This window comes from Amborella trichopoda, chromosome 2 (genome assembly GCF_054954075.1).
Source record: "Amborella trichopoda isolate Santa Cruz 75 chromosome 2, AtrichopodaSantaCruz75HAP2 v2.0, whole genome shotgun sequence".
Lineage (NCBI taxonomy): Eukaryota > Viridiplantae > Streptophyta > Magnoliopsida > Amborellales > Amborellaceae > Amborella > Amborella trichopoda.
In genome coordinates, this window is record NC_142337.1 from 32,332,744 (window position 1) to 32,476,922 (window position 144,179).

General features: G+C 39.2%; 2 protein-coding genes across 5 annotated transcripts; both read left to right on the forward strand.

Moving 5' to 3' along the window:
- Nucleotides 1-7,360: 7,360 nt before the first annotated feature.
- On the forward strand, nt 7,361-87,410 carry ALDH5F1 (aldehyde dehydrogenase 5F1). 4 transcript variants are annotated; one of them, XM_020670064.2, is made up of 21 exons: nt 7,361-7,686; nt 16,358-16,471; nt 19,149-19,248; nt 21,224-21,272; nt 24,659-24,746; nt 24,856-24,966; nt 26,460-26,522; nt 26,637-26,747; nt 42,955-43,020; nt 43,167-43,244; nt 59,905-60,018; nt 62,432-62,498; nt 76,934-77,019; nt 77,267-77,299; nt 77,494-77,526; nt 81,515-81,615; nt 82,843-82,928; nt 85,469-85,575; nt 86,691-86,768; nt 86,859-86,953; nt 87,170-87,410. In XM_020670064.2, the coding sequence occupies exons 1-20, from the start codon at nt 7,621-7,623 to the stop codon at nt 86,895-86,897; spliced, it is 1,590 nt and encodes a 529-aa protein (XP_020525723.1). In that variant the 5' UTR covers nt 7,361-7,620; the 3' UTR covers nt 86,898-86,953; nt 87,170-87,410. The 4 variants fall into 4 exon arrangements, with proteins under 4 accessions (XP_020525723.1, XP_011628893.1, XP_088714438.1 ...); XM_011630591.3 differs by having other exon boundaries at nt 59,905-59,982; XM_088858312.1 differs by having other exon boundaries at nt 7,638-7,821.
- On the forward strand, nt 45,476-49,471 carry LOC148783190 (uncharacterized). The gene is made up of 4 exons (XM_088858314.1): nt 45,476-48,235; nt 48,328-48,454; nt 48,541-48,616; nt 48,706-49,471. The coding sequence occupies exons 1-2, from the start codon at nt 46,696-46,698 to the stop codon at nt 48,357-48,359; spliced, it is 1,572 nt and encodes a 523-aa protein (XP_088714440.1). The 5' UTR covers nt 45,476-46,695; the 3' UTR covers nt 48,360-48,454; nt 48,541-48,616; nt 48,706-49,471.
- Nucleotides 87,411-144,179: the final 56,769 nt, after the last annotated feature.

The window sequence follows — 144,179 nt, forward strand, 5'->3', positions numbered from 1 at the left end:
ACACTTGCAAATTTTCATCACATTCAGATAAGTTTTGACCGGAGCAGGACGAAATTCGGTTCTCAAAGACCAGTTCTTATTATGCTAGAAAGAGACCTTATAACTATAGCCCTATGTTAAGGGCTTCAAAACAATATCAGGCCATTGTCATTGCATCCAAAACATCGAACAATCACCAAAGACCAAATTTGGGCTCAATTGGACCTCTCAGGAATATTATGGGGCCAAATTACCACAAACGAGTAGGTTTTACACTATTGCGGTGCGATATTACCAAACCAGCTTTCAATCATGGAGGTTGTGTTTTCACATCTCGGGATGATTTGCAAGCTCCCACAAGCCTCTCGTTTGAAAGCAGAACAAGCTCAAATTTGGATACAAGCTAGGTCTCGACGACCCGATCATTTTGACATATGGCACGCATCATAATGTGACCCAAAACCAAAGCTTTGCTAAAGAGAAGATGAGCCCGAAACCATAGAAGTTAGAGTTTGAAAGAAAGACATCTCGAACTTCGTGAAGCGATAACTTGAGATCCATACATCGGATCATCGCAAAGTCGGGTTCGATGCAACCGTATCACGAGGGGCTACAAGCCGGTATAACTTTTGCACTCAATCTAAGGTCGGATAGCATAAATTCTTAGGTTGAAAGAAGGTAAGATTTCTCGGTCATAAGAATCCCTTTTTCTAGTGACCTCCCAAATTCAGAAATACTTCAAGCAAGAACCAAATCGAACAAAATTTGGTGCGTAGCAATTGTGACAGTCTCCTCTTTAATTTGTAATCAAAATAAAGACTCAGAGCACCATGAATTGCATTGCATTGATGGCCAAAGTTCACAACCTAGCCGAGGAAAAGTCCATCTCAAGATGATCAAAAGACATCAAACTCTTCAGAATCAAGCAAGCATCAAAATTACAATGATGGATCGTCTGAACCACTGCCACAGGCATTCGAAAAAGCTCCCAAGATCTGGTAATGAAGAAAGGCCCCCTCAGAAAGGATAGTTTCGTCATTAGCACAAAAGGTTTAAGGGGCATTTTGGTCATTATTTTTAAATTCGGGATTTTATTATAATTTATTTAAATCATAATTTGGCCTAATTTTGAGCATCCACCCCTATATTTGATGGCTCCTCTATATAAACAAGCTTAAGTCAATTGTAAAAGGGCTGGATCATTCATTAACGAAATCGAGGCATCACGCGGCCCCATTCTCTCTCTCTCCCTCTCTTTCTCCCTCTCTTGGGTTAGGCCACATCACAAGCTCACTCTTTCTCCTCTTTCTTCCTTCTCTTTCTTCCTCTCTCTCTCTCTCCACTCGTTGCTTGCCTCACGCAGTAACCTAGAGCCATGACAAACTCGCTGCCCCGTCACTTCCCCCTTCTTTCTCTCATTCTCGTCGCGTTGTGGGTCTTGGAGTCACGGAACTCACGGTCCCGTCTCTCTTTTTGATCTTCCCCTTTGTGCTTCAAGCCCAAACAAAGCAAACATGCAACTCCGTATGGCATCCCGTTATCCATCATACACTCAATTCAATACCCTGCAGAGGCATCCCAAGAGTTCCAACCCTCGGACCATCGCTTTAACTTCCTCTCCGTACAGTCGAGTTGAGCCATGAGAAATGCATACGTTCTCTCCCTCACTCACTGGGGTGGAGTCTTCCTAAGTCGATAGTCGACAGGGTTTTAACTCTTTAGTTGCACTGATCCCCTAAGCGCATTGCGTTTGCGCGGATAGGGGGATTCTTGTCACTATTTCTCCCCTCGTTCTTTCATTTGCCACCCAGCCCCCCGTTTGAGTGAACTATTATAGAGGAATATTGTTGAATTCACATTGCAATTTCCATCGTAAGAGAACAGGGCGACGTGTTAAAGCTTGAGGAGAGTTCGTGTTCAAACCGTGTTGATAGACAACTGGAGAGCTTCGTAACTCTTTTAAGAGGGCGAACTGCCCAGGCATGTCCCCGAACCCCCAAATGATGAGGTAGGTGCCTAAACACACCCCTTTCATAAAATCTTTCTCAATGTTGGTTTCTATCTGCACAAAGGAGAGTACGCGTGCACACACTAACAAACGTGCAGCGCTCGCGGACCCCTTGTGATTGTTTGAGAGAGGATTTTCTCCCGCCGTCCACGCAAAGAAAAATCAAGCCCGGACCAACTAGCAATTCCATTGGGGACACGCCACCATATAGTTGGCTCGGACTATTCCCAGGCAAACATCTGGTTTCTTTCTCTTTCTAAAACTACAATGGGGTTCCATTACTCCTCTTTTGTCCAAGGTTCGGACTTCATCATCCCCATATTTGTGACCTCACCTATGAAGAGCAGAACAATTAATCACGCTTCTCCCCTGTCCTCCTCAAGCGACCTGCTTGGCCCTACAATCGTAGTTCAGGCTAGAAAAACTAGGGGAAAAGGGGTTTGAGCACCTTTCGTCCAAGTTGGAGACTTCGTCATCGGACTCACCACAAGTGGTCTTCGAGCCACCAATGTATCGCATGTTGATCTCAAGGCTCAGAGCAGCCCAAAGGCTGGAACCGAACGAGCACACTACTTTCAAGGAAATCGAAAGTCTTCCAAGAAAATACACATGTATGCAGGAAGCCCTAAGGCTATTCCAATTAAAAAGGCAAGCATTTCAAATACATAGCCTTTCACTTCACCAGAGGTTGGGTCACAAACCATCCCAAACACTACTGTGAACCATGCACACACCTGCGGGTCTGGTGATGCTATCAACGGAAAAGGGTAAGAAGCGTCAAACGCACCCCTCACTACCCCGAAGCTACTTTCTACGTGGTACTCGAAGAAGTTCCCTTTGAGGACTATCTTGTATACTCCTCCTTCTTTATACACACGAGCTAGCCTTGGGGGCAAAGTTCAGGGCAAGAGGATACCCTCAAAGACGACCATTCAGCACCCCCCTTCTTCAGGCAAACCTAAGCTTCCAAAGTCAACTACGAGCTCTCTTCTCCCAGGATGTCATACGTTACAGGAGCTGATCAACTTTTCTTGCATCGCCGTAAGACAAGCCAATTGAAGTCGGTTTCGATTCTGGGAGAAGATCTATAGGATCTTGCGAGTTAAACAGACGAAGGGGATGAAAGTGCCACTCTGAAAGCAAAAAGTAGAGTCTTCAATCTCAAAAGACCTACTAAAACAAAATTGGTTCTATCCATTGCAAGTCACGAGAGAGTCTGAGACAAGTGACACTGTTCATTGTTATGTCATTGAGGTATAGGAAGATGGACTCACTTCATCCGATCTGCGACCCCAAGGCTGTCACGAGCAGGTAGAAGAGATATTGCCCCAAGGCCATCTTGAGTCCATTCAATTTGAACGATGGCCCCAAGGCCGTCAAGTGCCAAGCCTAGCAGTGATGAAGCCTCAACAGTCCGTTGAACCCAACTTGAGGGAATTGTTAGAGAACTCAAGAGGAGGGAGCCCTTCCAATTATGAGGCGTGCCATATGCTGATATTTCACGAAGGATATACAGCAGCTCCGGTTGACCAAATACGGTTGCGGTCAGGAATAAGGTTAAAGCAGATCCAGAGGCCAGCCCCATCTAAAACCCTAAAATATCCTGGACCACCACTGATCCCCTTATTCAGATCCAACCACTTCCATCCATAAACCACCTTTTTTCTTAAAATACCCTAGACCTCCAGCGGTCCCTTACCCAAACACCTCATCTTCCCATGCTAAAATTTATGCACCATCGCAAATCTCACCCCGTCCTATCTCGCTTACACCCGCCCCAGTCGTGTAGTCTTAGCCAACCTTCTCCGCATAATCCCACGACTACAGCTGACTCTTCCCTGACGGCTGTAGCAAATCCTTCCTCTTCAAAAACCGTCCCATCGCCACCTGCCCCTTTAAAATCAGTGGAAATTTGAGGAACCACCCTTCCTAAGCCCAACAAAGCCAAATATGATGTGATCGGGCACCTGAAGAAACTATTGGCTCTCATGAGTATCTATGATGCCCTCATGTTGTCTGAAGACTTTCGAATGGCTCTGGTACAAGCTCTCTCCTACCCTAAAGTATATGAAACAGAAGTTGAACAAGTCGAGGTAGACCCTGCAATACTCAATCATTAATGGCTATCACATTCTCAGACGACGACCTACAACTGGGAGAAAAACTCCACAATCGACCTCTCTTTGTGACTGGTGAGCTACACATCTGTCAGGTCAACCAAATCATGCTAGATAGGGGATCATCAGTGAACCTTATGCCTCGAAGGATTCTTACCCTGCTTGGGTTAAGTGTGGAGCAGCTTGAACCTAGAAGCCTAAAGGTTCAAGGATTTAATCAGTATGGAGAAAAGCCGACTGGTACCATTAGTCTTAAGCTCAAAATCAGGGATTTGAACAATTCTATAGTATTTCATGTTATTCACACAAACACGTCTTATAACATCCTACTGGGTCGTCCTCGGCTACATGATCAAGGAGTGGTTCCATCCACATTTCATTAGTATTTCAAATATAGTTGGGATGGAAGGCAACACACGGTCTATGCTGACAAAACATCGTTTCTCATCGCTGGTCTTTTTACGGGTTTTGGGTAAAGATTATGGATATTTGTTCTTCATTTTTGCTTCTTGTTTCATCCATGTCTTTTGAGAAGCCAATGATTATGCCGATCGCTTAGCCAAATTTGGTGTTTTCTTGCTCGCTTTGTCTTTTTTTATACTTTAATTCCAGTTATGTAACCGATGCTTTCCAACAATAAAAGTTCTTGATATTTGTCCCAAAACAAAAGAAAAAAAGAATCAATGCATATTTGGAATTTGGCATTTGACCATGTAAGGATGTTTAAGTAACTTGACTTGATTAATTTGAGTGAATGAAATTATTAGATATTTTCACTTTTATGGGAAATAAAAGAGTAATTAACATGAATATCCTTTTCTATACAGGATATTTTAAAAAATATCCCCTAATGTATGGGGATGCTTTTTTTTCCAAAACACCCATTTGTTTAGCACTCTAACTACCAAATTTGTATGTTTGCACAAATTACACATCTTTGGTACTTAGAGGACCAAACGGGTTTAAAAGTTAAGCCCAAAAACAATTTCGATACTCAAAGTACTGAAAACTGTATATTTGCAAGATAAAACATTTTTGGTACTCAAACAACCGAACAATGTTAAAAATTGAGGCAAAAAACAAATCCGATACTCAAAGTACCAAAAACTATATATTTGTAAAATCAAACATCTTCAACACTCAAAGTACCCAATTTGTTAGAAATTGCGTCCAAAACCAAATTGCATACTCGAGTAGTGTACTAGGATAAAAATTAAGACTTTTGGTATTCTAAGTACGAAACTGTGTTGAGAACATGCCCCACATTAAGATCAGTACTTAAGGTGTCGAACAAAAGGGTAATTTGAGAAAAAATAATAAAACAGACGGGAAGAAAATAATCTCTCGGTAAAATAGCAACTTTTTGGGATATTTTTTGAATATCCCTTAAAAAGAGATATTTATGTTACTTACTCTTTTAAAAAAGGATGCGGTTTCTATAAGGTTGCACATTAAACAATCCAATTAAGGCGCACCTCCAAATTTTATCATAACATACAATTTGGTATAAAAATTTATTAGGATTATCTAAAAATCTATTTTCATATCTAATTATAGAATTTTAAACTAAAAAAATGGTTAAAATCAAGTAGATCTGTAAACATATGAAAATCTTGAAAATAGGGCGGTCTAGATAATGTGTTGCAAGATGCACCATTTCTAGGACTCAAAATCTTTTTGTTTTTCATATTCATACATCTCAATATCGAGATGAGGTTTTCCACCATTAAAACATTTTTTCCGATAAAATTTTGAGGTGCATCCGTAATTCTATATTTTAGAAAAATTATCGCAAATATACCTTAATTTAAGCTTAATTGGAAAAAAACCCCAAACTTTTGTTTATCTCGTCTGCACCCTTTTTTCTCATTTTCAGTTTTTTTTTTTACCTAAATAATCTTCACGATAGTCGTGTTACCGTAATAGTTAGTGCATGTTATACGGTACTTTAAGTACCATAATACTTAGCGAATTTTATACGGTACTTTTAGTACCGTAATACTAAGGGTATTTTATACGGTACTTTAAGTACCGTAAACTTACACTAATCCTCATACAACATTTTAAGTACCGTAAATACTAACCCATGTTATATGGCACTTAAAATGCTGTAAACTCTTTTCTCATTATATTTATCTTTTTTATCTTTAATTATGTTTGTATTTATCTATTCTTTCTTTCTCTAATTTTTTTAATATTTATCTCTTCTTTCTTTTTCTAATTCTTTTTTATCTCTTCTTTCTCTCTCTACACTCTCATTATCGTTTCCTTAGATAGAGTAATCAAACACTGACTTCGGCTATACAAAATAGAGAACATGATCTATCTAAGAAACGATGATGAGATTGTGGAGAGAGAAAGAAGAGATAAAAAAGGATTGTAGAGATAGAAAGAAGTGATAAAAAAGAATTAGAGAGTGACAGAAGAGTTACATATTAAAAAGAATTAGAGAGAGAAAGAAGAGATAAATATAAAAAGAATTAGAGATGAAAGAGACAAACAAAATGAGAAAATGATTTACGGTATTTTAAGTACCGTATAAGATGGGTTAGTTTTTACGGTACTTAAAATGACATATAATGAGTTTTAGTTTTTACGGTACTTAAAGTACCGTAATTGGCTTTACTATCATGGCCCAAGTTTTACGGCACTTAAAATACCATAATATTACTTGAAGTTACTACGATATTTTAAATATCGTATAAAAATATCGTATTTTAAGTACCATATAAGATGTGTTAGTTTTTACGGTACTTAAAATGACATATAATGAGTTTTAGTTTTTACGATATACCGTAATTGGCTTTACCATCATGGCCCGAGTTTTACGGCACTTAAAATACCATAATATTACTTGAAGTTACTACGATATTTTAAATATCGTATAAAATGATATGTATTACGGTAGTAAGAGTACCGTGAAGTTCATTTTGGTCAAAAAAAAAAAAAAAAAAAAAAAAAAAAAAAGTCGAAAATGAAAAAAAAAGGTGTAGACTTTCTAATTATGCTTAAGGTTATTTACAATAATTTCCCGTTGCAACCTTGCATAAACTTTTTCCTTTAAAAATAGTCACTTTACTGATTTGCGATGCATTAAACCACTTTGATGTTTTTTTTTTTTTTGGAGAAATTTATCGAAACGTCAACAGGGGATAAGTTATTTAACAATCTACCCATTTCCTAATATTACAATTCAAAATCACTTTTTTTGTTCTGGGTATTTTGAAATAAAGCCAGACAACACATTCAATTCGAAGGCCGGAGTTTGACAAAATTGCTACGGATAAAATAATTAAATCAAGGTGCGAGCCCCCTCTCTCCATTAGAGACAGATAATTTTGCTGATTTCTCCACGATTGTAGTGTTTGGTGAGTGAGAATCGTCGTTTTCCCTCTTCTGAGAGTCCACTTGCAAGGCCCAACCTCTGTTTCATTTGGCTGGGTGGGTTAAAAGCTCTGTTTCCACGCCTGCAACTCTGCTTTGCTAAGTGGCTATTGATTCTCTCTCTCTCTCTACATGTCCATGATGCTCAGAATGGCTCTCCGGTCCTGCCATCTGTCTCCCTTCATGCGACTGTGCAGGGTATCCCTACCCCTCTCTCTATTTATGTATTTATATCTAATTTGGTTTTTATTTTGTAGAGCGAGTAGTGGTTTTGAGTCCCTTTTGCTTGTTTAGTGACCACCCACATCACCAGTCAAGTGAATTGCAGGCATTGTATGGTGGTTTTAGTTATTTGTTGTTTATCTTTGCTGTGAAATCGTAGTTTTCTTTATTTGTTAACCTTGGGTTGAAGTAATAACTGTGAGCCTGATTTGCCACAGCAATGGCGTTTATGTGGATTTGGATTTTTGATAGCTTACTGTAACACACCTGCATGCGTTTTTTCTAGTATGTCTTCACATCACTATCTGATTACGGCGTTTTCTTAATGCTTTTGTCATTACCATGAGATGGTCATTTAGTCTTTTTTTTTTTCTTTCTTTCTTGATCTTCATTCATTGTTATTATTATTTCTCATTATTTCTCTTAGTATTGTAAGGATTACATGTTATGGTCGAGAGAGGGTGTCATTCTAAGGTCCTTGCGCTTGAGTCAGAGCAGTTTTGATCACTAGATGTGTAATGAAGAGGCTCCGATGATGACGATGTGAAGTGTTGGCCTCACATTTGATTAAATTTTGATCAGGCTTGGAAGGCCTAGAATATGTTTGAATGCCATTCTCATTCTTGCGGTGAGGTGGTATTTTCTTGGCTAGAATGGGTGGTGTATAGAATGCTCATTAGATGAATCCTACCATGTAAGTCTGGATTCTGGAACTATATTACGATTAATGTGCTGAAAATATTACATGATCCAAAGAGAGGAAGAGGCCCAAGCTTGTAGGTGGAGTTTTCTCTTCTGATTGAAGATTTCCATATAGCATTGATACTTCTTTTGTTCCATCATGGTCGATTGTTACGCGATAGTTATTGAATGTTACTTCTAAGCGGTGCAGGTTTGTTTTTTATGTGAGCTCTATTGGAATGGTGAAGCTTAAATTTGCATTGCAGCGAGAAAATTGTGTAGCTATGAAGGAAACTTGAAGCTGTCAATGGAATAGGAAGGGCGTCTATTAGTATAACGGATTTCATGTCGAATCTAGAATTGCTTGCTTTAGTTATCACAACTATTGTATTATGTTTAATTATTCAGGTTCCCAACCTTGGTGTATTTATGTCATTTGTGTACACTATGATTGAACTTAGATTTTTACTGAAATTAACATCTGAATCATGCTGGGTGAAGATTTCTATCGAAGATAGCAAATTCTGAGGCTAAATTTACTTTGTATTCTGTTGTAGTGCCTGAAGACTCGCAATGTGAGTAGCTATACTGGTGTTGCGGGGTAATGAATTTTCAAAATTTTTTTGATCATCTTTTTCTGGTTTGTACTGGCAAACCCACTTTACAAGTGCTACCCATACTCGTTGGGATTGGGAGCGAATTGGGAACGGAATAGGAATTGGGAGTGGGGCGATCGTGATTGGCTAGAAGATCCCTATGGTTTAGAGTGTTGTCTGTATAATGCATGTTTTAGCCATTGACATATCTAACTCGATGCCAACCTCTTGGGGATCTTGATCCTGACCTTAAGGAGTATAATAGTATAGGATAATACACACTTTTTAAAGTAGGTATTTCTTTATTTATAGCAAGAAATTAATGCAAGTGTATTAAAAGTATAGTTGCATTGTTAGCTGGTTTGAAAATCATCATTTTGGTCGTTATCTTGGTCTTTGTGGTGGGGATCAAGATCCCTAAGAGTGAGCATCAAAGATGCTTAATAGTGCAATTGGGATCTTTGGAATTTAAAAATCTATATCCTTTGAAGAAACCTTTCCCAAAACGTGGGAGCGAGATTCTGTGGAGGGATCGCCACCTAGATTGGGAGATCTTGGCTACTAAACTCGGCAATGTCTTCTACTCAAACTCAAAATCGACAGGTGGGGTACCTGCTCAAACCCCTTGCTGACTTAGTGGGAACAAATCAACTCAAGAATCTTCTATTATGTGACTAGTAGGATTTATCATCCTCTATATGGTTTTCATCATCTCTAGGGTTTCTCTTTCTTGTGCTCACACAGCCCATCAAAGAACATGATCCACTTCCACTTGTGCGCCTCTAGTAAACTACTGATTTTCCTCTCTGATGCAGCAGACCTTGAAGATCATCTTTCCTCAATCTCGGACATAGAGACAACACCTTCCTCTATTTCGCATGGTCTGCAGTCCATTGAAAAACTCTCTTTTCCAGCTTGCCTCAAACAGCCCTTAGAGATCATCTTTCTCTACCCTGATTTGTAGCCACATAAGGGATAGCATTCTTCCCTGTTTTGCATGTGGAAAGACATCTAAGTTGGCCTGCAATGCCTCTCTGACAGTGGATGATGTGGAGATCTGATTAACTTGGCCATTGATGCCCCGAGGCAGCTCTCTTGTTCATTACCATGTTTTTCATGACTGTTCTTCCTCCATTCTTTTGCTGAGATTTTCTGTAATAGAGACTACTAGCTTGCCCCTAACAGCCATTAGAGATCATCTTTCTCTACAATGTTTTGCAGCCACATAAGGGAAACCTCCTGTTTTGCATGTGGAATGACATCAGAGATGTCCTGCTGTGTGTTCTCTGACAGGGGATGATGTGGATATCAGATTACCTTGGCTATTGATGCCTGAAGGTGTCTCTCTTGGTCATTACCATATTTTTTATGGTTGTTTTTCTTCATTCTTTTGCTGAGATTTTTCGCAACAATGGCCGATCCTTCTTGCCCATGTGTTTGCCTTGGATCAATCTTTGCGCCAGATGTTTGGGCCCTTGAGATCAACTTTTGCAATGAAATTTCAGCTCATGAAGAATCTTTTCCATCTTTTTCCTTCCATGTTTGATGATCATCATCCTTTGACCTTTCCACCATGTGCTCCTTGGGGCTGTAACTGTATTATAGTCTCATGTGTGCAATTGTAGGCCTATAAGAGCAAGGGCCAAAGCCTCAAGAAACTTCCACATAGCATGTACACATGACAACCGCATTATTGGGAAACAACCCTATAGAAGAACACATGAATAGAAGAATACATGTATATATCTATAGAGAGAGCCCCCTTTTGCGCTGTGGTGATAAGTGTTAGACTTGGTCTTAAAGGGAGAATTGAAATCCACATTTTAGGATCATAGTCCTACTGTTTATTATCAAACTTTGATAAGCCAAACATGAGCCCCTGCTTTGAGATTGGTCATGGGTCTTTGCTGGGTTGGATAAGAAAACAGTCCTGGATTATAGTTTCTTGGGTGAGTGGAGTGCCCTTATTATCACGAATTTTGACCCATTGGTACCAGTCCACTCTTAGTATATTTTATTTTCATATTAGTAATGCTTTTATGATTTTTAAATAATTTTTAGAAATTTAAAATATTTTTTCTGCTGTAATTTTCATCAAAAGGGTAATTCTAAAATTTTTAGAACTTAAAATACCACATGTGGGACCAAGGATCTAACCCCACCTGTGTGTGTGTTTTTTTTAGAGTAGGGACCACGTGCCATCCATAGGGCGACCATGCCCTATTTTTTTAACAAAAAGTGGGATGCCACTTTTTGTGAAAAAAGTGGGCACGTCACTTTTTGGGGGAAAAAGGGGGCATGTCCACTTTGTTAAAATTAGTTCATTTTTTTTTTTAAGAATATGACACTCCACTTTTGTAAGAATAATGGGCGTGCCACTCTTTTAGGAAGTGGGGGGCACTCCCCATTTTCTTGATATTGTTTAAAATTTGAACTATTTAAAGATAAGATAGGAATCTTTTAATTTTAAATAAGATTTTATTTCTTATTGTAGTGGAGTTATTTAAAATTCAGATATTTGATTATGGGAGATCTAGATATTTAAATTTGATTGTATTTCAAATTTAAATAGGAGTTGGACTTGGGTCAAAATCTAAAGGGACAAGGTTTCCGCCCAAAATCATGATGGCTGATTTGTGGGATGAATGGCTCTGATTAAATCTCTCTCACCCAACTGATTTCCTATTTATCCTAAAAAGTCTAGCTGGAAATTGGATAAGACATACTTGGATTGGAATCCTATTCAAAATAGGAAATAGATCTTCCTTCTATTTAAACAAGTTTTCAGACCCCTCTTTCATTACAAAGAATTCTCTCTCTCATGCCCTAAGACCTCTCTCTCTCAATTACCAATTATTTTCTCTCCCTGTTTCCTCCGCACACCAATTTTGTTCTCTCTCTATTTCTCAAACAATTTGGAAGTCACGTGGCTCCCGTCTCTTTAACCCATAGGGAGGCACTCTACCCTCTCTCCTCCATATTGGTGTCATGCCACCTCTCTCACCTTCTTTAGGTGTATCACACCACCCAAAAAATAAAAGAGAGGAGCTTGTATCATATGAAACCCTAGAGCTAAGGTTTGCTGATTTTTGAAGAAGAAGAGAGGCACAACCAACCAAGAAAGAAATAAATCCTCTAACCTTGTCGTAGTTTATTCCATAGGGTTTCTATAAACTTTAGTTTGATTTTTGAGCTCTCTAAAACCCTAGAAAAAGAAGTATTACCTATAAAACTTCCCTATCTCGAATTTCCAGCAACACCTAAAGGAAAAAAAGTGCACCATCAATCAGGGAATCGGGTGTGGGTTGTACCAAGACCTATGAGAGTAACTCCAAGCATCTTCCTGTAATTCTTCTCAGTAGTTTTAATTACTTTTCAATATTATTTCTTATTTTTCTATCAATTTTCAGGAACGTGTTTTGTACTAAGAATTATATTAGAAGTTAGTTTAAAGCTCTTGGATAGTTTTTATTTTCTTTGGTAGTAAAAAGAAAGATCCTAGGTTGTATCTAGGGTATTATTTTAATTTACAGCAACACAGAATGATCTATGTAAGTGGAATTATGGTATTTGGAATAAAATAATTTTTTTTTGAATTTAATACTTTGAGTTCCACATAATTACACCTTTCAATTAGTCTCTAGAATAAGGCATAATTGTATTTCCATAAAACCGTTCTCACATTTAATGAAATGAAAACACATATTTTGTGGACTCTCTTATGAAAATAAAAACCAAGCTCTTTAAAACATTTGGAAGATCTTTGAAAGAGAGGGCATTTAGTGGGATATATATGAACTTACAAGTGGGTAGTCCACCCCATCTAACCTTATAAATCACTCTCTATCTCGCAATCTGTCCCAACAGACTCATGACCCACGTGTCTCTCTACAAGGGGCTCATGATTGGCTTATCAAAACCAACCATGGTATAGACGGACTGAAGCATTGTTTATTGAATTATAAGTGCGCTTCCAAGGACAATTTCATGTCCATCCCGAACACCGTGCCCATCACAAACACTAAATTATCCCAATGTGGTTGTCCTCTCTACTCCTGCACATGCATAACTATCCCTGGGCTCCAATCAAAGTACCTGATTAATGCAACTATCATGTGAGCATTACCATAAGGGTGGTATTCTTGAGGATTTGGCCCTTTCCATCACAAACGTCCAACCCTTATATAGAAGACCTATTCTCGGGGCCTCCTAGCTCTACCAACCAATAAAGGAGTATCGTTTCACCTTGTGCTACCAGTCCTAGCTGTAGTTACATTTATTTTTCTAAGGAGGGGGTCACTTCTGCTCCAGAAGCTTGGTCCCCTGCTCTAACGCCTGGGATCTCGATTCCAGGCGTTTCCTTTTTTTAGGGATTTTGATAGGAATCGGGGAACTAGATCCCTAGTTAATGGGATCCAGATCGTATTCCCAAAATCATGGTTCCGTAGTAATTGGAACCGTGATTCAACAAGCTTGGAATCGAGTATCTTCTACTTTGGGAGCGAGTTTCACTAGCACATTTTTTGGTTCATATACAATGCAGCGTGGATCTCCAATTTTTTATGACCTACAAACTTTCTAATCGTGCTGATTTTCTATATATTTTATAGTTTACAGCTTTACACGCCATGTGAATTGTGACTTGGGACAAGTTTTAAAGAAGGGCAACAAGAGAGGGCAGGGGGAGAGAAGGAAGAAGATGGAAGGATATAAAAAAGATAGTGCTAGCTCATTGGGTACTGTCCACCCCTTGAAGGACTTTTATTGTTTGAGTGTTTGTCACCCAAATTGAGCCACTCATGGGGTGGCCTTATGGGTGACGAAATAATATATATGCTTGTAAATGTGAGGTATCTATTTGCTATATGTCCTTGAGCCCTGAGCAATCTTTGACGGAGGATAGCTATTGAGAATAGTATATAGCAATGTCTTTTTTGTTTTTTTCAAAGGATAGCTTTTCTAACGTAATACTTCTTTTTTTTTGAAAACAATCTATCGATAGTCAAGGTGGAATTGTCCTATTGAACTGATTGGTGCCAAAAATGACGCCATTTGCAGGCCAATGTAGGTCGGTGTGCAATTTTTGTAATGGACTCACATGAGTAATTTTTAAGAATGAAACTTGATTAAATAATTGTTTAATGGAATTTGCTCCAAACTAGAATACCGTGGATAAGTGATATTTTGGAACCTTGGTCCTAAGCATGATGGACCACAATCCTATTTTGTTTAGCATTCGCTCCTGGGAAGTTAGGGAACACACTCCCTGAATGTTTGGGATCTCAATCCCTTTATCTCACGATGTATTGAGCTCGTTCCCCTTCCCTTAATTCACTCCTATTCTTGGTAACTATGGTCCTACCACTAGGCTCTCAAAACCCTCCACGGTTGGTGTGTTTGACCTTGAGCCAAACTGCAGCTCAACTTTCAGGTTTTTCCATTCAATGGAGCGAAGGCCTATACCGCAAACTACGACGAGAGTGGTAGGGGCGGTTCTAAGTCCCATAGTGCCCGCGCCACAGTGTCTGCTCACAAATGACATTCATGTAACACCGCTCTAATTCACATAGAACCACTCATAGTCCAACATTCCCACTTGACTAGGAGTGTCCTTTTTATGTTAGAAAACAACGTAAATGCTCAACATGGGGAAACGGAGTTTAGGCCTTTAAGGTCTACAATACCTAACAGGCAGTTTGTTGTTTCCTTGTACATTTACAAAATAAATTACTTGGTGTTGATGGATTAAGAACTCATCTTGTTTTAAAAGTAGATACATGGTAGAAAGGAGAAAATTTATGTAATCCCTTACTCCTTGATGCTACTTCTTTATGGTTACTAGCAAAAAGAAGTTATCTTATTTTTTAGTTCATTTGGAGGTCTTTTGCTTTTAATATATGACAAAGTAAAAAGTCCATCTTTAAGCCTTTGAAATCTATCCTTGATGTTCTCCACAAGATGTTTCTTTATGTTACTAGTGAAAAGAAGTGTTCTTTGTTTTTGGTTGATGTGATGATCTTTAGCTTTTAAATATATGAAGTAGTGAAAATGTCATCTCTACATCCCTGAAAACTATCCCTGTCATCATGGCACCATTTCATTCTTTGAAATAATCTATTAATCAAGAACTTCACTCGCTCTACATTACTCAGCCTGAGCTGATTCAGCTTGAACTGAAAGACCAACTGAAGTAATCCCTCTCCACACCCTGATGCTCAGCTTTACCTGCCTATTATCTTACTCTACATCATCCTGTCCGCTCTCCTACTAACCCTTTATAATTGTAGCCAAAAGACTGTAGTCCTCCAATGCAAAATATTGAATTTCCAAATGAGGCCTGGTTTGTTGATGGATCCTCCTGTCCAAGTGCACCACGGTTTCTTGTAATGTAATAAATATCATCTATAACTGCTAATTTACATTTTCAGTGGCCAAAGCTGTTCAGTAGTTGAATTCCATGATCAAAGCCCAAAGGGTCGACATTCAAATGTTTCCTGTGTGAATGTATGTGTATCATTGCTGTATGTTTGAACTGCCGAAATTGTCAAAATAGAAGGATAGAATCCAGAGACGGAGCCTTCTAGGGTTGTTACATATATTTGTGGGCATTTTCTACGCACTTGGTGATTGTTTCTATGTTTGATATAATTAATTTTGCCAAATTTATGATTTTGTTGATCTTTGGGACTGTAGGTCATCAATGGAGAAGCCCTTTCATTGAATTTACAAAGCAAAGTAATTCTAGTTTTTATTTCTGTCTTCTAGGCATTCAATGGACTCCCCAACAGAACAAGACTTGCTAACTTCTGTATTTCATTATTTGTTTTCTTATTTAACAATTGACATTTGTGTTGTGTTGGAGAAGGTCCAATAAGTGGACTAGATTATTGATGCCCCAAATGCATCTTGTTTGCAACCCCCATATTTTATTATTAAAAGTTTTTGGAAGCCTAACTTGATTAAGTTTGCTTATCAACAATTTGATTAAGTTTCCTGTTGTTGATTTATTAGGACTTTGCAAACAAACACAGTCAGTTCTGCGTGTCTTTCCTGTCAGCCTTCTTCTTAATTTAGGAGTGCAGTGGTTGTAGAACTTATCAATAGCGAGTTTGTGAAATCTTCATGATGTTTATGTGATTCATATTTCTTCTAGAAATTCATTATATTTTCTTTGATAAGTTGGGGCATATTAATTGATGCACCTTTTTACCAAACTGATTCGAGGAACTTATGGTATCCCAGCGGGACAAAAAATGCAGTTTAGCAGATATAAAGATGCCATGACCTGGTTTTTCCATTACAATAGCATTTGTGAAATTGTTTTTTGAGAATAGTTCCTTCTTCTTCTTATGGAATATTTGTTGTGACAGATGAGCACAGAAGCATCAAAGGTTTCTTCTCGGCTCAGCAGTCTTGGTTTGTTACGAACTCAAGGCCTTATAGGAGGAAAATGGAGTGATGCCCATGACAGAAAGACCTTAAAGGTTTGGATGCTTTGTATCTTTACTTTTTTTCTATTAGAAATTGACTTTTCCATTGCTTGGGAGTTGTTGTTGTTTGCTGTTGAGGTTGTTGTTGTTTATTCATTTATCTAGGGAAGCAGACATGGTCGTGAAGAATAAGACCATATGTGGTTTGGGTGTATCTAGACATGCTCTGGAATTATGAGATGAGGACATGCTATGCTTTTGCGGGAGCATTCTTTGCATCTACTCCCTCACTCAAAACACCTATTTAGGAGGAGTTTTTGGTCTAAAATTTTGGGAACCACAAAGAGTTACTAGATGATTATTTTTAAAAGAAATTTTTTAATTCTGAGTGTTTTGACCCTTAGATCTTGCCTTTCAAAAATTGGATGGTCTCTATTCAGTCTTGAGGCATTAGTTTGTTCTAGTACATAGAGAGTTTATTTTGGAATTTTTTTTTCTGAGATTATTTTGAGTTTTAGAGATTACATCCCAAATATTTGAGATCTAAACAGGTATTCCTACCATGTGTTTTGCTCGAGGGAGTAAATAGATAGTATACTCCTGCGGGTGTAGGAAAACTTTTGGCTTATGAGATATTCTGCCTCCACCCTTTTTCTCACCCCTCTAAATTACATTCTGGTCCATCATCAAGGAGCTGGAGCGGGTACCTAGCATCTAGTTCACTTGGGGTTCTAGGCCTTCCTACCTAAACTCCTTTTCCCTGGCTCCTGGAATGTACTGATTGCTGCCTCTGGTCCTCTGCCTGGACATCTACTGGGACATATGTCAGCTCTCCTGTCTGGTTTTCATAGAGTACTCTAGATTACTCATTGATCCTTAGTTTAAAATCCTGAATGCTGTCTTCGTCCTTGGAAATGCTTGGAGCACACATGCAAGCTTCATTTGTCATCATGCTTATTTCCTAGCTGTCTTATTTTTTCGAGAAAAAATGACTCGTTATATTAAGTATAATTAGAAATACAGACAGCTTGTAATTTGACTGACCAAAATTGAAGGGACATTGTAACTGTAGTTCTGTGAAAAAAAGAAAAAAAAAAAAAAAAACGAAAAACAGCCCAAAACCAGATTCCTAAGGCTCAGGATTAGTAATGACAATTTTGATGGATAGCCCCCTCTTTGGGAAGGGTATTGTGGCTGATTAGCGTTTCGCCAAATATGTTGAAATGGCTAGGGTTCCTAGTTGTGTGAAGCTTTTCCTTGTTCTGATTGTTATTATCAATATTGCTTTTTATTATATGCATGGTGTGTGTCCTTATCTTGAGATCCAACTCTCAAGGACCTTGCTTAATTCACCATTTACAACATGGCCCTTCACTGCTTGGCTTCCAGTTATTAGGCACTATAAGGTGGTTATAGATGCTCATCATTTCGAGAGAAATTTCTTTATTAGCCTCCTTTAGTTGCTTTCTCTTTCCTTCGGACCTTTCTTCTGCCCATTCTCCTGCTTATCCCTGGACTTTGTCTCTTTTATTCTATTTTTCGTGTTGTGTGTCCATCTCTTGTCGTACATGGATTAATGGGCACACTATCGTTGGAGTTTTCCTCTCCTGTCCTAAAGAGGTTGATGGTGGCCATCACCTTTTCTCTCTGTGCACAGCATCTGCTCAGGCCTCAAAGTCCGCTGTAGCCGATATGACTGAAATGCGGCCTGGGTGAGATCTTAATAAGAATGTTTATCGTGGCATTGGAACATTAGGACTGCAAATGAGACATTTTTAAAGTAGAAAATAATTGTGTAGTTACCTTACTTGATCTGGTCAAACCATCGTCTTTCAGTAGTCCATAATCTCCAGGCTCTTTACATGGATCTACATATAACTTCCTTATTGTACCTTTAATTGTGCCACAATTGCATTTCTTGTAATTATTCAAAGATGAAAGACTATTGAGGACAAGTTGTCCAAAGACTGTTTGGCACACCTCACATCTCCTCATTACTTCATATGTATGAAGATTTTTGCTATTCCAGCCTTTTTTGGTCACATATGTCTGCCATTGAGTGTTAGTGTATGTTTTAGTCATTACGTTGTCTTTTAGCGACCTATAGGGAACTTCTTTCAATGTTCTAAATAAATTGGTTTTTGTTTTGATGGCTCTTCATAGATGTAATATTTCTTTTATTTTTGTGTTTTGCTTGTGCACTTTTTTTCATGATTTCATATTGGTTTTATTAGAGAGGTAACTGGAAATTTGTGCTTTAGATCTCTCATTGAGCTGAAAGTCCTGCTCTTTGAAATATTACACGTTCTTTGCATAAGTGCATCCCATTTATATTGCGTGTGGCATATGTTCCTCTCAAGCAGTGAATGACCTCCGTATTTGGATTATTCCCAGTAAAGTTTTTAACAGGCATCTGTTGGAACACCAAGTATTACCCCATTACCTTTTTCATCTATGTAATAAAACTTAAAACGGATCCTACTGGTTTTGTATCTGGCATCATTTTCGTAATAGTGCATGGCTGTATGAGAAATGTTTGCTTTATGTTTATATTTGGTATACACTCTACTCTTGTTCAGAAGTTCCCCTTTGTGCTGAATCTGACTGATCATTGATCTAGTGAGTGTGAAATGAAGTACCTTAGACCTGAACATATGCTTCTTATCTTTTTCCTCCATGTTTGATATTTCAAAATCAAATCGATGATGGCGATGTATCTTACTTATGGCAGGTAGAAAACCCAGCGACTGGGGAACTGATTGCAGACATCCCATTTATGGGAAGGAAGGAGACAACTGATGCTATTTCAGCTGCATATAACGCATTCCATTGTAAAATCTTTATAAACTAGTTTTTGATGATTTCAACTTTTATTCTCAAGTAGTCTGTACTTAATCTTCTGTGCAAGTAACTTCTTTTGAATTGTTAGAGCTGATAAAATTGTTTGCAAACTTTTGTTTCCTAATGTTTAAGTCCTAAAATGTGACAGCTTTTCTATTATGTTCTGATAGAGATGGTTCGATGCTTCTATTGCTCCTTCGCCAAAACATAAGAACCATCTCCACTCCATTAATTGAGAAACCTCATTTATAGCACTCTTACTTACCATTCTTAGTTTATAATATTTCTAATCTACTCTACCACATGTCTCATGGACTCAGTGAATGAAGCAGCCTGTTGGAGATGATACATGTCATAACTGGTTACCTTAAGCTACTGTACGATGCATGCATTGAAGTATGGCCATCAAATTCATGCTAATTCAGCATGCTGCAGTAGATGTGCGTCACGGGGCTTACCTGTGATTGTTATGATCAAGTTGCTCCCAGGCTTCATTTGCATGAGCAGAATTTCATTCGTAGCACAAACTGCATTTTGTCGGAACCCCCAATCTTCCTTTGAAAAGAACAAGAAAAAAACACATATTCAGGATTAATGGATCAAATCAAATAATTCCCATGTGCCATACATTGTGATTCACGAGCATTTTGGTTGTGTATCTATATTTCCTTTGACTATCCTCATTGTTCTATATTTCCTTTGACTATCTATACTGCCGGGAAAGCAATACGATGAACTACATCAGTCTAATTCCAGAGGTGGCCTATTTTGGACATGCTTTGTGGTCAGCTTAGTTATTGGAACTGCATGGGTATACAATATTGTGTTTTAGAACCCTGATCAATGCGACATATGAGGACTTAGATCAGTCGTGTCACATGGTGCCTCTACTGCAATGGGCCTCCCCATGGTTTTGGGGATTTTACCATGGTCTCTCTCTCTCTCTCTCTCTCTCTCTCTCTCTCTGTGTGGTGGGTGAGTTTGGTTCAAACCCTTTACCTTGGTAATCCTAACTATGATTTTTCTCTCCATGGAATTGCGGTGCTAACTATTCTACTTTGGGTCTTGAAAATAATGCTGCACCACTTGTTTCTTGGGTTTTTTACCCATGGACCTTTCATAATTTGCTGGAATGGAGAGCCTTCCTTATTTATTTTCGTTCTCCTTGCAAGTTGACAACTTAGCAGCATGATAACCAGTAACTGCTGTTTGACTTGCTATTAGTGATCATCAGGTGTTCGTGCATGCTGGGTATAATTCCAGCAGAAATATGGAGAAGGCTTCCTATACAGAAAACCAATAGATTTTGCAGGCTACCGTGTACTTCTTCGCAGTTTTCTTAGTATTTCGTTCCAATGCAGTCCATTGAACATAAAATGGAGCAATGGGTTTTCATCATTTTTCAGCCTTGGGTGGAGAGCTAAACAATTTAGTGGGAATTAGTGACTGTCTTGTAGTTGGTGATCAAAGTTTTGGCATGTTATATTCTCATGGTGCCAATAATGTTCTACATTTTTTGCCTTTTGAAAGACGGTCAAAACACAATATTAATTTCCAGAAGACGCCCCATAGGAAGTGCTCTGCTTTTCATGTCACTGAGTCATACAAACTTTTGAAGTCCAGTGTAGAATGTCAACTATGTATGGGTTGTTAGATATCCATCCATTCCTGGATTTCTATGGAAACCCATTGTAGTTAGTGTTATGGCTGTGTTAAACTTGGAACAAATTTTAGTCGTTTAATAGTGCGAGAATAGATTATATTATCTGCAATTTAATAAAATAAAAAGGTTTTCTGTTTTGGAAGTATATTATTGGGATGGATGGAATTTGTAAATCAAAGTTGATGCTATTGACAGGTTTCTGCAAGCATCCCCATGGAATACCTTTTGCATGTGGTGTTGGATAATATCTTTAATTCCATATGTGACCATGTAATGGTTATGACTTCTTTGCGGTTTTGCAGCATGGAGCAAGCTTACTGGGAGTGAGAGAAGCAAAATACTCCGAAAATGGTATGTCATTTTGGATTTTGGATATGAAAGTGCTGTTTTAAGATTTCATGGTCCTATTGATCTTTTAAATTTTTTTCAAATCTTTCCATCTTTGTTCCAAAAGTTAGGATGGTAGAAATCTCTGAAGTTTTTGTTGAATGAAACATTAAAAGATGGGAAGGTACTATAATTGGTGGTCATTATGGTCAAACTCTTTGCATTGTCTCAACTACATTCATTCTTATGACTAAGAGCACTGCCAATTCGGGTGTAATCATTGTCTTATTTGAATTTTTGCTAGCATCATGGTGAACTTTCATGGTCACATATGCTCCCATACCTGCTAATTCAGTCACTTTTCTTTTGTTCAATGAAATGCCAACGTGATATTTTTATCGATTCTTGTTTTTGGAAGGAAAGGGTGGTAAACTGGTGAGAAATATACACAAACAACACAACCAAGACCAAAATCAGCAAAACAGCCTAAATACTGAATGCTCACATTGACTAGATATCTAAATCCAACATATCTGTCCTACCATATTGTCTGTTGGGAGAAGTACCACCAGGTAGCTCTAGGGCCAAATTTTTTACCTTGAACTCCACATTAATACAACTGGTGACCTATGCTAAGAATTTTTATATTTTTATTTTATTTTTTGTTTGTTGTGGTTCTGGGCTGGGCTGAAATGGAACTTGAGGTGCATAGTGCTATGCTCATCTAAGCTCTGAGTCAAGCACATGAAAGATCTAGAAGGAGAGGTACAATTATAACCTCTGACAAAGATCCATGGATTAAGAACCTCTAGTTAAAGTCATTAGGAAAGGCATCATGACACAGCTTTATAAAGTATAGAAATGGAAACAACGGATGCGTTAGTTCTTCATGTAACTTAAGATTGGGCAGTGTTTTGCTGTTGAAGGGGGCATTGTTGTCAAAGCTGATCTAGAGAGCACATGGGCATGGGCTTTCACGACTATTTGTTCGATGGTTTTGGAGGGTAGATAGACAAGGTGGTTTCAAGAATTAGTGTCCATGGGTTCTCGAACTTGGTGAATGGTGCTTCCAAAGGATATTATACTTGCTGTGGAGGATTATGACTAGGGTGATTTGCTTTCTCCTTTCCTATTTATAATTGTCTTAGATTTTTTTGATGAAATACATGTTTGTGTAACTAGCCTAGGTTGAATTGAAGGGCTTCAAGCCTTGTGCATCTATGGTGTTCTGATGATATTTTTCTCTCTGTGGCTTCAGGTCCCCTCAAGTTGTAAATTTATAAATGATAAGATGGCTTGAGTTGGTTTTGGGATAAAGGTTTCGTCTCTTGAAGTGATTTACTTAGCCAGACTTTAAGTCAATTGCAGAGATATTGAGATGTACAAAGGAGTCCTTCCTATTACTAACTTGGGCTTTCTGTCATATGTGGAAGGTGCGAAGAGGATCTAGGGTCTAGTGATTAAAAATTCTGAATGACTATAGCGCATCAGGAAAGCCTGCTGGTATTTTTTTATGCAAGTGTTCCCTATGAAATCCACCTTGTGATGTATGTCAATATGTGTGATGCCATTTTCTGTGTCCCTATGGGCATAGTGGATAATCTGGAAAAAATGATTTGTCATTTCACTCATTCCTTAGGCAAGGTAGTATCGAAGTAACGAATTTTGTCTTTTTAAGTGGGGTCAATATCCAAAGCCAAGGAGTGGCAAGGTCTTGGAATTAGAGGTGCAGCTGTTCAAGAGAAAAGGCCTCTTGAAGAAATGGTTGTCTTAGCTGATTCATGATGGTCCTTGAGCATATCCAAGTAGTAGCAAATATGAGATGTGCTAGGATGCATGAGTTTGATTGTGTAAGGTAGGTCTGCTTGACCGTCGAGTGTGTAGCATGTAATTTGCTCTTAGAATTGGGTTTGGGATGGGGATCAAAGTAGTAAATTCTTTGGTTCATCACTTAGTGTGAGGAAAGTCCTTTTTGTTCTTTATTTGCTTTGCCGTTTTGGGTTGTTTTGATTGTTATCAAATTTTATTGAAGTTGTAAAATATTACGAGGTCATTTAGCCTCAAGGATGTTCCAAGGCAGCATTCTTCCTTGAGCTTTTTGAATAGCAGTCAATCACACCTAGATCTCTAGACGGTTTTATTTCTGTGTTGGTTTTTCTCCGTCCTTCCCGTCTTTGGGGATATTATTATGGCACATTACAGGCGTAGCCATGCAGTGGTTTTATGGCTTGAATGTATGGTAAAATTTATAAAGGGTACTACTCCAATTTGGGCGCACTGACTGACTGTATCAAAGCCACAGCAATTCTGCGGCTGTTAGTCATGACCCACTGGGAACATATCACTTGGTCTAACCCACATCCAACACCCAAATCGTCCTTATGGATGCCACCTGAGCAAAGGGTCATAAAATTGGATCTTGACTTCAGTTCTATGGAGAATCTTGGCTTGGCTGGGGCAGGAGGGATTTTCAAAGACCACAGGGGGCACACTCTCTTAACCTTCTCAGGACCTGCAGCCATAGTTGACCTGACAATGGCAGTCACTATCTCTAATGGTGGGCTTACAACTGTTTGACACAAGATGGCACCTAACTTGGACATCAAGGGTGGTTCTGGAACGTAATCACTTATGCCACAGGGATCTCTCACTGCCCATGGATATTACCGTATTTTGTTGAATAAATTAGGAACCTATGTCTTAGGGAATACAAAAAGTAAGATGGACAATAGGAAATTTTTACAAAAAATCTTAATTCAAGCATACTAAATTCATGATTATCAATGTTTATATTTGATAGCTATAGATATGAGTCCTACGATTTAATGTATGAGTTATCTTTTAAAGTCGTCAGATGTATAACACTATATTATGGTTTTATTTTGAAATTCATATGTCATATGACGTAAAATGAAAGATTTATTTGATATCTAAGGTTTGTTATTATTTCTGCACATCAGATAAACCAATTCTCTTGTGCAGTTCTCCATCCTAGTTGCTAATTAAAATTATCTCAAATTCATGTTGATATATGGAGTTATGACAGTATCCATCAGTACCTTTGGGATTTTAAAGTTGTCAAAGTGGCCATTTCTCTACTGCGTGACAAATCATTTGCCTGATATTCACTCCTGTATTGGTTTAATGTTCTGCAAACTTATGCTGGAAATATATGTCTAGGTTGTAATCAGTATCTTTGCAAGTTCAGATGAACTTCGGATGCACTGCAAGATTATGGATATCAGTTTGTCGTTTTCGGTGGATATTTTTTCTTGCTTCTATTTGTATTATGCATGCGTGTATGCTGAGGATTTTTGTTTTCTGTTGGCAATCTCATGCTGTTTCATAATTGGCATTTGTCTTATGAATATCTTGATGAGAACTTCTGTATGTCCGGACATTTTTCCTAGGTATGATTTACTTATTTCCCACAAGGAAGATTTGGGGCAGCTTATTACACTTGAACAAGGAAAGCCTTTACAGGAGGCTAATGGGGAGGTAATTCTTTCTCGTTTTGAGTTTAGCATATTAACTTGAATAAATTTTCGTATAGGTGTAAATGATCCAAGTGGTGTTGATTAATTGTATGCTTGAACTGCCTCTGCAGGTTGGTTATGGGGCTGCCTTTATTGAGTTTTATGCCGAAGAGGCGAAGAGGATATATGGGGATATTATTCCTCCTACATCAGCCGATCGACGCTTGTTTGTTTTGAAGCAGGTAAAACTTGGAGCTTCTCTGAGGGCAAGTCATCCTATTGTATAACTTTCCTTGGCTGACATGATTATCCTGCATCTTGTGAATGAATGTAATTTTATTTGTCATAAATTGAAGAGTATGTCATTTAGTTATATTTCAGGTTGTCATGAACCTCATTTAAATCTTTGTTATATTATTGGTTTCAATCTTGGGAATTTTGTTTGATTTGGATGCTTCATGATTATTCGTATGTTAATATGCATGAATTATTTCTGTCTTATCCATTTCTCGCTGTCACCTTATGAATGGAATGCAGGAGCTTGCAATATATGACAAACGTTAATATACTAGTTCACACCTCATATAAGACAAAGGCCCTAGCTTAGAATCTTCAGAGCTATGTTCTACTATTCTCAACATGTACTTTCAATGCACAACAATGGCAATGTGGAGTGTGAAGTATTATAATTGAAATCATGGTGTTCTCATTCTTCAGTTACCCAATGAATGTTTACCATTGTTTTTAAAACCAGACTGGAAGGTCTGGAAGAGTGATTGGTTCAGATCAACTTCATATCCAGCCAATTCGATTGGATGATTGATGGTGACAGAGGGCAAAACTCACTGGTGGTTGTGTTGGTTCTTTCAGTTTGAGAAAGATCCAACACCTTTTTGGGCAATATTTTCAAAACCAATGGCTTATCTGTAACCAGAATAGTTTTGAACAAATTTGATAATCCATCTTGCTGAATTGGGCAGCCCTAGTTTTCATTTTATACCAAGTCGAACTTGAAATGCTTGTGTGTGTGTTTGTTAAATTGTTTTTTCATTGTTTCGTATAATTCATGTTCACATTGTTGTACAATTTGATTTTTCTTCTTTTATTTCATTTCTTGAGCTATGGCACAGGCTATTAATATAGAAATAAGATATTATCAAGGGACCAAGTCAATGGAGGTGACTGGCAACTCCTTTTCTTCATTTTTCCTTCAATCTTCTTCATTTTTCCTTCAATCTGTAGTCAATTTCTTTTGAGATTTGTTTCTTAATTGCTTGCTTCATTCACTCTTTGCTGCTTATTTATACGACTCCCTGTAAATATATAAATGATTGCCAATGGGACCATCATCATCATCATAGCCTTTTTCCAATTCATTGGGGTCGGCTACACGAATCCTGGGCCGCCATTCTTCTCTATTTAAAGTCATACCCTTAGTGAGGCCATAAGTCCCCATATCTTTTCGGACTACTTCCAGCCACGTCCTTTTGTGTCTACCCCTTGCCCTTTTTAATCCTTCCACTTGAACTAACTCACACCTCCTAACAAGTGTTGTATTGGGTAGACGACACATGGCCAGCCCACCTAAGTCTTCTCTCTCTCATCTTTTATAAATGCTTACCAATGAGATAATTTCAACTAATAAATATCATGGGCTGCTCATTTGAAAATTCCAGTCTTTCATACTTACATTGGGTATTTGATGTGTCTCCTCTATTGTTATGGCATTTTGCAGCCTGTAGGTGTGGTTGGAGCAATTACCCCCTGGAATTTTCCTTTTGCCATGATCACACGGAAGGTGATGTTTCAGTTTTTACCTTAATGTCAACTGTTATAAGAATATGAAGCATCTGCGATTTTTGATGGTTGCATGTTAATATACTCATCATAGCTGCTTGCCCTTATGTTTCAGGTTGGTCCTGCTCTTGCCTGTGGCTGTACAGTGGTTGTTAAACCATCTGAGCTTACACCCTTAACAGCTTTAGCAGCTGCTGAGCTTGGTCTTCAAGCTGGAATTCCACCAGTGAGTTTTACAATTTAAAATTTTCAACTGCTGGATTCCTGATTCATAAACTTGGTCTGGTAGTTTTGACTGAATGATTCCAATATAGTGATGGTTAATGCGGCTTAATTGCACTTGTGTACATTTGTTGAATGATGGTTTAGGAACATTTGCACTTTGTTTTGTGTGTAAATAGGTGAAAGTGGAAAACTTATATGATTTCTCTGCCGTGTCATTTCTGCTTGAGAATTTATGGTTAATGAACCCCAAAGCATTTCTTTGACTGGTGGAATTTGCAAGACAACAACTACTTCTGGTTAAACTATTTGGTTCTTTAGTTGGAATAGAAGAATTGCTTGTTGCAGATGTTGTACTGCCAAGCTGAATGAGCTGATCTCATTAACTGAAAAGAGGGAGAAATCCCTTGCTCGAGCCCATGACAGAAGTTCGCTCACATGTGAATAATGACCGAAATGTCCCTTATAAGTCAAACAGAACATAAATGGAGTCATTGCCCCCAGTCAAACTTTCATCTATAATAGAGAGAATGGACAGATTTAGTGATTGTTTGTTCGCTCAAATGGTTACTCTTGAAACTTGTAATTTGTTTTCATGAAGTAACATATGGAAGAGATAGTTGCCCTGCTCTAAAATACACATACATATTTAATAAAATATATGTGCCTACAACGACCAGCAATCAAGAGCATCCATAGTTTAGATTTGATTCTGCTTCTATGTCCTGACTTTTTTCACACTTGTAACTTGTTCTGATGAAGTAACATGTGGAACAAAAATCGCAACCAAGTAACTTCTCTTTGATAAAGTGACGTTCTACCTCAATATGTGTTGCCTTGTTGGGGAACAGATAATTGGGCATGTTCTTAATAATACATCTTTAGCTTAATAAAGTGGTGAGGTTGATGAATCTCATCTTTATTCACTACATCTGCCTTTATTTGGAAACCATATCTTATTTTTTATTCTGATAAGAAAAAACCATGTTGCCTAGAAACCCATAGCATTCCTTTGTGGACCTCCTAATGTCTAGATAATGTACCTATTTTGAACTAAAGAAAGTAATCAACTAATGATACAAAAGCAGCCAACATGAGTAGTCCATATCTAATGATGCAATGATGTACTCAGTCAAATTGAACTCGGGGTTCATGTGTTAAAAAGCAATATATGCTATGTACATCTAAGATCCACTAAATGGTCTTTGGAAGCCATGTGGGGGCTGTACGGCATTGTTTCTTGCAAAGGCATACCTTTTGCTATATCCACTCATTTTGGGTGGACTGGACCATTTCTGTATTGGGTTTCCTTGTTTGGGGCTGCATTTTCTGTTCATTTGTTGATGTGAGTATTCCCATGAATTATTAGATGCTACTAGTTCGAATGGCAGCAATCCCTTGAGCCATCGGGATTGACTGATTGTATATGAACCAGTGTATACACCTTGCTTTGCTTTAATTTTATGGTTTTAAGCTTTCTTCTTATCTCGTACATGCTACGATATGCTCAGTGAACGAAGGGACTTTTGGAGGAATATGCATTTGAAGCCTGCTTTAGATAAAATTTGCCGATTTTTAGCTGAATACCAACTAGAAACTTATCTTTTATCCTGAGTCTCTCATCCGAGATTCAATATGTGGATGAGAAATATCCTCTTTAGGTTTAGTTTGAAAAGATTCATGCATCAGTTTCTTTATGACTGAACCTGACTCCATCCTCCAAAGTTTGACGTAGAGTGTATAAGCATGGGGAAGATTAACATAAAATGTAATCTAGTTGGGTATGTTGCATCAACCTTATTTTTTCTAGGAAAGCACCCTGAATTTCCTACAGCTCCAATCCCAAGTATCTAATATATGAATGGACAAGTGTCATCATGGTGACCAAATGTTTATGGTTACTGTTTCATCATGGTGACCTCATGTATAAAGACGTGCCACTATGTTGACAAATGTGTATAAAGATGTGTCATTGTGGTGACCACAAGCGTAGCGAAAGTGATAAACTTTTCCAAATACATGGACAAAGTCAATGAGGCTCCTCTTGCCCTTACATGTGGCACATCTTAAATAAACTACTCTAAAATATAAATGACTTTTGAAGTATCTTATAAAATAAATTTAAGATATGTCGTTTTGTAGTTCCAAGACTCCCATATGGGCTGAAAGAAATTACCAAATTCAATTTTATCTATATGACGCTATACACTTGTATTTGTCTCTGTTTCGATATTCAACAAATCACATATTAAATTTCGCTAACACCTTACCCTGTCTGATATTTAGTGAATTTAACATACAAAGTGATTGTTTTAGAAAAGTCATTTTATTTGAGTTGTGGGATCAAAGCTAGGGTAGACATAGGTGTTCCAACCTCGCTGATCACCAACTTGTAATACAGATCCTTTTTTGATGACATGCAAGGCATTTGAATTGGAAGACAGGGTTGCGCACTAGTAAAATACGCTTCAATGAAGAAGCTAGGAAGGGTGTTTCTCAAGTTGTGCAGTTTTAGGTCCATAATCAAATTCTAGTTATGATTTAATATTCTTCTTTATGTACCAGATAATTATTTAATAACCTGATTGCATATTTAGGGGCTTTTGTATTATTTGATCGTAGTAATGGAATGCCCTCATTTTGTGAATATGTTCTATAAAAATTCCAATGAATTATTTCCAGATTTTAGAAAGGATTTTCATCTGTTTAATTCTTAGATATATGTGGGTTTTTCTCAAGCTGCTAATTATATTGGGTATCAATTATAATATCTTGCTAAAAGAAAACCTCATAAACACATCATAAGATATGTTTATCAAATTAAATTTTGCCAATGAAATTTGCAATAAACTTTCTTCAACAAAACCGTTCTCATGCTCACTGAACTACACATGTGAGGGTGGTTGTTTAGAAACCTGTTTGGATAGGGTAACTACTTTGGTCGGACTGCTGTGCAGCTACGGGAGCCTTGACAAAATGAGCAAGTCACTAGTGTATCTCAACTCGGGATTTAGACTGAATATATATGTGTTGACATATCAACGTCAGTTCTCGGATGTCTTAGGGCCATGTTGTCCTAGCATACTCCTTTTGTACGTGAATGATAAAAAACATAGAGAAGAAGAGAGATAAGTGGCACACACTATTCTAACATGAAAACGTACACCAAGGCTCTGCCTTAATTCTTTTATCATAATATATATATTGTTACATGTTGAGTAAGGATAAATTTGATAGGGATGTGGCAAGAGTTTTCTGCTGGCTCCTGACTTGACACAACGGTCCTCCTTTCGCATCCAAGCTTTGGACTGACAATGGCTGAAGTAGTGAGAAAATATGTAGTGACTTACAGTCTGGCAGATGGTATGGCCCTTGATGGAGCAAAACGATGGAATAGGATTCGTGTAAATGAACTAGTGTTTCAAAAAGCGCTAGGCGGCTGGGGTGTCCAGGCCAACCAGCGCCTAGGCGGGCGCCCAGAACGTGGGCAGCCCGGTAGCAAGAAACAAATTGTGGGGTTTTTCTCTCTCTAAAATAGGTTCTAATGGATTTTAGGTTTCAAATGAACCTAAAATCCACACTTGTACCCCTTTAGTACTTAAAAACAAATGAACAAAAAACGCTCTCAACGAGGGCCATTTCCGTCCCTGGGCGGGACACAGGCTTTAAGCGGCTGCCTAGGTGGGTTCAGGACTCACTTAAGCGGGCGTCCAGGGATATCTGCAAATTTGGCTGCCTAGTCCTAGGCGATGCGCTCAAGCCTTCTAGACTGCCTAGGCGGTCCGCTTTTTAGATCATTGAGCTGAATCATAGTTGTTGGAAGCAGGAACGGGTGTTGGTGCGGGTGTGGGTGCGGGAGCTTAGGGTCGGCACTTGGCCAACGCTCCCGACCCGTGGAGCACTTGAAAGCGCTCAGGGAGCGACCCTGGTCGATCTTGTATATATGAACTACACGTATATGGGAGCGCCTCATATATATATATATATGGGTGTGGTTTGCATAAGGTTGCAACCTTAAACAATCAAATTAAGGCGTACCTTCGAATTTTATCATAAATGTAATTCTGGTGTAAAAAAAAAATCTTAGGATGGCTCAAGGATCTATTTTCATCTCTAATTATAAAATTTTAGACTCCAAAATTGGTTCAAATCAAGTAGATTTATAAACACAAAAAAATCTTGAAAATGGACGGTCCAGATAATGTGTTGTAAGATACACTATTTTGAGACACGAAATCTATTTTTCTTTTTATATTCATACACCTCGATGTCGAGATGATCAATTAGAGGGTCTTTCAATATTAAAGCAACCATTTATGATGGATTTTTAGGTGCAACTTCATTCTACATTTTAAGGTTGCAACCTTATGTAAACTTTTTCCTAATATATATATATATATATATATATGGAAGACTCTTCCCAACGCCTATACACAAAAATGAACAGTGAGTTCGTCTACCCTCATCACCATCCAAATCATCGCACGGTCACAGTTGTCCGGTAGTGTTTTAATTTTCATTTTTTTTCTACAAATCCAAATTACTTGAAATTTGAAGCGTGTGTACATCTTAGTGAGGCACACCTAATAAAAATATGAAAAAAATAATTCGAAAACTATAAATTGACCAAAATATCCCTGTAAACGCTCCAAATTTCAGATCATTCCGATTAGTAAAAAAGGAAAGAAAATTGAAGCACTATTGGACAACTGTGACCGTGCGATGAAGTTTGGATGGTGAGGAGGGTAGGCGAAATCACTGTTCATTTTCGCCTATAGTTGTTTTGTGATATCTTATATATATATATATATATATATATATACACACGCACACACACATATATACACTACTTTTATTTTTAGGGCCTCAACCTTAAAGAAATCACACCCTTTAAAAGTAAAAGTATGAACACAAGGTAGACAAAAGTTTGGTTAGGCCCCTACTGCACTAGGTGGCTTAATTCCTGGGTTGGGTTTTGTTTGGTCCCTACTGTGCTAGGTGGCTTTTTCTTCCTTTTCTTTTCGTTTTGTGTTTTTTGTCACCTCTCTCAGCGACTTGTTGTTTCGTTGGCTCGGTGTATCCCTCTTTTTCATCGATACAATGTCAACAATATAAAAAACAAGATAGACATAAGTGAGGCACGACATCAACAGAGTACATTTTCTATTACCAATAACATGATTTATACGAAATTAAAGAGTGTTTTGCGTTAAAAATATATTAAAGCAAAATGTTAACAATTTTTAAAAAAATCAAGGAATAGACTCAAGAAAGATTTGAAGTGAGATGCATTAAATGCTAAAAGTGATACAAAACAAATTTTTAAGAATTGAAAGACAAATCTACGTATGAAATCCAATAAAAGATATTGTACTATCATCCAAAATTTTGACATGAAAACCAAGATAATAAAATAAATTCAATGAAAAATTCAAACACATTTAAATAATATAAAAAAATGTCAATTGTAAAAAATATAAAGAGATAGATAAGGCATTTTATTTGAAAAAATTAATATATGAAGTCTTAATTATTTAAATATCAAGAAATTGATTTAAGGAAGAATTGAAGTGAGATGCATTAAATGCTTGACATGACATTTAATTAACTTTTTAGGAAATGAAAGACATAAAGGTTGCACAAAATTGAAGTGAGATGCATTAAATGCTTGACATGATATTTAATTAACTGTTTAGGAAATGAAAGACATAAAGGTTGCACGAAATCCAACAAAATATTTTGTATTATCATCCAAAATTTGGACATGAAAATTAAGAGAATAACAAATGAAATGAAAAATGTCATTACTTTAAAACACTTTTGTATCATATAAAAAAAGCCATCAATTGTGGAAAATATAAATAGGTAGATAAGACAAAAACGTATTCCTATGAAATCTTAATAATTAAAAAATTAAGAAATAGATTTTAAAAAGCTTTGAATGTTTGACATGATATTAAATTAATTTTTAAGAGATGAAAGACATAAATGTATTTACGAAATCCATAAAAACTTTTATGCTATAAACCAAAATTTAATCATGAAAATCATGAGAATAAATAAATAAATGAAAAATTCCATTGCGTTCAAACACTTTTAAATAATATGAAATAAATGAAATTGTCAATTGTGTAGGAACTATAAAAAGATAAAGAAGACATTTTATTTTAAAAAATTAATGTATGAAATCTTAATAATTAAAAAACCATATACTTAACCTTTTTTATATTAAAGTACATTGATTTAGTGGGATTAAATTAATGTTGATATTATTACTATAAGATTTCTCATGGACTATGCTATATATTTGGAATGAGTTCATGGACTGTATACTCGTAAGCATGTACTTAGTATTTTGTATAGTAAAGTGCACTAATAAAGTTGATTTGAAATAATGTTTATAGTCTGTCAAATAGTATTATTATAAGATTTCTTATGGACAATGCTACATATTTGAAATGAGTACATGGACTATAAACTCATCAACATCAGTATTAATAAAAGATTTTTCATGGCTATGAACTTGTTACCATTAGTGGTAACAAGCACATGCACACAAGCCCTTAAAATTGACACGTTATATTCGGAACACGACCCATCTTTTAAGGAGTCGCGATCACCCATCGATAGGGATCAAGATTCTTTGCATTCAAGGATCGAGATCCCTTTAGATTAGGAACCGAGATCCCAATAGGTAGGGATCAAGATCCCCTTAAGGGAGGAAGCGAGTACCGCTCGGGCTCCGCTCTCGGACCACTGGATCGAGATTCCAAGAGGGGAACGCCACCCCTTGACCAAGATCCCCACGACTATGAGCTGAACCCAAAGAGTTGAGATAAGGCTCAGATGATGATGATGATGATGCTTGAGTAAGGACAAATTTCTCATTGTACATAACAAAAAATGACTTTTCAATTTAATACTCCCCCTCAAGTTCTACATCACGTTTGACCATGTACAACATGTTCTTTAGAACTGATGTCTTATCTTTTGCAATCCCTTTTGTGAAGATATCAACTATTTGATTTTCGGTCCCACTAAAGCGAGCATTTATCTCCTTGGCTTTTACAAACAAAATGGTAATTTATTTGAATGTGTTTAGTGCGATCATGAAATCTTTGATTTGCTGAAAAGCTTGAAATTGTCAAAGCACTCTTGTTGTCATAGAAAACTGTTGACTTACATATTTTTATTCAAAGAAAAGAGAATATTATGTATCCATGAAATCTCAGAAGTTGTAGCTGCAAGTGCTCGATACTCAGCCTCAATGCTAGACCTGCAATAGTTTTCTGGTTCTTACTCCTACATCAAATTAGATTTCTACCAAGAAAGCACTATACCCTTGAATTGATCTTCTAACATCAGGATCTCTAGCCCAATCCGCATTACAGTACCTGACTATGAAAGCAATATTCAATTTATTCATGTTGTTTTTTCATAGGGTAGCCCATGATTCACTGTTCCTTTTACATATTTGCTTGTTATGTTCAACGCTTCCATGTGAGTGTCAGAGGGAGCATGCATAAATTAACGCACTTTGGTTAATAACATATGATTACTGGGCCCGGTAGTGAGAGATATTGTAATGCCCTTGTTAAACTTATACATCTCTCAGAAATATCCGAAGGCGGTTCTTTAGATATCCTTAATCTTTTATTCAAAGCAGTTGTTATACAATATGGCCTGCAACAGTCATATTGGCCTTTTGAAGAAGGTCTAGAGCATACTTCGTTGAGACAACCGAATTTGATTCTCATTTCGACCTACTTCAATTCCTAGTAAGTATTTCAGCTGACCTAAGTCTTTCATTATGAATCTATCATACAAGAATTTCTTGACACCATCAATTAGGTCCATAAAACTCCTAGTTATTGTAATGTCATCAACACAAAGCAGAGCGATCGTAAGACCTTGTTGTGACAAAAAAATAATGAATGATCTGATTTCCTGGATAAAACCCCTTCATTTTAACACATTATGAAAACACTGAAACCACATCCTTGGAGCTTGTTTTAACTCATATATACATCTTTTAGCACCTTTAAACGAGTCTTTGGATTCACTTCATTGAAACCTGGTGGTCGTTCCATGTGGACCTCTTTGACAATTTTTCATGCAAAAATGCATTCTTAACATCCAACTGAAAAAGAGACCAACATAGGCTAAGGCAACGAAGTAACCACCTGAACTGTCACTAGCTTAACAACATGACTACATATTTCATCGTAATAAAGTCCACATTATTTATTAAATCCTTTTGCAATCAGCCTTGCTTTAAACGTTTCCACTCAACCATCTAACTCTTACTTCACTTTATAAACCCACTTGCAACCTACTACATTTTTATCTGCAGGACTAGGAATTATCTCCCAAGTCTTATTATGTACATAGCCTAAATCTCTTTTGTCGTAGGCTTGATCCACCATTGATCTGTTCTTTCTTCGAGATAAGTTCGAGGCACTTTGATTTTGAGAATTTCACATATAAAGCTCTAGATATGAGTGAAGGTGTCATGACTTACCTATCGATCAATTGGTTGTTGATTTTGAGAATTTCACATATAAAGCTCGAGATATGAGTGAAGGTGTCATGACTTACCTATCGATCAATTGGTTGCTTTGTTCTGATAGACTTCCATGGTTTTGAGTGGTCTTGAATTTCAACTGGCCCCTTTTCTTGCTGCCCTTTACACTCTTCTTCTTTGACATACTATAATATCCTTGGCTGATTTATGAGGGGTCTTCAATTTTATGAGAGTCTTCATTTGGACAATGAGAGTCTTCTTTTGGACTATTTTCTTCTTTTGGACTATTTTCTTACTGCTCTTCACGACTTCTTCTTTGATATACTATAATATCCTTGGCTGATTTGCGAGGTTCAGTTCTATGAGAATCTTCATTTGGATCTTGGTCCATATCTTCCTCCAACTCTTCCCCTGGTCTTGGAGGAGTTCCATCAATTATCTTCCCCTTAAGACTGTGCTGCTCATCACTTCTATTTGCATCTTTGTCAACAGAAAAGGGGTCTCATCTACAACTTGATGCATGGTCGACTATGAGTTTCATGATGCAATGGAGCTTTCCTTTTTACATGAATCACTTACATCCAAAAAACGAGGAGGTATCTACATCCTTCTTTCATCAAAGGTTACATATCTCAAGATAATAACTCTTTTCAATATAGAATTGTAACATGTATACCCCTTATATTCATTAGCACACCCTGTAAAAACACAAACATGTCTTTGGGGATAACGTATTTCTATGGCTGTTGTCAACATGAACATAGGCATAACAACCAAAACCAGCACAACATGGAATAATCAGGATCCTTCCCAAATAGAACATAGCAAGGTCCTAAATAGAACTTAGCAAGGTGATATTCCATGTAGAACATCAGTAGGCAACCTATTGGTGAGAATTGATGAGATAAACTGCTGGGTGAAATGCTTTTGTCCATAGAATAGGAACTCCTCTCGTAAACGTCATGGACAATGCAACTTCATTGATTTGCCTATGTTTTCTCATTGTTACTCAATTTTGTTCATGTGTGTATGAACATGTTATTTGTTGTTTCACCCTATTATTCTCAAGATAGGTTCTAAAGTTATGGGATGAAGACTCTTCCTGTCCATTTGGAAGTGTTTTTCAACAAAGATTTGAAGTGAAACATATTTCTTCTTGGGAACAAATATCTATGCGAAACAAGAGAAATCATCCATAGATGTAACATAATATAAAGAACCAAATATCATAATGAACTAATTGGAAGGGAGCAAAAAGCTCTTTTATTATGAATCATAAATACAAGTTTCACATGCTTACCCAACTGTAACCGAAGATGCACAAATGAAGATTGAATCTCAAGATTAGAGAGAATTAAGCCCTCTTTATTTATTTTATTCAAAGACATTGAACTGCAATGACCTAAATGATGATGCCCAACACTGGCATCTTTATTGACCCTAATAGAAGAAACAAACAATGGCTTCTTGACATGACCTTTGATAATATAAAGCTGTCGGTGACGAGACCCTTTGGCACACGTTTTCCCTGCTTATTGTTCGTTTTGGAAAAACATAATCAAGAGTAACTGCACATGAAATAGAATTTTCTCAGGCTAACCGGAAAATTGAAAGATTTCTAGACATTTTAAAAACAAAGAAAACATTTGATAAATAGATAGGATCACAGTAGAAGTTAACTGTGACACTGCCTACGTGAGTGATATTGAGCGAGGTTCTAGGGAGGTTCCACCACCAATGAGAATGGAGCCATTACTAGAGTAAAGAATTAGGGGTGAGAACATGCCACTATCATCTAAAACATGATTTGCAACACCACTATCCACAACCCAACCTCTCTGTAGGTGGTGTGATAACTATTTCCAGAGAATGATTTAGGGCAACAACTTGACTTTCAACAGGCTGGGTATTACAACGATCAAAGCACTTAATGCCTGTATGATTCTTTCTTCCACATATCTGGCATACAACACCACTATTTGAAGAGACAAATAATCTTGCTAAAGAATTAGGTATCAAACTACAACCTTGATGAGGATGAAAACTAGTTCTTCCACCTCGATCTCCATATCCTTTACCTCTATAGTATTTACCTTTTTTACCATGAATTGAATTCTAGTCTGTAATAATATTTGAATTACTGTTTGATGATAAAACAGGAGGAGAATCATTCGTAGAAGGCTTTTCCAATGAGGGTTTAAGGTTGAATAATGCTTTAGGTTGCTACAATAATGACCGTAATTCACTAAACGAGGGAAATGATCATCACAAAGGAAACATACACTTCATAATCATCCCTTAAAGCTCTCAAAACATAATGGACTTTGTCCCTTTAACTTAGAAGATCTTGCACCACTGTGAGCTAATCACATAGGGCTTTTTATCTTGTTATAGAATTTTTAGGCTGACATGTTAATTCTTTTACAAGCGTGAAGCTCACTTCGAAGATGTATAAGTTGGGCTTCTGCTTCCTAAGAAAGTAAGTTATGAATGGACTCCTATGATGAAATTGTAAATTAATTACTAGAGGAATAATTTCCATTAGAAGATTATAACAAATCCAACTAATGAGGTTCTGGTTCTTAGATTTCCATTGGTCATAAACTTGGTTGGGTTGGTGATGTAGAAGAATTTAGGGAAACAATAAAATCAACAAGAAACAAAGCCAAACACAAGCACAATTCAAAGAAACCTCGGTTTTCTTCTCTATACCCCAAGCTAGGGTTCCAAAAGTCTTAAGGCTTTCTTCTTTTCAATTTTTAAAAATCATCTGGAATTGACCTTCTCAAGGCCCCACGCACATTATATATTATAATTCAATGTTCAAAGACATTACATATCCATACAATGGTTAAAATGACCTATACATCCTAACTTAAACTTAAATTTTATAATGACATTCCCGTGAACAATACTTGTGAAGAGTACTCATGAAATAAATAAGGAAGCTATAAGACCATAGGATCCCTAAAAACTAAAAAAACCTAAAAATAAACCCAAAAACTAAAATCAAAGTATACATCCTGTAAAATTGAACATAAATTAAAAATAAATATAATTTTGCCCCTCATCATTCTCCCCTTGTAGGAAAAAATGCATCCTTGAGTTTTGAAGTGTGCTAAGGTGAATTCAGCATCAAAACCACCTTCTTTTTCTTTGTGAGCTCAAATATTATTCGTGTAAAAAGAAATCCATAAGAAATGGATCTTGATATGTATATTGAAGAATCAATAAAAATTTATCAAATTTAGCTGTTCTTGTACTCGCATTGAAAACCATGTAAGATACTCCAAACTCAATTTCCTGATCTTTAACTATTTTTTGGACATATTTTTCATTACTTTCTAAAATTAGGGCCAAAATTTGTAGATTCTAAGTTGACCATGCTTTCACTACGCCACTTTGATACCAATGCCCTAAATCTCTTGAATGCTCCACCTCGTAAATATTAATGAGATCTTCAAAGGCCATGATTTGGATCAGTCCATCTATTGCCTTATCTTCATATTCTTTACCCTCTTCCAAAATATCTTCACCATCATCTAGATCCTTATCATAGATCGGATCTCCTAAGAAACCTTGTTGTTCATTTGAGTATATATCGAAGATTGATGGTGAATCCCAATTTACAACTTGCTGATTTTCAATACAATTTGTGTCAAACTCAAGAATATCATCCTTCAAATAAAAAACCCTAATGTGATGTTCCCCACATTTAGATCTTTTGTTACTATCCTCATCACTCGCTCCCTGTGCGGAGCGCAAAAGTAAAAAGGCTTATACTCAAGATTCTCTTGGGCTGAAAGATCACCATCTTGCCCATTATTGAGGCTCGTGAATTGCTGCTCTAGCGCTGTAATTTCCTTTCAAGTTCCTCAATTCAATCTACGAAAATCCCCCTTCTACAACCCCTTCTCATTGTCATAGGTTTGTCAAAATCAGAAACCTTAGGCAAATAATTAACAAGAACTGCTGAAATCAGCAAAATCTAGGCTGTTTTGACAAAACTTTGACCAAAATCAGCAAACCCTAGGCCCCACTATAACTTTACCCTCTTTTTTGTCGATCTATGGCGCTAAAAAAAGTGGTGCTATAGTAACTCCGTATGTGCTACAGTAGCTTCCATGCGTGCTACAGGAAATTCTGTACGTGCTACAATAATTCCTATGTAGATCGCGGGCTCTGATACCAATTTGATGTAGGAGAATTTGAGGAAACAATAAAATCAGCAAGAAACAAAGTCGAACACAAGCACAATTCAAAGAAACCTAAGGTTTCTTCTCTATACCCTAAGCTAGGATTCCAAAAGTCTAAGCTTTTCTCTTTTTCAATTTCTAAAATCATGTGGAATTGACCCTCTCAAGGCCCGACATACTTGATGTATTATAATTCAGTGTTTAAAGACACTGCATGTCTATACAATGATTAAAATGACTTATGCATCTTAACTTAAACTTACAGTTAGTAATGACAATTTTGCCCCTGTGAACATTACTCGTGAATAGTACTCATGAATAGTACTTGTGAATGGTACTTATGAAATAAACAAGAAGGTATAGAATTCTTAAAAACTAAAAAACCCTATAAATAAACCCTAAAATTAAATCAAAGTATACATCTTTTAAAATTGGAAATAATTTAAAAATAAGTCTAATATTTTCCCCCATCATTGTTCCCTTGTTGGAGAAAACCCTTCATCGAGTTTTGAAGTGTGTTAAGATGAATTCAGCATCTAAACCTCCAACCTTCTTTTTCTTTGTGGGCTCAAATATCATTAGTAGTAAGAAGAAGTCCATAGGAAATGGACCCTGATATGTATATTGAAGAATTAATATAAATTTATTAAATTTGGTGTATTCCCATTGGAAATCATGTAAGATACTTCAAACTCAATTTCCTGATCTTTAGAGTGTTTTAGGATATCTGATTCATTACTTTTCCAAATTAGGGCCACAATTTGTAGATTCTAAGTCGATCATGCTTTCATTGCACCACTTCGATTTCAATGCCCTAAATCTCTTGAATGCTCCACCCCTTGAATATTAATAAGATCTTCAAAGGCCATGATTTGGATCAGTCCTCTTATTACCTTCTCTCGATATTCTGTACCTTCTTTCAAAATGTCTTTACCATCATCTGGATCCTTATCATAGATCTCCTAAGAAATCTTCTTGTTCATCTGAGTATATATCGACGATTGGTAGTGAATCCCAATCTACAACTTCAATGCAATTTGTGTCAAAATCAAGAATCTCATCTTTCAAATCAAAAACCCTAGAGTGATGTTCCCTACAACTAGGTCTTTTGTTACTATGCTCATCACTCGATTCCTTGCGTGGAGCACAAAAGTGAAAAGGCTTGTACTTGAGATCTTCTTGGCAGAAAGATCACCGTCTTGCCCATTATTGATGCTCGTGAACTGTTGTGCTAGCTGCTGCACTTGCCTTTCAAGTTCCTCAATTATATCATCTATGGGATCACGGAGTGGATTTACGAAAATCCCCCTTCTACTGCCCTTTCTCGCTACCATGGGTTCGCCAAAATCACAAACCCTATGCAAATAATTATACTTATTTTTAAATTTTATTCAATTTTAAAGGATCTATACTTTGATTTTAGTTCTAGAGTTTATTTATAAAGTTTTTTAGATTTTAGGACTTCTATAGTTTTTTATTTATTTCATGTATACTATTCCCAAGTACTATTCATGGGTACTGTTCACAGAGGCAAACTTGTTATTACAAAATTTAGGTTTAAGTTAGGATATATTGATCATTTTAATCATTGTATGGACATGAAATCTTTGAACAATATAAATTATAATATATAAGATGTGTGTTGCCTTGAGAGGGTCAATTCGGCATAATTTTAGAAATTGAGAAAGAGAAGCTTAGATTTTTGGATCCCTAGCTTGGGGTATAGTGCAGGAACCCTAGGTTTCTTTGAATTGTGCTTGTGTTTGTCTTTGTTTCTTATTGATTTTATTGTTTCCTCGAATTTCCCCCATCAGTTGGACAACTTTCTTAGTCGTTCCATCGTCAAATTTGTAAGAAACTCAACTGGAGTTTGATGAACCATCAATGTGTGTGCCTCAATAACCATTGGCCTCTAATAAAAGTTAGAACTAGACCTTTTCAAGTTAAATAGTTGGGGCGTTGAGTCTAATAGATGTATTGATGATTAAGAAGACCAATAGAATTAAAAGATGATGACAAGGTCGTTTTTAACCGAATAAGAAAGAGCAAGAAGGCAAGAGATTTCAAAGAAGACAAAAGAAGGGAAAGAAACTGGCAGTAAGTTTTGTTGAGCAAGAGGGAGAAAAGCATTTGGGTTTTGAACTGGATTTTGAGAATTTATAAGGAGAACAACAATTATTATTATTATTTTTTTATAAAAGAAGATAAATTAATAGGTTATGAAGAGCAGTATTATAGATTTTAAATGAGATCTAGAGTTTTATATTGGATGAAGAAAGAATTCAATAGTTTTGTGGCTGAAATACGGGGGTTTGAAAGAAAGAACAGTAGCATGAGCAATGCTGTCAACTGTAGCATGAACAATACTGTCAACTGTAGCATGAGCTTATATACCCCCAATATGGAGGAAAGACGAGTGAGAGATTTGAGTTTAGGAAAGGAGGATGAGGATGATGAAAGAGGATAAAGATGAAGAAAGAAAGGTGATGGTTTAGAAGAGAAAGAGATAATGAATATTTAAGAAGAAGGAAATATTGGTTACCTTGATAAGAGTTGATCCATTAAGAGTATATTCAAACCCTGCTCTGATTCCATGAAAAAAATAGAGATGGATAGAAAAGAGGCACACACTACTCTACCATGTAAACACACACAAGAGCTCCACCCTAATTCTTGTATTATACATATATAATGTTACGCATTTAGTGTGGACATATTTACCCTTATACACTATCGAAAATGACTTAACAATCTATAAACCACTTAAAATACACACAAATTACAGAATTACCTTAATTGCATTCCAACAAATGAGAGGTCAGAACTCATAATCTTTGTGTGAGTTAGGGCCATTAACATTGTTCTTTTCTTCACATGCATTCATGGTAGCAATGCAACAATAGGATCTCTAAACTTATTGGTACACATCCATTAGGTATCGGTTTATATGCGGACATAGCCCATACAGCCTGTTTTCTATCCCTTCTTTTTAAAACTTTAAAAGAAAGAAAAGGGTTATACCTGTTTTGGCTTCCTGTAACTTCCATACCGGGGTTATATTAATTTTTCTCTGCGTGTGTACTTCTATAAGCGTATACAATGCAGTTTTAATATGGAGAATCAGAGTTTTTCCTGGACCGAACATGCTCATCCAATAGTTACTCGTGTGAAAATATTCCATAGGAGAGCTCTGTATCTTTTTAGGGTAACATTGCTTCATTATCTAGAATTTTTCAACTGTCCATTTTTACCAAGGTGTGCATTTTATTTGCGTTAAATTGAGTAAGTTTCTGTGAATTTTGTGGAAACTCTACCCAATTTTATGCAACTTCATGTTCTTGTAAATTCTGTCAATTTCATGCGGTTGTTTTCTATATTGTTCTCTTTGTGCCATTCTTAAATTCATTTGTGCTGCCACTCCTTTTTTTAATCCTGTCATGATCATGTGTTGTTGAGTTGTTGACAATTTGATTCTCTTTTATGTCGTGCAGGGTGTGTTGAATGTTGTGATGGGCAATGCTCCTGAGATTGGAGATACCCTACTCGCTAGTTCGCAGGTTTGAAATGCTATACATGGGGAACCCCTTTGGCAAAAGCCCTTCGTGTGGCTACTCTTAATTTGTGTCATGTTGTAACCATGCATGATATATGCCTATCACCATCTGTCTCGTTTATATCCTTATATTCTTATTTAATCTGTCAGGTACGGAAGATTACATTTACTGGATCAACCGCTGTTGGTAAGAAATTAATGGCTGGTGCTGCTAGCACAGTTAAAAAGGTACCACAGAAAATGCACTTTAGATGGAAGTATCATTTTGATTTATTTGGTTATGTAATCAGGGCTTTGTAATGATTTGGGTAAGATTTTGATTTGGTCTTTACGAGCTTCCATTTTAGTTGTCTGCACTAACTAAAACATTGAATATGTTGTATGCATTTTAATAGTGGGAGTTTGGAAGCATGCTTTATCATTTTCCTTTTGCATGTTGTAGGATGTCTCAAATGTCGTTTAATTATTTTGACAGTGTTTTTGGCTATATAGAATAAAACCATCTATTCATTTAAGTGTTTCTAGAATTTTAAAGTAATTTATTGTCAAATATTGTGAATTGATGTGAAATTTCTTTAGCTACCACATCAAGTACAGGCTTTTAATATCAATGTCGACGGAGGATATTATTGATTTTCACCTGTTTGTTTTCTTCTTTGAGTTGACTTTGCTTGAGATATTGATGTGTTGCACCTTTTATAGTTGGAACTTAAAGGACACTAGGAAGACTGCTTGAGATATTGATGTGTTGCACCTTTTATAGTTTGAACCAGCGTTTTAAAAAACATCGAGTCGAACCGGACTCGCCCGGTTCGACTCGGAAGTCGAACCGGACTCGCCCGGTTCGACTCGGAAATCGCGAAAAAGGGACCGGATCGGTGAAAAAATCGGAAATCGTCCGGTTCTAGAGAGAACCGGACGATTCCGCACAGTGACTCGCCGATTCACTGTGCGGAATCGGCGAGTTCGTGAAGAACACGGGTTGCACAGTGTTCTTCATGGATTCTTTGAAATTTGTCATTTTTTGATCATTTTTCTTGTTTTTTTTGGCATGTGATCTGATTTGCAGGCTGTAAACAGCTTTATTCAGCTTTTTCAAGGATTAAATGGTGGAAAAATTTGTCGTTTTTGGATCACGAAAAATTCGGTGTTTAGGGTTTCCGCCTTTTCTAAAATTTCATGCCAAATAGGGCATGAATCTTTCAAAATTTGTAGGCATTTTGATCTTAAAGCTGTGAATCAAAACCTTTTGTTACTAATTTGTGATAATCGTTGAGAAAAACAGAGTTTTTTGGAGATTGAAGGCTTCGGTTCACAAAATCAGGTAAGAACTTTGGGTTTTTTTTTTTTTCCGCCATTTGATTTATTTCACGGCATATTTTGAACATTATGAGTTCAATAATTAGGGTTTTTAATCTTTATTGTGTCTAGTATGATTTAAAATTTTCAATTTTACGTAATCTAGTCAATTACAGCAAGAAATTTGATATGAACACTGAGATGTCTGCGGAACCAAATTCCGCTGTTTTTTTTTTTTTTTTTCCGCCTTTTGATTTTGTTTTCATGATATATTAGAAATAATGTGTTAAAAAGTTAGGGTTTTGATTCCTTATATTGTTGTTTATCAGAAAATATACTCAATTGGATGTAATTTATTCACTTAGAGGTGAATTTTTGAGTTAAAATCGCTTATGTAAAACGACTCTGTGAAGAACATAATTTTTTTTTTTTTTTTTGTAGCCCATGATAGAATTTTTTGTAATCCATGATCGAATTTTTTGTAATCCATGATAGAAATGTTTGTTTTTTTTTCTTGTAATCCATGATCGAATTTTATTTTTTATTTTTTATTTTTGTAACCCATGATAGAATTTTTTGTAATCCATGATCGAATGTTTTGTAATCCATGATCGAAATGTTTGTTTTTTTTTGTAATCCATGATCGAATTTTTTGTTTTTTGTTTTTTATGTAACCCATGATAGAGTTTTTTGTAATCCATGATTGAATTTTTTGTTATCCATGATGTAATTGTTTTATTCTTTTTTTTTAATCCACGATCGAATTTTTTGTTTTTTTTTTTTGTAATCCATGATCGAATTTTATGTAATCCATGATCGAATTTTTTGTAATCCATGATAGAATTTTCTGTAATCCATGATCGACTATTTTGTAATCCATGATCGAAATGTTTGTTTTTTTTACTTGTAATCCATGATCGAATTTTTTGTTTTTTTTTTTTGTTTTGTAACCCATGATTGAATTTTTTGTAATCCATGATCGAATTGTTTTTTTCTGTTCTTGTAATTCACGATTGAATTTTTTGTTTTTTTATGTTTTTTTTTTTTTTTGTAATCCATGATCGAATTTTATGTAATCCATGATCGAATTTTATGTAATCCATGATCGAATTTTTTGTAATTCATGATCGAATTTTTTGTAATCCATGATCGAATTTTTTGTTTTTTTTTTTTTTTTGTAACCCATGATTGAATTTTTTGTAATCCATGATCGAATTGTTTTTTTCTGTTCTTGTAATCCACGATCGAATTTTTTGTTTTTTTATGTTTTTTTTTTTTTTTGTAATCCATGATCGAATTTTATGTAATCCATGATCGAATTTTATGTAATCCATGATCGAATTTTTTGTAATCCATGATCGAATTTTTTGTAATCCATGATCGAATTTTTAGAAAATTTGTGATTTTTTTTTTTGAATCCATGATCGAACTTTTTGAAAATTTGTTAATTTTTTTTTTTAATCCATGATCGAATTTTTTGAAAATTTGCTGTACTTTTTTTTTTTTATTTCTTTTTATCCATGATCGAATTTTTTGAAAAATGATGATTTTTCTAAAAGATGTGAAAATCGTGATAAAGTTGTGATTATCATGATGTATTAAACCCAATTTTTAATTTTTATTGTTTGAGTTTGCTGTAATTTTTTTTATTTTTTTTCCATGATCGAATTTTTTGAAAAATGATGATTTTCCGAAAAGATGTGAAAATCGTGACAAGGTTTTAATTGTCATGAGGTATTAAACCATATTTTAAATTTTTATTGTTAAAGTTTTGTTGAAAAAATTGTATGTTGATGGATTATTTATGCAAAAAAATGCATGTTATTATATTTTTAATACAAAACTGTATTTTTTTTATCTGTTGTTCATGGATTTTTTAGTTGGAATGACTGATGTTAGCCGGCTCTTTGAAGAATTGTTTTTATTATTAATTTTTTAATGCAAAAAATGTATGTTCTTGATAATTGAGTTGTAGCCATGTTTGGAGCTTGCATTTTGTATTATTCTAAATGTTTGTAATTGATATGTACGAAAATATTATTGTCAAAAAAGGTATTTTGCAATAACAAATAACAACGAATATGACTACATGAACTACCGCAATATATTATCACTACATATGGTAATTATTTTTCTTTTTGAACTGTCAGGTTAATTTAAACTTTTTACGTCTTAAAACAGTTGAATCATGTCAAGATCTACAGAAGACCCTGCATGGCAACATGGGGTCAGACTTGATCCCAACAAGAAAGACAAAATTATTTGTAATTACTGTCAAAGAGTGATAAGTAGTGGGGTACATAGGTTCAAGCAACACTTGGTAGGGGTTTAGGGAGAAGTTTCTGCATGCATTAGTGTCCCTAGTAATGTAAAAAAACAGATGGTGGCAATTCTTAATGCTAGCAAAGGTAAAAAAATTGCCAAACATAGAATGAATGAGGAGATAGCCAGTTTATATACACCATCAAGCAGGAATGATACAGAAGAGCAATATAATTATGACCTAGAAGAGCAATATAATAATGAGCTGGACATGGCCACAAGATTGAGTTTACATGAACAATATCAGAGGGAATGTGGGTTTAGAATGCCTGGTGGGTCTAGCTCAGACATGCATGGTGGGCCTAGCTCCGATATGCATGGTGGGCCTAGTTCAGATATGCATGGCGGGTCCAGCTCGAGCATGTATGGCGGGCCCAACTCAAATATGTATGGAGGAGTTGGTGGCAATATGTATCAAGGAGAATCAGTTGTTGAAGAAATTGTTTCTAAGTTACCTAGGAGTGTCAGTATTGCAGGTCATGGTCGTAAAGACCCATTTCTCTCAAAGCCTAAGTCACAACAGATGACCCTAAAAGGCATGGTTAAAGGTACAAGAAACATGTTAGGGAGATATGTTGGTAAATGGTTCTACGATAAAGGGATTCCCTTTGATGCAGCCAATAGCCCATATTTTTCACCTATGATTAGTGCAATCCAGAGAGTCGGTCCCGGGGTAACACCCTTGACGGCATATGAGCTCAGTGGGCCAATATTAAATGAAGAGGTAGAGGAAGGTAAAAAGTGGATTGAAGAATATAAACAGAGTTGGCCAAGGACAGGAATTACTCTCATGAGTGATGGTTGGTTTAATAAAGTTAGCAAAAAGGAGTTTTTAAACTTCTTGGCCTATTCCCCAAAAGGTACAGCTTTTTTGTCTAGCAAAGACGTATCAGGGACGAAGAAGGATGCAAACTTCTACGTACGACTATATGATCAGATAGTGGAGGAGATGGGAGATAAGCATGTAGTCCAGTTTATTACGGACAATGCGCGTGCATGTGTTTCTGCGGGCAGCAAGTTGATGGATAAGAGGAAGCATCTAGTATGGACCCCGTGTGCTGCACATAGCATCGAACTTATGCTAGAGGAAATCTGTGAGATCAAAATTGTGAAGGAGACTCTAGATGAAGCAAGGTTGGTGTCGAGATTTATATACAACCACTCTAAAATATTATTTCTGTTTAGAGAACACTCTAAGAAAAAAGAGATAATCAGGCCTGCCATAACCCGCTTTGCGACCGATTACTTAGTTGTATACTCCATTCGACAATCTGAAGGTGCATTAAAGAGATTGTTTACTTGTGAAGAGTGGTTAAATGACCGCCTCTCGAAGTCCAGTACCGGTATAAAAGTGGATAACATAATCTCAAATAGGCTGTTCTGGTCTCGATGTTCCAGTGTTGTAGAGGCCACTGCCCCTTTGGTCACGGTGTTAAGAATGGTGGATGCTAATAAGAAAGCTACCATGGGTATCCTTTATGAAGGTATTGAGAGGGCGAAATCAGCTATTGGGGAGAAGTGTAATTTTGCTAGCAAAGTGATCGAGATTATAGAAAAGAGGTGGAACACCAAATTTGGACGTCCAATTCATTATGTTGGTAAATATATATTTATATCATTACAATGTTTCAGTTTAAATCATTTTTTTATGAAATTGTAAATGACATTTTTCTACCTATATATTTTTTAGGTTACTACTTCAACCCAAAATTTTCTATTTGATACTTGAACAACCCCACAAGATTATTGAAGGGGTCAGATACATTATTGCAAGGTTGGAGAGAAGCCATCGAAACCAAGTAGCAGCAATACAAGAGGTATTATTTAATGTTTGGGTAAGAACTTCATTGAGTTGTTATATTTGTGAGGAATAATGCACTAAAACGTAATGTATTTGTTTTAGCTTGCTATGTATAGGGATGCTATAGGATCCTTCGGAACTAGACTTGCCAGAAATTCTCGAACTATGATGGATCCAGGTTATCCCCTCGCTAATATTTTGTTTATTCATATATTTAATCTTATGAATTGTTCTTGCCCTTACAATATTTTTTACATTTTAATCCAGCTGAATGGTGGGAGATATATGGTACTGATGCACCTCACCTAAAGAGGATAGCAATCAAGGTGCTCTCCCAGACATGTTCTGCTACTGGCTGTGAGCGCAACTGGAGTACGTTCCAATGGTTGCACACTACTAGGAGGAATCGAATCGCGTCTGAGAAGCTTCATAAACTAGTCTACGTTCATTATAATTTAAACCTCAGAGAGCGACAAATAAGAAGGAAGCTTGAAGACTATGGGCCGATAGACTTAGACACAATATTTGTCACAGACACAGCAGACCAATGGGTAGTAGAAGAGGAGGAGCCAGTGTTGCACAAGAGCGTTCCTTGAGGCTATCAGTGATGAAGATATTGAAGAAAGTGATGAGCAGCATGAAAGAAGAAGCAGCCAGCCAATGTATCCACAATATGTCGGTGATATTGCACCTAATGAGGGAGAGTGGGAAGGGGGTCTAAGAGAAAATGAGAGATGATGATTCTGAGACCACCCTATCCCAGCCATATTATTCACATATCGAGTCCCAACAGCAACAGTGTAGGGATGAGCACGACAGTGCAGGTGAGCATGAAGGATGGACAAGCTTCGGGGATTTTGGATTGGGAACACAACTAAACACTAACACTCAGGGATTTGAGAATAGTCAGACGCCCGCTAATATCGATGATTCGTTTTTAGATCGAATCAATGAATTGTCAAACGAATTCAATCAATGGCACCAGCGTGACCAAGAAGAACAACAACGTCGTCTATCATTTTATTTTTAGATCGTATGTTACTAATTTTATGCTTTATTGTAGTCCATGTATGTTGATATACTTATTCCATGATAATTCTATGTTTATCCTTTTGTGTGATGTAAATTAAATGTTGAATGGCGGTTCATGCAGGGAAAGAACATATCAATATTCGCATATTCATTCAAAAACATGAAAATTCTTAATGGAGTACCCTCATTTCTTATTGAATTCCTAAAAAACAATATTTATAATGAATTTTAATAATTTTTTCGGATTTTTTTGAAGCTTTATTCTGACCGATTCACCCGATTCCCGATCCGGATCGCCGATTCGCCGATCCGGATCGGTTTTTTGAAAGCCCGATCCGGGTCACCGATCCGATTTTTAAACCATTGGTTTGAACTTAAATGACACTAGGAATGGGTATCAGCCATATCCAGTGCTTTTGTTGTGGCAGGCTGGCAGCATATGCTAAGAACATGGAACATCATTGTTTGCGTTGCGAGATTGTTCATCTATTTAATCTGCAGAATAATAGTGCAATATATTACATGTGCAGTTAATGGAGACTTAACCTTAAGACATCGTGATTCTAACTAGCCATAGGATATTATACTGTATGCCAGATGATCTCTCTGTTATCATCCTCATTTGAATTGCCCCGAAGAGGTCAGATGGCTGTTAATAAGAAGGTGTGTGGAGGAGCCTAATGGTTATTGTTAAATTGCTTGAAATGCTACAAGGATAACCAACATCAATTTTATTTGCATTTGGAAAGGCCTTTGTTTCATGGAAAGAAGATTGAAGCGTTGAAGCAAGCTCTTGATGTAGAACTTGAAGTGGGAAGATCTGGATCGAAAGCTGTAATTAGGAATATCTTGGTATCTTAGACATGTTGACATGGTCTCATAGCTGCTGAATAGTCCTACAAAAGTACTGTATTGGAAGCTCATTTAGAAATAAGGGCCGTCCCAATAAACTTAGTTAATCAGATCTGTGGTGTGTGGCAGGCACCTCATGATCGAGGTTGGGGTTTGAGGCCGAAGCCCCTGAATATTTATATTTTTTTTAGGGAAAAAAAGTGTTGCTTCTGTGCAATGCATTTTCTTGCACCAAAATTTTTATGCTTTCTTTGTGCAGTCATATAGAGATTACTCATTAAAAGTTCTGAAATTTGCGGAAACATGAAACAAACTGACATGTAACAAATAGTTATAGTGTTGTACAACAAACGTTCCGCATGCAATAGGCCATATGGTTGAAAAGTCTGTAGTAGACAGTAGATACTAGATAGTGATGATACATAGTTGTTTTAAACTTCCACTTCACTCAAGCTAATGAAGTGTCATTATATGAGGAGATATTACATTACCTTATGTCATGTTGTGTCCCCCTTATCCTCTTCACACCATTGACAACACTCCATTTAAAAAAATCTGATGGTTCTCAAATCAAAAAATTAGAGGTTTAAAGATTATATGAAAAATATAAGATCTCTATACTCCCACATGTGAACACACACATGTGCTTCACATATGTGCCATAAAGCACTTACACTTATCAATATTATTTGCCATAATCAAACAAAGGGTCTCATGTCTAGGGTTGGTCTTTCCATGTCGTGCCCATTGGGCAATGACGTGGCAGTCCCATGGGATGCACGTGTGGCACACATTAGCATTTGTGTGTCACACGCCACATGTGTGAACGTCCTCAATTGGAATTAGTGCACAATAATTTTAATAAAGCATTTTCCTTTGAAATAAAATTAAAAAAATTATCTAAAATCATGATAAATCACTTTTGATTATTTCTCATCAAAACATCATGGGTTGACACTTGTCATAAATCCGATTGGAAGAATAGAATCCCACAAGAGGTTGGGCTACATGATAATCCACTGGGCTAGACTAAAAAACCCAATCCAATTTCTTAGACCAAACCAATAGGCTCCTATGGATCATAGATTTCGGTCTGGACATGAATGGACCTATCAAAGCTAACCAATAGTTAGATGGATCCCATGGTGTTCAGTGGCGTATGGGTGCCCCACAAGGACATGCACTCTTGCGGATGAGGGGGTCCTCTCTCAGCACGTGTGCACAGTTCTGATAGATGGATCTTACCTCATCAGAGCGGCTTCCCAAAATGCGATTGTCTGTGCATACGTTGTGAGCAAGATACATATGTCAGGGATTTGGGCTTATATCCTCTTACAACCTAGCTATGCTCATACAGGGCTTATACACGAAATATCTTAAACAAACAAACCCAGGCTCACACGACATGAGGCGAACGTAGTCATATCGACCCTGACTAGAGGGAAACCCTAAATCCTCTCGGTTCACAATATTGTCCAAGAACCTCGCCTCATTCAATTAGGGTTCTTTCTGCCTATTCGGATCCCAGTATGCAAAGATTCCGATAGCCACTATGTTCCTGATCACTACCTCTGTGACTTTGAACAGTGCTGGCATTGCACACAAGGCCTTGCAAGGGCCATAATTCAACCATATTCCACCATACCTTTCACATATAGCAAAATGCAATGAATTGCTTCTAGATGAGGCTTTCACGCTCTGTGAATGAACCTGCTCATATCACCAACTACGTGAGCAATATCTTATCGTGAAACAGTAAAAGAGATTGGGTTCTAGATCAGTTAGCAGTACATCCGTACATCTGCGAGTTCCTTCGTTGCATCACTTCTTGCCATTAACTTCAAAGTGTATCGAGATACTTTGCAATTCTCCATCCTGAACTTGTGTAACAAGTCCATTTCACACTTCTTTTGATATAAGAATTGACTATTTTTATATAAAATTTTGAAGGCTGAAACTAACTGTTCCCAGAGCGATGCACAGGCGGCTCCCCTTCGAAGAGGTGGTGCCCTCCTTCGGGCTGGAGCAAGATTTATAGCTTTTATCCGCACCCATCCCCCGCTCAAGTACCAACCCCCTTTTCTCCCCCTCCAATACCTCCACCCCCCCTCTCCTCCCCGTCTGCCACCCTTGGTTTGTCTAACGAGCCATCCCAACCCATCTTTGCCCAAGTGGTGTTGTCCACACTTGCTGGTCCTTCTTTTTCTGTCGAGTATCTCACCCTTGCTCGGTTACCATCCCCTCCACCTTTGCCTCGTTCCCCTCACCTACGCCTGATTCTTTTCACTCCGGTTGAGGTTTTCGATCCCCTCAAATCCAAACTTCGTCTTCCTTGGTGGGTTCTTTCCGTCCCAGGAGGGATGATTTCATGGCCATCGAAAAATGGGGACAACATTCTTGGGAGGAGCCTAACCTCTGTTGCCGCTGCCTCACCTATGGGTCCATGTTCTTCGGATTTCCCTCAGAAGAGAGTGCCCTTCATGCCCTCCATTCGGTTTCTTCTCCCAGCTTTAAGGGGCATTGCTCGAGCTTCGTAATTGGTCATTGGTGCGAGGTTCTTTCAAGAAGCAGAGGGTCTGAGTTATGGCATCACACCTTTCTCTTCACTTCTGGTCCCCATTTACCTTTAACCTGATAGTGATACACTGGAAATCTCTTGAATTCCTTCCCTTGGGCTCTCTTTGCCTTCTCTTGGAAACTTTGGACCTCAGGCTTATCCCTCCCTCTCTTTGGCTTGAGGTGGAAGGCTCGGTTTTTCGCATCCAGGTCTCTTGGTCTATGGCTTCCCCCCCTTCCCTTGATGTCTTCACCGTCGCAGAAGTCGCCGCTTCTCACAAGGCAGATCCCTCAGCCTGAGGAGTGGTGACTGGCAGATCCCTCAGCGGAAACGTGGCGTCCACGACAGAACCACCCCGACTGCAATGCAGGAGCTGTCCCCTCCGCCTCAGGTCACGTCAATGTATTGCCTTCCCATCCCCCAGCTGGCGCCCCCATCCCCTCAGGTCAGGTGTTCGCTGCCACAGCTGTGGCCACGTTGTCTTGTACGGTAGACCCCCTGCAACAGCCTAATGGCAGCTTCCCCTCCCGCCTAGGTAAAGAGGTTTGCGTTGATGAAGACCCCACACATTCGCCTCAGCCGCCTGCATTAAATGAGGTGGCAGGACCATATCGTCACACCTCCTTGACTTTTAATTCTCTATCCTCTGCATCCCTCTTGCCTTCCGATACTTGGCCCATCAAGCCTACTTTGGGGACCCTCGGCCCAAGGACTCGCGACTGCCCCCATCCCTCTGCCGCCTTCTCCCTCCCTTTCTAGGACACCTATCACCCCTCACCTCCCTGGCTTAGTTTTTTCCCATCTTCAGCCCTCCTCCCCTCCACCCATGAACCCCTTTGGGGACACCTGCCCTCCATCCTCACATACCCTTCTCGAGATCCTCACCCAACCACTTAACCCTCATCCTTTTCCGTCCTCCCTTCTCTCCCCACCTCTTCCCGCTCTATCTTCTTCTCTGACCTGTTTGACAGCCTGCCGGCCACCCTACCTTCTCTCAACCCAAGCCGTTCCACCCTTTGACGAAACCCCTCTTTCCCCTGTCTCCTTTCTTCCTCAACCCTCTTCCTCTTCATCCGCTCCCTTGCTCCCTGCAGCTGATCTCTCCTTGCCTTCTCTCAAGTCTTCCTCTGGCCCAGTCTTCCTTCCTCCGATCAAACTTGAGCCACCAACCTTTCCTCCTTTACCCATGTCACTTCTCAGCCTGGGCCTCCCTCCTCCTGCCCCCCTTTTGTTGTTGCTCTGCTTCCTGAGCCCTGCTTCCCCCTGCTCACCTCGGTGTTTGGTCTCTCCAACCCCTACCTACCCCCTGCGCCCCGCCTAAGACTCCAGCCCAACCTTCGAACTCTTCGTCCTCTTCAATGGAGTGGCCATCCTATCCTGCCGATATCCTAGTGGTCCAATCCCTTGACCCCAACCCTTCCGACCCTGAGGTTCTGGCCTCTCTTTGGGCCCCCTACCTCCATTATACTCCTAACCTCACCCCCATTTGTCAAGTGAGGACCGAGCTCATCCCTAACTCCTGGCCTTTATCTGACCCTTTTGGTCCTCTCCTTGCCCTTGAAGTTATGCTCTCTGTACCCCGGTACCCTTACCAAGTTCCTATTGCTTCCCCCTACCCCCTTCTTTTACACTTCTCGGTGACCCAGTACCCTCCTCTGCTTCCCTTGCCGGCCCATTCCAACGTACCCCGAACCTGTTTTACCCCGCTGCTCCTCCTCCCCATCCCCTCGTCTAGACCAGTTTTCATCTACTCTTCTCCTTGATCGTCTTGCATCAACCCTCTAGCCTCGACCTTGCCGACTCATTGGCCTGCTGACCCTCTCTCTTATATTTCTTCCTCTCTCGAGCCTCTACCCCCCCCCGCCTCCGCCTTTCCCCTTGAACCAGGACCTTCTGCTCATTCCTCTTCTTCGGTTTCCTGCACCCCAGAGCCTTACCCTGCTCTCCCCCTTGACCTTTACCCCTCTAACCCCTTTGACCAACCCCAAACCTCCCCTACCAAGCATTCTGGTCTCCTTTCCTCTACCTCCACTTCGACAGCTTGGCCCCATACCTTGCTACCGTCTTCTTCAGTAGACTCTTATTGCGTGAATGGAGTCAACGGTGGACAACCGGTAATTATCGATCTACGAGCTCCAAATATGTTGACCAATCTCTCCTTTAACCTTCTCACATAACTCCTTGAAGCTCGCACTCACTTTGGATTTTGCCCTCCAAAAATATACCTATGCATATTGTGAGTTATCATCCAAAAAAATGAGGAAGTAGCAGTTACCTCCAATGGATTGACTTTCCATATTTTGGATTGGACTGTCTCTAGTGGGACCTTCGAGAAAAGGCTTTGTTAAAGGGCATGCTTGTTGATATGAATTTCCATATTGGCAGCCTACGCACATTGTTTGATATCAATTGTACAACTGTAGGTGCCCCCTCACAATTTGTTGTCTTGACATCAAACTCCCATTTTCTACCATGTTGGTTGTGTTTGCTTCGATTCTAATGGATCTCAACCCTTGAATTCCAAAAATTCTCAACCGAAGTCAAAATCACTGGGATGAAAATGTTTCCTTAAATTGAGTATCCACTCTTGAAATTTGGGAAGTATCAACCATTGTGAAAAATCACAGGAGAGCTAGGCTTCCTTCCAATTGAGAGATGAATCTCATTTCCAAAAGCTGATCCCTTGTACAAGAGCAAAGAGAACAAACCCTTTCTCTTCAAGGAGGGTGGGATGGCTTTTGATAACACTTGTAGAGTCGCTCAATGTCGAAAGGATTGCATACACAACAATACTCGAGAAAGATGAAGATACAAACACAAAGTTGTAGAGAACACGACAAAAAAAGAATAGTATCCTTATTATTTCTTGGTTCTCAGACTTGTGGACCCACAACATGCAAAAGGAAAACTTCACACGTAAACAAAACTAAGGATTAAGGGCACGTTAGAGAACTTTATTGATAAACAATAGCAAGGCATGGTACATAGACTCTAAATTCTCCTCTACTCGTTTCTTGCTTCACAAGGTTATCCACCTAAGATGAGATAAACTAGACATCTCCAACTTCTCTAGGGACGGTTTTTTTGAGGTCTAGTGATGCCTCTGATTATAGCCATGATGCCCACTACATGTTCCTAGTGATGGAGAACGGAATCAAGGATGTTGGGGAGTAACATGTTATGCAGGTTGTCACAAATAATGCTGCTTCTAATGTTGCTGCTGCTAATTTATTGCACATAGCTTATCCTAGAATCTTTTGGACACCATGCACAGCACATTGTATAGACCTATTGTTTGAGCGTGTTGGCAGTTTGAGCTATATTTCAGGTGCAATGAAGAAGGCAGAGTCAGTTACGACTTTCATTTATAACCACACCCCCACCCTCACCCTCAACATGATGTGTAGATTTACAAAAAAGAAAGAGATTGTGAGGCCTGGGTCACAAGATTTGCTACTTGATACTTATGCTTAGATACATACATTCGAGGAGAGTCCAACTGAGGCCGATGTTTACCTTGAATGAATGGAGAGCATGCAAGTGGTCCAAGGATCAGGTTGGGAAAAAGGTGAGAGATATTATCCTTACTAAGGCTTTTTGGTGAGGGTTGAAGGGTGCTCTTAAGGTATGTTTTTCTCTTATCAAAGTCCTTCATATGATTAATAATGACAAGCCCTCTATGGGCTAGGTATATGAGGCTGTGGAGGGATGCAAGAGACTGAAAGCCTAAAATTTAGGTGATAATGTGAGCCACTATGAGCCTGTTTTGAAGATTATTAATTAGAAATGGATAGGCAGCTTTTCGGCCATTGCGTGCAGCTGGTTACTTTTTGAACCTTATTGTTTTTTATGCTGATAGGGATATACCCACAAATGACACAATTATGATTGAATTTATTAAGTGTGTAGATGTGCTAGTTCCTATCCGGATATTCAAGATATTATATGTGTTGATGAGCTGATAATTTACAAGTGCAGATTAACAATTGTAAATTCGTAATTCAAAATCAATTTACAGCCAATTGGTGGAGCCAACATGGGTGTAGTGCTCCAAATTTACAAAAGTTGGCCATCGGATCTTGAGCTTAACCACTATGACACTACCACATCCGACTGTGTGCAGAATTGGAGTACTTTTGAGATGTTAATTTAGTTTACTTTATTAGTTTACAAATTACAATTTACTAATTTATATTAGAAATTTAATACTTTAGTAGTTATTAGTTACTTAGTCTTAGTTAGTTTACTTATGTCAGTTGTAAATTTGTAGCTTTGTAGTATTACTATTATGTATTTAATTATTTATATTAATTAGTTTCATTTGATTTTATTATATTCATACAAAGAAAAGGACCAATCTTGAATCAAAGAGGCTCAATGACGTAGTCTATGTCAAGTATAATCAATCAATTCTTGAAGGAGAAGTTTGCTAAGAGAGATGAGAGAGACCCCCTCAGATCAAAAAATATGGATGCTATGGAGTGGTTGGTTGATGATGATGAAGTCGAGGGGCATGAAGGATTGACATGGGATATGGTCATGGAGGCCTCAGGGATGTCAACTGACCCTCTTAGGGCCCACTAGATCGTCTTCCCAGAGGACGACGGTGGAGAAAGCACAGGCAGATTCAGAAGAGACAGAGGAGGACGATCATTATGTTGGTGAGGGAGATGATTCTGATGACGATGGCTTCGACTCCGATGCATATGATGCAGATGCAGCTGACCCTGCTTTTTCTGATGATGAGTAATGATTAGAGTCTTCAAGTTTATATTTCTTTCATTTTTGTTTTCTTCTTGGTTGTGTATTGTGGTTTGGTAACTTTGGTTTGTAAATTTTAAATATTAACTATGCGTGGAGTGTGGACTATGGAATATGGATAATTGGATATGGACTTCTGGAGTCTGGAGGGGTATATAGATGTTCCTAACTTTTATGTGTTACATTGTTATTTATTATTTTCTTTCATTTTCTTGACAATGAATTGATGTGCTATCTTGGATTATGTATTGAAGTATGCCTTAATATATATGTTTTAATTTTTTTCACAAAACCTGACCCCTAAAACTACTTTTCTTTCTACTAGGCTGCCCAAGTTCTGGGCATCTGCTTAGGCACCTGCCTAGGCATTGGGCAGTTTGGTCCCTCCTTGGCCACTGAAGCTTCGCCCAGTGTTTTGTGAAGCACTGGTCAAGGGCATATATGTAAATATGAACATATATAATCATAAAAGAGGCATGCACCCCCATTTGAGAACTGAAGGGGGGTTTCACGCACATCTCTCTCTCTCTCCCCTGCCCTCGCCAAGCATTTCATAAATGGTATCAGAGCATTGTTCGAAAACCATAGATCTTCAACACTCTTCAAGGATCTTCTTGCCACATCTTCTTCAGTCTTTTCTCAATAAACAACAACCATCTTCTTCAACCTTCTCTTAGCAACGACAACCATCTTTCTCCACGTAAGTGCTAACACTAGATTCTCTATGTCCTCTTTATCTTCACCTTCTTAATACCCTAAGTTTCTCGCTGCATGCTTTTTCTTTTCTCTCCAATCCAATCTCAAAACTCTTGTTCTCTTCTCTTAGAACCTGAACTTTTCTCTCTACGGCTTTCCTTCTTCTGCCTTTCTAATTTCATTCTTTAAAACCCTACTTATCTTCTTTTTTAAGGTTCAATATTCTTATTGAAACATTCCGATCCCAAATAGTTGGGATAAGGCTTGGATGATGATGATGACGACGATGATATTCTTGTTCCAAAATGCAACCAAAGTACTTTTGATCCCTTGAATTACACATTCAATGTCTTAATTCTAAGAAGAACCTATTTATATGTGGTGAACATTCCTATGTTTTCAATATGTCGGATATGATACCAGTACTTACTCCATATCATGGACTTTGGCAAAAACTGTTTGGTTCCAGGGTTTTGATATACATGTTTGGATCCTATTTGTGTCGGTGCTCATAGCCTTGGCCCAGCATGATCCTGGGATATTTATGTCCCCTAAGCAATAGCCAGAGTGAGAGATTTAGATTTGTGAAAATTCAATTTCAAGTGATATGAGCCCGAGAAAAAGGAATTAGGTTGATGTGTGTGTGTGAGGGGGAGAGAGAGAGAGAAGACTTCATTCATTCAAGCAAAATGTCTAATGTTGTGAAAAAGATACAAAGTTTGGCATTTTGTGAATATGAAATTTGGGGTAGGTCATGCTGGTTGTACCTAAAACTTGAGGAGTGTGTTGTTTAAAAGAAATGGTGCTGACTTCTTGTTGAACTTTTTTAACATATGACTTTTTGGGAAAAAAATTAGCAATGTGTTCAATTGTTGCTATGGGCCAAGGAAATCGGATTATGACGTTATAATAAAATGCCTCCTGCAAAGTAATAATTTCAAGATAATATTTGTGTGAATACCCTTCTACGAATGTATGACCATAAAGGGAAAAAAACTCAGAGAAGATAATTTGAAAAGTCAAATTGTATGTATGGTGATGGCTTTTTAGGATATGCTTTTCAATTATTTAAATGTGATAGTTGCATGTTATTGTCTCTCGAAGTACTTTGTGATGTGAATTGAGTTATTTGTAGGTGTTACAGGTCTTCGTGGTATATAACATGGGTTGATATTTTACTTAGTTTCTTTATGGTTGTAAATTCTCTTTGGCTTGGGATATGAGCTGCCACTCTTTGTCAGTTGTTCATGAGAGCTATCAAATTTCATGGTTTAGTGAATGGAAATATATTCATTTTTCAGCAGAAATGGTTCATTTTTCGGCAGAAATTGTTCATTTTTTGGCAGAAATGGTTCTCTTTTGTGTTCTACTTGCTATTATTTTTTGTTACATTCGTCCTATTGTACACGAAAGGACTCGTTTAGTTATTTTGTGAGAGACATCACTGTTTCCATATCATGACATTAGTTCCTTCCATGTAGTTCTTGTTGACTTGGGACTTTATCTTCTTTGATCATGATAAAATTTTCTTTATGATGTAAATGTTTGATGCATAAACTTGCTCTCAGGTGTCCTTGGAGTTGGGTGGAAATGCGCCTGTTATTGTTTTCGATGATGCGGAACTTGATGTGGCAGTGAAGGGGGCGGTCAGTTCAAGCTCAAGCATGATCTCTTTTACAATTGTTCGGCTCCTAATATGCACTGTTTACCCCTTGAGCATGTATAGTGGTGCCCATGTGCATATCCTCATACAACATATTGCATGCACGATACTTTTGCCATACTTACCTTCATACAATGCATACATATGTATACATGTTGTATACCTTTGTTATGCTTTACATACATTCATATGTCATACATACATTTAAACATAAATACATATATAGGGGTATTTTAATGCTTGATTAATTGCTACAGATCATGTAGATCATTTACAACTGATGGGGTATGCAGATGTCCAATATGTGCATTATGTACCAGGATGAAGAGGACTGAGTCGGCCAACGTTTTATCCATTTTCTTCCTCAGCGAGAACTATGTAGATATTTCATATTGCATCCTACTCGTTTGACTTACATATTTCATCATTTACAGTGATGGGGTATGCCCAATATGTGCATGACACCTAGTGTTAATTTTGTTCAGTTATGTTTCGTGATGGAGCCTCTTACTGTTAGAAATATGTATTATGGTTATGCTTTCCCATATTTGGAAGGAGTGGTTTAGCATGATACTTAGAAGAGAGAGAATTGAGGTGCTGGCTGGGGTACACTACAGAAGTATTTGTAGTCAGATTGCTTTTCATTTTCCCTGCCGGAGGAATTATATTGATTCTGAAAAGTGGTTTTTCTCATACAATGGAAGACTCTAGCATTACAGTTATATATTACACTTGAGGTGGCGTCCTCCTCCAATGGGTGACCTTGAATCATACTTCTGATGCAACAATTCAGGTAACTCTGGACCTAGAAAAATGGAGTGCTGCTAATCAGGGAAGGAAGATCTTATCATTTTCAGGTCCGATGGATTTTTGTAGTTTTTCCTTTGCAAAGGCTAGTCCATTATTGATAGGTTTATGCTTATGCCTTCAAAAGGTGGAAGCGGTGGAGTCATCTTTAGATGGGGGAATTGAGGGTTCTCCAGTCTGGCTCTTTATGATGTTGTTTGATGATATAAGATTTGAGATCCTTGCTCTGACTGATGCCTCTCTTTCTAGCATGTGAAGAGAAGCCAATCTGTCTGACATACTATCTACTAGGGTTGTCAGTGAGGTTCTTTATTGAAATAGGGTTTTCTCTTTTTATGTCTGAGAGCACATCTTAATGTTTCTCTGACATCGTCATTTATTCCATTATACATTAAATAAAACTTTCTGGTACCTAACAGCACAAAGGAATTCCATTTAATTGAAAGTGAGGTTTTAATTCCTTTATAGACATAATAAGTGGACGAAGGACCGAAAGACCCTACCTACCTGGAAAATTTCAACCCCAAAAATGTGACTTCAACTTCAAGGATGATTTCAAGTGGAACCGAATTGAACCCAAAGCATGAATGAGAGAGTGTGTATCGCAGTTAAGATCCAAATGAATCATCCATGTGGCCTCTGTTAATGGTTTGAGCGGCTCGGTGCAATCCCTAAAATATCGTGATCCCATGGAGAACCTTATCTTGGAGTACCGGAGAGAGATCCACGATCGGGATCGACGCTTAAGATGGAAGATCTGGATAACTATGATTGGACCATATATATCCCCAAGCGGGATCGATGTCCAGTCATCTAGTCATGAGGCCCAATCAAGCTCAATAACAATAACAATAACGGATCTTGACCAGAGGCAACCTTGAAACCTTTCGGTACCTCTTATATATACATTGATCCTCCTCATGATTGTCCCAAAGTTTCCATAACTCTTGGTCCCAGTGTGTCAAGATCCTAGAATCATGTCGCTCTTTTCACTGCCACTATAGTCAAGAGCTATAACATGTTTTACAAGGCGATGAAAGGCCATAAGTCCAACATCTTCTAGAATAGTTTGTATTGTCTATCTCCTGTTCTTGCATGGTGATAGTTGGGCTTCCAATTATATTTTGATGGATCCAAGTATATCCTTATGCTCTATTTGTCCTATGGACTTTGTAATATTGTTACATGAGATTGTACAATACAGTATATTCACATGTTTGTTATTTATCTATTCTGAATGTTTTCGAAGTTCTTGAGTTTATGAAGAACTTTTTGTATGTTTCTCACTTGAGTGATGGTAAACTTGTTGCAAAAAACGAGTATTACATGTTCTCTGAGAATGGGCTTGTCTTGTGTTGGACTTGTTAGTGACTTTCTTATCTTGTCATTATGTGCATTTCCTTACTCTGAGGTCATGAGAATGCACAAAAGAAACGAGACATTTTGCTTATATATGTTTTGCAATCCATTTGAGTTTTTCCCTTAAGCCAGATATTGATGCAAATACTATACATGAGCTTTCGCTTTGTGCTTTCCTGTTATTATGTTTTCATGTTTATCTTTTCTGGTGTATAAGGAGCTTTTAACCTTATCCCAAATTGAAATTTGCGTTCTTGATATTCCAGATTGCAGCTAAATTTCGTAACAGTGGCCAAACTTGTGTATGTGCGAACAGGATATTAGTGCAAGAAGGTTTGCCAATTTATTCAGCTTTAATCTAATTGATGTTAACCTTCTTGATTATTTAGCAATTTATGATAATTTATTGGACTTATTTGCTAACTTGTCCAAAAAAAAAATTATTTCTTTGATTCTTCAATAAATCGGTTATTTTAAGGAAAATTGTTTCATGCGGGCTGGACCGCATTTCTACAAATATGTGGTCCATCTAAGAACAAGTGTAACTAACGGTATAAATGTTTTCTTCATATAATTATTATTTCTAGTTTTCCAATTTTTTATTTTTTCACATTCATGATCTTCATGTTGAAGATTATATATTCTCTAAAAATTAGAATCAAATTATACTTAAAAAATATATTAATTGCCAAGCTCACATTTCTACCATATGTGGGCTAGCCGCATAGAAACCGTGTCCGTATTTTAATGGCCTATTCATAGTTACCCGGAGTGATTTGGAAACCGAATCTGTTTAGGAATCGGAAGCGTGGAATCCCCGCCGGCTGGAAGATTCCTATTTTCAGAATCGACGTCCATACAAGAGGAATCGTGTGGCCCAAGATTCATATTTTTAAGAATATAGATTCAACCACAATAGAATCGAGATCCCTACATAGATGGAACCGATGTTCAAAAAGTCGTCCGCCCGATTGCCTAGGCAGCCGCTTAGGCGGATTTTTCGAGAAAACGCCCGGGTGTTCTTAAGGTGGTCACTATTAGGTGCCAAAACTAGGCGCCTGCCTAGGAGGTCGAAAAGGCGGAAAAAGGCTCCCGCCTAGGCGATTTGCAAGAGTTTGGCGGAAAAGAATTTTGGGAGGGGGCAAAAAAAGTCATTTTGTCCCCTTAAAGGGGGAATAAGGGTTTGGGGGGCCATTCTTGCCCCCAAAAACAATTTTAGTGAATTTTAGAGTGAGAAACGACTTGAAAAAAAATTAGATTTGGAGATGTTTTGAGAGATCGATTTTTTTTTCAAAATCCTTGAATGGTCACGATATTAAAGGATATTCAACCCTAATCTTTTTGAGGCTTATAGGGGTTGTAAAAGAGGAGATTTGGGATCCCAAACATTTTGGTTTGGCCCGTAATGGAGTCCACTTCAAGAAGGTTGGTATATTTCAATAGTTTTCATTAGGTTTTATATTTTTTTCCCTTAAAGTCTAATGATATTATTATTTGCTATTTGTATTTTTTCTTTGATACTTGTGATATATATTTGATATGTTATTTTTGGATTATTATTTTATTAGTTTAATAATTGTTTAATTCTTAATTGCTTATTAAATAATTTTGTGTGTAATGTGTTTTCTCGGTGTATGATTCATAAAGCATAATTATTTTACTAGTTAGTTTAATATTTTCTGAATGCTTATTAAGTAATTGCATGTGTGATATTCTTTTTTCGATTTTGTGTTATATCATTGCAATTTTGGTGTGTATGTTTTACCTAGATTTATTTTTCGGCTTAATAAGAAGCCAATATATTAAAGGGTCAGTGTCACTTCCTATTGGTAATTTTTAGATTACCATATCTAATTTTTCAAGTTTGACCTTGTTTTTTTTGTCTAATTTTCAGGCTTCGGTGTTAAGTTTTAAGTTGATCCAAATTTAAACAAAACAAAAATCACCAGTTGTTGTTGGTTCTGGGTGCCCGCCTAGGCGGCCGCCGCCGACTTATTGAACATTGGATGAAATCGTGATTCTTAGCCTGTTGGAATCGAGTTTTCGACCTAGTTGGAATCGACAATTAATGGAATCAAGATTCTTTCATCTATAGAATTGAGATTCCGACATCCTTGGAATCATGAGGAAAGTCAAAGGGAAACAATACATGCCTTAATGCCATTCATTGACCGACATGCCATACCTGCACATTACATTATTTGTATTATATAATTTCTATCATCTTGGAGTTGCAATCTCTCAATTGGATCGAATACAATGCATACTCAAAGAATTAAGTACAGAACGTGGACCACGACTTTGGTTTCTATTGGTCACTAATTATTTCATGCAAAAAAAGATGACTACACCTTGTAGCTTGAGATTGAGTGTCTCACTCGGCTGTTTGAGTAGTGTGATACCTTGGAAACTTCTAAAAATAGTTCTCAGAAAAATACCTTGAAAACTTCTAAATATCAGTTCTCAAAAAAAAGCAAAAAGAAAAAATAAAAAGGGGGGGGGGGGGGGAGGAGAGTGGTAGTGGTAGGATTTTGGTAAATGTAGAAATTAGTTTCAAAATTTGTAAAATCAAGATTCACTAGTTGCGGAATCGAGAATTAGTAAATATTGGAGATTCTGTAAGTGTTGGGATCGATATTCTTAAAATAAAGAATCAAGATTCTAGACTTCACGGAATTGGGTTTAGTGAAGATTCCTAGTTGGAACCATTGAATCAGGGCTCTGAATCGGAATCGTGACCTTTTGTGAGAGATTGGGGTAACTATGGGACTATCCTCAAACGACTTGGATTTGAATATTTCACGTAATTTCTTGGGGTCCAATATTATGTTTTTTCTTATCTTGGGGGATAGTGGAGCTAGTTTTTTAATTAGCACATTTGAACCTGGCTAATTAGCAAATGTGTCTGACCCGGAATTACCTTGAATTTCTCCAAGAAATGTTACATTTTATTTTAATTCTGGGTATGCATCCTGGGTTTGTGTTGGATCTGTTTTTGTTCATTACTTCTATTCAAATAATTATGAGGCAAATGATTGGAAGAACGACCACAATCTACCCAAAAATTGAAAATTGTGAGTGAGATTGCCTGAAATATCTTCTCCCAAATTATAATGAATGGTAATGGAACTGAGGAAGTAATGTAATGGAGAATGAGATCCCATATTTGGGATAGAAGTGGTCATGATTGGTTGTTTTACAGAGTTTCTTTTCAATCACAATAAGCAACTCTATTTTTTTTGTCTCGTATTACAACGATGACGGTAATGCATTCATATGGCACGAGTCTGAGGAACATAAATTATAAGAGAACGAAGAGATTAAAGAGAGAAGGACTATTGAAATACTTGAATGAAACTTAACTAGAGTTTGTGAGTCATGTGCTCAAGGAAAGTTGGTGAAGAAATTCTTTGTGAAAGCTCAGAGAACTATTGACATTTTAGAGGCTGTCCATAATGATATTGATGGACCTATGAATATACCCACCAAGGGTCGTAAGAGGTACTTTATCACTTTCATTGATGACCACTCCTATATCAGTCATGTATACCTGCTATGAGAAAAGTTAGAAGCCCTATACTGTTTCAAAGAATACAAAGCCAAGGTAGAAAACCAGATTGTGAATAGTACTTGTGAACAATGTCTTAAATAGTAAAGTTTCAAAACTAGAGAGAGAGAGAAAAGAAGAGGAAAAGAAACAGAGAAGAGTAACATGAGGTTCGGTCACCCCATGCCCCACTAATATTTTTATTAATAATGTTTGTTTAGGATTTACAAAGGACAAAAATAACCTTAATAAAAATAAGCATCGTAAACTATATAGAAATGGCAGAAATGCCCCAATAAACAAAACAAGTTATTCTTTAACAATCCCACTCAAGTTGGAGCATAGATGTCACCCATGCCCAGCTTGGAACAAATCTGTTGAGTCTGATTATGAGTAAGTGCCTTAGAGAATATGTTAGCCAACTGATCTGATGACTTCACATATGCGTTCTTATTTGCTTGCTGGTCACTCTCACGAATGAAGTGGCAATCTACTTCAATATGTTTTGTTCTTTCATGAAAACTAGATTGCTTGCAATATGAATGGTTGCCTAATTATCATATAAAACACCTTCATTTGTTTAGTAATTGAAAAACCCATTTCTTGCACCAAGGTTTTCAGCCACATTAGCTCCCATGTAATATGATTCATGACTCTATACTTGGCCTTTGCACTAGATCTGGTCGCCACATTCTTTTTCTTTCTTCTTGAAATCAGCAAATTTGCTCCTACAAAAGTGCAGTAGCCCTGTAGTAGAACTTCTATTTGAAGGTGATCCTGCCCAATTGGCATCATAATAACTTTCGATGTCAAAGTAGCAATTCTTCTTGTATATGATTCCTCAGCCTGGGGCTCCCTTCAGGTATCTTAAAATTCTTCTTACTGCTTCCCAATGTGGTGTTCTGGGAGAATGCATAAACTGACTTACTACATTCAACAACAAATGCTATATCTAGTCTAATGATTGTCAAGTAGATAAGTTTACTCACAAGCATTCTATATCTTGCTATGATCTTGTAGTAAGTCTGTTTGATCGATTGAAAGTTTGGAACTTGGATCTATGGGAGTATCAACTAGTTCAGCCCCTAACTTCCTTGTCTCTGTTAGTAGATCAATCACATATGTCCTTTGGGATAGACTGCTACATATTGTAGCCGAGCTAGTTTAATCCCAAGAAAAGACCTCAGTTGCCCCAAGTCTTTTGTCTGAACATACTGCTGCAGATAATTCTTCAACTTCTTAATTCCTTCGTGATCACTGCTTGTAATGATAATATCATCAACACAAACAACCAAGATAATAGTTCCAACTGCTTGGTTTCAAAAAAATACTGAATGATCCACGTGGTTCTGATGAAACCCATAGGCCATAACAAGTTAGCTAAATTTTCTCAAACCATATGCGTGGTGACTGTTTTAGGCCGTAAACTGCTTTCTTTAACCTACATACCGTGTTTGACTCCCCTTGAACAACAAACCCTGACGGTTGCCCCATGCAGACTTCTTCTTGTAAATCCCCATGTAGGAAGGCATTCTTAACATCAAGTTGCCATAATAACCACCCCTTAGTTGCTGCCACAGATATTAGTATCCTAGCTGAATTAGGTTGGCCACAGGAGCAAATGTCACAAAATAATCAATACCAAATATGTGTGTTTATCCCTTTGCCACCAGTCAGGCCTTTAATCTTTCTACTGATCCATCTGGCTGGTACTTAATGGTATATACCCATCGGCATCCAACCGGTTTGTTTCCTACTGGCAAATCTGTGAACTCCCAAGTACCATTTGGCTCAAGCGTAGTTCCTCATCCATAGCTTTCTTCTATTTAGCATGGAAAAGAGCTTCCTAATAAGATATAATGGAAGAAAATGCTAAAGCAAAATTCTTATAATAGGGATACAAATTTTTTAGTAAAACAAATGAGCAATAGGATGGTTTGTACAAGATCACTGACCTATATGAAGTGCAATTGGAAGATCTATACTTTCAACTTCATGAGTAGTTTTAGGAACAGGATGAGCATCCATAGACAAAGGTGAAGATTGGTCAGCTGCTTGAGTTGATGGTGATGGCCCTTCTTTTAATTTCCTTCTCATATACTGTTTGAGATGTTGCTCCTGTGGAACACTAGTAATAGGAGGAGAGATAGGCTCTACAAAAATAGACACTTGAGATAATGAATTATCAGTAAAGAAAGGAATAGGAATGGAAACAGGAGTAGGAGAAGTAATGGGTTGTGAATTCACCCCTTTTGTGGATTGTCCTAAGTTTATTTCTAGCAATTTACCCTCCTCAGAAAAGTATGGAATATTTTTAAAAAAGGTAATATCAGCACACACAAAGTTCTTTTTCAAACCAGGAGGATAACACCAATAGCCTTTTTAGGTGCGAGAATATCCTCAAAAAATGCGTACTTAATAGCTTGGGGATCCAATTTGTCTTTTCTAGGACCTAAGACCTAAACAAAGTAAACACACCCAAAAACTATGAAGGGGCACAATAAACAAAGGTCTATTGTGAAAAAGAAAAGAATGCTGTGATTTTCCATCCAAAACTGGGGAAGGCATAAGATTTATCAAATAACAAGCTGTCAAAACATCTCCCTAAAACAATTTTGGGCATATTCATATTTAATAATAAAGCACAAGTTACCTCTATTCTCTGATGGATTTTTCGCTCTGCCTACCCTATTCTGCTGGGGAGTATGCACATATGATGTGTGATGCAAAATGCCATGTGTGGCTAAATAATTCTGGAAATATCGAGACAAATATTCTTTAGCATTATCCGAACCCAAAACACAAATGTTCCTTCGATACTGAGTTTGAATTTCTTTATAAAACAAAAAAATATCGACAATGCCTTAGATCTGTCTTTCATTAAATATAACCATGTCATTCGAGAAAAATCTTATACCAAATCTAAAAAATATCTATAACTACCTAGGCTCTAAACTCTAGGAGGACCCCAAATGTTTGAATGAACAACTAAAAATGGCTTCTCTCGTTTATTTATTCTGGAAGGAAAAGAGTTTCTATGATACTTTCATAACTCACAAGCCTCACACTTGAAGTGTTGACACTAACTCTAATAAAGGGACTAACATCTTCAAATTATTGATAGATGGATTACCAAGTCTACAATGCCATTGAAGAGGGGAGACATTGGAATATAGGGCAGCACCCACAAAGCTACGATCATGATAATAGAACCCACCAGGCTCATGACCTCCACTAATTATCTTCTTCGTCTTTAAATCCTAAAAACACAATAGGAGGGATAGAAAGTCACTAAACACTGAAGTGATTTACTTAATTTACTGACTGATAATAAATTGAATATAAACTTTGGAACATAAAGAACAAAAGATAATAAGAGTGAAGAAGTACACACAAAGGACTCATCAGTTATATGATCAGAGCTCCTGAATCCATAACCCAAGGAGAATTCTTCTAAGATGCAACGAATGTAGAAGTTTCTGTATTAAACAGAGTAGCAGTGGAAGAGGAGGGATGAGTAGATGGTAGTTGGCTGTTCTTGATTAACTCATTCTATTATTCTCGTGAGAGCAGCACTGAGTCACTAGAAGAATGTACTGTCTGGTCTTAATGTTGGAGCTAACTTGGTGCACACCATCACCTTTAGAAACATAGGACACCTGGTTAGCCCAAGTAGGCTTACTGAACTTATCCCAATATTTTTCAGCAGTGTGATTTGTTCCCGTACAATAGGTGAACGACCACGTCCTCTATTTCCACCACCACGGCCTTTGCATCACCTCTACCCATGGAGGAGGTTAAAGCATATCCATTACCAGTGCTACTAGCTGATGAAGAAAAATATATATTGACTTGTGAAGGCAAGAGTATACATTCTTCAGAGAGGGAAGTTCACTACTAGCTAAGATCTGCCCCCGAACAGTATGATACTTATAATTAAGGCCAGATCAAAACTTTGCAATTCTAGATTCCTCTCTTTCTTTTTAAGAAGTTCCATATCATTAGTTAGGGGTTGATAAATATTCAACTCTTCCCACATACTTAGAAGAGAACTATAATAATCCAGAGGCTTTTATCGCTTTGTTATAACAGACATATACTTTAATAAAGTTGATAAATCCGAGAAAATTTTTTATCAGAGGAGTACATTTCCTTTACAGCTTACCACACTTCAATGGTTCGAACATGCACAGCAAACAGAGGCCACCATGTTGGTCTCACACACATAGAAATGAATATTGCTTGACAAAATCAGCACTAATAGAATTAGGGATTTCCCTCTCTCCTTTTTTTTTTGGTAGAAAAAATGTAGATATTTCTTTAAAGAAGACAATAAGTAGATTAGTGCTCTGATACCATGTGAACAATACTTATAAATAATACTGTGAACAGTGTCATAAACAGTTCTATGAACAGTGCCAGTAATAGAAAAAGGTATCAAAACTAGAGAGAGAAAAGGAAAAGAAGAAAATAAAGAGAGTAACATGAGATTCAGTCACCCCATACCCCACTATATCTTTATTTATAATGCCTGTTTAGGGTTTACAAAGGACAAAAATACCCTCATTGAAAATAAGTATCTTAAAGTATATAAAAATGATAGAAATGCCTCTATACACAAAACAAATTATTCTTTAAAGCAGTCCATTTCAACTTGGAACTCAACCAAATGGATGTTAAGATTGTGTTTCTAAATGGGGTGTTAGAAGATAGAATTTATATGAAACAACCAGTGGGCTTCATGGAAAAAGGAAAGAAAAACCTAGTGTGTAAACTTAAGAAATACTTTTAGGGTTAAAGCAAGCATCAAGCCTGTGGTACATAAATTTTCAAGAGACCTTGTCAAAAGCTGGTTTTGTACCTAACCAAGAGGATTATTGTATATATATCAATGCCAGTGAGAGTGATGTCATATTCATCTTCTTATGCATGGATGACATGTTGATTGCCAGTAGTTCAATGTCTCTCGTCTTAGAAACAAAAGCTTTCTTGTCGAAGCACTTTGATATGAAAGATCTTGGAAAGGCTTCATACATTTTGGGAATCAAGATCACTAGAAATAAAAGAGAGAGAACCACTTAGTTATCCCGAGAGATGTATTGCAAGAAAGCTGACATTGCAAGAAAATATTGTCAATATTTGAGATGGAAAATTATCTGCCTATAGTAACCCTTGTTGATATGAAGATCAAGTTGAGCCTAGCCATGTGTTCCATACATTTAAGGTGCCCATGCAGATAATTCATTATAGAAATGCAGTTGGGTTACAGATGTATGCCATGTTAAGGACGAGACTAGACTTATCATAGCAAATGATTAGTAGGTTCCAAGGTTTAAAAACAACAGATCATCAACCCAGATCGGCTATCCAAAAAGCCGTGTCAAATTGGTGGATCGGCGATCCAGATCGGAGAATCGACTGGTTTCAGCCTCAAAACAATTTCTAAAAAGCATTAAAAATTTCTAAAAATACTGTTTTTTGAGTTTCAAGAAAAATTTGAGGTGTTACATTATATACTCTCATTATATACCCTCATTGAAGATGTCATGCATAGAATTAGAGCTGCGTGGGCAAAAGTAGAGATGTACGACTGGAGTTTTATGTGATCGCCGCATACCAATGAAGCTGAAGGGGAAATTCTGTACAACAGCTGTGAGACCAGCTTTGCTTTAGGGGGTAGAATGTTGGGCAGTTAAGAAACAACATACCCATAATATGAGTGTCGTTGAGATGAGGGTGTTGAGATGGATGAGTGGTATGACAAGAAGGGATAGAAGTCTAAATGAATATGTTTGGGAGAACTTAAGTGTAACTCCAATAGGTGATAAAAAAATGTAGAAATGTGGTCTTGCAAATGTAGAATATGGTCTTGCTTTGTACCTCGAGGACTTGCAAATGTAGAAATGTGGTCCCAGCCGCTTGAAACAATTTTTCATATTATAATATTACATCAAACATGATCCAAAAAATATTAAAGAACACTTCCACATTATAAAATTAAAAAAAAAAGAAAGAAAAAACCCCTATAAAGTTAAATTAGTATTGCATCTAACATTTGCTAATTTTGTCTACTCATCCAAAATTATCACAGGCTAACCAACTACAATACTATACACTGAAATTGGAATTATTAGTTTATATTTTATAAGTATTTTATTATACAAATAGGAATAAATTTAGACTTTGTCTTATAATATCTTATAATTTTAAAAATGTTATTTACAACTATAAAAAGAATACATCACGTATTTTATAATATATTAATTAATAAATAAAATACAGAAAGTGGTTATTAATGTACAATTAATAATAATAATAATAATAATAATAATATAATATTGCATTAAACATGATTCAAAAAAATATTAGGAAATACTTCCATATCGTAAGATTAAAAATAAAAATAAAACCTGTATATATTTCAATGTTATGACATTAAAAAAAAAACTTCAAAAAGGCGATTGGACCCTAAAAGAATAACCCTCTTAACATGAAATGAAGCCTCTCTCTAGTAGTCATAGCTACATACTCTCTTTCTAAAGAAATTATGGCTTGATAACATAGACTTGATAGCAAAACCTCGAAAATTAGAATATACATTGCAGACATTTACAACCTTGAGATAACCTCATCTTTAAATATATGTAACATCTTTAAATATATGTAACCCACATGCATATGTTCACAACATACGTCTTGATAGAGAGAGAGAGAGAGAGAGAGAGAGAGAGAGAGAGAGAGAGTTGATAGACAGAGTAGATGTATTTGTAACATACGTTGTGGCATTTTTTGATATGGACATTGCAACGTCTTTATATAGAGAGAGTGAGAGAAAGACTAGTATCCTATATTTGAGTGAAAGGAAAAGGAGTTTAATCCCACATCAGGCATATGAGAGAGGAAAAGGGAGCCAAAGCCCTTTAAATAGGCATCATACCAAAGAAAGCCCATCTACAGTTGATGACACCACTTTCACTATACGGTGGGGCCCATGTAAAGAACAAGATATAAAAATAAATAATTTTAAAAACAGAAGAAACACAAAATATATTAAAAAGGGGTGAATGGGGCTGATTTTCTGACATCACCTACTAGTTTGATGGCATCACTAGCAGATTCTGTCAGAGAACCGGTTAGAACAGGCCGTGTCGTCGGGGGAACTGGCCGGTTCTCAATATTTATCTGGAAAAGTCCCCTACGATTCCCAATCAGTATAAGTCGATTCCGATCCACATCAGCGATTTTTAAAACACTAGCAGGTTCCAAAGTAATCTAGCTGTTGAGCATTGGAAGGCAATAAAAAAAATTCTGTGATATTTATAGCGGACCATTAATCTTGCGCTCATTTATCAAATAGGCTTACACATACAGATACAGATTATGGTGATCTTGATGAATTGAAGAATCCAGGTATTCACACTTGCCAATGGAGTTGTTCCTGGTGCTCAAGGAGACAGGATGTCGTTGCACTCTTGATTAAGGAGTCGGAGCATGTGGCTTGTTGTCCTCACAGCTAAGGAGGCGGTTTGGTTGAAGAAGTTCTTGAATCAGCTTAGATTTGATGCAGTAAAGTTCTTGTGTGTAAAGATCTTCTACGATTTGTGTGGCCAAAGAGCTATGATTGCAAGTAACTGGGGCACATTAAGGCGGACTATTACCATATTTGCCGACGAGATCCGAGCAGGAGAGATCAAGGTTGCTTATCTCTCGATAGGGATTATGATAGAATGTCCTTTGACAAAGGGATTGGTAGCAAATATATTTGCTAAACATGTACATGGAATGGGCTTGAGAGAGAGAGAGAGAGTGAGAGATTTACGACTTGCAAAGGCCAAGTGGGAGATGTTGGGGATTGTAGCCTTTAAAGCCTTGTGAGAGCATGTAAATAAATAGTTATAGTGGATTATACACTTTAGTGAGAATGTGAATGTTGATTGATTGGTTTAGGGTTAGGCGCTCTATGGCCCTGGTCATGTCCAAAACCCTTTAGCCTTAGTCATATGGCGCTACTATAGAGGGTTGCGTGAGGGCCATTGCTTATTGAGGTTAGAGAGATGGCTAGGTATAGTTGGTAGGCTAGGAGAACTTCATAGTCTCTTGTGTGCTGATGTAAGCCTGTGAGAGCAAAGACTAAATACTCAACAAACTTTCGCACATGTACGCAAGATAGCCGCAGATTGGGACTGACCCTGCAAAGGTTTACATTTATATGTGCATAGAGATAATTCCCCGTGCACTATAGTGATATGTGTGTATAACTTGCTCTCAAGGGGGAACCTGTAATTCACATTTCGGGATTGTGGTTTCACTATTTGTTGTCTAGCTTTGATGAGCCAATCATGCGTCTTGGGTCTCATTGGGTTAGTTTGAAAAGATAGTTGAGGGTCATGGTTATTAGGTTGGGTGGAGTGCCCAGACAATCATTTTTCTTGATCCATTGGTACCATTCCACTTACAGAAATTTTGTTTTTAATATTATAAATGTTTATGGAATTTTAGAAATTATTAAAATATTTTTCAGCAATAAAAACCCTAAACGGGAGTTTTGTAAATTCCAAAATATTTTTCTAGGGGCATGATGGGACCCATGTGGCGGACCAAGGGCCCAACACACATGTTGGCAAACCCCACTTGGGTGTGGGACGTGGGGCCCATTTGGCCCACATCCTAGCCTAGTGAGAACTCCCATATCTTTTCTTATGAAAATCTTTAAAAGAGATTTAGCTTCCATAATTTGTGTGAGTAGAGAATATTTCATGTTTGTAAAATATTCTTCCTTATCTTTGTTTTTGACCAAATCTTTTTGATTTTGAATTCCTACATTTTCTTTATGAGAGAAGAGGAAGTTTTAGCGAAAATAGATGATGAGATTTACTTAGTCTTCTCCTAGTTTCGACTAGAAGTGGATATGGGTTAAAGATTTAGGGGATAAGGTTCTTAGGATCCTCCTTAAATCGTGATGGCTGATTCATAGAATGGATGACTCAGATTTGCTTGTTTTGCACTGCACAAATTACCTAGGACTTTTATGGCCAAGATGAATTCTAAATGAGATAGGCATACCAAGATCCACCTAGAGGCTATAAATAGAGGGTAGGTCTCCTCTTTCTCAGCATCTGAACTTTTGGCCTCTCTCTCTCTCTCTTCCATGCCTCTCTCTATCTCATCTCTCTTTAGTCTCTCAAGGGGTGGCACACACCACCCTATAAGCCCTATGGGGGTGGCATTCTACCCAAGGGCTCATAGAGGGGCACATCCAGGCCACTTTAGAAAGTACTAGGATGCTCTAAGAATCGCAAGGGGTTATCGAAACCTTAGATCTAGCGTATGCTCTCTTAAACCCCAGATTTGAAAAAGGTAGTGTCTAAAGGAGATATATAAATAAAAAAAAATAGATTTTTTTTTTTTACTCCGTCGAATTCCATAGAGCTACTTCTTTCAGACAAAAGGTGATAAAACCCAAGTTCAATTTCCCGCAAGAAAACAATATTTCTCTGGCGAGAGTTGCGTCAAAGGAGCTGTTCCGAAAGCTAACAAGGAATGGGGCCACATGGATGTGTCCAATGGCTCTCTGTCCCCTGTTATGTTTAATGGTGAGAAAATATTGCCCCTCGCTAGACACATTTCATTTTTTATAGTTTTGTATAATTTAAACTCTTGTTTTACCATGATCAAATGAAAATTACATCATAAATCATAATATAATACTCCATAATAAATCATAATATAATAATTTAGTCCCACTGATAATATCCCAATAAAACTTTCCACCCATGATGACCCAATAACAGAATTTGTTTCTAATATTTATTTCTAATGTCTCTTTATCCTTCTTTTTTGTTTGCTTGTACTTTTGACATAGTTGAGTTGGAAGTAGTATGTCTCTTTATAGGTAAGCAAATAAAGCATTCTTAAACCCTAAATTTGTTTAAGTGTTATGTAACTGATATTGAAGTGGTGTATTGTTCTAACTTATCTATGTTGTATGTTATAAACATTTAGATGTAACACCCCTATCTCCTTCCAACTAGTTCCTTCTCTCTCCTTACTCCCTCTTGTTTCCTTCCTTTGATACTAGACACAAGTCATAATTCACAAAATGTGTAATGTTATGAATTGCAAAATATGTACGAAATTTTGGTGTATTCAGAAAGTTTGTAGATCATAAAAAATTGAAGATCCACGCAACATTGGATATGAACCAAAACAAACATGCCCGGGAAAGGATACTCAATTCTGAGTTGGTGTAATCGCGGTTCTGCTCAATCCTGGAACCTTGATTTTGGGCATTATGGATTTGGATCCCATTAAATGGGATTGAGTTTGTTGATTTTCCAAGTCGAGATCCCAAATGTCAATGAATTGCACATAGTAGAGATCCTTTGTTTTGGATAGTAGGATCGAACTTCAAGAGAGGAAGCGACCCCCTTCTTAGAAGGTCCCGATAACTAAGGTTGATACAACAAGGCATATTGTGCAATGGGTGAGGTTTGCATAAGGTACCCACCTTATACAATACAAATAAGGGGCACCTCTAAATTTTCCCGGAAGATGTGGTTCCGTTGTCAGAAATCTTATGATGACTTGAAAATCCATGCTCAAACCCAATTATGGAATTTAAAATCCCAAAAATGTTGCAGATTGATCAGATCTGTAAACACTTGAGAATCTTGAAAATTGACTATTCAGATAAAACTTGTTACAAGATGCACTATTCTAGGACTTGAAATTCTTTTTTTTTTCCCTCCCTATATCCATACATCTCAAGGTCGAGATGATCAATTGGAAGGTTTCCCAACTTTAGAGTACTCTTTTTCTACTGATTTGAGGTGCACCTTGCTTCTACACTATAAGGTTGAAACTTTATATAGACTTTGGTTGCAACTTTGTATAGACTTTTTCCTTCTTTAATTTGTACCTATTTTATATGTGTAGTTTGCTTGTAGTGGTACCCTTGCACATGTGCATCTTTTTGGGTATTCTCCACGAAATGAAAGATTTCAAGAGAAGCAAAGAATGACAAGATATGAATGCAGTCCATATTTGTTCACATTTGCCCCTTGTATTCCTTCTGTTTGCATATCATAAATCTGTTCTGCATTTTCTCACTTGTCCTTTCATTATATTCTCAGTGTTTTGGCATGAAACAATGTCAATTCCCAAGCATTGGCTGTCTTTCTATTGTAAGCTTTCTGAAATTTACTGGTCTCCTTTTATTCAGGTATATATGACCAATTTGCAAATGCTTTTGCAAAGGGTGTTGAACAACTGCAAGTTGGCAACGGATTTGCAGAAGGTGTGGCCCAGGTATTGCTTCCTTCAGTTTTCTTTATTAGTCATTCAATGTATACACAGCTCCTGAACTTGTTCGTCTTGGAATGTATCATGCATTGTGTGTTTGTGCGTTTGTTACATTCCATCCTAATCTGACAACATTACATGGCTATACTTTGGCAGTCTTTAATATTCATTCTTCTCTTTTTTTGTTCCATTCTTTTTTATGGATAGCCGATAATTCATCATCTTATTCTGGTTTCTCTCTTTCCTGTTATAGGGTCCATTAATCAATCAAGCTGCTGTCGAAAAGGTAATAATTGGTCTGTTATTGTGAAGGTTTTACTTATGGTGTATACCATGTGTCATGTCTGTCAAGTGAGGAGTGTATTCTGGATTCTGTTGTTTCTTGGATGAAATCGTTGCATTTTAGCTTAGTGCCTTCTACAAGGAATTGAAGTGATGCACTGAAAGATTTTGGCTTACCCTTTTGCTACTGTTGCACAGGTGGAGTCACATATTCATGATGCTCTCTCAAAGGTAACTTTTCTATTGATATTGTTTGTAAATGTTTGCCTGCCTTGCTCATGTTCTCTGTTCTTGATGGTACCACTAAATACTCATTTCCTATACTGTAAGAGATCACCTTCGTGAATTGCCACACAATAATTGAAACCTGAAGCTTTAATCTTTTAGCATTTTGTCGAGCCATCGAATGATGGTCCTTGTGCTTGTTTACGTCATAACTTGAGAGAGTGCTGTTGTACCCAATATTTCTGTAATGTTAAACAAAATGAAATGTTGGAAGGATTCCTAGCCATTACCCTTGAAAATGTACAAGGGAAAATATCAATAAAATGGTCAAACCACCTTAAAAAGTTCAATTAGATGGTTCAATCAACTAATTTACCGACAAAGTGGTCACCTTTTATAAAACATTTCACTTAGGTGCATCCACGATTAATTTATTAGAAAATGCCAAAACTGCCCTATCCCTAGTTTGGAACCCTAAACAAATGAAGCTGTTTGGTAAATCATTATCTCCCCATCCCTATTTTGGAACCATGAACTAATTTTGGTAAATCAATATCCACTTAAAGTTACACAAGCCAAATCACCAAAAAATACCCCTTCTTTTCCCAGGCTCTGAGCCTGGAATATATTTTTTCTCATTGAAAAAATCTCATATGTGTTTGGAACCTTGAGCAAGCAAGGGTATTTATATCTTTTGGCTTGGGTGACTTAAGTGGGGTGAAATCGCGAAGGAGTCCTTGCTTACTCTAGGTATGAATCCAGGAACATTGTTTAAAAAAACATTGTTCAAGTTTGGAAGTCAGAATAAATTAGGTATTTAGGTCATTTGGCTCAAGTGACTTATGTGGGTCAAATGATCAGAATGCTCTCACTTGTTCAGGGTTACAAACCTAGAAAAAGGGCAATTTAGGCATTTTTAGAAAACAATTCTTGAGGAGGTCCCGAAATAAAAGGATTTTTATAAAGTAAATATTTTCTTGGTGAAATTGTTGATTCAACGGCGTATCATTGTTTTCTTGTGGTAGTTTGACCATTATATTGTGATATTTCCCTAAAAGAAAAAAGGATCCACCAGCGTATTTATCTTTTCTTCATATTTGATTCGACTCTTTCTATTCATTGGGACTTCAGATTTTCAAAAGTTATATTAGTCAAATCATTTCATCTCTTATAAGTGCTCTGGAGAGTGTCACACAACTGAGAATTCCAATGATTTCTGTGGTCTTTAAGGTTGACTAAATCCTTATTATGATCATGATCAGCATAAAGTTTAGTTAGTAATGTTTTCTTTCCATTAGGATGTTTGGCTTGCAAAAGCCTCGGCCCTTTTTGAATTCTTGAAGACCAAAAGCCCTGGACTTTGATGCTTTTGTATTGAAACACTGAAGTTATGCTGTGGCATATTGTTAGCATCTGGATTTTACTGGCTTTTATAATGGACTGCTACATGTTCGATATAATAAACTCGTCCATGTTATGGATGTTTTTACCTCAAGTGGCAATGTTTCACGACTTCTTCCTTCCACATTTCTTTGATAGAAATGTCAAGATTTGCTGATTTGGAAAATGAAATATAACTACAAAAAAAATTCAGCACAAGGTCCACGTCCATCTGAGAATTATGGAAGCACAAACGAACACTGCATTCTCTGGGCTCTAGTGCCATGAGAAAATCTATACGCAGAATTAAAGTGATTTATTGATTCCTAAAGGTGTTTTACATGAATGCACAAATGCATCCGACCAGTTGATTTCCATGTCAACAAAATATTGATACATTTGTTGTACAAAGAGACATTCATTACTGAAATACATTCTAACGATGACATTTTTGCCCTGTTCCATTAGCACAGCTTGTATGAAGCATGTTTCCATTGACAAGACACGATAGGTGTGAGATTCATCAGAGTTCCCTATATCAATTACTTATTGCCAATCCAGTTCATCTTGATATATCTTATGTAGGAGCTAGGTAATTTGAGAAGAAACACATAGGGATGACCATGGGGACTGCTTTCTTTGAGGTTTTATCTTGTATTATACAAAGAGGCATATTCACCACTGAAATGCATTCTAATGATGACATTTTTGTCCTGTTCCATTAGTACAGCTTGTAGGAAGCATGTTTTCATTGACAAGACAAGATAGTGTGAGATTCATCACTGTTCCCCATATCAATTGCTGGTTATGAATCCTTGTTCAAGTTGCTATATCATATGTAGGAACTAGGTAATTTGAAAAGGAACACATAGGGATAGCCATTGGTGACTGCTTTCTTTGAGGTTTCATCTTATGTTATGTACGTGTACATGAGGGCTGTTTTGTTAATTATTTTTCTTTGAGCCACTTGGACACCCTATCAAGAAATCATGCGATTCCATCAATCCACAATGATTGGCTACACATGGTCTGGGTGAATGGTCATTAGTCTTAACTTAATTCTAAGTTCTAACTCATGCACAGAGATAGGCACTATTTATGTTCCACTCACTAATTTGCTAAAGCACAGGCAGGTGTTTCTCTGCCCCGTTGACTATCGATGAGAGCGCCACTGTAATCCATTCCAAAGCAAATTACACTTCAAATAGTTTCTTAGTTGGACATTTGAATATAAGGGGCAGTCTCTCATTCTTATCACCTCTTGCCCATGTTCTGTTTCAAGTTTTTTTATCCTGTATCCTTGGTAGTCTATCTTACCAGGATTCTTTTGTCTGGGCAACTTACTGTTGTCAAGAGATGTTAGCAAAGGTACCAGACTAATTCTTCTACAAACCTTCCAAACTGAAGAATCCTAGTAGTTCTTCAATAATCTTCTTATTCTTCATGTGAAATGTCAGTTCTTTTCTTTGGTTCTTGGTTCTTTCCATGAAGAATCTTGAAATAAGAATTTTATTGACACACTGATAACTTTAATTTGGCTCTTCTGGCATTATCTTATGAGGTCTTTTAAGTCATCACTTCCAAGAATCGATCATTTACACATTTAGTTTTTTAACGTACGATATATTTGTTATAAAAGAGGAAATGAACCGTATATACTATGAGGTACTTCAGCCTTGGGCTCCCATTTGTATTAAATTAAAAAATTTATTGAGGTAATGCACCACACCTGAGCTCTGCCCATCCTAATCTTGGAAGCTCCTAGCAAATCTCACTAGATTCTTCCCAGAAGTAAAGTCATCAACTTTTGCTTCTTTGGATTCTCTACTATTTAAGATTGCGCATGATTATAGTATTCATTCACACATATGCACAGGAGTAGAAACAATTTCTTTTTTTTTATTTCCCTTCATTACCTGTAAACTGAAGTTTCATGAATTGCTATTGGAAATTTTACATTCTAAAAGAAAAAAATGATTGAAATTTTATAAATTTTATTCTTCTTTATGGGAAATTTTACATTCTAAAAAAAAAAACGATCGAAATTTTATAATTTTTATTAGCTTCTTGATGAGTATTATTTAACTCTCTTATATTCAATACTGTATTTGTTCATTTAATTGAATGATTGATTCATAATGTTGTGTATATAACTTTGTATTTATGAATGACTAATGTTTCTATATATCATGTCTCATAATAATTAGGGTACCTTTGAAATGTAAAATTCAGATACTTGAAATATAAACCTCTCAAAATGTTTAGGATATGGTAAAAGTCTCTTTTGTCGTCTTCATGGATGGTCATTGTCTTCTGCTTATTATGCTTGTAACTTTCTTGTCTATCCTTCACATGAAAAAGCATTTCTCTCCAAATATCAGACATAGTGTTCATTGTCAATGATTTATTGGTTTTTGGAATATAATGAATGATAAAATATGCGAATATTAGAAGAAATAAATTTACTGTTAGAAGGAATAAAACAATATTGCTTTCTTTGCTAGAAGTAAGCTGAAAGGCAATTGATTAATCCGTATGAAATGTTCAAACAAGCCTGTCAGTTTTCCCTTTTGGGTGCCATACTTGCTAATGTTTCATGTTTGATAACTAATAGGGAGCCAATGTGATTGTTGGGGGCAAAAGGCATAGTCTTGGTCTGACATTCTATGAACCTACTGTAATTGGCAACGTAAATACTGAAATGAAGATTTCCAGGTAGTATCTTGTGCATAGTGTTTTTCTTTGATACTAATTTACTTGGTTTTGTGTTTCCATTGTCAGTTTTGTGGTTACCATTCATTATACATTTATGTATGGATAGCAAATCCTGCCCATTTTTCTCTACCATCTATCCAAATTGGCATACCATTTTCACACATATGATGATTTATTATATTGCCCTTGTGGTCTCTAATTATAACCTCCAACCACTCCTTCACAATCATGGGCCACATGGTATCTAGAGTAGTACCTCACAAGAATTTGATTCTGTTACTAGCTAATGCACGAGTGTCCTTTAGACTTTTTAGTTTTGTATGGCAGAAAACAGTTAACAGAGTGCTGCATGAAAAATTAGTCGTGTCCATTTCAGAAGAGGCGAACCTGCAGAGATTCTTAGCTGCAACTTTTTTTATTATCAAGCTGTTACAAAATCTACTTCTCCTGCAAGAGTCTCTTGTCTATGAATTCACATTGCACTGTAAAAAATTGCAATTGTGACAATGGAGTATAATACAGTAAATACTACAGAGAAAATCACTACTGCCTTGCTGTGAAGTTTCTTATGTTAATTTATCACCGGTTAGGGCTTCTATACTAATAGATTGCAAATTTGTTTCTCATGGGAGTACCATCACATCTAAAGAATGTCCTAATTGTCCTAGATTAGCATATCTCATAAGATTACCTTTGTACCTTTAGCTTTGCTCATTTGATTTCTGAAAGCAGCAGCTTCTAAAGCCACCACTTCCAGAAACTGTAGCACCTCTCCGTTTGATTACAGGAAGTGCTACACAACTTTTGGAAGATGCGGCTTCTTGCGACATCCAAAACCACTGTTAAAAATGGAAAAAGCAACTTCCATAGGAGCCAGTAAATGTGGCCACAGCCCTCTTGGGAAGACTGAATTTCCAAAAGCCGCTCCTTGCCAAAACCAAACATGCCCTAGACGTGCTCTTATCTATGAATATGCCTGATACTGTTACCTCCTCGATATACATGCACTATAACATAAGATGTTTAAGCCTAATGTTAATTAGCACATCCATGTTCTGAAACTTGGGGCATATCTTCGATCTGTCTTCAAATTCAGGTGGGGAAAAGGGAGTATTTTAACTGTTTCTTCTGTGGTTAAATTGTCTCGATTTTTCAATTGTAACAAGTATTTTTAAATTTTTAAGATGTGGGAATTTGTTTCATTCTGACATGTTTACTCTGTAACAGGGAAGAAGTTTTTGGACCTGTTGCACCTCTTTTTCGATTTAGAACTGAGCAGGAAGCAATCGAAATTGCTAACAACACAAATGCTGGTTAGATCTATCCTATGTTACTCCTTTTTCCAATTTTTATGTCTACCTGCTTAGATCATGAGACAGCTTTTGACAAATCATAGTTTCTCAACATCCAAACTACTGCAGCATGCTTAAGAGTGCTGTTGTCAGGACTAGACCCATCTTTGAACTAGTTAGGGGCCGGTCTGATTAGTGGCTGAACTTGCTAGACCATTTTTCAAAAGCAAAACATAAAATTTCAGAATTGCACTAAAAGTAAATAAAAATAATCAGGAAAGGACAAATAAGGAAATATCTGATGGAAACAACAACATTTTTAAGAAACTTACATGAAAAATGGAATCACAGTTTTGCCATCAGCATTCATAATAGTGAATGTTTTTTATTCTGAATTTGCCAGATTTTAAGTGGGGATTGTGTGTTTGTGGAAGATAATAGATTAGAGAAAATCAAAATCTAAGGTATTGGCCTCTTGGGTATATAGTTTCTGGGGAAAACTAGAGAGCCTTAAGGGTAATAGGTTATTATAATCTTGAGAGAATAAAACATAATTAAATATATAATAAAAAATAAATGATGGAAAATTCAATTTTGGTTTCAAAATTGAGTTTTGGGAAGAACCTTTTGGGGCAAAGATAGAAGGCTTCAGAGGTTCTAGTAAAGTTATTGGGACTGGGAGTGGGATCGGAAGCAGGAGCGTGAGTTTGGGATCATGATAGGCTAGAAGCTTCCTATGGTCGGAATTGTTGTCCTTACGCCCACGCCCTGAATTGCAGGGATCTCGATCCCAACATGTTGGGGAGCTAGATCCCAACTATTGGTATAGCATGACAAACTCTAAAAGTCTGAGACGCATATGGTAAAAGCATCTCTTTTTCTCATTGAAAAATATATAGGATCTGATTTTGCAACGTAATTACTTTCTTTTTTAATGGTTATGGCTTGTTTCCTTCTAAAAGATCAATCTGACATGAATTATTTATGTTGACTGATCCTTGAGGGATTGGGATCGTGTTCTTCCCATGGGAGTGAAATCCACCCAAGGTCCAGCTCTGGGAGCATGGGATTGTTGGGGATTGCCTCCAAGTTGGGAGACCTTGGTAAATATGGGTTTTAGGTTAAGATTGGGGTGAGTAAATGATAAACAAACCAAACCAGAAATAAGAATGTGCTAGTTTAAGATCTAGCTTTTTGGGGTGATTGGTTTTTTGGGAAAAACAAGAGGGCTTTAAAGGTTCATGTTAGTACAATGGGCCTAGAGATGTGAGCTGGGAATAAGAACACAAATAAAACTGAAGAATGCGATCCCAAAGAATTTGAATTTTCTAAATGAAGCTGGCTGGAAAGTTAAATCTGACCATAGTGACAAGTCAAACACCAGTTTTGAGCATTATTGGGTGTTGGCCTGTTCAAAGACCTTACCAGACCACAGACCTTACTAGACCACCATAGGGACTGGTTCGTGGTGTGACCAGACAGTCTTGTGCTGTGTTAATAACCATGAAAAATAGTGATAGCATCCGGTGGACAGCTTCCTCTGGATGTTGGATTTGTTTTTCTGGCTAGATTGGGTATTGGATTTGTTACAGATGAAGGCCACTTCGCATGTTTTCCACAACTACATTGTACCCCATAAAAGCCCTTGACCGGCAGTAATTAGGTAACTGGTTTCGTGATCTTGATTAGGAAGCTGTCATTCTTTATATTTTTTCAGTGAATTTACAAACAAGTACCACCCCTTTTAGTTAGTTTATTCTGTTGTAATAGAGTTTCACTAATATCTGATGAAACTGGTTAGCTGAAGGCTTAATTGGTTTCTGTAATTTTGACGTTGCAGTCGAGAAGTAATCACTTAGGCATTCACCACTTGAGGATATGTGAAATCATCACCTGCAGAAACTCATTTATTTCACCACTTGGATCTATAAATTTCTAATGCTTGTTCCTAGAATATGTTGGGCCCAAGATCCTGTTTGGTAGTGTATACAAGTTCCAACTGTGATCCAGAATTGTGAAAGCATTTGGGTATTGAGAATGTTATGTCATTGCATGAGCATTGCCAGACCCCCACCCCAGGGCTTCTTATGGTTGTCAATATGATGCATGTGGTATTCTGTTCTCCACATCCTGGGAAATGTGTGTCAAACCAGCTGAATCTGTTTATGCAGAAATAGAAATCCCAGTCATGTAGCAGTGTGTGCCACATATGACATCCAATCAAATGTTCTTGTAGTGTTGTTCATCATCAATCTTTATTTTTATTAAACAATATTGATAAGGTTCCGACTTGCCACAATGAACATAGTGCAGAGATGGGTTCTGGGAGACATTATTCTAATATTTGCTAGCCCTTTTGAGACATAGAAAATGCATAAATCTGAACTGTTTCATACTCGTCATCCGTAATGTCAGAATTCATGGTAGATTGATTTCTCATTGGAGGTTACTGGAAATTTTTACTACAACAGTATATCTACGAAAAATGAACTCAACTCTGCTGCATGGGGGAGTGTGTTTTACCTTTTATAATGTTATCTGACACTTCTCTAAATATGCAGGACTAGCTGCATATCTATATACAACAAATATATCACGTCTATGGCGTGTGTCAGAAGCCCTTGAATATGGAATTGTTTCTGCAAACGAAGGACTATTTTCTACTGAGGTATGAATTCGCTATTATTCTTTCTTGAATGCTTCATGATGTGGTTAGTTGGTTAGTTAACTGTCCTGCATGAAGAACAAAAATCTGTACTTACCCAAAAAAAAGAACAAATATCTGTTACAAATATATACTACCATTTATATTTATGTCATTGGTAGTTGTAATTGATCAATTTCACTTATCCATTGAATCCAATAACTAGTACTTTAGCTTTGAAGTTCATACAGGCCCAATGATTTCTGTGTGTCTGTATTGAGCATTTCATTGACTAAAGGTTTCCTAGAATAAGTTGTGATTAGGATATCTGAGGTGTTACGGGGGCCAAGTTAATCAAATTGAATCTGTTTTACTGAAATCTGAAGAACATCAATTCTGTAGTTTTGACTAAACATATGACTGTTATCGGCTAGTTGATTCAAGCATCCTTTCTTAACCATGCTCCATTGAGTATTTAGGAAGGTCAAATCCTTTTTTGTTAAATCCAAACATATGAAGTCCTTGGAATATTTTCTTTAATGCAAGCTCCTGATGTGGGCTCAAACGATGTTAGTTTTCTGGTCATTTCTTATAACAGGTTCCCTTTGTGGAATACTTCTTAGTGGCACAATTGTCCAAATTCACTCAATATCTATCTCTTCTCATAGTCTTTCAGGACAGGATCATCGCTAGCTTTATTTCAAGAGTAATCTAACAATGTCTCCATTATTTGGTAGATGAATGATAATGGCCCCAAGGTTCTTCATGTTTCTGATAGAAAATTATGTCATCATTTTCATTCTCATTAAGTAAACACCTACCTATTTATTTTTTGGATGAGAACCATGGATCTGTTTGTCTTGGCAGATTATTTTGAGAATCCACCAACCAACTAATCTGTAGTTCACATGACTCAGTTAATAGATGTCTATATTTTTCCTACTAGTGGTATTTCTGGGCCTTATTGTCACTCTTACTTTGTGGGTCTTTTGTCTTGAAAGACTGCTTTTTCCCTTATCTTACAGATAAATGTACTGTCCCACTTCTGGTAAATGAGGCCCCCTTCCAAAATATATATAGAACTACCCATAAGATTGAATGCATTACTGAAGTAAGGACATCATTATATTGTGATATAGGTTGCTCCATTTGGGGGATTCAAGGAGTCAGGCCTTGGGCGTGAAGGCTCCAAGTATGGAGTTGATGAGTATCTGGAAGTAAGTAGAGGTTTACATGAAATTGCAATTTTTTCTGTTGGAAAGTAAATCCATTGCTAACAATGACAAGCTTCAACATTGTGTGTCCAGATGAAATATCTATGCTTGGGAAACCTGAAAAGTGCTTGACCATGCGCTGATCTCCAATGAGTGGCATGTTCATATTTGTTCCTCTTTGATGCAAGGTATATTGCCATTGGATCATGAAACCTGCTATTTGATTGTTTACTTTTGGCCTTTTTTGTGTGAAAACCCAAAATTGTGCAAATTAACACAAAGAAGGGTGGATAAATTTGTCACCAACTATTGCCAAAACAACAAGTACTAACAAATATAATATCGATAGGAAGAAAATTCTGATTATTCTCTCTCTAAATTTCCTACATTTTGGATGCTTCCAGGAAAGTGAATGACAGAGGGCTAAACGGCAGGCAACCATCAAAGGCTATCAGCTACTGGACTCTTGTTTTTGCGAAAGAACTAGTTTTTTCTTATATTCTAGTCAATGCACTTTGGGATATAGTAATAATATAATTATCATAGAAATAACAATTACAACAATAATGAAAGAAAATGTTTTCTCCCAACAATGGAGAAATGCCTTTTGTGCAATATTACGAGAGCAGTAGACTGTTTTCACGACGTGTATATGTCAGAAACTATAGATCATCCAGGCCAGTGGGTTGCCCTCCTTAAAGTTTAATTAGGATAGGACCCAAAGGGGAATCATACTTTTATGGGCCTAATTTGAGGACCTAGAAGAAGATGGCCCTAGCATTGAACATTTTGGTTTTGGCTCTCATGCTACAGTTTGGGAGCCAACATACACATGAAATGACCATGAGAAATGGGGGGGAGGTGGGGCGGGGGAAAGGAAAATGAAAAAACCGACCGAGCTTTTGATTTAAGGCTGACCACAGGTAGCAGTCATGCACTCCTGGCTAATGCTACCTGTATTTTTTAATCGTATCCAATCCAACCAGTTTTTGGATATAATGAGTAATATTTAGGTGATGGCCATCCGACTTGGATGGATGATGGTGAATGCAAGCCGTCCAACAAAGTTGGATGGGGTTGTGTGGATATGCCGGCATATGCCCACATAGAAACCGCATCCTACCTTGCTTACCACCTTTGTCGGAACTTGTTGCACTAAGTTTCTCTACTTGGCATGCGGCCAAACCTCCGTCCCTGTAATTTGGCAAACAAGCAGCGCCGACATGTGCATATCAGCCTTGCACCAAACCCTTAATTATGCATGTAAAGTTCTGCTATTTGAATTAGGGAAAAGTTTATATAGAGCCTAGACTCTTAACAATCAAACTAGAGCCTACTTCAAATTATTCATTAGAATAGGTCATTTTAATGTTTGAATATCATCAAATTGATCATCTCGACATCAAGATACATGGATATGAGAAAAAAATGAATTTCAAGTTTTGAAAATAGGGCATCTTGAAACATATTTTTTGACTGTCAATTTTCAAAATTTTGAAGTTTTCATAGATCTAATCGGTCTACACTATTTTTGAAGCTTTAAATGTTATAACTAAAGATGAAAATATAATTTAAGGCTATCCCAAAACTTTTCGGTATTAAAACCATATTTCTCGATACTATTTGAAGGTAGGCTCAAGATTGATTAGTGCCTCAGCTCTATACAAACCGCAACCTTTGAATCATCCATCACTAAAATGCAACCTTAGAATACTTGTTCATATGTTGGCTGTTGCTTGCTAGCCAATAACAAGTTTGTGTTGCATGTGATTTATCATGCCCTCTATTTTATATATATATATATATATATATATATATATATATATATATATATATATATATATATATATATATATATATATATATATATATATATATATATATATATATGTGGAAAAATCTTCCCGACGCTTATAGGTGAAAATGAACAGTGATTTCGTCTATCTTTATGACTGTTCAAAGTTTATTGCATGGTCACGATTATTCGGTAGTGTTTTATTTTTTATTTTTTTTACAAATCGGAATGATCTAAAATTTAGAGCGTGTGTACATCTTAGTGCGGTGCGCCTAATAAAAATATATAAAAAAAATGGTGAAAACAAAATTGATCAAAATACCTCATAAATTTTTCGAGGGTATTTTGGTCAAAATATTTTATGTAAAATATTTTTCTGATATTTTTTGTAGATTCGTCTATTTTTAAGGAATACACGTTCCAAATTTTAGATCATTTTGATTTGTAGAAAAAAATAAAAATAAAAATGAAATACTATCAGACAATCGTGATCGTGCGATGAACTTTGGACGGTGATGAGGACATGTAAAATCACTGTTCATTTTCACCTATAAGCATTTTGTAGAATCTTCATATATATATATATATATATATATATATATATATATATATATATATATATATATATATATATATATATATATATATATATATATATATATATATATATATATATATATATACTACAAAACGACTATAGGTGAAGTTCTACAGTACTTCACTTACGGCTTTATCACCGTTCAAAGTTTATCACACGGTCACAGATGTTTGATTGTGTTTAAAATTTTATATTTTTTTTAAAAATCATAATGATCTGAAATTTTGTAGGTGTGTGCGCTTTAATGAGATGCACATGAAAACAAATAATTTAAATGATAAAAGTTATACAAAATATCCCTATAAAGTTTCAGAAGTAATTTTGTTATTTTATTTTGTGACTATTATTTTTTTAATATTTTATTTTGGTGCGACTATGTCATATGTACACAGGTCCCAAATTTTAGATAAATTTGATTAGTTAAATAATTATAAAAATTCAAATACTATTAGACGACTATGACCTTGTGATGAACTTTAGACGGTGATGAGGAAACATGGTACTCGAAAACCTGAAATTGTGACCAGGTTTTCGAGTACCATCTTGAGTTAGTCAGGGGTTCTTAGATATGTTATATGTTGCACAATTCCATTATCAATAAGATGAGCAATGAATTCTTTCTTAGCAAACTCACAACCTCCATCACATTGAAAAATTCAAATTCGTTTTTCAAATCTCCTTTCAACCATACGATGAAATTTCACAAATGCAAAAAAAACTTCAGATTTTCTTTTCAAAGGATAAATAGAAGGAAAACAAGTATAATTATCCACAAACACTACATAAAAGTGATAACTTTGATTAGATACAATTTGACCTGGACCCCATAAATCTGAATGAATCTTAAAAAGAGGTTCTGCAAAAATCTTATCAGTACTACTAAATGGGTGTTCACAACTTTTACCCATCTGACAACTAGCACAAATAGAATGAGATTCATTCCATGCATATAGAACTAAAAAATAAAAGGAAAATCCTTTGTAAACTGGCTAGCAGATAGTAAATTATTATTCATCTCCGACACGAAAAAAACATTCGAAATATTAAATTTTCTAGACCGAACATCAACATTTACCTCACCAACATGTGAAATAGTCAATTGCATATCAGTGTCAACCATGACTATATCTCTACCACTATAAGGGCAAAGGTTTTGCAGTTTACCTAAGTCTCATGTCATATGAGTTGAGGCACTAATGTCCGAGAACTATTCCAAATCTTGGGAATTAGTTCCCAAATCGAGTACCATCTTGAGTTTTTGTGAAATTGTGATGAACTAAAATGGAATAACTGAAAGGAAACATGGTCACAAAAACTCAAGATGGTACTCGAAAACCTGAAATTCTCATGTCCATGGCAGCAATCTCAAATACTCATACTTTTGAAACTATCCCTTCTGAACCTAAGTTCATAAAGTCTTCCTTTGGACAGCAGGGCTGGTATCATGCAATGGAAGAAAAAATTGAAGCCCCACATGTTAATTCCAACTTGAGAGTTGGTGTTGGGTCTATAAGACTAAACTAAAGTTTGATGGTAGTCTAAAGAGACTTAAGGCCAGACTAGTAGCGAAAGGATATAATTAAGTTGTTAGAGTTGATTTCTTTGAAACTTTTAGTCATGTTATTATACTTACTAGTATTCGAATTGTGCTCACCATAGCTATTGTTCATCATGGGCGTATAAAATAACTTGATTTGAAAAATGCTTTTCTGCATGGCTTTCTTAATGAATTTGTATTTATGGAATAACCTCCTGGCTTTGTTTGCTCAAAATATCAAAATCATGCCTGCAAATTAAATAGGGCTTTAGATGATCTCAAGCAAGCACCTCGAGCTTGGTTTGATTGATTTAATATCTACTTATTATCATTAGGGTTTCATTGCAATATAATTTGTTCATCTCTATTTGTATGTCGTATTACTTAAGGCATTATTATCCTTCTCCTCTATGTCAATGGTATTATTGTTACATGTGATAATTCAAATTTTTTTTGAAATAGTTTATTACCCAACTTGGAAGAGAATTTACGATGAAAGATCTTGGACCCATTCACTATTTTCTTGGCATAGAGATATCTTATTTTTCTGGTTGAATCTTTCTGTCATAAAGCAAATATGTCCAGCATCTTCTTGATTGTGCCCAGATGCTAGGTGCCAAACCTATTTCAACACTAATGGCGGTGAAGAATAATGTTTGTAGGAATTCTAATATATTTCTTGTTACATCTCTTTATTGGAGCATTGCTAGTGCACTCCAGTACATCACCATAATACGGCTTGACCTTTCCTATAGTGGCATTACAATGTGTCAATTTATGCATGCCCTTATATTTTCACATTTATAAGAAGTTAAGCAGATTCTTCGCTATATCAATGATACACAGTCTTACAATATAAGAATCTTATCTGCTAGTTCCCTTGAGTTATACGCTTTCTCTAATGCCGACTGAGCTAGGTGTCCCAACAATCACCGTTCAATCACTAGTTTTTGCACCTATATTGGTTCCAACTGCATATCTTGGAGTGCTAAGAAACAGTTGATTGTGATTCACTCAAGTGTTGAAGCAGAACACCGATCTATGACATCCACTACTGCAGAAATGACATGGCTTTCTTTAATTCTTCGAGACATTGGGTATCCACTTTCTCAAACGCCAACACTTTTTTATAATAATATTAGTGCTCTCTACATGACAATTAATCATGTTTTAATGATAGGACAAAACACATTGAGTTAGATTATCATTTTGTGCATGTAAAGGTTACATGTGGATTACTTGTCACTCAATTTGTTTCCTTGCGTAATCAATTAGCAGATACCTTCACCAAGCCATTGCCCCGAGACAACTTTCAAGATCTTTGCTTCAAACTCGAACCTCAACTTCCTTCCAAGCCAAGTTTAATAATAGTAGTAATGAAAACAAAATTAAAAAATCCTAGTTTTGAAAAGGCAATAATAAACATATTATTCTTTCCTTATGAGCATATGTAGCAAGATAGGAAAGTATATATTGCATATAATAAGATAGGAAAGTACCCATTACACCATTGTATCACTATTATATATATATAATGAAAGAACCACCACAAATATGTGGGGCACAATTAATTTTTCATAAGTTCCTTTCTCATTCTAAAATTCTTTAATATGAAAAACTCAGAGAAATATTAGCAAAAAATATTCAAAAAATCAAGGGGGAAAGCTCATGAAAAATATCTCAAGTTGTGCATGGGTAAAGCCTTAAATTACATGGATCAATTGAGATCAATAATGAATCAAGAAGGCTAATATCTAGTTTATGACAAAGATAAAATGATCAAGTTAATGGAAATTGAAATACCTTACTTAATTGTTGAAAGCTTGAAGACTAAGTCATCAATGACTTGAGTTTTGAGCGTTCTAATTACCATTAATCGAGTAGCATGAGACCTTGAAGGAGCTTCTCTCTTTTATAACATGAAGAAGACTTTTTGGAGAGAGAGAGAGAGAGAGAGAGAGAGAGAGAGAGACCAAGCTTTGGGCATGCCAAAGAGAGAGAGAGGGGTGAGCCACTTTCGGAGGAAATTTGATTTGCGAGAAACTCATAGGTGAAAATTGAACTAAAGGGGGTATAAATAGCTTTTCAAGCCGAAAGTATGGAGATGCTTCTAAATGATGAATCATGGCCCTTCAAGTCATCTACTAAAGGATACAAAGAGAAGTATGATCCTAGCTCACCAACCACTATCAATATCATCAAGATGTGCGGTATGGATTTAAACACCATTATCATCCTTTAATTCAGTCCAATTTCCCTTGTTATAAGTAAAGTTTATGCTCTTCACATTTTTGAACCTTAAAACCAACATGGAGGGTATGCCCTTATAGTCATTTAACTAAATTCTAGAAAAACAAAATATTTGAAAATTCCCTCCTTTGAAATGAGCATGTGGGTCTAATGAAAACATGCACTGTTACCATATGCTCTTAGGGTTACGTTTATAATCAAAGGACCTGGCAGTCCCCATGAGGGGGTGATGTCACCCCCATGCCCCTATGTTATCTCCACGTGGGGGGGGGAGTGACATGGGACCCCATGGAGGAGATGACATGTGGACACCCATTGGCCATTTGGGTGCCCCATGTGGGTCGTAGGGGACTGTTCTTGATTGTCATTACTTTGAAATAATTTCTAAAAACATATTTTCTTGCCCAAAAAAATCCACAAAATATTCTCATAAATCAATAAAAATCATTTTAATGATTTTTCACAAAACAAATCATTTTGGAATTTATTAAAAACATTTACAAGGGCCTTAGGATCCTTAGAGTCAAATTGCAAAATGGAGCACTCCACTCAGATAGCCTCAAAATCCAAAGCCACCTTCTCAAAATGACCCACCAAACTCATGATCTACAATATATAATCAGAGGCTCAAGATCTTAGCCTTTCAAAGTCAAACCAATGTGTGAATCTGAATCCTCAAGTTTAAGTGGATTTCAGGTGCACCCCTAGATTACATGCACACAAACATGGTGTGGCACATGTTCATAGCTCTATCTAGTGGATGCTTGGAAGAGCGGGCTTCCTATGCATTGCGACTGTATGTGTGCATTACGAGAAGGTTTGTAGTTGTTAGGAATTTAAGCCAATGTCCTTTGTTGGCCCCAACTAATGTGCATGGCTTTGTGTTATCAAGCTCATATATAAATTGTATTGCTCTGGCCCAACACTCAGTCAAGAGGCAATAACGTAACAACTGACTTTTGGTACCTCCCACATAAATCCTCTTCATGACCTAATCGGGGTTCCATGACTCTTGGTCCCAGTGCACCAAGATCCAAGAGTCATGTCGCTCTTTTACTCTTATTGAAATTGAGAGCCATTGCAAATGTTGGAATTTAAGGCCTTGAAAGGGCATAATTCCAACATTCTCCCACTTGGCTTTTTGAGGCCCTAAATCACATCACATCGTATCACATGATCCATAAACATGATGCATAAACATGATAAATAAGCATGATCCATAAAAAACTAAAGAGTAATCAAACAAATGTAACCCCAAGAGCAAATCATCATGCAGCCTTTCTAAGTCTCATAATAGGCACATGTTTTATAAACACATTATGTACTAAGCCTTTGGTCATGGGGTCAATTAGCATGGCATCGGTGGGTATATATTCCACATCAATTTCATCATTTTCTATCTCAGCTCTTATGTCATAAAACACGATCTCTATATCGTTGAACTTACTATGAAACCTTAGACTCCTTAGCATTATACCATTTTCTATCTCATCTCTTATATTATAAAACACGGTCTCTATATCATTGGACTTACTATGAAACCTTTGGCTCCTTAGCATTATATATGCCCAATTGGTTATCACAAATTATTCTCATAGTCTCACATCTCAAAAAGCAGGTATATTAGATTGTTTAAGAAAGTTCTTAATCCATGAAGGTTCCTAACCCACCATGCAACATGTAATGAATTCGAATTCCATTGTTGATAATGCAACTAAAATTTTGTTTCTTAGACACCCATGAGATGGCACCACCACCATACATGAAAAATATCTCAAAGCAGATATAAGTTCATCTCGATACTCTCATGTCTTTCTATTTTTTCTTATGCAAATTTTCATACCCATGCATATGTCCACAAACCCACTAATTCTCATGTAAGCATTCAAATGCTCATGATCTCATGCCAATGCCAAGTGTCCAAGGATATATTTGTATTCTTTAAAAATATTATCACAAAGTCTCATACAAATATCCATTCTCATAACCATATTCTCTTACTCATGCATTGTTCTCAAACCTTCCATAGTCACATAATAGTATTAAAACAAGACCTTGTCTATTCAAGGCTTAAGTTGTGGGATTTTATGCTAAATGTTCCCCTAGATCATATATACTTATTCTTTGCCATAATCAAAAGATTTTCACCTGACACAAACCTATAAGAAACCGAGCAAGCAAGTATTTTTAAGGTTTGCGACATCTAAGACAAAAACTTCATGAAATGTCGGACTTAGTAATATTTAATCAATTGGTAATTCGATTAAAATAACCAATTATATCATTTTCCCAACGTATATCCCATATGATGCCAATCCCCTTGTGACTAACCCACGATATGAGGAATTCTTATGTTACATGATTATATCATGATCCACACAAAAATATGCAGACATATATAAGGTCTCATATGCCAATTTAAGCATTCTGAAATATTTCATGAATGCCCCCCACTAAGAGGCCTACTAGCTCCCTTTCAAGAGACCGATAGAGGCTACCTAGTGGATAACCCATATGGAAGTAAACAAGAACAACTCCATATGAGAAACATATATATATATATATATATATATATATATATATATATATATATATATATATATATATATATATATATATATATATATATATATATATATATATATATATATATATATATAAGATTTTATGCAGTAGTCCCATATAATCAACTATTGAAATTCAAGTAACATAGGAGTGTCCAATAACTTTCACAAAGGGAACTTCTTTAAGCGACGCATGTTTTTCAATGTGGCACACTATCAAAGGCAGAAATATTGATAGTGTAGCAGAAGAAAAATGGCTCAAGGGTTTCATGAAAAGACCAATCTCAAACAAGGGGCCAAAAATTCCTTTTGAGTCTATCACAAATCATTCTTATATGACGCTTCTCATAAATTCTCTTATGTGAATTGGTTGAGATAAATCTTTCTAAATTTGAGAGCAAGTTTTCCCTCTTCGAAATAGTTTTATCATTTGACTAATCATAAATGTTCCCACTCAAATAAACAAGGTTGTTTCTCTCAAAAACCCTTTGCAAATGATTTTGGAAATACAATATATTTTAATCCTATCTTTTGAAATACTTTGAATAATTTTAAGAAAAAAATATTTTAGTTTTCCCTCAATAATTGGTGACTGTAAGATACTCCGCTAAATTATGACTCACATAGTCGTGACATATTGCCCAAAAAGCCTCTTCGAGTATATAATCATAATAACAATGAAGTGGAGTGTATCTTAGTCATTGCCCTTGTTAGAAAAATAACATAATGAGAGAAATAAATTCATTAGGGAAAAATCATCTTCTTTGATCTCCCATAGATATTTGTATTCATACATTTGGGATTAAGAGGGCATTAGAAAAATGAAATTTTCAAAAATACCAATCTTTTCTCCATTGGTCTCAATTATCTCAAATCCATTTGTTATAAATTTTGTCTATTTTTTAAACAGAGAAGCCATGCAACTTTTATGAAAATTTCTATTTCATGTATAAAACCCTGTTCATAATCAATGAGCCTTATATATCATACAAGACCACAAACCACAAATAAATGTCATACATATATATCTATTTTGCTGGGACCTTAGCATTACAAATTATCCGCAATATGAGAGCATAATCATGGCTTCATTATCTTAGCATTTTGGAGCACAAAAATGATAGTATATGAGGCACGATTCGCCATAAGGACTAGTCAATCATACAACACAAAAATCACACTTGGAATCCATCTCATAAGCTCTCATGCCACAAATAGCTGATAAGAAATAACCATTCCACATTCCACATGGTACTCACATACTTCACATGCTTCATACATATACTATTTACTTGAATTTGCCATGTTCAATACTTTAGTACTTGAATCAAAGGTCAAAGATCTAGAATCACCCATCTCTTGTGTCATCACCTTATATAAAGAGTATACACAAGTTCTTAAATATCACATTATGGGTGATTGCCCTTTCCAAGTTTATAGCTTATGTGACTAGTCCTTACTTTCCAAGTAATAATCATCATATAACATGAATGATAATCTACCAAGCATTAATTGTAAGAAATCATGAACTCAAGTTCTTAAAACAATGAATCCTCAAAATAATAGAGTCATGCATAGTAAGGCAAGAGAGTGTACCTTGCAATCTTTTAGCAACCATCTTGTGGAGTGCCAAGCCTTTGTTGTCGATCTGTGATGTCCTTTCATCATTTCTTTCTCTTTTCATAACTTGCTCATGATTCAATCCATATTTATGTATCTTTGGCCTTGTTGAGAACATCATCATACACTTTCTGGATGTAATCGGATCTTGACCAAGACTTGGATCTCAGGTATCAAATCTTATACTCATGACCCAATTAACCCTCCTACTGATCTAATATACTCTATGAAGTCACAAAACTTCTAACAACTGATGGTTCACATTTGGATTACTCTAGAGTGTGTAATACCCATACCCTATTTACACTTATGATGTTAGTAATGCAGTTTTTTTGATTTTTTTAGGTTGAGCACCTTCTAATCCTAGTGCCATAACATTAAAACTATTTAATATTTACTCATGGGACTTATTTTCTATTATATTAGACTTAAAATGGGACAAATTATATTCAAGGTTCAATAAAAAATTTATGATAAAAAAGGACACAAACAACTTGTCTCTTAGAGGGTTAATTTTTGTACTATGTAGCAGAAAATATAGGTTAGCATACCTCTAATAAAATGACCATATCTTTTAAAATATGAGGAATTTTCCTATAAGAAGGTTTTTTATATGAAACTAGACAAAATTCCACAAAATAAAAACTCAGCCTTAATTCAAGATCATATCTTTTCAATTACCTTAAAACCTTTATTTTCAAAAGTACAAAGTTCTTGGAAAATTCATACATAGATCTGGCGTAGTCCAACAAACTGTTAATAACTTTCAAATCTAAGACCTTTTCTACATGAAATTACCTTAAAAAACATAAAACATCGTAGAAGATCCTCATATTTTATGAAGAAAATAAGCTCCTATCATTGTGCCACATACGATGATCAGATCTGGCAATTTTCAGCTACGATAGTTATGGCAATTGAGCCATCATCTTTCAAAAACTTTAGCAAATAATTTTGGCTCCCATGATCAAGCACTTATACACTTTATAAATCATAATTTAGATAAAATTTAAAGAACTAAGGGACTCTCTTAGAGCTTGGCTTTAATACCACTTGAGGGTTCCTCTCAATTGAGTTTATCAAGAAGTTAATAGCTCACTATTATCACAATGACCTTACAGTAATTTGTATTTTCAAGTTGTAATTGGAAGTGTATTGTAATATTTTCAAGTTGTATTGGATTGTATTCAACTACATTGTAGTCCAATTCAAGTATATTGGTTTCAATAGCTGATCCCCCTTGCGTTCCTTTGCCTTGAAATTGTAGACGCAATTATGGCTGCCTTGGGGCATTGCTTTGTGCTCTTATCCATGCAACTATCATTATTTTCCATACTATACACCTAACCTTAAGAATTGGCGAGATGCCATTGTTGAACGGAATGTTTGATCGAATCCCAAGTGACTCACTATAAATCTTAAATAGTCAGAACCCGACACCATAAGCCTGATGCAACTGGGCGATGTAGAAATAGGTGGCTTGTTGTTTCCTTGTCACTCTACACATCAACGCATATTGGGGATAATCGTGCCTCTTTTTTGGTGCATGAACCCATATTTCTATGGAATAGAAACTTTCCTATTTTGTAAGATGTGACATGCTATGGGGTTTTGAAGTCATGTGCTTCCCATATTTTGTGGAAACTAAATCGTATTGTATAGGAAAGTGTATCTAAATTGGAAAAAGGATGGGAAAGGCCTCACGTGGGTAGAACTTGAGTCTTTTCCTCTTTATAAAAATAATTCTATAGAAAGAAAATTAGATGCAAGGAAAATATTTAGAAAGAGAGGGTAAGTTAGTCCTTTGGGTGGGTATTCTATGAGAGTGAAAGACCCAATTTAGGGTTTGAGAGAAAGCTTATGATCCCTTGTATTCTCTATGCTTGCATGGTATTTTCTGAGTAGTGGAAAAGAACTTTGTTGCCCCGTAGATGTAAGAAACTTACCAAACCACGTAAATCTTTGTCTCAGTTTTTTTAATTTTCTGTACAATTTTTCTTTCCCTTAATTTTTCCAAACCTTAGTTTTTATCCTCTACAATTACTTTCAGAGCCTTAGGATTTAAGATCCAAGTTGGGCACGAGGTTTGTGGAAGATCGCATATCTTTGAAGATGATTGGAAGAATTTCAACCAGATATAAAATTCGAAAATTTAACGGTTCAGATTTCTCAACCTGAATATTAAAGATGCATGTGGTGTTACTCAAAGATGGTTGTGTAGTGGCTTTAAAAGGTAGAGAAAACAAACTTAAAATGACAGATGATGAGTAATTTGATGAGAAGGATGAACTGACCAGCATAGATACTTTTTTTTACGCTTGATAAGTTTGTTTCATTCAATGTCTCCTCAAAAACTACCACGAAATATTATGGGACGGGCTGAAAAATATGAAGGTAAGTCTCATCCTCATAAATGTTTTCCTCGTCACATAGTTTACAATCTCAAGATGAGTGATGGGGCATCTTTATAAGGTCACTTAAATGAGTTTAATGCCTTGATTAATAAGTTGATGTCACTAGATTTAAAAATGAATGAAGAAGATAAAGCAACTACATTACTCTATTCTATGCCAGAATGATGTGATGGATTGATCATGAATCTTAATAGTGCAAAATCTCTTGAATTTAATTATGTTGTTTCAGCACTTTTGACAGAGGAATCTAGGAAAAAGTCTGGTCAGGTTTCCTCAGAGAATGAGTTTATAGCATGGGGAAGATCAATGGAATGAAATACATAAAGAGATCAGTCAAGCTCCAAATCAAGAGGGAGTAAGAAAGTAAAGTGTTGGAGCTGTAAAAAATTAGGTCATGTGAAGAAAGATTGAAAGGCATAAAATGGGAACCAAGAAGTCCCTTATTTCAAGTGCATCATTTCATATGACTTCACAAAGGGATAGGTTCCATAAGTATCAAACATGTAATGAAGGTATTGTTTATATAGGAAATAATGACTCATGTCGAATACTGGGAGTTGGAGATGTGAACGTCAAGATGTTTAAGGGAGTCATATGGACAATTCCGAGTGTAAGACATGTTCCAGATCTCAAGAGTCTTTTGGCCTTGGAAAATTTTGATGAGCAAGGTTTCAAATTTACAAGTGAAAATAAATGTCTTAAATTTTGAAAGGGAGCACTAATGGTTGTAAATTAGAGTTAGTAGGCAATTTGTATAGACTTGCTGAAGAAACAGTTTTGGAAGAGGCGGATATTGCAGAGGTGGACTCCGTTATGACATGACATACACGTTTGATTCACATGGGTGAGTTTAAAAGCCTCCTCCCTGGTTTAAAATTTTTTAATTTAGACTTTTGTGAGTTATGCTCATTTGGAAAGCAGAACAAATTACATTTTACTCTATCCACCATTAAAACTAAGGATTTCTTGAACTTGATTCATTCAAATACATGAGAATCACTTATTGTTTCTATGTGGTGCTACATATTTTGTCACTTTTATTGATGATTTTTCAAGAAAAGTGTGGGTTTATATACTAAAAAAAAAATCAGTTGCCTTCAATTATTTCAAAACTTTAAGGCTCTGGTAGGAAATTAGAAGGTGAGAGCATCAAGTGTGTAAGAACTGATAATGGTTGAGAATGGTAGTGAGCATGGTACTGCTAAGAAATTGACAGGTCTTGTAGCACCTTAGCAACATGGGTTTGCTGAGAGGATAAATTGTATCACTATGGAGCATGCCAGGTGTATAATGAGTGTTGCAGGATTAGATCAATGTTTTTAGGTAAAACTAGTTTTTACAACTTGTTTTCTAATTCATAGGTCTCTCAGTTTTGCTAAGTACCACAAGACACAAGAAAAGGTTTGGACAGGTAAACCTGTTGATTATTCTTCACTACGTGTTTTTGGGTGTCATGCATATTCTTTGATACCAAGGGGAAACGAGCTAAGTTAGATGCAAAATCCAAAAAGTGTGTTTTTATTAGCTATGTTGATAGTACAAAAGGTATATATTGTGGAATTCGACTGACTAGAAGATTATAGTTAGTTGAGATGTTACTTTCAATGAAAATTTCATGCAGAAAAATAAAGACAAGGCAGATGCAAAACTTGTTGAGATAGAATGCACCCATGAGAACCAGTGAGATACTAGTTAGGATCAAGAACCTGAAATTGTTTTAAAGCATAACGAATTTTAGGTTGTGTCATATTAAGATGATCTAATGACCTTAAGAGACTCATGTGAGACTTAACAACTATGCCTTGTTCCGTGCTTGCCTAATAAAGGACAATGGGCCAGTAGTTTATTGTGAGGCGCATGAGACCGAGGAAACCGATTAATGGAGAGAACCCATCGAAGAGGAGGTAGAGGCCCTGTAAAATATGAGACCTCGTCGAACCACCAGAGTAACAAAAGACAATTGGTTGCTGGTGGATCTTCAAGAAAAAGAAAGGTCCTAATGGTATTGTTGAAGGTATAGAGCTTGATTGGTTAAGAAGTGGAATGCTAAAAAATCAGGTATTTATTTTGATGAGATTTTTTCTCTTGTCGCACGTTTGTCCACTATTAGAATTGTTTTGACTATAGATGTTGTTCTTGATTTAGAGTTGGAATAATTAGATATGAAAACTGTATTTTGGCATGGTGACATAAATAAAGAAATTCATTTGATCCAACAAGAGGGTTAAGGAAGGTAAAGACAAATTTATATGATAATTGCATATTTCTTTTCCTCAAGTTTGGCAAGGGAAAGGTTCTGAAAAGTGGAAACATGGGCATACTGATGGTTTCTTTGTTTAGTTTTAGTCATATGTGCTGTGCAAACTATGGTTTATTTCTAGTTCAGCTGAGAAGGGGCTAACCATGTACTATGCCCTTCCCTTTTCGACTCTACATAATTGTGTTCGCCCATATTCATCTCTTAGGGCACATTTGTTCATGGAAACTTATTTCTCAAGAATAAATAAGTCCCTAAAATTGTAGTGATCTCGTATTTGATGCATAGGCAGTTCCTTATTGGAACATTTTATTCCTCAACTTTCCCATTTTTTAATTAAAAAGAAGAATGTTTTTGTTCCATGCCTAAGATAGGAACTTGAATTTGGGAACATATTTTAGCCAAAGACCAGGTCTAAAAAGGGTGACGACCTTATACATTCCCTTAACCCATGCCATACCCGGGTAAAGGGGCATGACTGTGTTAGGTAGATAGCCAACGTAAAATTTTGTTAAAATTCATCATGAATCCTGATAAACTTATAGTATCTTCTTATGCTAGGGCGTTCCCCAGAAGCGACGCATTGTAACAAATAATTAGGAAAATGATAAAATGATGATAACGATGAAAGAGAATTTGGTTTATAGGCTCAATAAATCGTTGTATAGTATGAAGAAAGCGCCAAGATAGTGGAACAAACAATTTGACTCTTTTATATTGAACTTGAATTTTCGTAGATACGCAGCTAACCGTTGTGCCTATTTTCGTGGTTATGGTGATACAAGCTTTATTACCATGTTACTATATATGGATGACATGATTGTTACAAGAACAAATAAAGATAATATTACAATATCAGTTGGTTAGGGAATTTTAGATGCATGATTTGGGAGTTGTTAACCAAATTATTGGGATGAGCGTACTAAGACATAGGAAGAACATGACATTTTGGTTAACTTAGAAGAGCTATGTGGAGAGGGTACTGCAGCACGCAAATATCAAAATGCCAAACTAGTTAGTACCCCATATCCTGCGCATAAAAAGTTTTCTTCGAAACAATGTCCTAGCACTGAAGCAGAGAAGACATAGATGTCCTGAGTACGGTATTCATCAGCAATAGGAAGCCTCATCTTTGCTATGGTTAGCACCAGACCTAACATAGAACAAGAAGTGGGAGTTGTGAGTCATCACTAGACCATTGTGAAGTGAATCCTTTGACATTTGAAGGTAAATATAAATGGCAACATTTGTTACAGTGGAATGAATTTGAAAGTCACTAGTTATATTGATGCAGATTTTCAAGGTGACTTAGATGAAAGGTCTACAACTAGGTTTGTTTTTTCTTTAAAAGGTGGTGCTGGTGACTATCTTCTACATATACTGAGTTATGTCAATTACTATTGCATCTAAAGAAGCAATTTGGCTAAATAAGTTACTTGGTGAGTTCTGAGTTGTGCAAGAAGGTATACTTCTTCATTGTTATAACTAGAGTACCTTGTTTTTAACAACGATCCAACCTTCCATGACAGAACTAAATATATTGATGTTCAGTATCACCTTTTTTTGTGATGTTGTAAAAGATGGAAGAATTTTATTGTAGAAAATTTATACTAATGACAATATAACGGATATGTTCATTAAGCCTAGAGAGAAAGGGAAGTTCACTTGGTGTAAGACTTCCTTGGGGATTGTGGTTAATTGATGATAAGTCACTGGTGTTGAGCTCACCCAGTCGAGCCCTCTCTCACGAATGTGAATATTCACTATGGAACCAAGATATATGAGAAAACAAATTATGCCAAAGTTGATGTGTGTATGTATGAGGTTGAAAACATGCAATAAAGCGAATAAAAAAATAAATCTTATTGCCATCGAATTTATGTGGTTCATCTTTTTAAGCTATATCTACAGGACAAAGAAACAAATCTACTATTGACTCAAAGGTTACAATTGTCATCAAAAAATTAAAATTTCTTGGGGTCATCGATTTCTTCTATAGACTTCTTTCTCTACGATTTCCCTCTCTGAGGTTCTCTATTAGAGACTTCTTTTCTTTCTAGAGGCTTTCTCTTTTTAAAAGAAAAGTTTTCTTTTTCTATCATTTTCTTCACTTCTCTCTCTGTTATATCTCAACAAAGAAAAGGATTAAGACGAGGATCACCGACTCTCTTTCATTATCTTCTTCTCTCTAGGAACAAAAAAAACTTTCTCTCTTCTTCTTCTCTCTCACAGAATGATATCTCTCTCTTCTTTCTAGGAAAAGGATAACTTTCACTCTCTTATTCTTCTTCGCCTTTAGAAAAGAAGGCTTCCCGTATTTCTGATACACTAAGAAGAGTCCACCCAAAGTGGCCCAAGAGATGTGCACCCCAAGAGATGTGCACCTTCTTCTACTTTTCAAAACTGCCCCTCTAACAATAGAACAATTCTTTTGGTGTCCCTTCCTTATTGGATGGGATGCCCAACAATCTCTCCCTTCAATCTTAGGAGGGAGGTCTCCCTTCGCAGATCAACCAGGTGCTCAAATGACACCCATGCCAGCTTTGTTCTCCATGACTCTTACTTATCTTTGACCACGGTCTTCATTGTCATATCTGACATGCTCATATCGGTATGTAACAGTTTGTAACCCTTCTGTAGCTGCGATTACCATACAACAACTCCCTCTGAAAAAGTAATCATCCCTAGATTGACTTCTTGGGCTCTAGTTCTCTAGTGATATCTTCATCTGTATACCAATGTAACGTAGGTTTCCTCCCCTAAAGCACAAACACAATTTATAAATTTCACTTAGATACTTGAATATCAAATTGATTGTCGATAGTGCCCCTACCAAGATTAGCGATACCTGAATCTGCTCATGGTGTCTTTATTAGTCCATAGAGTCACTGGCAGTTAAAGTGATTCACTGTTGGTCAAGGTGGTGACTGACAGTCCATTGGTTAATACCTTCTTTGCACAGTGGCGATCCATTATTGGTCAAGGTGATGACTGTTGGAAGGTATTTTTCATCAACATGAGGCCCCCACTTAATAAAGGCCTAGCAAACAATGGAAATTTCGACAGTCTCATAATAGCCCCAGAACCGGCCAAGATCTTCATGAGGTCTCTCAAAAGTCCCCTGGCAAGTTTCGTCACATTCTGACATGTCTAAGGAGTGCAGACTGAGGAACAATTCTGGTAAATTTGGCCTCTAGCACCCTAAAACGGACCCTTATAACTATCATTTTTAGTATCTCAAATTGCTATGGGACCACCACCATTGGATTCGACATGATTGAAAACCCTTAGGAGTCAAGTTTCAACTCAAACAGACAATCCAGGAAGATGTTATAGGCAAAAGAGTGAAACAGGAGAAGCCACATGCTATTCTCGTGTGGCCACCCTGCAACACCACACCATTGAAGGGACAGTCACGAGCAGTGAATTTTGATGCTCATATCTCACTCGTCCCAAGTCAGATCATGCTCAAATTTGGTGAGCATGTTCGTTTAGTCAAGACGAGCGATTTGATATGTGGCACGTCCCGTGACGACACCCGAGCACAAAGAAAAGCTAGAGAGAAGTTGTTGATTCGTGAAGAAAGTGCAGAAAATTCAGCAGCATCGTGCCTCTCTCGAGCGGCCAAATCACCTTGTTCATGATCCTGATCGACGCGAGATCAATTCCATTGCGGGCGTAAGGTCTCGGGCCATATTTGACATGAACCCCGTACATGATGAATGGTCATATTCTGTACACGACGCCGATGAACAGACTGCAAATTCTGTTTCCAAAATCCTTGATTCTGGGCAAAATTCCAAACTTGCAAAATCTTCGTTCGGGCACGGAATCGAGCTGCGTTTGGTGCCTAGTGATCGTAGCGGTATACTCAGTGTGATTCAATGAAGAAAACACAGAAAAAAATCAAGGAAAGAGCACACTATCGATCCAAAATTTCAAGATCTATTCAAATTTCACATCACATGATCGTACACAAAAAACACGATCCATGACTCGAAGTTGGTATCAAATCGATTGCCATGCCGAGCCCTACAAGAAAGCAATCATCTTACGATCAACCGGGCATCAGAATGACTCTGGATCAGCAATGCAAGAGCACGCAAGTTCTAGGGCAACACAAGGACTTTTCTGAAATTCCACAACTTGTTAGGAAGGGGCAAATTTATCATTTTGCACCCTATTTTCTAATTTCTTTTAAATCAATTTAATCTTAATTTTCATCAATTAAGGTTACTTTTGATCATCCACCCATGTTTGGGGCATACTGCTATATATACGTTCTAGCATTGTACCTAGAAAGGAGAGAGATACACACAAGAGAGAGTTTTTACTTAAGACAAGTTTTTCTTTCTTACCATTGTCGTGTCACATTTGAGAGAGAGAGTGAGGTGAAAGAAACTTTTGATTGGTACCCCTAGGGTTGAGGTAAACCTTCTCTCTCTTCTTTTTCTTTTCTTCTTCTGTCTTTTCTCCCTTCTCCCTTCTCTTCTCCCTCTTCTTCTTCTGTGTTCCTTGCAGAGGTTGTGCACGGCAGTGGTAGTGTCGTGCATGCCTCTCCCTTGGTCCCATGGGTTGTGCATGATGATGGCAGCACCATGCATGAGTCCCCCTCCCCTCCTATTTGTCTGTCTCTTTCTTTCAGTGAAGTGTGTAGATGGCGCTTCCTATCGCTGCCCACTGACGTACTTATGATGTCTCGATTAAGAACCCAGACGGCGAAGTTTGTTTCGTCCTGCAGGGGTCTTCCTCTACTGCGTGTCTAGCGTAGACGACAATATCTATCGCCGCCCGCTAGAGGCTCTGACAACACCCATTGCAGTCCGCGAGCTTCCTCCACGTGTCTGGTTCTCATGTGCCTCGTCAAGAGTCATCCGCAAGGGATGTGTCGTCTCCTCGCGTTGTCATTGATGATGCCTATTGACGTTCATACTTCTCTTCTCTTTGCCGTCTTGCCCTCTTCTCTTCACCCCTTTGTCTTCTTACTTGACTGAAGATAGACTTAGCTCAGCACCACCGCACTGACCTCAGTTTTGAGTAGTATTGCCGTCGTGCTGGTCCTGTAAACCATGCCTGTCTTGCTAGCACTCTGGGTCGGTAATTTCTGGCCGTCACGTTGGTCGTGCCCCTCCTTCAAGCTTTCTTCTCTTTTCTATTTTTCATCAAACCTTGCACTTCATCTCCTTCTCATATGACCGTGCATTTCCCTAAGACAAGGGTGGGTCCCTTCGACCCACTTATCATACAAATTAACCATAGAAGTGTTGTGCAGAAAAACACGAGGATTATAAGTAAAGGGAGGCGATTCTGAACCAGCTCAAGCAGCTGGGGAGCTTTCTTCATGATCTAAGAGGGCCCCCACGTGAGCTAGCCCGAGGAAGTACTGAAGCCACCTAAAAGTCCTCTCTCATTGGTTGGTATACCTGTCTTTGCTCTTGAGAAAAGGTTCCGAGAGAGTGATCTCAAATCCCGGGTTCACTAGAAACCCGAGACACGTGCCACCAGATCACCTAGATCCGGAGGGTGAGATCGAGGAACTTAACCAGTTTGGCGACTCCACTGGGGACTTACTACCCTTTAGTCGGCTAACTCTTGTTTGACCAGTGTCCTCTTCCACTTTATGCACTTATTGCTATGGCACCTGGGTTGTTCAACCCGTTTATCAGGCTTGAGGATTTCCTTATCCCTGCACTCGTGGCTGTTTCGGGGAAGCGAGCCGCTCGAGCGTCCTTCCCCACCCTCCTCTTGAGTCAAGCCTTAAGGTCTGGCTCCCAGGTTCTGACCTGGATCTGTGCGAGAGGGGACTTAATGGTCCCTGCCTCCCCGCTTTCTCGCCCTGGTGAACTCTCCACCAAGGCCCCTTGCATGGGTAGCATACCTGCTGTTACGCACCCTACTACTGGCAAGTCTATTGTCAATCATATTGTTGAGGCATGCTAGAAGGCTGCCCCCATCACTTTCACGAAAGGCAAGGAACTTGCCGTCGCTCCTGAGGTTCACCACGAAGCAACCCCCCACATCCTTTCATCTCTTCGAACCTCTAGACTTAGACGCTCGACACACCGAGGCGGAGACCCTGTGGTCACCACCCCTTGCATACACCCAAGGGATCGTGGTCCATCCACTCGAGCCGCACCTTGGGGCAACCCTCACTTTGCCTTGAACTCGCATCCAAGGCTAAGCCTTCTTGGGCTAAACCCTACATGCGCCATGCATTTTCTTTCCACAACTCGGGGCAGTGCTAGCTCAATGCCACCTCTAGAATAGAAGGGTCGACCGCTCTGTCTTCCCTCCTGACACATACAGCTTCACCTTGTGAGAGACAAGCTCCTTCCTCGTCCCTCACAAACAAAAGCTTGTGGGTCGCGGCCTCCTCAGGTCGAACCCATTGACCAAGCCTGGGTTGACCCCCAAGTCACCCAGACAGCTAACTCTAAAGGTGCACATGCACGATCTTTGTATATCGCTCTCGGATTTAGACTAAGGCGGAGTCACAAGCTGCCCCCCCCATCTTCAGCCACTCTCCCGATGCCAGGCAAGCACCTCGAGCCCTAGTACTAAAGATCTTCCCTAAGAGTTCTATCTTGAGCCAGCCTCAGGTTAGTCGAGCACATGGCCCCATAAAGGAACTCGGGACAACAACTTAATGTTTGATAGAGGCCTCCAATCTTCAAGACAAAAACCCAGGCTGCCTTTTATCCTTGGACCCCACCCCCTGTTTTAGCTCATAGACACGGCCCTTGCGTGTTCGAAGAAGGTGGGGCAGTCCAGGGCTCAGGCTCGGTTCTGGAGTGAAGTCTACAACTGCCTCAGAGTTAAGCAAGAAAGAGGTCTTCAGATCCTGACCAATCCACCATTGATGACCTCATGCCTCGTTACCCCTTTTTCCCTCTCCAAACTCTAGAGCCTGACCGAGTCCAAGAGTATTGCTGGATCATCACTGGTTAAGAGCCTCGATCTCGCTCTCTGGATCTAGGTGATCTGGTGGTATGTGTCTCGGGTTTCTGGTGGACTCAGGATTTGAGATCGCTCTATCACCTTGCTCGAGGGCAAGGGCAGGTATACCAACCAATGAGAGAAATTTTAGGTGGGTTCGGGACTTACTCAGCTGGCTCGCATGGGAGCCCTCTTATATCACTAAGAAAGCCCCTTAGCTACTCGAGCTGATTCCGAATCGCCTCCCTTGATCTGTAATCCTCTTGTTTTTCTATGCAACACTTCTATGGATAATTTGTAAGACAAGTGTGTCGAAAGGACTCACCCTTGTCTTAAGGCAATGCAAGTTCACATGAGAAGGTAATGAAGTGTAAGGTTAGATGAAAGATAGAAAGGAGAAGAGAGCTTGACAGAGAGGTGAGACTAGCATGACAACCAGAAGCCACTGACTCGGAGTGGTAGCAGGACAGGTATGGTTCTCAGGACCAGGACGACGGCAATACTACTCAAAATAGAGGTCGACGCGTCAGTGATATGCTAAGTCTACCCTCAGTCAAATGAGAAGAGAAATAGGTGTAGAGGAAAGAAGGAGAAGACAAAGAGAAGGGGAGATCCGGACGTCAGTAGGCATCACAGTGGGCAATGCAAGGAGACGACACATCCCTTGTGGACGACGCTAGCTCCTGACGAGGCACACAACAATAGTTTCTCGCAGATCGTGCGATGATAGGCGTGAGACATAGGGAGAACGACGATGAGCACCAGGCACGAGGAGAAGGCTTGCAGACGGGGATAGGTGTTGCCCAAAACCCATAGCGGGCGGCGATAGGCGTCACCGTCTACACTAGATGCGTGACAAGGATAGACCTCAGTGGGTGGCAAAAAAGCTTGCCGTTTGAGCTCTTCATCGAGATATCAAAGCTACGTCAGTGGGCGGCGATGAGCAGCGACGTCTGTAGACCTCACTTCAAGGAAGAAATAGACGAGTAGAAGGGGAAGGAGCCGTGCATGGCGTTTCCATCGCCATGCGCACCTTTTGAGATCGAGGGAGAAGCAAGCAAGAACTGCCACTGCCGTGCACGGCCTCTGCGAGAAACTCAGACGAGGAAGAGGGAGAGGAGAGCGGAGAAGAGAGAGAAGAAGGAAAGAAAAAGAGGAAAGAGAAGGTTTACCTCAACCCCAAGGACCGGTCGAAATTTTCTCTCACTCACTCTCTCTCTCAAGCGTGACACCACAATGGTAAGAAAGAGAAAATTGTATTAAGTGAAAACTATCTCTTGTGTGTATGTATGTATCTGTCTTCTCTCCTTTTTTCTACGTACAATGATGGTACGTATATATAGAAGTGTGCCCCAAACATGGGTGGATGATCAAAAGTAACATTAATTGTTAGAAATTAGGATTAAATTGAATTAAAAGAAATTAGAAAATAGGATGGAAAATGAAAGATTTTCCCCTTCCTAACAAGTTGTGGAATTCTAGAACAGTCTCTGTGTTACGTTAGGACTTGTGTGATCTTGCATGGCTGATCTGGGGTCGTTCTAATGCCCAGTTGATCTTAAGGTAATTGTTTTCTTGTAGGGCTCGACATGACGATTGATTTGATATCAACTTCGAGCTATGGATCGTGCTTTTATGTGACTTGAATTTTGAGTAAATCTTGAAACTTCTAATCGATAGTGTGTTCGTTCCTTGATGTTTTTCTGTGTTATCTTCACTGAATCACACTGAGCATGCTGCTACAATCATGAGCACCAAACGTAGCTTGATTTCATGGCTGAACGAAGATTTTGCAAGTTTGGAATTTTGGACGGAATCAAGGATTCTGATGACAGAATTTGTAGTATGTTCGTTGGCTTCATGTGTAGAATACGACCGTTGATCATGTACAACGTTCGGGTTAGAGGTGGCCCGAGACCTTACGCCCGCAATAGAATTGGTCTCGCATTGATCGGGATTGCAAACAGCGTGATTTGGCTGCTCAAGCGAGGCACGACGCTGCTGAATTTCTTGCACTTTCTTCACTGATCAACAACTTCTCTCTAGCTTTTCTTCGCGCTCGGGTATCGTCACGGGACGTGCCAATATCGAATCGCTCGTCTTGACTAATGAACATGCTCACCAAATTTGAGCACTATCCGATGTGGTATGGCTAAGATATGAGCGTCGAAATTCACTGGTCATGATTGTCCTTTCAATGGTGTAGTGTTACAGGGTGGTCGCATGGCTCCCCCTGTTTCAATCTTTCTCCTACAACTTCTTCTTGGAATGTCTGTCTGAGCTGAAATTTGACCCCTGGAGGTTTTCAACTGTGACGGATCCAATAGCTATAGTCCCATAACAATTTGAGAAGTTGAAAATGTAGCTCTAGTTGTAGGGGTTCGTTTCAGAGTGTTAGAGGCCGACTCTGCTGGAACTGTTTCTCAATTTCCACTACCATAGACATGTCAAAATGTGATGAAACTTGGCAGGAGAATTTTGAGAGACCTCATGAAGATCTTGGTCAGTTCTAGAGCTGTTTTGAGACTGTTAAAATTTCCAGTACTTGCTAGGCCTTTATTGAGCGGGGGCCCCATGTTGATGAAAAATGCCTTCTAACAGCATGCCCCACCAAATGTTGTGCTTCGAGAGAATAGAGAAGTAGAATCATTTGAGAAGTTTGAGGGATTTTGTCGTAGTCCTCACCCTCAAGGGACTATCCGTGGTTCTAGAGCATGAGGCCTTTGTCAAGACCTCCTTGTAGAGAACCAGGCCTTTTTTTGAAGGCCAAATGTTATGAACCTTCAATCGGTGTTGTTTGTTGCTACACCAGGTTTTCCTTTGATGCTCAAGGAATCTCCTCTAGGTCCCACCTAGCGGGGTTCAGTTGGGGCTTCTGACCCAACCTGAAAGTTTGGTCCCATGTAGGTTAGGGGGTTTGCGAAGACTACCTTGAAGCTTGTGGCAGGTTAGATCCTGGCTTCATCAGTTTCTTACCTTTGCGATGGTTCTTAAAATTTCTGGAGGGATCTTTTGGTCATCGTCCTCACCCTCAAGGACTCTTGTTGTTGTTGAACTGGGGAGATCTTATGCGGCTGTCACTCCTTGAGATGAAACTGGGGAGATCTTATGAGGCTCTCACTCCCTAATGAGCCATGAAACCGATGAGATATTTTGAGGATCTCACTCTCTAATGAGCCCTGAAACTGGGGAGATCTTATGCGGCTCTCACTTCGTGATGAGCCATGAAATTGGGGAGATCTTATGAGGCTCTCACTCCCTGATGAGCCATGAAATCGGGGAGATCTTATGAGGATCTCACTCCCTGATGAGCCCTGAAATCGGGGAGATCTTATGCGGCTCTCACTCCCTGATGAGCCATTGAAACTGGAGTGTCGACTAAGGTTGTGGAAGTGCATCAACCTGCCTTGTTGGTCTAAGCACCCTTTCGCAGGTTTTCACTTAGACAGGGAAGTGGCACCGTAAAGATGGTTTTTGCCAACTTCTGTTATTTCTGGGCTTTTTTACCCATGACCTTGTGGTCATGTCCACCCTTTTCAACCATTTTTACTCACGGTGCCCTTTCGGGGGTTTTCACCGTGCCTGGGTTTCTCTTTCCACGAAACTCTCTTACTCATGATTTCATGACCATGCCCGTCCGTCATTTCTACTCATGGCATTCCCTTGTCCAAGTGTACCCCATGCCCATTTTTTTTTGAGAAGGCATGTTTTAGGGTTGTGCCTTTGAGACCTGTGTGAAGCCTTTTAACGTCATGCGGCCGGGACGTGCACTATAATTTACATACAGTTAGACAGTAGTAGTAATGAATGAAAGTCCATAAAGGCCGTAGAGTGATCTTAGTGATGAATTTGGGCCACTTGGGAAGACGACACGAAGTTGCTTGAGAAGAGTTGACGGTATATGAATGTTGGGTGAAGAATGGTGGCCCACTAACTGACGGCGAATATGGGTGCCGAGATGGCTTGCTATTTTGTGAGCATGGTTAAGACTCACTGGGGGAAGATGAAAGATGGTGAGGCTGGCCCGCGCACACGAATGGGCCCCCTAGGGAAGACGTGCGTGGCGATGTACATAGCGAGTGTGCACATATGTAGACTCACTAGGGAGGCAATGCAAATTGTGTAGGTGGCCTGAGCACATGAATGGGCCGACTGGGGAAGACGTGCATGGAGATGCATGTAAAGGGCGTGTGCGCCTAGATAGGCTCACTGGGGAGAAGAAGAAGAGGGTACGTGCACACCAATGGGTCGGTTAGGGCAGGCGTGCGTGAGGATGCACGTGAAAGGGGGTGTGCGCCTAGAAGACGCATGTTTTAAGGTCGTGCCTCCTAGACCTGAGCAAAGCAGTTTATGGCCATATAGTTTGGACCATGGTTATGTAGTTTAGGGTCATGCAACTAGGACCGTACAGTTTAAGGTCGTGCAACTAAACCTCTGCTACAGTTTATGATCATATAGTTTGGACGGTGGCTATGCAGTTTAGGGTCATGCAACATGGATCTAGTACGAGTCGCCATGACAGTAGGGCTACATGGGGGGTAGATATGTGGATAGCAATCTGACTCCCTGGGGATAAAGATAGTTAAGGCTATACACATGTGAAGAGGTTTAGATGAAGGTGGTGACTCTATAAGGAGTAGTAAACAGGAGAGGCTTCACTGGGGATTAGGAGGGCTAGTGTGACTCCACGGGGACAATGAATATCAATGTGCATGGAACTTTGACAGGCCAGAGCACAGATGAACCCACCGTGGGTTGAAGGGATAAGTATAGCCTTAACTCTCTAGGGCGGATGGGGTGAGTACGACCCTTGCATACATCTAACTCCGCTGGGGGTCTAGTTCGAGGCATGCGTATGGACCATTTGTCACATTGCGCATTGCAGTTTTAAGGTCTTATAGCTCGGACTATGGCTATGCAGTTTAAAGTCATACTGCTAGGATCATGCAGTTTGTGGTCGTACAACTAGACCTCCGCTACAATTTAGGGTTGTATAGACCATGGTGTTAAGCCTTTTGACGTCATGCGACTAGGACATGCATTATGGTTTAAGGTCACACAGATGGACCTCGGTTGTAAGTTTAAAGTCATGTGACAAGGACTTTACCGTTTAAGGTTGTGTGGCTTGACCTTCACTACAGTTTAAGGTCATATAGTTTAGAACGTGGTTGTACAGTTTTGAGATGTGAGATAAGGACTATGGCTATGCGGTTTAAGGTCATGTAGCACAAATCATGGTGGTGCAGTTTAAGGTCATGCAGCGTGTACTGTAGTCGTACAGTTTCGAGTCGTGAGACAAGGACTATGGCTGTGTAGTTTAAGGTCATGCAGCACAGACCGTGGTGGTGCAATTTAAGGTCATGTAGTGGGGAACGTAGTTGTACAGTTTTGAGTCGTGAGACAAGGACTATGGTAGTGCAATTTAGGGTCATGCAGCACGGACCGTGGCAGTGTAGTTTAAGGTCATGCAACATAGACCTTGGTGGTGAAGTTTAAGGTCATGCAGCATGAATTGTGGTGCAGTGAGGGAAGCGAATCCATGGGGAATAGAGCCATTACCAAAGATTGGACTAGCTGAGGAGCAAGATTGTGGTTCAGGGATTGAACTTCCTGAGGATGTTGGATGCTGGACCGAAGGGGAGCGTCAAGGCATGCACTCAACACTAAGTGTTGAGTGGCCCATGCATTAGTAAGCCTAGGTGATACGTTAAGTCCCTTAGTGAAGCATGTAGGATTAGCCCTTAACATTTTGTGAGGTGATGATCTGTGGATGAGACGCGCGACAATGACCCTCGGGCGAGACGCACCGCGATAGTCTCTGGTTGAGGCACTTGGTAAAAGTCTTGATGGGCTGCACGACGATGATCTTTCGAGTCTCGGGCTTGGCCCACCCTGGCCTGGTCCTATCGCTATCAAGAGCTGGGAACTGGGGCATCATTTTGAGTTTGTCGAGGGCAGTCTTTGGTACTGTGGGGTATAAAAAGGGGATAAACCCCACTTTACTGTTCTACTGAAGGGTAAAACAGTAGAAGGGCTTTTTAGAGAGAGAGAGAGAGCCAAAGCTTTTTGGCGAGGCTTTTTCGACGAGCACTTCCCAGCCAAAACTTGTAGAGAAAGGTCCTTAGGGATTTTTCTAGCGAGCTTCAAGAGTTACGAAGCTTCACAGCGTGATTTCGAAGACTTTTCAGCAAGTGTCAAGGCTTTCTGAGCAAGGAAGAGGGTCTCTCGGGGCCTTGGCAGAATTTGCAAAGGTGCTTTGCTAGAGTTTGAGTGCTCCTCCGGTCATTATGCTGTTAAAGGGAAGGTCACAGAGAGTTTAGAGGGCTCTGTCAGCTCTTTGGTTGTTGGAGGAGAGGGAGAAGGGGCTGCATTGAGCTCATCACAAACTTAGCGGAATTTCGGTGAGCTTTGGTGAACTGTTGAAGTGGGAAAACCAGAGCGAAGGGCAATCTGCAAAGCCTTAGGAAAGTCTTCTGGGGACTTCCGGTGGTTTTCGCTATCTCCGATAGCACGCAAGAGGTAAGAAAGGGTTTTCTTAGTGATTCATGACTCAGAAGATGGCTCCTCACTCTCGGCTTCTTCGGAGGGTTGTGCGTCTCTTGATATTTCCTTATCGCTTTCTGCTCTAGAGGCCTCGCCATATTTTTCACCTGAATATTCTCCTGGATCCTCAGAGACTCTGACTGATGCCTCAAAGCCTACTGCCTAGATCGAATTTGCTTTGGATCAGGAAGCGACACCGGAGGCTAAAGGGGAGGGCTCAGTCCCAATGATGGTAGATGGGGATGATGGGACCACTCCTAATGAGGCGGTGGAGGCAAAGAGGGCCGTTGGGGTGCTGACAATTGCCGAGCCTATGGAGGAAAGCCAAATCTCGGTAGAGCATGTGGTAATAGAAGTGACTGGGGCCCCAAGAATCGAAGAGGGGCAATCCGAGCAGCAAGAGGCGGCTGCCTCGAGCGATGCATCTGCGGGGAGCGTGAAAGTAGGACGACTTAAGGGGTTAGGCATGGAGGGTCTGGGGGTGGCACCTGTGACCGTGGAGGAGGCAAGCACCGTGGGGGAGCTTGTTGCTAAAATGATCGCCACAAAAGACAAGGGCGAGGAAGGAGAGGGAGAGGGTGTGGAACCTCCCGAGGTGGGGACGATCCGAGAAGAGGGGCCATGGGGAGAGGTTGCTGCCTTAGAGGAGGAAGCTGATGTGAGGCATCATGAGATTGGGGTAGTGACTCTAAGCGAAGAGGCTAGTCTTGCCTTGACTGTGGTTGTGGTGCCTGTAGAGGACGAAACGACGGTGCTTGGTCATGAAAGGGTCGAGCCTAGTGTGGTCATGACTGAGGGCGGGAGCGAGGAAGCCGTTGCCGAGGCGTCAGAGCAGCATGAGGTTGCTCTTGAATCCAGGGACCTTGAGGCTTTGGCTGAAGCCAGGAGTCCTGCTGCTGTGGTTGCTTCTGCCACGCTGCCCAGGCCCACTTTTAGTGGAATATTGGGCGTTTTCTTCGAAATGTTGTGTAAGGGCCACAATTTTCTCTCAATCCAGTATCGCCGCAAGAGAAGAGAGATGTAATGTCGAGCGAGAAGGCGTAAGGATTATCGCCGCGCGCGAAAGGCGTATGGAGTATTGCCCCAAGCATATCACCTGTGGGTGTATTTTTGTTTGAGGTATTACTGCACGTAGGAGCTTAACGCCGTCATTAACAAAGGGGCAGAGTAAGAGGAAAGTGCAGCATCGATTGGGTGTTCAAAAGTGCAGCGCCAGCTGAGTAAGAGGAAGACACAACACTGGCTGTGCGAGAGAAACCATCGCTGTCTGTGAATGCAAGGCCTAGCGCCGACTATGACTCAATGCCGTCTGGAAAAAAAGAGCAAGAAAGAGCAGCACCGAGAGTGTCTTGGTCAAACGTACAGCCTCCATACATGTCAGCACCGCTCCATACGTGTTAGATCCATGAGCGATGGTGTCAGCTACAGTGCTTTCCAACCACCCCCCTTCCTTTTAAAACCTTTTTCCCCCCTTGTGTAACACCGTCTTCCCCATTTTTTCAACTTTGGAGCTCACTGTCGCCCCTTGAAAGCAGCTAATGGGTGAAGGTGTGGGAAAGACAAAGAAGGTTGTTGAAGGAGATTGAAGACATTGTGAGAGTCAAGGTAAGTGGGTCTAGTTTTTATGCATCCATGACTATTGTAAAAATATTGAAATAGATTAGATGATATAAAGGAAAACGTGAAGTATGAAGGGTGACATGAGGTTGAAAACTTTAGAGTTATGCTTCTAAATGCCATGACTACTTTAACCATGCATGGATGATTTTGTTAATCAAGAAGACCCATAAAATTTCTCATTGTGAGGCTTGCTAACATGAACAAGGTTCCACACCCAAAGTGTACCTTGGCCATGAAATATTAAGTGTTCTTTAAAAGCCTATTAACTTGAGAATATGAATTTCCAGAACTGTAAATGTTTTTGCATCTATATGTTTGATGAACAAATGGCATCCAAATGAGACCCATTTGGTCTTAAATGAAAAGAATGTATGTCTACTTCAAGTTTTCCTTTTATGATGTGATGAGATCTTGTACGTATTAGAAGATATGGCTTAAGATGTCGAGACATGTTCGCACAGTCGCTGTAAATTCCAACGACTGTGACCCTTGTTGGGTCGTGCTTTCGGCCTAGCTAACAGTGTCCAAAAACCCTGAAATTACTACCATTGGAAAGGTCTGTGAATGTACTCAAAGTCGTATGTTTTAAAGTTTTTGAAATCTCCTACGGATTTTGAATTATGACCCAAAATGCATGGGTATGTCGCTGCACACTGTTGTAGGGGAGATTTCCAGCAACTAATGCTCACTTTGTACTGATCTATTGACCCATCAAATGGCACCCAAACTCCTTCAAATTACTGTTTTTGTAAAGAACTTTGTATTAGCTCAAAGTTTCATGTTTGAGGCATCCTGAAACTCCCCCTAAATCGCAAGCAAGGCATGTCACAGTTACTTGTCACTCCATCATTTTACGACCATGCGGCGCTAAGTTATCTTGATATATTATAAATGTGAATGCCATATGATAAATTCCATGAGATTGCCATAAATATTTGTGAATGATGCCATGTAAACTACAATTTATGAGAAAGAGGGGCCATGAGTGCGATAGTGAAGGAATGCCAAATGCTACTGAGAGGGCTTATGTGTAACTGCCCTGTGAAAGCTTATGAAATGCATGTATTTTGCTTAATGCTATGATGTTATGATGAAATATGATTCATCTATATGAGGCATTGATTTTTGAGAATGTGATTCATCCATTATGAGGCGGTGAATTGGCTACTACGCGGTGGGATAGTCACCGGTAGTGGATATTGTTATGACACTATAATGAATTGGCCACTGCGTGCTGGGACACTCATCGGTAGTGGATATTGTTGCAATACTAAGATTAATGGTGAATTTTTACGTTGATATTGACCACTACGCGGTGGGACAATCATCGGTAGTGGATACTATTATGGTATTTCCTGTTATGCGATGGGACACTCATCGGTAGTAAGGAAAGAGATGCCGACATATCCCCTAACCTGCATAATGATAGGAACGGGTTAAGGGAGTGGATAGAGGTCACACCCTAGATTTATGAAATGAAATGATTGATGCCTTGCATAGTAAGGGCCTATCGATCCCCCAATGCGCGCTAGGGACTGTGTGTGTGTGTTGAGAGTATTATGAAATGGATTGACCCACTTGTCATTACCCTCCCTCCTGTATGATGGTAGAGGTCTTAAGAAATGGGATTGGCTTAGCCTGATGGATAGGGTCTCTATTGTGGGAGTAGGTGATTTAGGGAGTGAGTGGATAAGAATTGATTTTTTTTATAAGGAATGTTTAGTGTTACAATGATTGGATGATTAATGATTTCACTGACTGAATGCTTATGATCACACCAATTTAAAGGTAACTGTCATTTAAATGAAATGTTCATATTCGTTGCCTTTACTTGATATGCATATATGCTAAACTATGACTTATATTGATGTACTATACTGTTTTCATACATGGATAGAACCACCACAGATGCAAGACACTAGACCTGCTTACTGGGCTGTATAGCTCATTCCATTATTTCTCCTCTCCTTGTAGATTGATAGCAACAGGTGCAGGACTAAAAATTCATGTTTGGCGGTTGAAAGACGAAGCAAGTGTTCTTAAAGAAGGTGCTTAGACCTTGTTTATGTTTGGGCTGTTTGGACTTGGTTTTGTTTTGTTCTTGATGGATATGTGTAATACTGTAGGTACCCCGAACTGAATGCAATATTTTGGAAGATTTTTATGTTACGAATTTTGGTGTGTGGAGTATTTCCTTACTCTTTTGCTAGTTATGCTTGTCGCTCTAGTTCTCTTCCATGGTTTGCTCGATTTTCTGATATAAAGGCATTAAGTCCACTCCTACCTGAGTGACAAATATTAAATTGCATCACGAACCCATGCTCGATCGCTCGTCGCCCTGTAAGTTACAGTGGTCGGGGCCGGAGTCGTGACAGATATGGTATCAAAGCTGTCAGGAGAGAATTCTTTTCCTAGGAAGTTTAGGAGAGTCCTTAGATTAATTTTGGGGTAGGGAAGTGATTGGGTATTCTTGTGACTAGGTTAAAGGATGCTGAGAGCTCGTAACCACAACACGAGTTCCAATAATGAAAATATTGAGGCACTCGGTGAGTTTTACAAGACTCTGAGGGCTATAACCCAAATGATGAAGGAATCTATGCCAACCTAGTCTACCCCTATGCTTGAGAAAAAAGACAGTAGCCTCATGGAGAGGTTTAGGAGAATGGCACCCCGAACCTGTTTGGGGCATGGAGGAGTGGAGAAGGCTGAGAGGTGGAAGAAACAGATACAGAAATATTAGAGTGTTACACTACTCAGATGAGGCAGTGAATTGGCTACTACATGGTGGGACACTCACCGGTAGTGGATATTGCTATGACACTGTAATGAATTAACCACTACATGGTGGGACACTCATCGGTAGTTGATATTGTTGCGATACTGTGATTAATGGCCAATGCTTATGTTGATATTGACCACTATGCAGTGGGACACTCACTGGTAGTGGATACTGCTATGATACTGCCTGCTATGCTATGCGACACTCATTAGTAGTAAGGAAAGAGATGTCGGCATATCCCCTAACCTGTATAATGATAGAAATGGGTTAAGGGAGAGGATAAAGGGTCGCACCCAAGATTTATGAAATGAAATGATTGATTCCTTGTAAGGTAAGGGCCTATCGAACCCTCAATGCACACAAGGGACTATGTGTGTATGTTGAGGGTATTACGAAGTGGATTAACCCATTTATCACTACCTTCCCTCCTGTACGATGGTAGAGGTCTTAAGAAATAGGATTGGCTTAGCCTGATGGATAAGGCCTCTACTGCGGGAGTAGGTGATTTAGGGAGTGAGCGGATAAGAATTGATTTTCTGTATAAGGAATGTTTAGTATTACAATGATTGGATGATTAATGATTTCACTGACTGAATGCTTATGATCACACCAATTTAAAGGTAACTGTCGTTTAAATGAAATGTTCATATTCACTGCCTTGACCTGATATGCATATATGCTAAACTATGACTTTATATTGATGAACTATACTGTTTTCACACATGGATAGAACCACCACAGATGCATGATAGTAGACTTACTTACTGAGATGTATAGCTCATCCCATTATTTATCTTCTCCTTGTAGATTGATAGCGACAGATGTAGGGCTGGAAATTCATGTTTGGCGGCTGGAAGACTAAGCAAGTGTTCTTGAAGAAGGTGCTTAGACCTTGTTTATGTCTTGGCTATTTGGCCTTGGTTTTGTTTTGTTCTTTGTGGATATGTGTAATATTGGGCCTAGGTTTCCCGAATTGAATGTAATATTTTGGACGATTTTTATATCACGAATTTTGGTGTGTGGAGTTTTTCCTTACTCTTATGCTAGTTAGGCTTGTTGCTTTAGTTCTCTTCCATAGTTTGCTCGATTTCAAATATAAAGGTATTTAGTCCACTCCTACTTGAGTGACAAACGTTACATTGAATCACAAAGATCGCTCGTCGCGGTGTAAGGTACAGCGATCGGGGGCGGGGTCGTGACATTTTGCGAGTGGGTTTCTAGAAGCTGAAAGATCTGCCCCTTGAAGAGATTGACACAACTCTTTCATAGCTGAGGGGGGTTGCTATAGGAAGTGTGCTTGAAGTGATTCCTTACTTCAATAACATTACCAACGAGCTGGAGGGATGGAGGACGGAGGCTCTGAGGGAAGAGGAGGTGCCAAGCGACTAGAGGATTTGAAGCTGGAGTGGTTGGAGAATTCCCGTAGGTAGGAACGAGAGTTGGTTGATGTCCAAGTGAGGGAAATAGATGCTACCACCTCCCAGAGTTCTGCCCTTGCCGAGAAAGCTGTGACGTGCCATGGCAAGGTACAGGCCCTAAAGGAGAAAATTGCTAAATGAGCACAAACACTTTAGAGTTGGAAGTGGAGATAGTAGCCTGAGAAGCCATGGACAAGGAGTTAGACTAGAAGTTACTAGACCTGGAGAACTCCTTGAGGAAGCAGCTGGCTCTAGTGAACCATGAGGCCAATATGGCCGCTGAATTAAGGGCCGAGATTGAGCGAATGAAGGCTTCAACCAAATAATGTAGAGAGAGGGTCAATGAGGTTATTGATCGCTTTTGACAGTGTCTTCTTTGCATTTATTTATTTATTTTGTAAAGAAAAGGCACTTATAAAATTTTTCATTGATGAATGAAATGACTCTTTTCTCGTTCCTATGAATGACATGTCTTTTGTTCTTCCCTTTTCTTTCGTTTCACAGGTTCTTCCCTTTCATGGTTTGAGACGAGAAAGAATAGCCCACTCCATGCTGCATCTTGTGGCAGCTTATTGTGGCTTCAATGACCTCGAATGGGGGAGCAGTTGCTTCCTCAACCCTAAGTGTTTGATTGGAGAGGGTGTTTGAATGCATTTTTCAGCACCTTGGTCCCTGATGCGGAATAAATAGAAAGTAGGTCAATAAAGCCTACAAAATAAGTGGAAATTCCAACAGTCTCACAATTACCCTAAAATTGGTCAAGTTCTTCATCAGCACTCCAAAAGGCCACATGTCAAGTTTCATCATGATTAGACATGTCTAAGGTAGTGAACACAGATACAATTTCAGCAAAATCGGCCTCTAGCACCCTGAAATGGATCTCGTAACTAGAACTATATTTTTGGTACATCAAACAGTTGTGGGACCACTGCCATTGGATCCGACATGATCTAAAACCCCTATGGGTCAAGTTTCAGCTTAATCTAACAATCCAGGATAAAGTTATGGGTAAAATACCAAAAGGGCTAGGTCGCACACTATTCATGTATGGCCACCTTACACCAAAACACCATTAAAGGTGGCTGATTTTATAGTCATGGGCAATGACTTTCGGAGCATATATCTCATTCGTTCCTAGTTGGATCACACTCAAATTTGGTGAGTATGTTCGTCTTAGCAAGACGTACCATTCGATAAGTGGTACGCCCTGTGATGATGCCCGAGCAGGGAGAAAAACTAGGAAGAAGTTGTTGATCCGTGAAGAAAGTTGCAAAAAATTCATCAGCAACACGCCTCACTTTGGCAGCCAAATCACGACGTTCACGTACCCGATCGACACGAAAACAATTGCATTATGTGCATAAGGTTCGTGACCATCTTTGGTCCGGACCTCACATACGATGAACGGTTGGATTACACACCCCTTGACGTCAAAGCGGCTGTAAATTTTGGCCATCAGATTTCACGATTTCGGCCAAAAACTCAAGATGACAAAATCTTCATCCGGACATGAAATCGAGCTGTGCATGTTGCAATGTGATTGTGAGGGCATGCTCAGTGTGATTCAGCAAATAAACTAAAGAAACAATCAAGGAACGAGCACACAATAGATCTGAAGTTTTCAAGGTTCATCCAAAATTCAAGTCTCATGATCATCGCTCAAAAACATGATTCATAGCTCGAAGGTGGTATCAAAGCGATCGCCATGCTGAGCCCCATAAGAAAACAGTCCTCTTTCGACCAAACGGGGATCAAAACAATTCTGGGTCAGTCATGGAGGATCACGCAAGTTCTCGAGCAACAACAGGGACTGTTTTAGAATTTCACATATTGTTAGGCAGGGGAAAAACACTTCTTTTGCACCTATTTTTAGATTTTCTTTTAATTCAATTAAATTATAATTATCTTCAATTCTAGGTAGTTTTTAGGCATACACCCATGTTTTAACCCAATTCTATATAAACAAGCAATGCCTCATTGTAAAAAAAAGAAGAAAAAGGCTAGATTCATTTTCTTGGATCAGTCAAGAAAGTTATGAATTTTGTTTGAGCTCATGAGTATGTCTTGGGGAGAGAGAATAAAAGGGCTGGTACCTTTCGATAAGGTAACTTTCTCTTTCTCTATCCTCCTTTCTTTTTCTCATCTTTATATATTTCTCTCTCTTCTCATCTTTATATCTCTTTCTCTCTCTTCTTCTCATCTTTCTCTCTCTTTCTCTCTCTTATTCTCATCTTTATCTTTCTCTCTCTTCTTCTCATCTTTAGCTCTCTTTTCCTCCCTTCTCATCTCTATCTTCTCTCTCTCTTTTATTCTTCTAACACAGTCGGTGATGTCCAACGCCTACTGTGGCTTCTTCTTCTCTGCTTCTTACACAATTAGCGAAGCCTAGAGCCGACTGTATCTTCTCTCTCTTCTCTGTCTAATACAGTTGGTGAATCTTAGTGCCAACTGTATCTTCTCTCTCTTTTATGTCTGATACAGTCTATGAAGCCTAATGCCGACTGCATCTTCTCTCTCTTCTCTGTCTGATATAGTTGATGAAGCCTAACACAGACTGCATCTTCTCTCTCTTCTCTATCTGACAATCAGTGAAGCTTAGTACTGACTGCATCTTCTCTCTTCTCTTTCTGACAGTCGACAAAGTCTAGTGTCGACTGCATCTTCTCTCTCTTTTGTGTCTGATACAATAGGTGAAGCCTACCGTCGGCTGCATCTTCTCTCTCTTCTGTGTTTGATATAATCGGTGAAGCCTAACATCTACTGCATCTTCTCTCTCTTCTTTATTTGACAGTCAGTGAAGCCTAGCACCGACTGCATCTTCTCTTTCTTCTCTATCTAACACAACCGATGAAGCCTAGCACCGACTATATTTTTTCTCACTTCTCTATTTAATAATGTCGGCAAAGCCTAGCGCAGATTGCATCTTCTCTCTCTCTTCTCTGTCTGACAATCGGTGAAGTCTAGTGTTGACTACATCCTGTTTTTCTCCTTTGTCTGACACAATCGGCGAAGCCTAGCACCGACTGAACTTTCTCTGTTTAGCACAGTCGGCAATGCCCAACACCGACTGCGTCTCTTTCTTTTCTCTCTTCTTAAAAAGCAACCGACAATGCCTAGTGTCGACTACGTCCTTCTTTCCCCCTCTCCTTGACACACCCAATGATGCATAGTGCCGACTGTATCTTCTTTCTCTTCATCTTCCAACACAGCCAGCAATGCCTAGCGTCGACTGCGTCTTTCTCCTTCCTCTCTCCTTTATTCTCTCGCCTCTCACACTCTTCTCTTCCTTTCTTCTAGCTCCTTTCTGCTCCCTTATTCTCTTCTCTCATTTCTTATTCTTTCCTTTTGACCTCATTTTGTTATTCTTTCGTTTGTTCAAGAAGGGTTGAGATTAGCCTCTAATGATAGTCCTGTTGTCTAGCTGTAATGTTGTTGTGCTAAAATTATTGTGCCCGCTTTATTGCTATGACAGACTAACCATCGTTCTTAGCTAGTTGGTATTAGTAATGACGTCTAATAGTAATTCTAAGAGCCAGTCTAAGTTACCAAGCTTGTTTTACTACCACGTCAGGCCAATTATTCACTAGCTTAGCCACTGCGCTGATCTCCCCGCTAGTCGAATTCTTCTCTCCCCCATCTTTCTTCTCTTCTTTTTTTGAATGCGTATGCTTGTGTATGTTTACCAAAGAGGAAACGGTGAGGTTCAACCCACTTGTCTTATAACCTTGCCATATGTGTGTGATTGCAGAAAACAGGGGAATACAAGCTAAGGGAGGCGACTTCGAACTTGTGTTATTCTTGAGGGGCTTTCTTCATGATCTAAGAGGGTGCCCACACAAGCCAGCCAGTGTAAGTCCCGAACCCACTTTAAATTCCTCTCTCATCGGTTGGTAATACCTGCCCTTGTTCTCAAATGAGGTTCTCGAGAGAGCGATCTCACAAAGTCCTAGGTTTCCCCAAAACCTGAGATGCATGCCCCCTGATCGTCAAAGATCCGGAGGCCAAGATCGGGGCACCTAACTAGCTTGGCGACTCCAGTGGGGAATTACTACCCCTTAGTTGGATATTTCTTGTTTGGCTAGTTTCCTATTTTATTATCTGCTTTCATTATCTCTTCTCACTTTATGGCGTGTGGGTTCTCTGATCCATTCATATGAATCGGAGATTTTCTTATCCCCGCATTCGTGACTGTCCCTGGGGAACAAGTTCCTCAAACTTCGTTCTCAACCGTCCTTTTGAGCAAAGACCCCATGTCTAGCTCCCAGGTCTTAACCTAGACTGGTGTGAGGCAGAACTTAAAGGTCCCTCACTCCCCATCTCCTCACTCTGGTGGAACCTCAACCAAGGCATCCTGCATAGGTGACACACACGCCTTTGCTCACAGCATGCACTCAGCCATCAGCAAGCCTTTTGTCGGTCGTGTTGGAGAGGTATGCCGGAAGACTGCCCAATCCCTTTCTACAAAAGGCAAGTTACCATTGCTTCTAAGGGTCGCTGCATGGCTACCCCCCACATTCTTGCAGCACCAGTCTCTACCCTTAGAGGCTCAACACATCGAGGTTGAAGCCCTACAGTCTCCACCACTCACACACACCACAAGGCTCGTGGGTCACCCACTCGAGCCACACATTGGGGCAACCCTTATATTACCTCGAGTCCACACCAGGATTAGACCTTCTAAGTCCAGATGCTATGCAGGCTGATCACACGCATCTCATTGCTCGGGGCAACGCCGTTAGTGCACTAACCCGAGTGCACAGGAGATGACCGCCTCGTCCTCCTACTTAGCACACACAAGCGCACCTTGTAAGGGGCAGGTCTCCACCTGTTCTCATACAGACACTTACGGGCAGTCCTCGGCCTCTTAAGGCCAGACCGCCTTCTTGAGCCCCGGTTGACCCCCAAGTCACCCATGATCCTTCTTCGAGGAGTGCACATGCATCGCCATCACAAACGTAACCTCGCCCTTGACTCAGGCCTCCTCATGAGTCAACCCGCTCATGCCTGCTCCTCCTTCTTCGAGCAAGCACCTTCAGCATTGGTACTTGAAGGTTTTCCCCAAGACTACCATCCTAAACCAGCCCCGTCACTTTGGTCCGGTCTTTGGAGCCCACAAGAGAGCTCACGGTAATGACCTGATGGAAGATCGAGTCTTTCATCCTCCACGGCCCAAGATGACTCCAGTCCTTGGCCCTCATCTTTTGTCGCACCTGATGGAGATAGCTCTCTCTTGTGCAAGAAGAGCTGACGAGCCGCAACCCAGATCGCAGTTTTGGCTTGAGGTCCATCAAAACCTCAAGGCTAATTGTGATAGAGGTCTACGATTTCTGACTAAAGAAAAGAGCAAGGCGATCAGGGCAGCCAGCTCTGATGACTCTCTTCGCCTGGACCCCTTCTACCCTCTTCAGATGACGAAGCCTGAAGAAAAGCTTTATGAACCATCGAGAACCGGTCCTCACACGATCGACATACAAAGATCGGGTCCAATCAGGGCATGTTGTCCCCCTGATGACTGATCAACTGCACACGACTTGTAAAGTTTGCAAACCCTCAGCTGCAACTAACACTAACCTCCATAGAGAAATAGTCACCGTGATGATTATAAGCGAGCTTGGTGACGCGCAGGAAGAGCGCATAAACAAATTTGACGAAATGGTGCGCGCGATGATGGAAAGGATTGATCGTATAGATGCCGCACGCCAGTCAGCTAACCATGAGGTCAATTCCCATTACTCTGATGGTGCACCTTCAAGGCAGCCCCCTGCCTCTTTCTCACTGGACAATTCTCCCCCTCATCCCATCTATTAGGTAGTCATTGATGCTATGGTGATCCATAGCCTAAAGAACAGACAAATTCCAGGGACATAGGGTGTGACCCCTTACCAAAGGTTGTACCCTTCATACATTGACCAGGTCCTGTTTCCCTCAGATTACAAGAAAGGGAACTTTCCTTTATTCAACAGAACCACCTCCCCTAACCAGTATATTGCCCACTTCCAAGTAGCATGTGGAGAAACAATGGCTGATGGGAGACTTCTTGTCTGTCAGTCTATTGAAATCCTTGACAGCTCAGCTTTCCAGTGGTATGCTCGACTCCCTCCAAACTCAGTACATACATGGGAGGAAATGGAGAAACTATTTTATCAGTGCTTCTAGGAGGTCAAGAGAGAGGCTCAAACCATCAAATTTCTCACCCTGACTCAAGATCCCAATAAGCCCGCGGACCAGTTCATATCAAGATGGAGGAATTTGGTTGCTCGCCATCCTTATCCTATGCCTAAGAAGGACGTTGTTCAAACTTGTGTGCGGAACATGCAAGCTGAGATTGCTCTACGAGTCGAGGCCTCTAACCTGACTTCCATGTCAGAGCTGATTTCTAAATCAGTTTGCATATAAAGTTTATCACGCCACCACAGCGGGTTACGACAACTGCCTGCAAGCTCTGAGAATAATCGGAGGAATGGTAGCTCTTGGTACAACACACGAGGCAGCAAACAGAAAGGAGTAATCAGTGTAGCGGTCACGGTCACTAATCCAAAGAAGGCTCTCTCCCAAATTCTAAAACTCTCTAAACGCACAGCGCAGACAATGCCTCTCAGGTCGGTAAGCAACAATAGTCGTACAACTGAGTACCCCCACTAGCCAACCTTGATCGGGGTGATTATTTCACCAGGCATAGGAACAAGGTCTGCCCCTTTGAGAAGGAATGGGTCCCTACGCTATTCTGGTTAGTATTGGAACATAATATAATCCAGCTTTCAGAAGCCAAGTTCCCCGAGTAAGCTGTCCTTAACACTCAGGCAAATTATTGTCCCTAATTGGAGGATAAATAATCCCATAGATGACTGCTACACGTTGACAGATATTATCGAGGCTCTGATTCAGAAGGGTCAGATAAATCTTGAAGACTTAAAGAAGGCCTTTGGGGCAACCGAGGCCTCCCATGCAGTAACCATCCAGGAGGAAGATGATTGCCTGGTATCCTTTACACCTTCTTCATTATAATGCTTCAGGAAGGCATAATCACACTGAAGTAGGCAAGGCGACCCCGTCACCTTGCTAAGGGGACCGAGGACTGCTGGTGCCCTTATTACCAAATAAGGGGTCATTACCTCTGGGAGTGCGCCCGTTTTCATGATATATTCACAAAGAAAATGCCGGAATGTCAGGAATTTTTCAACGTCCTAGTAAGCGATCCCCAATCCACTGCTCCATCAGTGCGAGAGGAGGACCTCCCAACACAAGACTCTCCTAATAATGATTTAGACTCTACTGAACCCTCGGCTTCCCACCCATGGATAGTCCACCATGGGCGAAGTAGACTCAAGTCCTTAAGACAAGGAGCAGTTCGCTAAGCTAGGGCTGTTTACAAGCCTAGTGAGATGAATCAAACACCACCTCAGAAAACCAGAAAGAGACAGACACCAAGGGCTTCTCATCTGAGAAACAAGATGGCTCAACCTTCAGTTGAGCAGGAATTTCTCAGGCCCCTTCCCCACTGCCAAATTTACTGGACTTCATCCTTGACACGATCTTTCTTCGTTCTTCATCCTATCAAGAAGACGTTCCCGTGCCATCTTCCACTCAGAGAACGTCTAATGAGGGTGACGACGTTAAAAGAACTCCCCAACAGTCTAAGCATGGGAAAGACCTAAAAGCTGCCCTGCACCTGTCCAACCCTGGTAATGATGCAAAAACCTGCCCAGATAGGTCCGATGAGGGGAACGAACTTAAAATCCCCCACCTTCTAACCCTTCTCCTTGTTCTTCATTCTGCTTCTCACTTTCTTCTTCTTTGTCTCTTGCAAGTACAACCTTGATATGTCCAAATTTCAAGGTTCGCGACAGAGAACTTGAAGGGTCCAGCATAAGCAGGATAATGGAAGCGGTTGAGAAAGATCCTTGCCTAGAAAGTAGGATTCTTGACAGTTGCTGATGCCTTGTAAGCTCGAGCCAAAGCACAACTACCCTCTTCAAAGAAGCACAAAAAATTGAAGCCAAAGATATCCTAGTGGCCCTCTCAGCCCGACTTTGAGCAGAGACTGAAAGAATCAAGGGGGCAGAGTTTCTATTCTCAGGAACCTTGCCACATGATACAACTCTGTGAAGTACATGCTAGCATGAGGAAAACACAGCAGACACCTGTTCAAAGACCGTGTGATTTGCATGGGCACACTTATTGCGCTACAATCATTGAATCTCAAATTCCCTATAATCTCTAAGTCGAACTCCTGCAGTTCGATAAACAATCTCTAATTACGAAAGACCCTTTCGTTCCTCAATCTCGAGAAGATGCGAAAATCATGATTCGCTCTGGACCTCTATCAGAGGCAGAGATGTCAGGATCATGGGTCTCTTCACTTGAAGTCACTCAAAAGATCTCTGAAAACAACGATGAATATTTGCAGGAGGCCCCAAAAGAATAGGAAGAAGGCGGTCAGGCCACAACCGACGAACTTGAAGAAATAAATCTTGGAGACGAAGAGGACAGCAGACCCACTTTCATTTCAGTGAATATGTCTCCAAAAGAGAAAGAAGATTTGATTACCTTCTTGCGAGCAAATCGGGACGTCTTTTCTTGGCATTATCATGAGATGCCTAGTTTAGACCTCAAGTCGTCGTTCACCGTCTCGACATTGACCCGACTGTCAACCCTGTGGGAAGAAGAATGGGAAGAAGGTTCAGGCCTGACCTTGAAATGCAGATAGACGTTGAGGTTACCAAACTCAGACAATCAGGCTTCATTCGTGAAGTCAAGTATCCCAAATGTCTAGAAAATTTCGTTCTAGTCAAGAAGAAGAACGGTCAAATTAGGGTATGCATTGACTTTCGCAAGCTCAGTACTTCTTTTCCCAAGGATGACTTCCCGTTGCCATTCACCGAGATGCTCATCAACTCAACAATTGACTATCAAATCTTTTCCTTCATGGATGGGTACTCCGGGTATAACTAGATACGATTGGTGCCTGAAGATGAAGAAGCCACTACGTTCTTAACTCCAAAATGGGTCTTCTGTTACACAATGATGCCTTTTGGATTAAAGAACGTTGGTGCCACATACCAGAGAGCAATGACGACCATCTTGAAAGACATGATGCACAAAGAGGAGGAGTGTTATGTAGATGACTTGGTGGTAAAATCCGAAGAGAAGGATGCTCACATGAGAGACCATGAAAAGGTATTCAAGCAATTGCGCCTTCATCAACTTAAAATGAACCTGCTAAAATGCACTTTCGGCGTGTGCTCGGGAAAATTCTTGGGGTTCATAGTCAGACATCAAGGGCTTGAGGTTGAGCTAGTCAAGATCAGAGCAATCCAAGAAATGCCATCACCAACTACACTGTGAGAATTGCTCTCCCTTCAAGGGCAGCTACCATACATCTGCAGGTTCATCTCAAATTCACCAAGTCACTGTAAACCCTTTACACACCTGCTAAAGAAAGATGCCCCATTCATCTTGGATGAAGCATGTCAGGTAGCCCTTGATGACAACAAGCATTATTTACTCAACCCTCTAGTGCTTTCTACACTAGTGTTGGAAAACCTTCATTCTATACGTGACTGCTCTGGACGAGTCACTCGAGGCATTGTCGGCACAAAATGATGACGGGGGAAAAGAGACTGCGTTATATTACCTCAGTCGCAGGATGCAAGGGGCCGCGCAGAGTTATCCCCTTATTCAGAAGATGTGCCCTGATCTTTGCAATACAAAACCTTTGCCATTACTTAATTGGTAATGAAGTGAAACTTATATGAAAAGCGGATCCTGTAAAGTTTCTTATGACATGCGCATGCCTGTCAGGATGCCTTGCTAAGTGGGAATTATTGCAGATGGAATTCGACATCACGTAAGTCCCACAAAAATCCATCATTGGTCAGGCTTTGGCTGACTTTCTTGTAGCTCACCCCCTACCGGCAGAATCTCCTTTATCCAGCGACCTCCCTGATAAAGAAGTGTTCTGTGCTGAGCTTCTTCATGTGTGGGAAATGTACGTCAATAGAGCCTTTCAATCTGATCTAGGAGGAGCTGGAGTGGTATTCCTGACTCCAAAAGGAGGAGTACTATCACTTTCTTTCTTTCTCACTGAAGATGGTTCTCATAATGAAGTAGAATATCAAACCCTTATAATCGGGTTGGAGATAGCCTTCGACCTAGGCTTGGAGTAGCTCAAGATCTGTGGCAACTCTGAGTTGGTTATCAGGTAGCTTAAAGGGATCTATGAAGTGAGAAAAGACACTCTCAAGCCCTATGACGATATTGTAAAATAGTACATGGCACAGTTTCAGGATGTATCCTTGAATTACATTCTCAGGAGGCTAAACTCGTAGGCAGATGCACTTGCAAAACTCAGCGCTACAATTTAGTTGTCCTCATCAGGACCCACGCTTGTTTGGGTGGTAGAATGGAGACACATTGAACTAAGAACTAAGTTTGATGCGGATGTCGAGAGAAATACCTTCAGAGTGTCATCCTTATCCATTTAGAGCACTTCTATCGGCTAACGAAGTAATTAAGACTAAACAAGAAGTGCCACAGAGTCAAGGAGCTAAGGGTCCAAACCAAGAACCAGAATTCTTTGACACAATATGCACGAGAATTGAACAGGTAGAAGATTGGAGAGAGTCCATCATTAGTTTCCTAAAACATGGCAGGCACTCGGAAGATCTTGTCGAACGCAACAACTTACGTCGAATGTCTACCAAGTACACCCTCCTTGAAGGAGATTCTCTCTTCAGACGGTCATTTGATGGTATTCTTCTTAGATGTGTAGACGTCCATGAAGCAAATAAGATGTTAGAAGAAGTCCACTCAGGCATTTGTGGACTACACCAGTCCGATCCTAAGCTCTATAAACGAATACACAGGTTGGGATACTATTGGCCTTCCATGATCACCGATTCCTTAGGCTATGCTAAAAAGTACCAAGTGTGCCAAATACACTCGAGCCTTGTCCACCAGCCTTCAGAGCCCTTACACCCTACAGTTGCATCATGGCCATTCTCATAATGGGGTATGGACATTATTGGGCTTATTGACCCTCCTTCGATAATGGGCCATGTTTTTATTCTAGCTGCAACCGATTATTTCTTTAAATGGGCTGAAGCGGTCTCCCATAAGCAAGTTTCTAGGACTATGGTGGCCCACTTCGTTCGACATCATATCATATATCGCTTCGGAGTGTAATCCCTTCTTCAATACTGACGTTTCCATCATTGCCCTCATGTACTTCAAAACGAATGGGGTCAGTAACTCACCTATAAAATCACAGGTGCTGACTTCTCCCCCCCTTGGAAGCCTCTTCACATCAGGAATTCTGTAGGAAGAATCAGCCATGATAGAAGATTCACTCCCAAATTAAAAACTGTTAAGACACCGGATCAGTGCCAGCTGCGTCCGCTAACGCTTAGCACCGACTGTGTGGTCAAAGTTTGGTACCGGTTGAACTTGTTAATGCCTAGCGCCGGCTATATCTGCCAATGCCCAACACCGATTGAGTGCCAATGGCTAGTGCCAGTTGAGTCTGTCGATGCTCAACGCCGGTTGAGCTTATCAATCCCCAGGGCCGGTTGAGTGCCAATTGCTAGTGTCGGATGAGTCTATCGACGCTCAACGTCGGTCGAGCTTGTTAATACCCAGAGCTGATTGTGTGCCAATGGCTAGCGTCGACTGAGTTTGTTAACACTCCAAGTTAGTTGAGCTTGCCAATGGCCAATGCTGTTTGCGTTTACCAACATCTAGCACCGGTTGTGTTTGAATCTCTCACACGTGCCATGGATTTTACGCGCGACACCTCGAGCTTTGCTATGCCAACTGACAATCAACACCACATCATTTTTCTCTGCCTGACACATGAACAAGGTAACCATACACCTTCCTTGTGATGGTCTACCTTCAGTAACCGTTCATTTTCCTATACCCTTCGATTTCCACCGGAACTCCTCTACCATTCCTGAAAAACCTCTGCAAGTTTCCCTAAGTTACTGAGATACTCCAAAAAAACACTGGGAAAGCCCTTAAAATCCCCAAAAAACTTACCAAGACTTGTGAAAATGCTCACTGATGCAATTCCTGTCTCTTCTACCCTCGAAATTACAGCCAGAATCTCCACTGTTTCCTGGTGATCCTTGCAAACTCCTGCAACTCTTGTGTTTTTGGCAAGCCCTTAAAAATCTTGCTGAAGTCTTACATGTGAGGCTTGTCGAAACTCTTGCTCTCTTGCCCCCTGTTCCTACAAACACTAATCCCTGGCAGACTTTTGCTTGCTGAAACCTTCCCTGTAAAACCCTTGCCTCTTGCTGGAGTTTCTATCAGGCACTCTTGCTCACAATTAAAAAAAAATCTTGGTTCAAGTTTTTTTATCTTCGGTGAAAATTGAAGGAAACTGGGGTTTTATCCCTTTATATAGCCAACGCTACCCTCAAACACCCCTCACAAATTGAGAATTCCAGTCGTGTCCAAGGAAAGCGAAGAGACGATGAGCCGGGTCGAGCTTTGACCTGAGGATCAAGGTAAGTCTCATCGCTGCCTGAAAATTCCAACGAATAGGCTGGGCCGGGTCGGGGTTCGACCCAAGGCTCGTGGTAACTCTCATAGTTGCCTGAAAAATTTCGTCAAAAGTGCTGGACCGGGTCGGGCAGTGGTCATGGCTCAAATATCAATCCATACCCAGTGTCAGCTGTGTTGTTGAAGTTATCTAGCACCGGCTATGTTTCGCCAACCACAGCGCCGACTGCGTGCTCTGCAACTCAGCACCTGTTGTGTGCTCAGCAACTCAGTGCCGACTGTATGTCTAGCAACTCAGTGCCAACTGTGTTCAAGCAATAGCACGGGCCGTCCTCAATACTGGCTATGTTTTTAATAATCCAGTGCCGATTGACTGGTTAAGAAGCAGTGTTGGCCACCTTCAGCGCCGACTAACTGCTCAAGAAATAATTGTTGCTTCACCTAACGCCAGCTGTATTTCAAGCAGTCTATTGTTGTATACTCCAGGTCGAAGTCTTGTGTGTCCTATCCCTATCCCTATCCCCATGGAGTTGCACCCAATCAATTGCGCCCAAGCCGTGACTTATCATCCCCAATGGAGTCAAGAGAAGGTCACTGTCCCTCATCCCTAATAGAAGTCACTCTCATACTGCAGCTCATTATCCCCAGTGGAGTTAGGGTCAGTCTTACCTCTTCAATTCCCAGTGAGTCTGTTTCGCACCAAGCTATCTTATCCCCAGGGAGTCAGATTACCTGTCATAAGCCAATTCTCCATAGAGTCTCATCTTTCACCTCAGGGAGTCAAGCTTGGCCCCCTAATCCCCAGTGAAGTTTGCTTCCATTTGCCATCCATCGTTAGCCCACCATCTCCATCTGAGCCCTCTGCTTGTCTACAACCTTAACCATTTTATCCCCAAGGAGTAGGATTCCCATCCACATACCTATTCCCCATGGAGCTCCACCTACATGGCGACCCACACAATGGTCTAGATGCACTACCCTAAACTGCAAGGTCCAAACTATATGACCTTAAACTGTAGTGGAGGTCTCGATGCATGACCCTAAACTTCATGGTCTAAACTATATGACCTTAAACTGTAGCGGAGATCAAGTTGCACGACCTTAAACTGCACGGTCCTAGTTGCATGACTCTAAAACTGCATAACCACGGTCCAAACTATATGACCTTAAACTGTAGCGGAGATCTAGTTGCCCGACATTAACTGCACGGTCCTTGTTGCATGACTCTAAAGCTGCATAACCATGGTCCAAACTATATGACCTTAAACTGTAGCGGAGGTCTAGTTGAACGACTTTAAATTGCACGGTCGTAGTTGCATGACTCTAAAATTGCATAACCATGGTCCAAACTATATGACCGTATACTATAGTGGAGGTCCTAATTGGATGACTCTAAAACTGCATAACCATGGTCCAAACTATATGAGCTTAAACTGTAGTGGAGTTCTAGTTGAGCGACCTTAAACTGAACGGTCATAGTTGCATGACTCTAAAACTGAATAACCATGGTCCAAACTATATGACCTTAAACTGTAGCAGAGGTCTAGTTGCATGACCTTAAACTGTTCGGTCCTAGTTGCATGACTCTAAAACTACATAATCATGGTCCAAACTATATGACCTACAATGTAGTGGAGGTCCTAGTTTCATGACTCTAAAACTGCATAACCATGGTCCAAACTATAAGACCTTAAACTGTAACGGAGGTCTAGGTGCACGACCTTAAACTGCACGGTCTTAGCCGCATGACTTTAAAACTGCATAGCTATGGTCTAGTTGTATGACCCTAAAACTATAGTGCATGTCCTGACTGGATGACATTAAATGGCTTCGCACAGGTCCCGGAGGCATGACCTTAAAAATCGCCCCCACATACGTGGACACACCTTTTACGTGCATGTTCACGCACGTCTTCCCTAACTGACCATGTGCGTGCACCACTTTTACTACCTCCATAGTTAGTTCTTTCCCATCATCATTCTACATCATTCCCCAGTGGGTCTCACCCGCGCTCACAAAACGACGAACCATCCCTCCATCCATACTCGTCGTAAGCTAATGGGCCACCATTTTTCATTTTTCATTCACCTTCCATATGTCATAGGTAGCCTCATTCCATCTCCCAAAAGTGAGCTAAAATCACTACCATACTCTCTCCATGGCCTCTAAAGACTGCCATTCATCACCATCACAGTTTAGCTGTATGACCTTAAACTAGGCCATATAACGTTAAAAGGATTTGCACAGGTCCCGAAGACATGACCTTAAACACGCCTTCACAAGAAATAATGGGCACGGTGTATACCTTGATAAGGGAACACCATGAGTAAAAATGACGGACGGGCATGGTCACGTAACCATGAGTAAAAGAGTTCTGTGAATAAAAAAACCGGGTATGATGAAAACCTGGAACAACATCATGAGTTAAAATGGAAGAATAAGGGTGGACATGACCGAAAGAAAATGGGTAAAAGTGCCCCAAATAAAAAGAAGTTGGTGAAAACCATCTCTACTGCGACGCTTCCCAAGTTCAAGTGAAAATCCACAAAGGACTCTTGGACCAACAAACAGGTTGATGCAGCGTTTGCCTCAACAGGCGGCTTCAGCTCTCACTCAAAAAGAAAAATCCTTGGTGTTACAATACCAGGAACAAAAAATACGTGCTCTAAGGAAAAGATTCTGACAGCTTAAGTGCAGTTGCAAAAGGACTCGAATGACAGAATACTCGCCAAGACGGCAAGACAAGTCTCATGAAGAAGAACATTATTCCCATGAGGTCACAAACACACTCTAAAAGTACTAAAAAGGTAAGAAATTGATAAAGCCAGAGCGAACCTGCCAAAGACTTCAGCCCACCTTGCCAACAGACCCAAACCATCAAGACCGGCTAACAAAACTACCCCTGACTGGACCTAGTAGATGAGACCTACGGTGGTATTCTGATTGTCAAAAGAAAACCTGGTGTAGCAGCAAACAACACCGATCAAAGAAAACAAATGAACCCAGACCAAATGGGAACAATGCCCTTCGACATGGCACTCAATTGCCAGATGGGTCCGATTCTGACTAATGAGGTCTGTACAAAATCTTTTGCTTCAGAATCACAAACAGTCCACATGAGGGTGAGGACTTCGACAAGATCCCTTAAAAAAGTCTCTTCTCCCCCTAAATTCTCCACGGACGGACCCGCGAACAATGCATCCCCACGTCTAAGTATCCTAGTTCCACCATTGTGTGAATCTCCTCGACGTTCATGTGGTCCTGTGGCTAGGAAGAAAAAAGTAAAATCTGAAGGAAATTTTCCAAATGTTGTCCTTCTCGCTTTTTTAGAAGCGCAACATTCAGTGGGGCAAGCTGTTTGAATGCATTTTTCAGCACCTTGGTCCCTGATGTGGAATGAATAAGAAGCAGGTCAATAAAGCTTACAAAATAAGTTGAAATTCTATTAGTCTCACAATTGCCCCAGAACTTGTCAAGATCTTCATCAGTTCTCCAAAAGGCCACCTGCTAAGTTTCATCGTGATTAGACATGTCTAAGGCAGTGAACACAAAGAAACAATTTCAGCAAAATTGGCTTCTAACACCCTGAAATAGACCTTGTAACTACAACTATATTGTTGGTGCGTCAAACAGCTATTGGACCATCGCCGTTGGATCTGACACGGTCGAAAACCCTTATGGGTCAAGTTTTTGCTTAATCGGATACTCCAGGACAAAGTTATGAGTAAAAACCTGAAAAGGGGTAGGCCGCACACTATTCCTGTGTGCCCACCTTACACCAAAATAAGATTAAAGGTGGCCGATTTTACAGTCATAGGCAGTGACTTTCGGGGCCTTTATCTCACTCGTTCCAAGTCAAATAGCGTTCAAATTTGGTGAGCATGTTCGTCGCAGCAAGTCGAATGATTCGATAGGTGGTACGCCCCTTGATGATGCCCGAGCAGGGAGAAAAACTACAAAGAAGTTGCTGATCCGTGAAGAAAGTTGCAAAAACTTCTGCAGCAGCACCCCTCATTCCAGTGGTCAAATAGCGACGCTCGTATACCCGATCGACATGAAACCAATTGCATTATGTGCGTAAGGTCCGAGGTCATCTCTGGTCGGAACCTCATGTTCGATGAACGGTTGGATTTCACATATGGAGGCATCAAAACTTCTGTAAATTCCAGCCGTTGGATTTCAAGATTCCGATGAAAAACCTAAGACGACGAAATCTTCATTTGGACATGAAATCGAGCTATGCTTATTGCAACGTGATCGTGACGGCATGCTCAATGTGATTCAACGAGGAAACTAAACAAAAATATCAAGGAGTGAGCATACAATCGACATGAAGTTTTCAAGATTCATCCAAAATTCAAATCTCATGATCATGGCTCAAAAACATGATTCATAGCTCGAAGTTGGTATCAAAGCGATTGCCATGTCGAGCCCCAAAGGAAAACAATCATCTTTTGATCAAATGGGCATCAAAACAATCTTGGGTCAGTCATGGAAGATCACGCAAGTTCTCGGGTAGCAGCAAGGATTGTTCTGGAATTCCACACATTGTTAGGTAGGGGCAAAACAGTCCTTTTGCACTCATTTTTAGAATTTATTTTAATTCAATTAAATTGTAATTATCTTTAATTCTAGGTAGTTTTTGGGAGTACACCCACGTTTTCGCCCAATTCTATATAAACAGGCAATGCCTCATTATATAGAAAAGAAGAAAAGGGTTGGATTCATTTTCTTGGATCAATCAATAAAGTTCTAAATTTTGCTTGAGCTGGTGGGTATGTCTTGAAGAGAGAGAGAGAGAGAGGAGAGATAAGAAAAGGGTCGGTACCCTTCGATAAGATAACTTTCTCTCTCCTCCCCTCTTTCTCTCTCCTCCCTCTTTCTTCTCCTCCCTTCTTTCGCATCTTTATCTATTTCTCTCTTCTTCTCATCTCTATCTCTCTTTCTCTATCTTCTTCTCATCTTTATCTCTCTTTCTCTCTTCTTCTCATATTTATCTCTCTTTCTCTCTCTTCTTCTCATCTTTATCTCTCTTATCTCATTTCTTATTCTTTCCTTATAACCTTCATTCTGTTCTTCTTTCAATTGATCAAGAAGGGTTGAGATTAGCCTCTTATGATAGTCCTGTCGTCTAACCATAATGTTGTTGTGCCAAAATGTACTGTGCTCGCTTTATTACCTTGACAGACTAACCATCGTGCTTAGCTAGTCAGTATCGATAATGACGTCTAGTAGTAATCCTGTAAGCCGGTCTGAGTTATCAAGCCCGTTTTACTACCACGTCAGACCAATTATTCACCAACTTAGTCATTGTGCTGATCTCCCCGCTTAGTCGAATTCTTCTCTCCCCCATCTTTCTTCTCTTATTCTTCTCTTCTTCTTTTGAATGCGCATGCCTATCCAACCGACCTACCCTATAACCTTTGCCATATGTGTGTGATTGCAGAAAATAGGAAAATCCAAGCCAAGGGAGGCGATTCCGAACCAGTTTTATTATTGGGGGGATTTCTTCGTGATCTAAGAGGGCGCCCATGTGAGTCAGCTCAAGTAAGTCCCGAACCCACCATAAATTTTTCTCTCACTGATTGGTAATACATGCCCTCGTTCTCGAATGAGGTTCCCGAGAGAGAGATATCACAAAGTCTTGGGTCCCTCTGAAACCCGAGACGTGTGCCGCCCGATTGTCAAAGATCCGAAGGGTGAGTTCGAGGCACTAACCAAGGGACTCATAATTCATGGTTCTCATGATTTGATGAGCCTGCTTGCAATAAATGCTCCAGTCTGGGGGAGCTTTGGCTTCGATTCGAGGTACATTGCTTTTGAGCTCATCATTAGTCTTGGTCTCAAGGAGAAACTCCTTGAAATGCTTTGAAGCGAAGCGCATAGCCTTCAATTGATTCTGGAGGCTACGCACTTCGCTCCTCAGCTTTGTCATGGGGTCTTATTCTTGAGAGCCAGAGAGCTCACTCTTGTCGGCCTATACTTCTTTGATGACCCCTAAGAAGTGTAATACCTTCTTTTGGCTGCCATCTATCCTCTTGTTCAGGGCGGATGGAACCTGAAGCACCTTCTGTGGTGGTTGGTGCGCCAGTTCTGTCTCTAGAAGAGCGATGGGAACATGCAGAACCTTTTGCTGATTTGATGTGTAGGTGACCCTTAGCGTTGAGAGGTCCACCTCTGGGGCTTCCTTGGGCTAAAGGGCTACTTTTGACTCGTCTTTTTGTTATGGTGAATCAGAAGTAGAGGGAGAAACTTTACCTCATGGAGAGGACATCATGACCTCAGAGAGGTGGCAAGGGATACTTAGGCGGATGAGGATCAACGGGAGGATCTTGCCTTGTCTTTCCTCTTCTTTGAGTATGTGCATGATCATTCACTCGAGATCCTCAACGTCATCATGAGACGAAGGTCCTATCTCTCTCACAGACTTTCGCCCATCATCTTTGGACTTTTTTGGTGCTAGAAGGTCTGTGAAATAGTACTTGGTGTCGGCGTAGTGAGTCTTACCTACGGGGAACGGTCTTTTGTTAGAATCGACCCTATGTTGCCTTCCATCTCGGCTGTACTTGAAACATTGGTGGAGCGTGGAAGGAACCACCCCCTAATCGTGAAGCCAAAGACAACCCAGTAGGACATTGTAAGAGGTGTCGGTGTCGATTACATGGAACTGAGCGTAATCGTTGAGGTCACCGATCTTGAGACAAAGGCGCACTGTGCCAGCTGGCCTTTCTCCTGACTAGTTGAACCCTTACATAGTGATGTGGGAGTGAGGTCATCATACCTTAATCCCAATCGGGTGAGAATCCTTCTTGGGATCAGGTTAACTACTGACCCTCCATCCAACATGATCCGACTGAGAGGGTAGGCATGTAGCTCACCATTCACGAAGAGGGAGCGATTGTGGAATTTTCCTCCCAACTGAAGGTCATCTTCGGAAAAGGAGATTGACATGCACCCACTTAGAATGGCCAGGTCAACCTCAGTAGGTTCCACTTCAGTCTTGTACACTTCTAGGTTAGAAAGAGCTAAGACCAAAGCCATACGATAGTCTCTAAACAACAAGAGAGCATCATAGATACTTGAAATAGCTGGAAGCTTTCTCAAGTGCCCAATTACATCGTATTTTACTTTATCCTCATTTGCCCTCTGTGTTCCTGATCCAATCACTGGTGTAGGTGGTAGGGTAGGCTTAGGAACAAGTTTTGGTTGAGTCTTGGTTTGTGACACTAGCTGAATTTGCTGTTCGGCCAGTGCGATCTGAGTTGATGAGGTAATAATAGGGATTTGTGTTAGGGATGTAGAGGCTTGAGTTCTAGGCTTAGGGAAAAGTGAAGGATCAGGAAGCTTGAGGACCTTGAACATTTGAGGTGATGGCTGTAGCTTCTTTCTCGATCTTAGACTTATTTGCCCTGTGCTGGCTGGAATTTCCAAGATTTGCATCATGTGGGAGGCTTCGTTGAAAGGGGAACTCGAGGATGAATCGGCTTTGACTCAGGTCGTCAGGGCATCGGTGGCTGTAGAGAATCCTCTCCCCTGGGCCAACATTTCTCTGAGGAGTTCTTGCTGTGGCATGGTGAGGCAGGTGTCTCCAAACTCTCTGTTTAGAGAGTCGAAGATTGGGCATCACTGAGCGATACCTGTAGAAGGAATAGAGGAGAGGGAAGGAGAAGAAGGGTTAGAACGATCCGGGCAGCTTTTTATGTCGTCGTCGGAATTGGATGTTTGCAAGGCATATTTAAGGTCTTGCCTTGGCTTTGACTGTTGTGGGGTGTTTTTAACATCGTCACCCATTTTGAATGACTCCTGAGATATTGATGACTCAGAGCCATCTGCCTGAATGGATGATAAGAGGAGGCAAGCTGTGCCTGGGATGAAGTCCCTCAAGGTTGGCAGCAGAGGAAGGGGCACGAGGAACTCTTCCTTTACTGATGGTTGAGGAGGACGATTCGTTCAGCGGGCTAACCTAGGTGCTTGCCGTCTCCTTTGAGATCATTGAGGGGGTGTTTGGACCTCCTTATCATGCTAGCGAGAGGCGGTAGCCTGGGGGACTGGCTCGCGTCTTAGGGACTTGAGCCTGCTTCGTCCATGGTAGACTTCTCAGGGCTGAGAGGTCGAGGGCCTTGAGGATTCCGGTGCATACTTATGAGGGGCCTGCAACGTGGCTTCTTCTTAAACGGGAGCGAGGGTTTGGACGTGTTCAGGGAGAATGGCACAATCGATGTGACCTTGATGAACTTTCTCCACGACTATGGCCTTGAGCCCAGAGCAATCTTTGAGTTTGTGGCTAGACACTTGGTGGTATGGGCACCAGAGTCTTTCTGTGACCTGAGCAAGATGCTTAGGCTGTCTGGCAGGCTTGGGGGTGATGAGGCCCTGGTGGAGCATTGCTTTGAAGAGGGTCTAGAGAGGGTCTTTCTCAGTATTTTGCTGGGCTTATGTCAGGGGGTCTTTTTATACTGGTGGAAGAGAGATATGAGGGTGTCTTGTTGGGTTGCCTTGAACCTCTTGACACTGTTGCATCTTCTCGGCCAAAAGCTTATTGAAGCCAGTGCATTCGCTAATATCGTGGCCTCGTACCGGGTGGTATGCGCACTATAGGTTCTCGGTCCCTGGAGGCAGGAACTTGGGTTGCCTCTTCAGCTTTGGGGTTGCGATCCCTTCTTCGAGCATTATAGAGAAAACATCACGAAGGATAGCGAGTGCCCCGTCGTCCTCCTTATCGTGACTATGTGAGATGCCTCAACTGCCCCGAATGCTTTTCTCAACTCTTCGAGCTTTATCCGACTCTTGTTGATAAGGGCTACGATAGTGTCGCTGAGCTTCTAGCAGTCATGAGTGGGGTGGGTCACTCTCTTGTGAACAGCACAATACTTCTAATTCGCCTCCTTCCCTAACGGCTCTACAGTGGTGACCTCCGGCAGCCGGATCATGTTCTATTCTAACAGCAGTTGGAGCAGTGCAGGGGTCCACTCCGTGTCAAAGGGGTAAACCTTGTTCTGTTGCTGGGTCCAGTAGTCATTCTGCTTACTATTTTTTGGAGGCAGGATCACATTGTAGGATTGCTACTTACCCCCGGCCTGAGGTGTCCATGCCTTAGAGAGGTCGAGAGTTTGAGGAGTCGTGCCTTTGGTGTCAGTCACGGTGACGGCTACGCTGATCATTGCCTTTTGAATTGCCCCGACTATTGGAGCGAGGGTTTGAGCCGGCAGGTTGCTGACGAGGGCTACCAAGATGCTTGAACAATCCCTCGATACGAACTTCCTTGGAGATGAGTTCTGATAAAGAGGGTGGATTGGAGGCCTCGACATGTAGGGCGATCTTGGGAAGCATGTTCTGTATGCAGATTTGGACCGCTTCCTTTCAGTCATAGGAGTGGCATGGAAAGTTTCTAACTCTCTCTACTTAGTGATGAACTTATAAACTGGCTCACCAGAGTCTTACATTAGAGTGAGGAGCTCGATCGTTTCCATGTTCCTTTGGACTTCGTAGAAGCGTTGGTAGAACAACTGCTCCATTTCTTGCCAAGTGTGCACCGAGTTTATTGGCAGTCGAGCATTCCACTAGAAGGCTGGCCCTTCGAGAGTCTTGATGAAGTGGTAGAGGAGGAGACATCCATCAGTTGCCAGCCCCCGGTAGGCCGCATGGAAATGGGTCGTATGCTGGTGAGGAGACGTGGTACCATTGATCAGGGGGAGTTTCCCTTTTTGGTAGTTCGGGGGAAACGACACCTGGTCAATGTACGAAAGATATGGCTTTTGGTAAAATGGCATCTCCTGCATGCCTGGGACCTTGTTTTTTACCATGGCATCTATGTGGGTTTGGGAGACCTCGCAAGAAGGGAAGCTGTCTTGGGAGACCGGTGGGGGAGTCTGCCTAGGAGCTGTGTCCTCGCCAGTTGGGGAATCGGACAAAGAAGGGGACCTGGAGGCCTCTAAGGGCTCCATCTTCCCCAGGATGGCTTGCATCATTTCATCAAACTTGTTCATCCTCTCCTCCTGAGCATTGTTCGGGTCATTGATTACCATGACACTGACCGTTTCTTCTAGGAGGTCAGAGTCAGGTGATGTAGTAGATTGTCGAGGCTGGTGAGTCGCGTGTGGCACGTTAGTCTGAAGGGGCTCAGCTTTCCTCAACTGAACTCAGGCTTTATATGCCGATCTTGTGAGAACTGGTTCTTGACGGTCTTGGGACCGTGGCTTCTGGGTGGTGATCACCGATCAGTACTCTTGGACTTGCTCAGGCTTCGGAGTTTGAAGAGGGAAAAAGAGAATACAAAGTAGGAGGTTGTCAGGGGTGGTGACTTTGACTGCCTTGAAGGCTTCCCAGGTGAGGATCTGTAGGCCTCTCTTCTGCTTGATCCTGAGGCGGCTGTGGACCTCATTCCAGAACTGAGTCTGAGACCTGAACTGCCCCATTGTTTTTGAACACGTGAGGGCCATATCTATGAGCTGGAGCAGGGAGTGGTGCCCAAGGATGGAGTGCAGCTTGGGTTCTTGTCTTGGAACCTGGAGGCCTCTGTTCGACATCAAGTTGTTGCCCCAAATTCCTTTGTGAGGTAAGGGTGTTAGGCTGACTCGAG

Excerpts from the sequence above, each read along its gene's own strand:
- ALDH5F1 (XM_020670064.2), top strand. The coding sequence starts at position 7,621 with ATGTCCATGATGCTCAGAATGGCTCTCCGGTCCTGCCATCTGTCTCCC. Across the intron at positions 7,687-16,357 it reads CCTTCATGCGACTGTGCAGG|ATGAGCACAGAAGCATCAAA; the intron begins GTATCCCTACCC and ends TTGTTGTGACAG. Across the intron at positions 86,769-86,858 it reads GAGTTGATGAGTATCTGGAA|ATGAAATATCTATGCTTGGG; the intron begins GTAAGTAGAGGT and ends TTGTGTGTCCAG.
- LOC148783190 (XM_088858314.1), top strand. The coding sequence starts at position 46,696 with ATGGTGGCAATTCTTAATGCTAGCAAAGGTAAAAAAATTGCCAAACAT. Across the intron at positions 48,236-48,327 it reads ACGTCCAATTCATTATGTTG|GTTACTACTTCAACCCAAAA; the intron begins GTAAATATATAT and ends TATATTTTTTAG.